At 45.7% G+C, this 144,179-nt stretch overlaps 2 protein-coding genes across 11 annotated transcripts in view; both read left to right on the top strand.

Moving 5' to 3' along the window:
- Positions 1–19,225, top strand: part of ANKRD17 (ankyrin repeat domain 17) — a 181,005-nt gene extending 161,780 nt beyond the window's left edge. For all 9 annotated transcript variants that reach the window (XM_040326262.1, XM_040326280.1, XM_040326244.1 and 6 more), the window contains 3 exons: positions 8,751–8,932; positions 13,649–13,810; positions 18,573–19,225. In XM_040326262.1, coding sequence (XP_040182196.1) covers positions 8,751–8,932; positions 13,649–13,810; positions 18,573–18,632 — 404 coding nt within the window. In that variant the 3' untranslated portion in view covers positions 18,633–19,225. The remainder of the gene's footprint in view (positions 1–8,750; positions 8,933–13,648; positions 13,811–18,572) is intronic.
- Positions 19,226–66,314: 47,089 nt separating this feature from the next.
- LOC120915585 (cytochrome c oxidase assembly protein COX18, mitochondrial) lies at positions 66,315–126,091 on the top strand. Of its 2 annotated transcripts, XM_040326212.1 has the most exons (7): positions 66,315–66,488; positions 77,696–78,185; positions 101,143–101,243; positions 110,844–111,010; positions 119,147–119,268; positions 124,505–124,612; positions 125,905–126,091. In XM_040326212.1, exons 1-7 carry the CDS (start codon positions 66,484–66,486, stop codon positions 126,076–126,078), a joined length of 1,167 nt encoding a protein of 388 aa, XP_040182146.1. In that variant the 5' UTR covers positions 66,315–66,483; the 3' UTR covers positions 126,079–126,091. The 2 variants fall into 2 exon arrangements, with proteins under 2 accessions (XP_040182146.1, XP_040182156.1); XM_040326222.1 differs by lacking the exon at positions 77,696–78,185 and having other exon boundaries at positions 66,328–66,488; positions 101,139–101,243.
- Positions 126,092–144,179: the final 18,088 nt, after the last annotated feature.

Here is a 144,179-nt window from a genome sequence, read left to right as displayed (position 1 = left end):
GCCTGAAAAACGCCTCAGTGTGAAAAAGGTCTAACATAAATAGTTTGGTCCCATAAAATATTGGAGGCTAAAACCCTACCTTTTCCTGTAATACACAAATGTTAGATGGGGTTGGGTGTCTCTTACCCCTGCCAAGTCTCGCCACTAAATTCAGCTCTGTGCCTGGAACCGCTGCTCAGTATTTACACATTTGTCAAGGTTTGTGCCAGGTTGCACATGCCAAACAAATTGCACACACAGCACATCATTTAATTACCTTTTTTCCCCCCAGCCAGATATTGTAGAGGGGTTTAATGGAAACAACTTAATGATGCCAGAGGTCTGCTGCCTAATCCTGCGTTTTATCTCTGTGTTGCAGATTGCTATACACACTAGTAATGGTGGTGATCAGTGATTTTTAGCTGGACTGCGGCGGACAGATCGGACACTTTTGACAGCGATCAGAGCTAAATATAGCCATTGATTACTGTATAAATGTCGCTGGCAGGGAAGGGGTTAGCACTAGGGGGCGATCAGTGTGTTAAGTGTGTCCTAGGGATGTGTTTCTAACTAGGGGGGGGGGTGTGTGCTGATTGGGAGTAGAGAGAGATCGCTGTTTCTGATCACTAGGAGCAGCAGAGCTCTCTACTTCCCTGACAGACTGGTATCTGTCTGTTTACATTGACAGATTCCTGTTGTGCCTCTCTGAGGGAGCGATCGTGGGTCGCCAGCGGACATCGCGGCCGCCAGCCACGCACATCTGCTCTGGCGTAGCTCTGCTGACGCCCGCTATAGCTTCTAAAGCGTCTGCCGTACAGCTGTGATTTGCACAGCAGTGCCAACCTGCCACCGTATAATAGCAGCTGGTCGGCAAGCAGTTAAAATTATTTTTTGTAACTGGTTTCAGTGACTTGCCCATACTTGGCACACCAAATAAAAGGTAAACCAAACTGCATCTGTAAAATTATGGTGCTGAGTAGTCTAAATACACCTGGAATGCTATAGGATTTGTATAAAAGTGTTTCTCAACCTTTTTTCGGTCAAGTCACCTTTTAAAAAGGTGCACAATCTCGAGACACCCCTTTCTAAAATGTAAAACAATAATCTAATGGCTTTACCTAATGCAGCAACATCCACACATGTCGGACACCCAACATTTAGAGGCCATTTATGCTTCCTAAGGAATATACTTTTGTACACTGGTACTGATTAGTATTTCAGTGTTTCTCTTAGTTTCTCTCCCTCAATTAGCTAATGTGATCCCAGTGCTGACAGAGGTGGGCAGGGGTGGAGCAAACGAGGATGCTGTGCCCGATCTCCTCCTTAACCAGTGACATTGGTGGTTAGGATGCCGACAAGAAGGTTGTATTAATGCACAATGAAAACATGTGACTTTTTATAAAAGTTAGCAGGTGGGATCAAACCTGCCTTTTTAGTCCGTTTTTGGCCGATTTTTAGGCATTTTGTCAGTCTACCCGTAAAGAAAAATGAAGACCCCTTGGTTGAAAAAGCCTGTTTGTTTTAACCTCTTGACAACTGGGCACTTGAACCCCTTCCTAACCAGACCAATTTTCAGCTTTCAGTGCTCACAATTTGAATGACAATTACTCAGTCATACAACATTGTACCCATATGACATTTTTGTCCTTTTTTTCACACAAATAGAGCTTTCTTTTTTTCGTTTCTGTTATAAAATTTGTAATTTTTGTTCATACATTTTGGGCAAATTTTATACTGCTACATATCTTTGGTAAAAATAACCCAAATTGGTGTATATTTGGTCTTTGTGAAAGTTATAGCGTCCACGAGCTATGGTGCCAATATCTGAAAATTGATCACACCTGAAGTACTGACGGCCTATCATTTCTTGAGACCCTAACATGCCAGAAAAGTGCAAATACCCCCCAAATTACCCCTTTTTGGAAAGAAGACATTCCAAGGTATTTAGAAAGAGGCATTGTGAGTTTTTTTGAAGTTGTAATTTTTTTCCCACAATTCTTTGCAAAAATCAAGATTTTTTTTTTTCCACGGAATTGTCATATTAGCAGGTTATTTCTCACACACCGCATATGCATACCACAAATTACACCCCAAAACACATTCTGCTATTCCTCCCGAGTATGGCGATACCACATGTGTGAGACTTTTACACAGCGTGGCCACCTACAGAGGCCCAACATGCAGGGGAGCACCTTCAGGGGTTCTGGAGCACCCAGGCCAATTCTGACATTTCTCTCCTACATGTAAAAATCATAATTTATTTGCTAGAAAATTACATAGAACCCCAAAACATATATGCTTTTTAAACAAAGACCCTAGAGAATACAATGGCGGTCATTACAACTTTTTATCTCGCACGGTATTTGCGCAGCAATTTTTAAAACTCGTTTAAAAAAAAAAAAAAAAATTTGTGCTTAAAAAAAAAAAACAGTAAAGTTAGCCCAATGTTTTTGCATAATATGAAAGATGAAGTTACGCCGAGTAAATGGATACCTAACATGCCACCCTTCAAAATTGCAGACGCTCGTGGAATGGTGCCAAACTTCACTACTTAAAAATCCCCATAGGCGACGCTTTAAATATTTTTTACAGGTTACATGTTTTTAGTTAGGAAGTCTAGGGCCAAAATTATTGCTCTCGCTCTAATGTTCGCAGCGATACCTCACATGTGCAGCTTGAACACTGTTTTCATATGTCGGCGGGAATTGCGTATGCGTTCGCTTCTGCATGCGAGCACACAGGGACATGGGCACTTAAAAAAAATAAAAAAAAAATAATGTATTGTTAATTTTACTTTATTTTGGTTTGACACTTTTTTCCACAAAAATAATTTTCTCTTCCGTTCATAGACGGACACAGCCTTCATTGACATTAGGGTTATGCTTCTTCCTACCAGGAGATTTAGGCAGAATTTAACAGCACTTAATGTTTTTTCTGTGTGACAGTTGCTGTGTCACTGTCTTTTAAATCTGTGTTGGGGTGGGTGTCTCAGCGCTGGCGCTATGGAAAGAAAACAGACACAGCGCTGCACGGCTTCTCTACACACCTTGTCCTTCTCGGACCGCGCTGCACCGGGTGGCCATTTTGCCGGAGCCTAGCCTTATATAGCCCGGCGGCCATTTTCTTGTGGTCCTATGCTGTTTTTTCAGCATTCGGCGGCCATCTTGCTTTTTTCGTCTGCCTCGTGTGGCGGCATTTGGCGCTGCAAACACAGAGGATCCACATGGATAGTGAGGATGTCTGCTGCAGTGTCAGCAAGAATTGTTGGAGCGCTTGTTTTTTCTGCGGTGTGTGAGACTCTAAAAATTGAGGATGTGGCGGCGACACCACCGTGTCAGTATCCGCAGGCCGCAACGCCTGAAGTGTTCCTTTGTGTTCCTTATTTGGACAATATGTTATGCAAGGAATGGGATGCACCGCAAAAAGTTTGTCAAAAAACTTTGCAACCCGTTACCCCCTTGAGGGGGATTTAAAAAATAAAAATAAAGTACGTCTCTTCTCCGCCAGTGGACCCCCTATGTCCAGACTGTACAGGACCACCACGTTGCCTGTGGAAGGGGCTCCTGCATTTCAGGATCGAGCTGATAGAGTGGAGGCCGTGGCCCGCTCCCTATTCACGGTGGTGGGTTGGGCGGTGAGGCCGGCTCTGGCCGCGGCCCTGGTCAGGCCCCGACTGAAAGGGCGAAGCTCCTGCTGCAGGAGCTGGAAGAAGGGGACGCTTCCGAGTCCTCTTGGGACCTGGCTGAACGATAGTTCAGGGTCTGAATTTTCTCTGCGAGGCGGCCATGGATACTTTCCCGGAGCTTCCGTCTATGCAGGGTTCTGCGCCGCCTTGTGTGGCTGAAGAGCTGGTCTGCGGACTAGTCCTCTAAGGAGGCCTTGGTGATGGCCTTTAAGGGTGAACGGTCCTTTTTGGGACTTCCCTGGATGGCATCATTGTGGATGCCACGGGTGGTAAGCACATGCTGTTCCCACAGTCTGGGAAGGGCTTGGGACCTTGCCCTGCGCAAGGACCCACCTTGACTACCTCCGAGCGTTTTTTTCGCCCGCCCTGTGCGGTAGGGGTAGGTCTACATGGTGCTTAAACCGCCGCCGCGGGGTAGCAGCGCACCTGATACCGCATGCCTAACAAGTCTGCGGACGTACCTGCTTCCGCCTGTAGGTCTGCTCCTGCCCGTGTCTCGGGTGGGAGACTGGCTTCGCACATTCATGGCTCGGTGGAGGTCTCTCCTCTCCGACCGTTGGGGTTGCGAAGTGGTTTCCTTGGGGTACAAGTTTGAGTTTCTCTCTTGTCTGCCAAACAGGTTTTTTTCCCTCTGGCCTCTTCCGGTTCGCCGGTTGGCTCTGTCAGGGGCTGTCCAGGTTCTTCTGGTCAGGGGAGTGATTGTGTCAGTTCCCTCGTTGGAACGGTCTCAGGGGTTTTACTCCATTCTGTTTGTGTCCCCACGGAGGATGGGGCCCGGTCAATCCTGGGCCTCAAGTCCCTCGTTAGTTTTGTCAAGGTGCAAACTTTCAGGTGGTGTCGATTCGCTTGGTAGTAGCGGCACTCCATCAGGGGGATTTTTTTCTGGCATCCTTGGATGTCATGAACGCGTACCTACATGTTTGCGTATCCTCAAAGCATCAGAGTTTCTGTGCTTTGCGGTCGGGGGGGGCCATTTTAATTGGTGTACTTCCCATTCGGCGGGTTTTCGCCAAGGTGCTCGTCCCGATACTAACCCGGCTGTGACAGTGGGGGTTTGTTATCATGGGATGTCTGGCCGACATTCTCCTTAGAGCTTCTTCGAGCTCTGCATTGGTGGAGCCGTGTCTATCACGTGTTACCTGGGACTAGTACTGGATTCCGCCGGGGCGGGAGTGTTTTTCTTTTAACGGAAAAACTTCAGACTCTGCTGTCTGCTGTGCAGCAGTTGCCAACCCAGAAACGGTCATCTCTGTGATTCTGCAGGAAGGCTAGTTCGAGGCGGTTCGGTATGTCCAATTCCACGCCAGGGTACTAAGGAGGGAATTGCTGTTACGATGGGACTAGCTTCCGTCATCTCTGGAATATCGGATTCATTTGAGTCATCTGATCATGTCTCCCCTGGTGTGATGGCTGGCGTTTCCGGTGCTTCGGGCCGAAAAGTCGTTTTTTCTGCAGGCCACTGGACAGTGGTCACGACGGATGCCAGCCTCTCCGGTTGGGGAGGGGCGCTTGGGGCACCCATTCAGCCCAGGGGTAATGAACTCAGGTGGAGTCCTGCCTACTGATCAACGTTCTGGAGCTCCGAGCAATCCAGCTTTGCCTTGCCAGGTGGTCCCTGGATCTACAGGGCCGACAGGTCAGGATCCTGTCCGGTGACACCATGGCGTAGGTTGATCATCAGGGAGGCACACGGAGTTCTGTTGCAGCGACGGGGGTCGTGCACATCCTTCGGTGGGCCGAAGGGTCCGTTCCGGCTCTATCGGCTGGGTACATTCCGGGAATATGGAATTGGCTAGCCGACTACCTAAGTCGCACTGCATTGGGCCAAGGAGAGTGGTCTCTCCACCCGCAGGTGTTTCGGGGTCTGTGCCGAAAGTGGGGCACTCCGGACGTGGACCTTCTAGCGTCCCGTCTCTATCGGTAGGTGCCACGGTCCGTGGCCAGGTTTAAAGACCCGTGGGCGGACGCGTCAGGCGCGTTGGTGGCTCCTTGGGGGTCACTATCGCCTAATTTACACCTTCCCTCCTCGGAAGCTTCTTCCTCGCCTGCTGCGCTGAGTGGAAGCTGTAGGGATTCTAACAGTTCTGATTGCCCCAGATTGGCCGCGTCGCTTCTGGTACGCGGACCTAATGCGTCTGGTGGCAGACGCCCCCTAGCGTCTTCCCCTGGGAATTGATCTTCTGTTACAGGGTCCGATCTTCCACCCTGTTTCACAGCCACCGGCCTTAGCGGCTGTTGAGAACCAGGGGCTTAAGGACCGAGGCCTATTGGGCTCGGTGGTCTCTACCGTGCTGCGTGCACGGAGGTCTACCTCACGTAGGTTTTTTCCTCATACATGGAAGGCCTACATCTCTGTGTGTGGGGAGATGAACTGGCACTCTCGTACATGCGTTGTGTACAGGATTCTGCTGTCTTTGCAGCAGGGAGTGGTTCAGGCTCTCGCCTTAAGTACGGTTAGGAGACAGATTTCTGCCCTGGCTGTTTTTACTTGCAGCGACCCTTGGCGTTGCACTCCTGGGTGCGTACGTTGGGTCAGGGGGTCTGGCAGGTGGCCCCTCCGGTGCGCCCTCCATTACCCCCATGGGACTTGAATTTAGTCCTTTCAGTGCTTCGGGATGCTCCCTTTGAGGACATTCGGGAGTTGTCACAAAAGGTGATTTTATTTCTGGTAGCAATTACCTCGATCAGACGTGTGTCTGTCTGATCTGGCGGCCTTGTCTTGCAAGGCTCCCTACTAGGTCATCCGTATGGATGAGGTGGTGCTGCGGCCGCAGCCGTTTTTTCCTCCCTAAGGTCGTTTCGGCTTTTCACATTGAGGTGGACATTGTTCTTCCATCCTTATGTCCTCGGCCGAAATGCCAGGAGGAGGCCACTTTGCATCCTCTGGATGTGGTTCGGCCCTACGAGTGTACTTATATGTTAGTTCCGTTCCGGAAGTCGGGCTCACTGTTCGTGTCGGTGGCTGGCCCTACACGAGGGCCTGGCAGTCTCGTCGGCCACCGTTCCTAGGTGGTTCCGACGGATTGTGCTTCAGGCCTATGCCCTGAAGGGGCGTGCGCCCCCCTTTCGGGTTATGGCGCATTCGACCAGGGCGATCGGGGTCTCTTGGGCTTTCCGGCATCTTGCCTCTGTTACAGCGGTGTTGGGATGCATCCTGGTCGTCAATCCACGCTGTTTCAAAGTCTTACGAGGTGGATGTGGGTGCATCTTTTGATGCACCCACGGGCGGCAGTTTATGGTTGGAGTTTCTCCGTTGAGCAACTCCGGTTTTTGTTTGGGTGTAACCTGGTTTGCTGTTACTTTCCCACCCCTCGATTTTTTGACACTGCTTGGGGACGTCCCTAATGTCAATGAAGGCTGTGTCCGTCTATGAACGGAGGAGAAAATAAAATTTTTGTAAAATCCATTTCTCTGAGTTCATAGACGGACACAGCACCCACCCCTCCTTGGTTTGTACTGCTTGTTACGGACTGAGGCTCCTAGAGCAGGGTGTGGGTTATGCCTGGGGGAGCCACGCCCCCTGGGAGGAGCGGCACGAAGGAAAGGTTTTAACACTTTAAGTGCTATTAAATTCTGCCTAAATCTCCTGGTAGGAAGAAGCATAACCCTAATGTCAATGAAGGCTGTGTCCGTCTATGAACTCGGAGAAATGGATTTTACGGTGAGTACAAAAATCCTATTTTTTTTTTTTAATCACTTTTATTCCTATAATAAGGAATGTTAACATCCCTTGTAATAGGAATATAGCATGACAGGTCCTCTTTACAGTGAGATATGGGGTCAATAAGACCCCAAATCTCACCTCTAGGCTGAAAAGCCTGAAATAATAAAAAAATAAAAACTTATCCTGGCTTTGATCGTAGCGCTGAGTCAGTAGAAGCACCGGAGGGTGTCTGGAGGGGGGGACGTATTGCACAGGGTTTGCGCGGGGTATTGCCCAGCTGGATCTGTGACTGCAATTGTCACAAATCTAGCCCACAGCACTGCTGCTGCCTCTGCTCTCTCCCTCTCTTCTCTCACACTGTACCGATCGGTACAGAGGGGTGGACGGAGGAACCAGCGTCATCGCATGATGCCAGTTTGCTTAACAGTGATCGCTCCGTCATTGGACTGAGTAATCACGTGGTAAACGGCCGCTATCAGCGGCAATTTACCGGCGCATCACGGATCGCGGGTCTTCTAGACCCGGCGGTCACGGATGATTCCCAGAATAACTCGACCGTGCTGTAGACGTGTTTTGTATATAGTTAGGTTGTCAAGTGGTTAAGGTGAATGGCTTGGTTTCTGCTAGGTTTTATGTTTAACCACTTCCATACAGGGCACTTATACACCTTCCCGCCCAGACCAATTTTTAGCTTTCAAGCGCTGTTGCACTTTGACAATTGCGCGGTCATGCTACACTGTACCCAAACTAAATTTTTATCCCAGAGGTATTTGATCACCTCTGGGATATGTATTTTCTGCAAAAAAAATTACCGAAAATTTTGAAAAAATAAGTTTTTTTTTTGTTTGTTATAAAACGTAAATAAGTACGTTTTCTCCTTCACTGATGGTACTGCACTGGCGGGCACTGATAAGGCGGCGCTGATGGGCACCGATGAGGTGGCACTGATGTGGTGGCATTGATGGGCACTAATATGCGGCACGGACAGGCGGCACGGATTGGCATAGATGGGCACTATTGTATGTGTTGTACTAATGGATGCCAATCAGTGCCAAACAATGCCTGCCAATCAGTGATGCCCATTGTGGGCACTGATTGGCATCCATTGCGGCACTGATTGGCATCCATTTTTTGTGTCCATCCCTGGTGGTCTATATGGCCATCCCTGGTGGTCCAGTGGGCATCCTCGGGGGGGCGGCAGCGGCTCAGAATCCTGAGGACGTCATATGACGTCCAGTCAGGATTCTACAACCACTTTGCCAACATCAATATGTCATTGGCGGGCGGCAAGTGGTTAAGTTCCGAGGAGAGACTGCTACTATAAAGGTAGTTTTTAGTGTGTGTTGTTTTTTTTGCCTCTTTTTATGCTATGCAGTTTCTTTACTTTTATAACCGTCTTTTTATTTTATTTATTTTTTATAGATAAAGTGTCAGACTGGTGCCACACAGGCATGGGTAATCACATAATGCATAGGCCCATGTCTGATCCTGGAGTGTTTTCGCAGCATCAAGGAATTGAGAGAGATACATCTGGCATGGCACCTGCTTCAGGAGCATTCCATCAACATGTACCTGCCGGCTACATGGATTTTCCAAAAGTTGGGGTAATATTTTCTATCTACATTATGATTTTCTTATGCTTTTGGTATTTTTTTTTTTTGTGTAGTACCAAATTTATCTTTCTCATCCTTTGCGGGCGCACAGGAAATCTATCGCATCTGGATATATAGTTCCACCTACAGGAGGATTGGATACTGGCAAACAAAAAAATCCATAGGCAAGCCCAGGATAACCCCTGCTACTACCAGCTTACCTGTTTTCTGTTAGGTTCCTAAGAGGACATTGCTGCTAGAGCTGGTCTCTGTATCTGTCTCACTCGGCTGTTCCTAGCCTTGTCCAGGCCTAGACTGAATGTTGCATTGATAGCCTGGAAGCGACCCTCGGCCACCGGGGTTCATGTAAGGCAATTTGTAGACAACGTTCTGAGCTACACATCGGGAGCTATCTCATCTACTTGGGTCACTGCTCTGGCTTCCTGACTGTTGCCACCACAGAAGGGGTTAACGCTGAGGGATTGAGCACGGACATCATCCACTCAGTGATGTGTTGCATGTATGCTCTGCGCTCTTTTCTGCCATTCAGTGCCAAAAAAGCATCTCTGCGCTACTGCCTCTCCATGTCTACGGGCCTTCCTTTTATCTAGATTGCAGCTCACCTCATCATAGAATGTTAATAGCTTGGTTTGGCAAGAACAGTTCTTCATGAAGCCATGCCCGTCTGGAAGTCTGCACTGCGCTGTGCTATTTACAGGCAGTGTGCCATTTCCGATCTATGCAGCCGCGGATCGGGAAAATGTCTCACTGCCTGTGATTAGCGCAGTGCCGACTTCCTGGCAGGCTCTGCACCGTGCAGCCGCAAACACGCCTTAGCAGTAATTGGCGTGGATTCATGAAGAATTGGTTTGGCACGATCAATTCACATTCTATGAGGAGGTGAGCTGCCATCTAGATAAAGGACGTGGTGTATCTATATTTTGCAAAGGCATTTGACACAGTTGCCTATAAACTTTTACTGTACAAAGTAAGGTCCATTGGCATGGACCATAGGATGAGTACATGGATTGAAAACTGGCTACATGCGAGTTCAGAGGGTGGTGATAAATGGGGAACGTTCAGAGGTGGGAAGTGGGGTCCCCCAGGGGTCTGTGCTGGGACCAATTTTTTTTAATTTGTTCATTAACGACCTAGAGGGATGGGGTAAATGGCTCAATCTTATTTGTGGACAAAACAAAGCTAAGCAGGGCGATAACCTCTCTGCAGGATGTGGAAACCTTGCAAGAAGATCTGAACAAATTAATGGGGTGGGCAAGCAACTACATGGCAAATGAAGTTTAATGTAGAAACATGTAAAATAATGCATTTGGGTGGCAGAAATATGAATGCAATCTACTCACTAGGGGGAGAACCTCTGGGGAATTCTAGGATGGAAAAGGGCCTAGGGGTCCTAGTAGAGGACAGGCTCAGAAATGGCATGGAATGCCAAGCTCCTGCTAACAAAGATAACAGAATATTGGCATGCATTAAAAAGGGGATTAACTTCAGAGATAAAGCGATACTTCTCCCACTCTACAAGACTTTGGTCCGGCACCAGTCCTCAGGAAGGATGTGCTGGAAATGGAGCGAGTACAAAGAAGCTCATCCTTATTGCTAATGATAACGTTTTCATTGCTAAAATCTTATATAGTCCCTTATCACCTTCAAGAGCTTGCATACTATTGATGTTAGGCTAACTGGTCTGTAATTCCCAGGGATGTATTTTGCCCTTTTTAAAATATTGGTGCTACATTGGCTTTTCTCCAATCGGCTGGTACCATTCCAGTCAGTAGACTGTCAGTAAAAATTAGGAACAATGGTCGGGCAATTATTTGACAGAGTTCCCCAAGTATCGTCGGGTGCAAGCCACCTGGTCCCGATTTATTAATGTTAAGTTTCCCAAGTCTATTTCTAATTGTGTCCTCTGTTAGCCATGAGGGTGCTTCCTGTGATGTGTCATGAGGACAAACGCTGCAGTTTTGGTTACTGAAGCACCCCGTTTCCCTCGTGAAGACTGAGGAGAAGAATAAATGCAATATCTTCGCCATCTCCCCATCCTTTTTGTAACCAAATGTCCTTCCTCATTCTTTATGGGACCAAAATGGTCCCATAAAGGTTTTTTTTTTGTTTATATACTTAAAGAATTTTTTTTTTTTTTTTTTTTTTGCTCTCCTCCGCTATGTGTCTTTAGTGTTCTATTTTAGCCGGCCTAATTTCCCTCTTGCATATCTTGATGTATTCTTTGTAAAGTCTGAATGCGGATGATGGAATCTTGTGAATTCCTGAGTAGTTTTGCCCTTCAGGCGCCTAGGTGCAGTGTGATATTCCAGGGATACAAACTGAACCTTTTGACTACACAGGAAGGTTTGGAGTTTGTTCCAACCAGGACATTGTTCTCTTCCGCAAAGGGAACCTTTGCATATTTTGATGCTTGTAAGTCCTCCAGAGCTAACATTTCTACTCTGGCTTCTATGGTCGACTGGGTCATTTGCCTTCAGGTCATTCTCCATTCAGTACTTTTATCTCTGTCTTGCCCCTGCACCCCTACAGGGTCTACAAGATGTTGGTCCCAGGGTATACTCTGATGAAATCTTATGACATGACCATTGTGGGATACACAGATGACACCCTGTGGAGAAACCAGTAAGATTTTGGCTCTGTTGGACTTGTCTCTAATTTTCTGGAAGTCTCAAGGATTCGATTGGATCCTGAATGTTTGGAAATCGATACTGGAATCCTTTTAATCGCTTTGCCTGTTCTTTAGTTCAGGAGTTGCCTGCTCTCAGTGGTTGCACAAAAGTTAAGGTTCTGTGGTTGGTCCTCTTTGATGCTCTAGCATAGGCAGGGATATTCCACCAAGGTCAGTCATGAATATCCAAACAAAAGAACTTGCTGCTCCAGGTGAGACCAGAAGCCTGATCTCATGGGTGCCCGCCACAGCTCGCCTCCACATACGCCTCCACATACGACTAACAATAGAAGAAATGGCTCGAGATCGATCAAAATTCCTTTATTCAGGACATCCTGAATCCTGCACACAGACAAACTGGTAGATGTGTTTCACCTTTATACTTGTCCTGCAAAGAACCTTATGTCTTTTGTCACTCTGTCTTTTGTCTATTTTTATCTCATTTTGTACTCCCCTTTCCATCTTTATACCTTGGACATCTTCCCTATACTATTGATTTTATTGTGGGGCAAGTTAATGTTGATGTATATGTATATATTTACCAAGGTACAATGGAGTATAGAAAACAGACCTATCCGCTTAAGGACCGCCTCCTGCACATATACGTCGGCAGAATGGCACGACTGGGCACAAGCACGTACAGGTACGTCCTCTTTAAGTGCCCAGCCGTGGGTCGCGCGCCTGCAACCCGGTCCGAAGCTCTGTGACCGCGGGACCTGCGGACCCGATTGCCGCTGGAGTCCCGCGATCGGTCCCCGTAGCTGAAGAATGGGGAGAGCTACTGTCAAGACCACAGTTCAGACTGAGTTTCTCAAGAATTTTTCATCCTTAAAGTGGAGGTTCACCCGGAAATAACGTTTTTTAACCTTAGATTCCTGCTCATTTTGTCTAGGGCAGGGATATGCAATTAGCGGACCTCCAGATGTTGCAAAACTACAAGTCCCATCATGCTTCTACCTCTGGGTGTCATGCTTGTGGCTGCCAGAGTCTTGCTATGCCTCATGGGACTTGTAGTTCTGCAACAGCTGGAGGTCCACCAATTGCATATCCCTGGTCTAGGGGAATCGGCTAGTTTTAAAAACGAAGTTGTACTTACCGTTGTAGAGAGCGATCTTCTCCGCCGCTTCCAGGTATGGGCTGCGGGACTGGGCGTTCCTATTTTGATTGACAGGCTTCCGACTGTCGCATCCATCGCGTCACGATTTTCCAAAAGTAGCCGAACGTCGGTGCGCAGGCGCAGTATAGAGCCGCACCAACATTCGGCTTCTTTCAGCTACTGGTGACGCGATGGATGCGACCGTCGGAAGCGTGTCAGAAGACTGTCAATCAAAATAGGAACGCCCAGTCCCGAAGACCATACCCGGAAGCGGCGGAGAAGATCGCTCTCTACAACGGTAAGTACAGCTTCGATTTTAAAACAACTAGCCGATTCCCCTAGACAAAATGAGCATCAATCTAAGGGTAAACATTTTTTTATGGGTGAACTCCCGCTTTAAGCATCTATTCCCCAATGCAGGGCTGCAAAGTAGTCTCCTGTTTTCACACTTTTCTTTTTTTCACCAGGTGGACGTTTTGGCTAAATCCTCATGCAAGTCTGGAGCATAAGGTTCTTCAGGTGGCTCTTGAGTTGTTTGGGGATCTCCTCCAATTTTCTGTTGCATTGAGCCTATTGACGATTGTTTGCAGTGTTGGCCACCCCTTGCTTGGACACTGTTTTTGCACGTCCTGAAGGGGATAGAATTCCTGTGTCCCTCAATGGACAAGAAAATATATATATATATATAAATTTATATATTTTTTTAACTAACCATTAAAAATCTTTCTTGGGAGTCCATTGAGGAACATGCTCGATATTGCTTTGCTACAAGACTGGGGCAAGCTGTTAGGATGGGTTATTGTTGGCTGGCCTGCAGTGGATTTTGTCAGTGTCCAATCCTTCTCTAGGAAGAAGTATATTCTGAAGGTGATAGATTTCCTGTGTCTCTGAATGCACTCTAAGAAAGGGAATTTATATAATATTGTTTTCCTTTTTGTTACAGGGGATGCCGTTCTCAATGTATGGAAATGCAATGATTCCTCCTGTAGCTCCAATGCCAGATGGTACTGGGGGAACGATATACAATGGACCTCATGCTGCTGATCCATCTTGGAATTCACTTATAAAAATGGTTTCAAACTCAACAGAGAATGGCCCTCAAACAGTAAGTTTTCTATGGTTAAAATGTAGAATAGGGTGTAAGTACTGAAAAAACAAAACTGGGTTGGAGCTTTTCACTGGTCTTAAGGATGCTTACCATGCTTTTTTCAATGCATTCATTTTATGACTTGTGTACAGGAATAAAACCATGGCACCTACTGTTAACTTGCCAGCCAAGAAAGTGTGGTTCAGCTTTCGGATCCAATGTGCACATTTTTTATTTTATTTCTGAGATATTGTCTTTCTATTTTACTGTTCACGGACGGACCGCAATGCTTCCCTATGGGTTAACGTCCGTTAGCGGATGAGCATCCGCTAACGTCCGTTAGCATCCGTCTGCGTTAAGTTCCGTTTTTTTGGACGGAAGAAAACCCTATTTTTCTTCCGTCAAAAAAACGGAACGGACGTTAGCGGATGATCCGTTTACCATCCGATCCGCTAACATCCGTTTTTCATCAAAATATGTAAAAAGCCCCAAAAAAAAAACGGATGGAAAAACGGATCAACTGATGAAAAAAAAACTGATCTAAAAAACTGAGCTGACGTGTGAAAGAGCCCTTAACCAACCCAGCATAATTCCTCCTATCATAAGCATGCCTATTGTCCTATGAAAGTTTTTTCCTCAGCTATGCTGGAAGACTAATCTGATTTTGCCACTGCCAGGTGCTGCAACACCCTCCCAAAGCCCGTCACTCCTTGGCCCTGTACAGGAGGGTCAGATGCGAGTAAGTGACAGACTTTGGAAGGGGTGTTTCAGCCCTTGGCAGTGGCCAAATACCCCTGAGCCCAAGGCAGAGCTGTACAACCCTGGAAAATGGATCTCTCAAGAGAAGGGAGAGACTCCTTGGCTTATGCCATTTGTAAAGCATCACATCTGACCCTCCCCGGTCCCCCCCCCCCTCAGATCGGGGGAGCCGAACTTCCTTCCCTCCTGGACCGGGGTTCTTTAATTGAGCTCCCTGGAGCCGCACTCTGTGCCAAGAGCTAAGCTCTAAGCCTGTTAGCATGGCTCTTTCCACCACCACCAGGCGGGAGTACAGCTGTACTGCGCAGTGTGGACATGCTTTAACCGGTCTGGAGCCTTTTATAACCGCAGCCTATCTTCCTGGACCCCGGGTAATAAATATAGTTCATATATGTGCAAAGTCTTGATTGTTGTAAACGTCAGTCTTTATATAAACCACCGCTGTGCTCTTTCGTTCTCCAACGGAACACCCTTAATTGTGCACACCATCCCCAGCTGTAATGCCTGCTTACCTCAAAATTGAGTTAAATAAACTCAGAAATTATCTTTCTTTCATTCAGCTACGGTTTCTCTCCTCGTCGGGACGTTTTTTTTCCAACTCGGCAACCTCACGGGTGATTTCAAATGGATTCAGATATTGATCTCTCCAGTGTAGAACCCTGCTACTCTCCTTCCTTCACTCTAGGAACTCTGCTCAGCTATTCATCTCTCTACACAGCTCTGTTGTAACATGCAATCATAAACAAGACTAGTGCTCTCTGTATCCAAATTTATAAAAAATATCCCCAATATTGGGAAACTTACAAAATATCCTTTAAAAATTTGCATATACATCAGATTATCTCTTGTGTCAACTCGCTCACCACTGACACACTCTTGCGGTGGCTGCGTGATATCACGGACTTGGCTCCTCCCCTCTATACACTTATTGCCCTCTGATGGGCTTCTTCAGTCATGCAAGACCTGATGGCCTAAACCAGCCAGTTATTTGTGGATGACTGTAAAGTCTTCTCCCCTGTTATAAAAATTCCTTCCGTTTCTCCACTCCAGTACTCTCCATGACACGACCACCTCCTGCAAAGCTTTGTTCCCAGTCCACCTGCAAGGTCTGGGTCTCAAAGTATTTTCCAAATACTCAACAAGCCTTCCTTGGAGTAAAGGCCCATCCCTATTTTACGGAGTAGGGGGTAAAGACACTTCGATGCAGTAGGTTATATACCAGGGCTACATATTGGAGTTTTTCTACATGCACCCTCCCTGGTTTCTTACTTTTTAATCTTCTTTAGATTAGCAGATCTCAGTTGAGCCCTATCTGGTCTTCTGAACCAGGGAATCATTACCCCAGGATATTGCTCCAACCTGTCCTTTGTTCCCAAATCCAAAGAGACATCTGCCCCATCTCCGATCTCAAGGCTCTGTCTTCAATAATGTGATGGAATCCACTAGGTCTATCTTCACTTCCCTTTACCAGAGAGACTTTCTGGTTTATGTGAACATCAAGAAAAGGTCATCATTCAAGCTTATAGTCTGAAGAGTAAGTTTCCTCCATTTCCTGTTGGAGCGCAAACCACTAGATATGTTAGAAGCTTGACGCTGAAAAGCCCAAGAAGCACACGGTTTTCAGATTTGCAAGGTTGCCGTCTGGGCTTTTGTTCACGTGTCTTGAGGTTCTATGAAGTGGATATTCAAGCCTCCTCTGATTTTAGTTTTGTGCATGAAGTACTACAAGCTGCTTTCTAAATTAAGTCTTTATTGACCTGGTTAACCACTTGTCGACCGCCTAAATGGGAAAACACTTTGATGTTTAATACCGGAGTTAGGGCTGCAGCTAGATGCCTTAACCTCTGTATTTCTCCCTTGAACGTTGGACTTTCTGATAGTGTTCCGAACGGCGGATTTGGCTCATTTTTAGAAGCGGCAGGAGGGTTATAGACACCCTGTCTTTCCATAGAGAGTACCTGTATTATTGCAAGAGATGTGTACATTTCTTGCGATGGCAATGAAAGCAAAACAACAATGGACAGTGTAAAAATAAATAATAAAAATGTAAAACACATGCGTAGGTCATACCTTTCCACCACCTGAATCTATTAAAGTCTAACCCTGATCCTCCTAAACTTTGAGGAATATATTGAGAGTGAGGTGAACACAAAAGGAGGATCCTGCAGAGAAATGTTTCACTTTCTGCATTTTGAGATGCAAACTTAGGGGCTTGTGCCATATGCTTTCTCCCCCGAACTTTACTAATCAATGCACAGTGTGTACTAGACTAGACCAGTAGTGGACTCTCCTTAGCCAAACAAGTTCCTATGGGCACTAAACGTCTGACAAACTAAAATGACTGCACACGCACGTTAACTGCTTTGCATCAGGATTGGCCAAGTGGCGCTTTATTTCAGGCACCCAACAAATGACCAACTTAACAAAAACAGAATTTTCTGCATCTGTCACAATTCCTTGGATAGATTGTGACATTATTACAACTATCTTTGTCCAAGGCTCAAAAGAACCCCAGCACTTCTACTTTTTTTTCAATCCGATTCAGAGCCCAATATGCCAGTCCTAGTGGGAACAGAATCGGAAGGGAATTAAGAGATTGTTGAGGCAATGTTGGGAGAAGCTGCACAAGATTTGCTAACATTGATTAGCACCCAGCTGATCCAAAAATATGGCTGGGTGATCAATTTCAATAAATCTGCTTTTCAACATACGCCTGGAGTACTTGGGTCTAATCCTGGATACCTCCCCAAGCAAAATAATTTTTCAAAAAAACTTCCTCTTAGGAGCTCATGCTTGACAACTGAAATCCAAGAGAAATCCCAAAATGAGATTTGCAATGAGCATTTTGGGTTCAATGGTTGCCTCCTTGGAAGCGGTACCTTTTTTGCCTAATTCACTCATGAACACGCCAACTATACATTTGACTCAGCATATTTTTCCCCTTGGACTTTACTCATGCTCCTAACCAGCCAAACAAGAATTTCCTTGTCCTGGTGGAGTGGGGAAAAATCTTTCCTTCCCTGCAATTTCAGTGTTCTTACAACAGACGAAAGTGTCTGTATAGAAGTCTTTCAATCTTTGACAATTCAGGGAACATAGCCAAGATGGGAAACCAAACTCCCCATCAATATCTTTGATCTCAGAGCAGTCATGTCTTTCCAGCACTAGATGCCCAAAGTGGGTGCATGTCGCCACATGTCTTAAATAGTCTAACGCTTAACGCTCTCTGGTAGCCTATAGGCCTTATCCATCTTTTTTTAAAGGATTTTGGCTTTGTACTTCCTTGTTAAAAGCTTTTTTTCCAAGATGTTGCTAATGTGAGGGCCCCTTTGCAGCACCATGTGCTTCCCTGGGACCTTAATTTGGGTCTCTTTGCCTTGCTGAAATTGCCTTTTTAACCTATCGGGGATATTCTCTTATAGATTCTTCCAGCAATGTAGCCTCTTTGGTTGCCATGTCTCTCATAAACCCCTGAACTTGCGGCCCTTTTCTGTAGAGCATTTTCTTATACTTTGCAACAAGGTTGTATTGTGGCCAAGACCACCCCTCTCATTTTGAGTAAAGCTTGTGGACCTGGGGATCCAAGGCTTGTGACAACAGGAGGTACTAGACCATAGTTGTGAAGTTGACCTTTGAATAGAGAAGGAAGACTCCTTTGGCTGAGTAGTGGCAGTTGGTCATAGAAGTGACAGTCTTTCTCCCAGTAACTTCCTTGATGAATTTATCAAGGGATTCCTCAAATAGGCATTTATCGTCAAAGGGCATGCTTATAAGGCGCAGCAAATAACACATGGTCTATGACCAAAAGTCTTGTACTCCAAGACGAGGAATTTAAAGCAAAGTCAAAATTCCTATAGTATCTTCTGCAATAAAAATCTGCCTGCAAGCAATTATTTTCAAGAGGAATTTAGTTTCACTTTACTTTGGTAACTGACCTCTCCGTATGATATTATGAAATTTGTACTACATGTTTGCAACTCTGTTTAAAGCTTTTCATTAAAAATGTCCAATTTCTTTCTAGGTATGGACTGGAACCTGGACTCCCCACATGAACAGTGTACACATGAACCAGATGGGTTGATTTAGATGGTGTCGCCAGCATGGAAAATCCTTCAGCGAGTAGGAAATTCAAACACAGATACCTTCATCCCACAGAGGCAAAAAGAGATTACATACTCCCAGATCATTCTACTGATGTGCTTGACTGAAGTGTGTAGGCTTTTTGCAAAAGAATTTACTAACTGACCTTTTTCTGTGACCGTTGTGACAGCCCAGTTCTCATCACCATGAATCTCACTATAGTTAGCCTTCTCCCACCTTTATTTTATTTTCCTTTTCTTTTACCTTTTGCTTTTCTTTTTTCCCTTTTTCTTTTGTTTATAAACATAACTTTATTTTTTGTTTCCTTGAAGCTGTTTGGCTGGCTGGTTGGTTTTAGTACTGTAAACTGCTTCTGAGCAAACAGACAAATTAGCAAAATTACATAACTGATTCTGAAGTTTTAGAATGGCAAATAAATGTACAATTGTTTACATAACAGAAATGGCTAAGCAGAGAATTCAATATGTCAGTATAGAGGCTCTACATTATGTAGACTTAAATTAATGTGAGATGTACCTTCATATTCAGAAATCTGGATGTTTCCTTCATACATTAAACTATTAATAAGCATAACTTTTATGTATTTAGTGTTTTCTTTATATTTAAAGCGTTTGACTATTTACTTTACTAGCACAAAAAGTGATGTATTTTTCTTGGTACACTGGAATCATATGAAAACATTGTAATTGTGAATCAGAACACTACAACCAGCAAGCACATACTGAGGCTGATTTGCTAAACAAGTTAAGAATTTTCACACAGTGTAAATGTTCACTTCAGTTGTCCAATCCTTGTTTGCTTTGAAAAAGTGTAGATCCCCTTTTTGTCTTCAATATTTGGATAATTGAAGTGCATATTTACACTTTTTTTGTCACCATTCTGCACTCTTTAGCCCAATATAATCTCAGAATTCAGTCGTTTTACAACAAGCACCTAGTAATAATTCTGGTATGAGTGCAAGAGAGCTGCAGTAGTTAATGGGTGCCTCATACAGAGCACCCCATAATATACCTTCACTCTAGGGACTACAACACAAGATACTGTTACTGATGAGATAGTTCCATCAAGCACAAGCTGCTGTATGTGCTTTATGGAAGCTAAACACAGGCAGAAGAACACTGAGTTTCCTGGTGGACGTGGTAGCTGCCAGAATTCTCTTCCTCTAAAGTCGCTGGTTTTGGGTTATAGCTGACAACTAAAATTCCCAAGTCCTTTACAGTGTACCCCCACTTATGTGATATATGCTGATTTTGTCTCACATGTAGAAGCTGTTTTTGCCAGCCAAGTGTTTTGCTCACCAGTACTCCATGGTTGAAGAATTCTACAAAAGTTGGACTCTCTGGCAGCTGATCTGGTTGTTTCCCATTTTAATAAGACTCCCGGTGGAGGAGGTCCCGGTCTTTACCCCTTCACGCCTAAGTGCCGATTTACACAGGAGCGATTTGTCAACCTGACAAGTTGCGTTCCATTCAGTACAATAAAACCGTTCTAATTGGTAGCGACTCTTAAAAAAGGGTTCCTGTACTACTTTGGAATGACTTCGGAGGGGCTTGCATTGACTTCTATTTGCAAGACGTGCTGAGGTCGCGCTGTGGGGGCAGCTTCAGGGTCAGACGGCCTTAAAGGCACCCCTGTGTGAATCTGCACTAAGGGTAAAACAAATGTTAATGCCCAAGCACAACTTTGCAACTCTGACATGTGTTTAGTAAAACCTTACTATGAGACTCTTCCCCTTACCACGTGATCAACTGTCAGCCTGATCACGTGATGTATAAACAAGAAAAAGATTGCGCTCAGATATAAAAAAGAACAAAAGGCAGCAGCACTAGTGGGATAACACACAAATAAGTAAATTGAAAAAATGGAAAGCTGCGCCAATAAAAAAGTACAATGGTTGCAATGACATCCAGAGGCTGGTATGTCAAAAGCAATACACACTCAGCAGACCAAGCCAGAAGTGTCCAGATTGAAATATTAATGTATTAAATCCCAATATAACATCCAAATTAAAAATGCACTATCTAGTAATAAATAGCTAAACCGCAATGGGCTAATCTAAAAATGATGACAGTCTACAAAAATATTGAATGACAAGTTGCATGTAGAATATATCAATAAGAAGTCCGGTTCCAATCATATCACCCGGTGAATTACAAACACAGATGGAGGTGCCCACCACCGTATTAAGATGTCTGCTTGCCAGAAATCAAGTATAAACAGCAGTCGGCTGTGACCCAGCCGCAGCCTTTAATTTGCACGTGTATACCAAGAGACTTTCGGGACCAGGATATAAATCGGTAGAACACATTCCTTTCAGTCACAGACAATCCGTGCGGCCAATAGAAAAGCTCAAAAGAAGGCAGGACATGGACCATAGTGTAATAACGTAGAAGTTTATATAAAAAAAGGTAATGCACTTGCATATATTTGGATTAAAAACAGCATAAAATAGTTGCCAGCCGACACATACAGAAGCCCGTCGTCTGCTACAGCGTGGTGACTTCAGAACATCGCACCCAGTTCTGACGTCACCATGCTGTAGCAAATATATGCAAGTGTATATTATTACTACCTTTTTTTATATATATATATATATATATATATATATATATATATATATAACTTCTACGTTATTACGCTATGGTCTGTGTCCTTCCTTCCTTTTGAGCTTTTCTATTGGCCGCATGGATTGTCTGTGACTGAAAGGAACGTGTTCTACTGATTTATATCCTGGTCCTGATACTCTTCTGGTATACACGTGCAAATTAAAGGCTGGGTCACAGCCGACTGCTGTTTATACTTGATTTCTGGTGAGCAGACATCTTAATATGGTGGTGGGCACCTCTATCCGTGTTTGTGATTCACCGGGTGATATGCATGGAACTGCACTTCTTATTGATATATTCTACATACAACTTGTCATTCAATATCATTTTTGTAGACTGTCATTTTTAGATTAGCCCACTGCGGTTTAGTTATTGATTACTAGATTGTGCATTTTTAATCTGGATGTTATATTGGGATTTAATTCATTAATATTTCAATCTGGACACTTCTGGCTTGGTCTGCTGAGTGTGTATTGCTTTTGACATACCAGCCTCTGGATGTCATTGCAACCATTGTACTTCGTACTTTTGTTTATTGGCGCAGCTTTCCATTTTTTTTCCGATCATGTGATGTAAACAGAAGATCGGTAATCTTTTTTTTTTTTTTTTTTTTTTTTTTTTTGGTCTCATGCTGTCTGCATTAGGGTGGGGGGAGGTGATCACCAGCTTCTGTCAAAGGGACATTGGTCCCTCACACAGAGAACCGCGGCTGCCTCATCTGTGCCCACCAGTGCCACCTACCTTTGCCCAACAGTGCCACCCATCAATGCTAATCAGTGCAGCCTGATCAGCGCACATCAATGAAGGAGAAAAATTACCTGTTTTCTAAACTTTATAACCAACAATGAAACAGTTTATTTTAATTTATTTTTCAAAACTTTCGGTCTTTTTTTCTTAAAAAAAAAAATGAAAAACCCAACAGTGATTAAATGCCACCAGAATGAATCTGTGTGAAATTAAATAATAAAAAATTAATTTGGGTACAGTTTTGCATGACTGTGCAACTGTCATTCAAAGTGTGAGAGCACTGAAAATTGCTCTGAGCAGGAACAGGGTTTAAGCAAGTGGTTAATATGCTTGGTAAATAGGCACGTTACAGTGTGGTTATCATACCCCATGAACACTTCAAAAGGCCAGTTCACACCAGAATGCAGTCCAGGAAAAACACACTGCAGTTGCGATCTGTAGCGGGTGTCGGTGTTGGCGACACCCCAAATGCAGGTTGCAGGCACAGTGCGTTTTTGTCTGCACTGGATAACATGGTACAGAAGTTTCAAAGTAGTGCATGCACTACTCATATGGTGTGGTCCAGTGCATTTCAGCCCATATCAAAATGGATGGGTTCAAATCGCACCACATTGCTATGCTTGTGATGCGCATAGGAGCACTTGGTATGTTCTTTTGCAATTTATGATGTTAACCGGCACAAAGTGTGGGTTGGAGAGAACCCCTCTCCGCCATCTAGTTCTGGTGTTTCTGTATACCAGTTTAGGCAGTGCCATACCCTTGTCCCTGCCTAGCACTTGTATGCAGCAGTGGTTGATCAACCCATTGTCTCCTGTGGTAGTGTTTGGGGTTGGTACAATATAGAAAAAAATTCCAGCATGAAGGCTAACGCCACCTCTACTAAGTGTGCATACCTTTTTTTTCAAATGAGCCTGCAAAGCATTGTAACTGTGATCAGTGGATCGCGGGTGCAATGCACAGGCTCCAGCAGCCTCTTGCTCCAGCTCCTTGTCAAAGCTGAGGTACTTGCTTTGTTACTGAGCTGGAGGATGTGTCAATGGACTACAGTGCATTTAAAAAGTATAAATCCCCTTTGACATTTTCCACATTTTGGCATGTTGCAACCAAAACGTAAATGTATTTTTTGGGAATTTTATGTGATAGAGATAGACCAACACAAAGTGGCACATAATTGTGACGTGGAAGGAAAATTATTTATATATATAATATAATCTGGGGTCCCCCTTTTTAAAGGTTTATTTTTTCCCTCCGATCCCTCTCCTTCCACATTTGTTGCGCAGGATTCGGAGAAAAAGGGTTCCAGTCATTCTGGTGGCCCAGAAGGCCCTGGTTCCCGGAGATTGTGAGACTGACAATAGATGGGCCATGGCCGCTTCCACGTCGCCCCGATCTACTGTCTCAAGGTCCTATATTCCACCCCAATTTACAGTCTCTAAATTTGACAGCATGGCTGTTGAAGTCAGGGTGTTAGACTGTGGCATCTCAGAACCAGTAGTGCCTACCCTAGTGAATGCTAGAAAAGCTGTCACTAAAAAGATTTATCATAAGGTCTGGAAGACTTGTATAGCTTTGTGTGAAGCCAGAAAATGGCATCCTCTGAAATATGTGATTGGGAGAATTCTCTTTTCTACAGTCAGCTGTGGAAATTAAATTGGCTTTAAGTACAATCAGAGGTCTGATTTCGGCCTTGTCAGTATTCTCACAAAGGCCTTTAGCATCCCATTCATTAGTCTGAACCTTTATGCAGGGGGCAACTCTCTTGCTTCCCCTCAAATAGGTCATCTATGTGTCCTTGGAACTGGAACTTGGTGCTGTCTGTGTTACAGAAGCAGAAAATTCCATTAGACTTGTTACGCAAGCTAGCCTTCCTGATGGCTATCACCTTGGCTAGAAGGGTGTCGCAGTTGACGGCCCTTAATGCAGAGCACCATACTTGATCCTTCACCACGACAGGGTCGTGTTATGACCTGTTCCATCCTTTTTGCCAAAAGTGGTGTTGGCCTTTCATTTAAATTAGGACATTAATTTGCCTTTTTTTTTTCTATACCCTCTCTGCCTCGTTTGGCTGAAGAGAGACGACTGCATTCTTGGGACGTTGTCCGGGCAGTCAAGGTTTATTTGTCTAGATATGTGGAGATCCGAGGATCAGACTCCTTTTTTGTTTTACCAAGGGGACCGAAGAAGGGGTAGGCAATTCCCAAGGCTTCCATTTCCAATTGGATCCGACAATTGATAATTCAGGCCAGGGGTGTAGGAACCTCCTGGGCTTTTCACCATCAGGTATCGGTGGCTCAGATTTGTAAGGCTGCTACCTGGTCTTCAGTGCATACGTTCACAAAATGTTATCAAGTGGATGTTCGAGCAGCCGAGGATTTGGCTTTCGGCCGCAGTGTGCTGCGGTATAAGTTCTGATGGCTATTTTTTGGCAAGGTACTGTTGGAGTCATTCCTTGTTGGTACAGGGGATGTGGACATTTTGAGCAATCTATTTTCCTAACATTCTGGAAATTCAGAAAATCTGTCTGTCGCTGCAACTCTGGGCATTCTGCTTGGAGGGCTAGGATTCTGTCAGACATTGCCTTGAGAGTGGTGTAGAGTTTCCATTAACCTGCCTAGCGGTATTCCGGAGTCTGGCTCAGGGGGGAATTTTACATGCCAAAAGCGGTAACCCCGAGCCAGACTCGGGATCGCATTGCAGAATACAGGGGAAGTTACTTGCCCTGTCCCTGGATCCTGCGATGTGTCCCTGCTGTGTGTGCAAGCTGTCATCTCGCTCAATTCACACACTGGTGACTGCCGAGGGCCACCAAACTCAGTTTCTGAGCAGCGTGACGCAAGGACTGGAGTTTGGCGCCAAATTCTAAAAAGTAACAGTATTAGTTACAGTATACTGTAATATTTCAGTTCTGTATCAAATAATTACACATCCCTAGTGGTCTGTCCAGTGTCCTGCATGCAGTTTTATATTATAAAAACTGTTCTTTCTGCCTGGAAACTGGAGATTGTCCATAACAACCAAAAAGTGTCCATTTATGTCAAAAAGTGGTTTTAGACCAGCTAGAAAACAGCGATAATAAATTGGAATCACTTGCAGAATTGAGCGATAGCGATTTGTGGGGAAATTCATCAAACACTGAAAGTAATGACCGCGACAATTCTGCAACTGAGCAAATTTCAGCGTTTTTGATTTGATTATATTTAATAATTTTTATTAATACATTATAATTATTTATTTATGATTTTGTGTTTAAACTTTCATACCCGGGATGTCTACTAGACTCTTGTTTGGACAGATTTAAGTGTGTTATTCCTAAGAATTACAGGCCTACAATATAAAGCGCCAAATTTCCATGCAAAATAATGGTACTGCTTTTAGCACCTAAAACCAGAAAGAATCATACCACCAGGGAGGTTAAGAAGTCTTGTCAGGTCAAGAGATGTAAAAAGAACTCTCTCCCCTGGTAGAATGTCACATTCCAGCCTTATCTGGCATTTGTTGTGGACAATGTGCAAGCAGACTGTCAGCCGACAGCACCTGGATCAGGTGGGAATGTTCCCTAAGGTCCCAGAGGCATTCTAGGATCTGTGTCACAAGTGGAGGATGCCAGATGTGGACCTCCTGGCCCCCAGGTTCAAAAACAAACTGAACAGATTTGTTTGTAGATGCAGGGATTCTCTGGTAGAAACAATGGATGTCCTGGTGGCTCCAAGGGATTAGTACAGCCTAATCTATGCCTTCCCTAAACTACTTCCTTGCAGGCACTGCAGGATTGAGATTGAGAGCACTGCGGTGATCCTCAGCCTCAGACTTGCCCAGGTTGATACGGTACTCTACGATCAGACTTCTGGCAGACATCCCATCAGGCGTCACAATTTTTGGCTTTAACAGTATGGTTTTTGGAAGCCTAGGCTTTGAGGGACAGAAGCATCTCTGAATCGGCGATTGCCACAATGCTAAAGAGTAGACTAGAATATAGGTCGACCGATATATTGGCCGATTTTTGGCACTTTTTAATTAATCGTCATCGGCCGATTGTTTTTAAAAAAAAAAGCCGATTTACTTCAGCGCGACTTGCATTGACTTTTATGATACAGAAGTAATGTGCAAGTTGCCTGAAGTTTCCAGTGGAGCTACTTGTCTCTGGGCAGCCTGCCCAGTTTGAGAAATAATACAATGTTGCTACTTATCAATGAACTGAACTCTGTGTAGAAGTTCTCAGTTTAACCATTTAAAGACTAAATCTTTTCTGACACTTGTTGCTTACAATTAAAAATCCTGTATTTCTCTTACGTTCATGGACGGACACAGCAGCCTTTGACCTTAGGGTTATATCCGCTTCCTTCCAGGAGAGTTGGGCAGAAACAAAGCACTTAAAGTGTTAACAACTTTCCTCAGTGCAGCTCCTCCCAGGGGGCGTGGCTCCCCGGGTATAACCCACACCCTGCTCTAGCAGCCCCAGTTTTTTTTCTGCCTAATGTCAGGAGAGGACAGGCCCTCTAGAGTCCCTGTACTCTGGAGATTTTTTTCGCTTTTTAAATGGTTTGTTCCTGCATTTTTGGATCCTGAGATTCTTCTGTCAACTGCCGGCTGGGTCTTGACTCTTGTAGTCCCCCCCATGTTCGGCTATCGAGCGTGTGCCGGCCCTCAACTCAGCTTTGGGTCGTCCACGACAGTCCCCATTGCTCCAGGGGCGGCCAGGGAACTACATGTTCCAGGGCACACAAATGACCGGTCTCTATGGCTTTGTCACAGTGTGTCTGGCCGACAGCCGTGCCGTTAGTGGACATTGGTTCTGTCTGGGATACCTCCAGCCGGTGGTCGCAGGACAGGTAAGTAGTGGCCCCTTGCTCAGGTAAGGTGGTATGGCTGGTGTTTTCCCCTGGGAGGTCGACTGAGGGTTCTCCCTGCTTTCCTCTCCCTTATTTCCTCTCCCTCCTTCCCCCATTTGGGTAGCGGCTGTGAGGGGGGGGCCTTCTGGGGTCTCTTTATTACCACCGGGGCCTGTGTGTATAGCGGGGGCTGTGTTTTTTACAGTACAGGTGTTTGTGTGCTGCGCTGTATGTACTGTGTGCTGCGCTGGGGGTCTTTTTAAACTGTGCAACGGCCGCCATTTTGCCGTGGTCGTGGTTTATATGGCTCGGCGGCCTTTTTCCTGTAGTCCTATGGTGGTTTTTTCCCCTCATACGGCGGCCATCTTGGATTTCTATTGGCCTCTTGTGGCGGTTTTAGCGCTGCAAAAAGACTGCAAATCTCCCTGAGGTGACAGACGCAGCACAGCCAGCTTTTGTGCACACCTCAGATTTTTCTCGGCTCACGCTGCACCGGGTGGGGTGGTGAGTTCCCTGGGGGGCCTCTACCTCTGTTGTTAGCAGCCAGGAGGTGACCGGTGGGTGGTTCTGCCTTGCAGTTCCGTGGGGCATTATGGAGCCTGAAACTGTTGAGGCAATGTCGGCTGTCCTGGAGGCGTTTCTCGCCAGGTTTGAAGCGGCTAGTGGCCATAAGGGGGGTAAAAAGCGCCCCCTCCCTGAGCCTGCTTCTGGGGATGTCTCTGACACAGAATCAGGCCCTGCTATTGCATCTGGCTCTGGTTCTGTCATGTCAGATGATGCGGGCTTAACCCACGCGGACAGTGAGGATGACTCTGCTTCAGGGTCAGTTGCTGATGAGGAATTTGTTGGAGCTCTTATTTCTGAAACTGGAGGATCTGGCGGAGGCACCAGATGTGTGGGTTCCGCAAACCACCGCGCACCACAAAAGTGTTTACTTGTGTTCCTTATTTGGACAAATTATTGTACAAGGAATGGGATGCGTCGCAAAAAGTTTTTGCTGTTCCAAAATACTTTGCGACCCATTATCTTTTTGAGGAGGACTTTTTAAAAAAGTGGGTCTCTACTCCGTCAGTAGACCCTCCCGTGTCCAGAATGAGCAAAGCAACCACGTTGCCTGTGGAAGGGGCTCCTGCCTTTAAGGACCCCGCAGATAGGAGAGTGGGGACTGTGGCCCGCTCCATGTTCACAGTAGTGGGTTCGGCTGTGAGACCGGTTTTGGCCGGGACTCTGGTGTCGCAGACGCTGACTGAACGGGCAAAGATTTTGCTGCAGGAGCACAGGATGCTTCCAAGACCTGTAAGTCGGTCCTGGATACGCTTCCCTTGCTCTCCAGGGCCTCCGCCTATGCGATGGTACTGCGCCGCCTTGTGTGGCTGAAATGCTGGTCTGCGGACCGGTCCTCAAAGAAGGCCTTAGTGGATTTGCCCTTTAAGGGTGAACGGCTTTTCGGGGCATCCCTGAATGACATCATTAAGGATGCCACGGGTGGTAAGAGCACGTTGCTCCCACAGTCTGTGAAGGGCAAGGAGCCTCGCCGTAAGCAAGGGCCCCCCTTTCCTACTCCCAAGCGTTTTTTTTGTGCGCCCAGTGCGGTGGGAAAAGGTGTGCAAGGTGCCAAGGCCCCCGCTGCGGGGCAGAAGCGCACCTGGTACTGCAAGCCCAACAAGCCTGCGGACAAGCCTGCTTCTGCATGAAGGTCTTCCCCCGCCCGCGTCTCCGGTGGGGGGCCAGCTTTGCGAATTCGCGGCTCGGTGGAGGTCTCTTCTTTCTTGGGTTTGCAAAGTAGTTTCCTCGGGGTACAAGATAGATTTTCTCTCTTGTCCGCCAAACAGATTCTTTCCTTCCAACCTCCAGCTTCCTCTGGTTTGCCGGAAGGACCTGTCAGGGGCTGTCCAGGATCTCCTGGGCAGAGGAGTGATTGTGCCAGTTCCCTCGCAGGAACGGTTTCAGGGGTTTTACTTCAATCTGTTCGTGGTCCCCAAGAAGGAAGGGGTCCGTCCAATCCTGGAACTCAAGGCCCTCAATTGTTTTGTCAAGGTGCAAAAATTCAGGATGGAGTCGATTCGCTCGGTAATAGCGGCACTCCATCAGGGAGACTTTCTGGAGTCCTTGGATATCATGGACGCGTACCTACATGTTCCCATATGCACAAAGCACCAGAGATTTCTGCGCTTTGTGATCGGGGAGGACCACTTTCAATTTGTGGCCCTCCCGTTCGGCCTGGCATCGGCACCGCGGGTTTTCACCAAGGTGCTCGCCCCGATACTAGCCCTGCTGAGGCAGCGAGGGATTGCTATTGTGGGATATCTGGACGACCTTCTCCTGCGAGCTTCCTCAGGCTCAGAATTGGAAGAGGACGTGTCTATCACATGTCAGACTCTCCAAGAGTTCGGCTGGCTTCTGAATATCCAGAAGTCCGTGTTAGTTCCATCCCAGAGACTGGAATACTTGGGACTAGTCCTGGACTCCGCGGAGGCGAGAGTGTTCCTCCCGACGGAGAAACTGAAGACCCTGCAGTGAAGCAGTTGTCGACCCAGAAGTGGTTGTCTCTTCGATTCTGCATGAAGGTTCTGGGTCTGATGGTGGCCTCTTTCAAGGCGGTCCCGTATGCCCAATTCCACACCAGGGAGCTACAGAAGAAAATTCTGTCACGTTGGGACAAGCTTCCGTCTTCTCTGGATTACCAGATTCAGTTGAGCCATCTGGTCAAGTCTTCCCTGGTGTGGTGGCTGACGTCACCGGGAAGCCTTTTCTGCCGTGCCGCTGGACAGTGGTCACGACGGATGCCAGCCTCTCTGGTTGGGGGGGCGTTTGGGGCACCCAGTCAGCCCAGGGGCACTGGACTCAGGAGGAGTCCCGCCTTCCGATCAATATTCTGGAGCTCCGAGCAATCAAGCTGTGCCTTGCCAGGTGGTCCCTGGATCTGCAGGGCCGACCAGTCAGGATCCAGTCTGACAATGCCACGGCCGTGGCCTACGTCAATCATCAGGGAGGCACACAGAGTTCAGCTGCAGCGACGGAGGTCGCGCACATCCTAAGCCGACTTCCTAAGTCGCACAACTCTGGACCAAGGAGAGTGGTTTCTCCACCTGGAGGTGTTTCAGAGTCTGTGCCAAGAATGGGGCACTCCAGACGTGGACCTTCTAGCGTCCCATCTCAACCGGAAGGTGCCACGATTCGTGGCCAGGTCGAGGGACCTGTGGGCAGACGCGTTGGTGGCACCTTGGGGTCACTATCGCCTAATTTACGCCTTCCCTCCTCTTAAGCTTCTTCCTCGCCTGCTGCGCAGGGTGGAAGCCGAAGGGATTCCAAAAATCCTGATCGCCCCAGATTGGCCGCGCCACTCCTGGTACGCGGACCTGGTGCGTCTTGTGGCAGACGTCCCCTGGTGTCTACCCCGGAGTATGATCTCCGGGGTATGACCCTCCCCGGAGTATGGAGGGTCCGATCTTCCATCCTGCTTTACAGTCGCTGGCTTTAACGGAGTGGCTGTTGAAAGCTAGGTGTTGAAGGACCGGGGCCTATCGGGCTCAGTGGTTTCTACCATGCTGCATGCACGGAAGTGTACTTCTAGGATAATTTACCATTGTACGTGGAAGGCCTACATCTCTGTGTGAGGAGATGAAGTGCCGCACACGTGGTGTCCCGGATTCTGCTGTTTTCGAAGCGGGGAGTGGACCAGGCTCTCGCCTTAAGTACGGTCAAGAGTCATATTTCTGCTCTGGCTGTTTACTTTCAGCGACCCTTGGCAGCGCACTCCTTGGTGCGCACGTTTGTGCAGGGGGTCTGGCATGTGGCCCCTCCTGTGCGCCCTCCACTGCCCCCATGGGACTTGATTTTGGTCCTCTCTGTGCTTCAAGACGCTCCATTTGAGGACATTCGGAAGATCCCCTTGTTGACTCTGTCGCAGAAGGTGGTTTTTCTGGTAGCGATTACCTCAATCAGACGGGTGTCTGAACTGGCGGCCTTGTCCTGCAAGGCCCCCTACTTAGTCATCCATAAGGATAAGGTGGTGCTGCGTCCCCAGCCTTCTTTTCTCCCAAAGGTCGTTTCGGCTTTTCACATTAATGAGGACATTGTTCTTCCATCCTTATGTCCTCGGCCAAAGGAGGCCACTTTACATTCCCTGGATGTGGTTCGGGCCCTTCCAGTGTACTTATCGGCTACGGCTCCGTTCCGGAAGTCGGAATCACTGTTTGTGTCGGTGACTGGTCCTAGAAAAGGCCTGGCCGTCTCGTCGGCCACCATTTCTAGGTGGATCTGACAGGTTGTGCTTCAGGCCTATGCCCTGAAGGGGCGGGCGCCTCCCTTTCAGTTTACGGCGCATTCGACCAGGGTGATCGGTGCCATTTGGGCTTTGCGACATCGAGCCTCTGTGTTACAGGTGTGTAAGGCAGCGACCTGGTCGTCAGTCCACACTTTTTCAAAATTTTACAAGGTGGATGTGAGTGCATCTTCTGATGCCTCCTTCGTTTAAGGTTGGAGTTCCTCCGTTGAGTAACTCCGGTTTTGTTTGGGGTGAAGTTTGGTTTGCGGTGTTGTTTTCCCACCCCTTGAAATTTTTTGACACTGCTTGGGGACGTCCCTAAGGTCAAAGGCTGCTGTGTCCGTCCATGAACGGAAGAGAAAATAGGATTTTTGTACTCACCGTAAAATCCATTTCTCTGAGTTCATGGACGGACACAGCACCCAGCCCTCCTTTGTTTGTACTGCTTGTTACGAACTTGGGCTGCTAGAGCAGGGTGTGGGTTATACCCGGGGAGCCACGCCCCCTGGGAGGAGCTGCACTGAGGAAAGTTGTTAACACTTTAAAATCCTTTGTTTCTGCCTAACTCTCCTGGAAGGAAGCTGATATAACCCTAAGGTCAAAGGCTGCTGTGTCCATCCATGAACTCAGAGAAATGGATTTTACGGTGAGTACAAAAATCCTATTTTTCTGCTAGAAAATCACTTAGAACCCCCAAACATTATATATATATATATTTTTTTTTTTTAGCAGAGACCCTAGGGAATAAAATAGCGGTTGTTGCAATATTTTGTCACACGGTATTTGCTCAGGGGTCTTTCAAATGCAATTTTTGGGGAAAAAATACACTTTAATGAATGAAAAAAACGAAATTGTAAAGTTAGCCCGTTTTTTTTTCGTCCAAAAGTTTTGATTACCTGTTTTTGTGCCTGCTTCCCTTACCAAAGATGGCCTGGGGCGCTTATAACCCAGATAGCGGCTGATGACGAGGTTAAATACGCCTGTGTAGCACTGCTGCAGAAGCGATTTGCAGGCGCTTCTGCAGTAGTGCCCATTCATTTTAATGGGCAGGAGTGGTGGAGGAGTACACCGCTCCAAAGATGCTGCTTGCAGGATTTTTTTTTAACGTCCTACCAGCGCACCGCCTCAGTGTGAAAGCCCTCGGGCGTTCACACAGACTGCAGGGGAGCCATTTTGCAGGCACTTTACAGGTGCTATTTTTAGCCCAAAAGCGCCTGAAAAAACACCCAAGTGTGAAAGGGGTCCAACTGTTCGATTTTATGAGATGGAGGGGAAATTTTTTTTTTAATCGGCCTAACATATCGGCCCAAAAAAATCGGCATCATATATCTGCCATCGGCCGCCGCAATTTCTAAATATTGGCATCAGCCAGAGAAAAACCCATATCGGCCGACCTCTAGAAAATAACGCATATGGAAGGTATACATGTTTTAGCACTGGTGATTTGGATTTTAGGTCGAAATCGCTAGCTTTTTTTTTTTTTTTTAAGACCTTTGTACAGAGTATCTTTCATGTGGCTTCCCTTCTGCAATCACCAGTAACTCCATGGGATTAGAATTTTGGGTCTTTTGGCTCTCCAAATCTTCCCTTTGAACATACAGGTGATACTCGAAAAATTTGAATATCGTGCAAAAGTTAAATTTATTTCACTAATGCAACTTAACTACTTGCCGACCAGCCGCCGCAGTTATACGGCGGCAGTTTGGCTCCCCTGCGCGAGATCACGTAGATCTACGGCATCTTGCGAATCAGCCAATAGGGGCGCACGATCACCGCCGGGCAACCGTGATCGCTCGTTACAGAGCGAGAACCAGGAGCTGTGTGTGTAAACACACAGCTCCCAGTCCTGTCGGGGAAAAATGACTGTTCGCTGTTCATACAATGTATGAACGGCGATCAGTCATTTCCCCTAGTCAGTCCCACCCCCCCCCCCTTCAGTTAGAACACACACAGGGAACACAATTAACCCCTTCCTCGCCCCCTAGTGTTAAACCCTTCCCTGCCAGTGGCATTTTTATAGCACTGATCGCTATAAAAATGCCAATGGTCCCAAAAATGTGTCCGCCCGAAGGTCGCAGTACCGATAAAAATTGCTGATCGCCGCCATTACTAGTAAAAAAAACAATATTTGCAAAATAAGGCATAGTTTTATGGCATTTTTATTGATGCTATAACTTTTGCGCAAACCAATCAATAAACGCTTATTGCGTTTTTTTTAACGAAAAATATGTAGAAGAATACGTATCGGCCGAAACTGAGGAAAAAAATAGTTTTATATATTTTTGGGGATATTTATTACAGCAAAAAGTAAAAAATATTCATTTTTTTTTTCAAAATTGTCGCTCTATTTTTGTTTATAGCGCAAAAATTAAAAACCGCAGAGGTGATCAAATACCACCAAAAGAAAGCTCTATTTGTGGTAAAAAAAAGGGACACCAATTTTGTTTGGGAGCCACGTCGCACGACAGCGCAATTGTCAAATAAAGTGACGCAGTGCCGAAACGCTAAAAGTGGCCTGTTCATTGACCAGCAATATGGTCCGGGGCTGAAGTGGTAAAAAGGTGAAACGAATATATGAGAGAGACTCGGTACATGCAAAGCAAGATAGTTCAAGTCATGATTTGTCATAATTGTGATGATTATGGCATACAGCCTTATGAAAACCCCAAATCCCCAATCTCAGAAAACTTTAATATTACATGCAATCAATAAAACAAGGATTGTACAAAGAACAATATTGAACCTCTGAAAAGTATAAGCATGTACTCGGTACTTGGTTTGGGCCCCTTTTGCAGCAATTACTGCCTCAATGTGGCATGGAAGCGATCAACCTGTGGCACTGCTGAGGTGTTATGGAAGACCAGAATGCTTCAATAGCAGCCTTCAGCTCTTCTACATTGTTCGGTCTCATGTCTCTCATCTTTCTCTTGGCAATGCCCCATAGATTCTCTATGGGGTTCAGGTCAGGCGAGTTTGCTGGCCAATTGAGCACATTAATCCCACTGTCATTGAACCAGGTTTTAGTGCTTTTGGCAGTGTGGGCAGGTGCCAAGCCCTGCTGGAAAATTAAGTCAGCATCCCCATAGAGCTTGTCTGCAGAAGGAAGCATGAAGTGCTCCAAAATCTCCTGGTAGATGACTGCGTTGACCCTGAATGACATGGCTCCCCAAATCAACACAAACTGTAAACTTCACACTGGACTTCAAGAATCTTGCAGTGTGTAACGCTCCATACTCTGAGTCCTTGGTTTCCAAATGAGATGCAACATTTTCTCTCATCGGAAAAGAGGACTTTGGACCACTGAGCAACAGACCAGGTCTGTTTTTTTTTTGTTTTTTTTGCCCAGGTAAGACGCTTCTGACGTTTGTTGTTCAGGAGTGGCTTGACAAGAGGAACACGACATTTGAAGCCCATGTCCAAGATCCATCTGTGTGTGGTGGCTTTTGATGCACTAACTCCAGCCTCAGTCCACTCCTTTTGAATGCCCTTTTCCTGACAATCCTCTCCAGGCTGCGGCTATCCCACATAACTTTCTATTAATGTGCTTTGATACAGAACTTTGGGAACATCCAACTTCTTTTGCAATTACCTTTTGAGGCTTTATCTCCTTATGGAGGGTGTCAATGATGGTTTTCTGCACAACTGTCAGGTCAGCAGTCTTTCCCATGATTGTGATTCCTACTGGACCAGACTGAGAGGCCATTTAAAGGCTCAGGAACCCTTTGCAGGTGTTATGGCTTAATTAGCTGATTAGAGTGGGACACTTTGAGCCTAGAATATTGCACCTTTTCACAATATTCAAATTTTCTGAGATTGTGGATTTGGGGTTTTCATGAGCTGTAAAGCCATAATCATAACATATGACAAATCACGGCTTGAACTATCTTGCTTTGCATGTAATGAGTCTATCTCATATATTAGTTTCACTTTTTTAGTTGCATTAGTGAAATAAATTAACTTTTGCACGATATTCAAATTTTTTGAGTATCACCTGTATAAGGGATACATTCCCTGTTCCACACACACTCACAACATTTTGTTGCTTATTGCAATCACCTCTGCAAAGCGTGATGTCTGAGCTGGTGGCTTTGTCCTGTAAATCAGTGGTCCCCGACCTTTTTGGCTTTGGTTACTGGCTGGTGTCTCGGCTGCATCGGGAGCCATTGGCTCCTGGTTGTTGGACCCCTTTCACACTGGGGCGATGCAGGCGTCGGCTGTGCTTTTTAACCCCCCAGAAGGGGTTAAAAGTGCACGCTAAGAGCTTCTTTCAAAGCGCTTTTAAGGCGTTTTGAAAGCGGCGCCCATTCATTTCTAGTCATGGACAAACATCCGACGGGACGGTTCGCGAACGCTAACCGCAAACCTAAGCAAATGTCTGCGAACCGCAAGATCACGGCGGGCTCCATTGACTTTAATGGCAGGCGAATATTAAAAACCTGCAGGTCATATTTGCAACTACAAAATACTAGCTGTGCACAAATAGTCCCACAACATGGACACTGACCTACCAGAAGTATTAAGTGAAAAACCAGATACATAAGTAAGTGCCGGCCATTACAAGCCCCAAAAATTAGCCGACAGGCGTTTACCTGACAGCAAACAACTTTGTATACTGTGGCTGGAGGTACATTAAGCTATTCACCGGATACAGAAGTGTTGGCCATTACAGGCCCCAAAAATTAGCCCACGGCCACAGGCGTTCACCTGACAGCAAACAACCTTGTATTCTGTGGCTGGTGGTACATTAGGCATTGTAACAGCACTGGTGAACGGAGTGAACCACAACTGCGGTTAGCAAGGAATTCAATGCGATTCTCTATGTGACAACTCAGTAATATGCCCCAGGCGTCACTCCTCGCAACAGGAGTTTTGGGGATCTATACATCATCTCTGTGTCACATAAAGAAAGGCTTTGAGCTACTAAGCATGGACGCATTACAACATGCGACCAAGGCTTAGCGTTTAAAATTAGTTTAAGGTCAATAGGGGACCCCAGGCGTCACTCCTAGCAACAGGATTTTGGGGGTTCTCTACATCATATCAACCTTAGCATGTAGAGATGTATTTAGGCCACTAGGGGAGATGCTATGAAATAGCATCAACTCCTAGCATAGAAAAGTTAGAGCGAACATGTTCAACAATTAGGACAAGGCCTATAAGTATTTTATACTTCTGTCAAGCACGTAGTAAATTGTATTTGTAGTAGCAAGTAATAATTGCATACAATAGATAGTGTAGCTCAGGTACTTTGAGAATAGACGTATAATACACAAATTGTACTGGCAACTAATAGAAATGTATGAGAGGCAATATAGCTCAGGTACTTTAAAAGTACATATAGTATTCGTAGTAACAAGTATTAATTGCGTATGAGAGGCAATATAGCTCAGGTACTTTGAGAGTACATATAGTATTAGCCCACGGCCATAGGCGTTCACCTGACAGCAAACAACTTTGTATTCCGTGGCTGGTGGTACAATAGGCATTGACCGGATACAGAAGAAAGTGCTGCCCATTACATGCCCCAAAAATTAGCCCACAGGTGTTCACCGGACAGCAAACAACTTTGTATTCTGTGGCTGGTGGAACATTAGGAATTCACCAGATACAGAAGTAAGTGTCGGCCATTACAGGCCCCAAAAATTAGCCCATGGCCACAGGCGTTCACCGGACAGCAAACAACTTTGTATTCTGTGGCTGGTGGTACATTAGGCAGTCACCGAAAAAAAGAAGTAAGTGTCGACAATTACAGGCCTCAAAAATTAGCCCATGGCTACAGGTGTTCGCCGGACAGCAAACAACCTTGTATTCTGTGGCTGGTGGTACATTAGGCATTCACCGGATACAGAAAAAAGTGTCGGCCAGTACAGGCCCAAAAAATTAGCCCACAGGCGTTCACCTAAATTTGAATGAAACATGGTCTACTGGTCACATGTGTTGAATTCCTCCAAGATCCATGCTTCATTCCTTTTTTTTTTATAAATGTGAGGTAGTCAACACTGTGGTGAGCTAGGCGAGTGCGCTTATCGGTCACGACCCCCCCTGCTGCGCTGAACGTCCTTTCGGACAGGACACTGTATGAGGGGCAAGCCAACAGTTCCATTGCAAATTGTGCAAGCTCTGGCCAAGGTCAAGCCTGAACACCCAGGGGTTCATCACTTCTCAGTGCCTCCACATCGGCCGTTAACCCAATGTAGTCAGACACCTGACGGTCTAGGCGTTCCCTGATGCTGGATCCGGAGGACAGCTGTCGATGGGTCGGCTGAAAGAATGATCTCATATCATTAGTGATCAAGACATCTTCAAACCGCCCTCTTCTTGCAGGCGCTGTTGGATTGGTACCCGCAACTGTTTCTCTGTGAGTGAAAATTCCTCTGCCAGCAGACACAAAAGCAGAATGCAGCATTTCTCGAAACAAGGCCTGGAAGTGCTGCATTCTGATAGACCTCTGTGATGGTGGTAACATTTCCACCATGTTTTGTTTGTACCGGGGGTCTAAGTATGTTTCCACCCAGTACTGGTCCCTTCCCTTTATGCTTTTTATACGGGGGTCCCTCTTAAAACACTGGAGCATGAAGGCCCCCATTTGCACTAAACGGGAAGCGATGTACTGGCCTGGCTCCTGCTCATCATCCAGGATAATGTCGTCCTCGTTCTCCTCCTCCCATCCACGGACAACACCAGGGATCCCAGAAAGGTTTAAAGCATGCTCTTCTTGCTCCTCCTCCTCCGCCCCGACACCATCCTCCTCTGACTCCTCTTCAGACTCCCGTTGACTTGTCTCAGGTGGAGTAGCCCCCCCTTGGAATTCATCCAGCATTGCGACTTCCTCATCTTCCTGCTCCTGTTTCTCGACGGCTTGATCAATGACACAACGCAATGCACGCTCCAGAAAGAAGGCGTAAGGTACGATGTCACTGATGGCGCCCTGGCTGCGACTAACCAGTTTGGTGATCTCATCAAATAGCTGCAGAAGTCTGCATGAGCAGCCACTGGTGCGGTGCAAAAAAACCAAGCTCCCAGAACCTGTCCTGCCACAGAGTTCGTACAGGTAGTCGTTAACTAAACGTTTCTGCTGGAGCAGCCTATCAAGCATATACAATGTTAAGTTCCATCGCGTCGGGCAGTCACAAATAAGACGTCTGACGGGCAGGTTGTGTTGCCGCTGAATGTCAGCAAGGCGAGCCATGGCCGTGTAAGATCTTCTGAAATGGGCCGAGATTTTCCTGGCCTGCCGCAAGACGTCCTGGAGCCCAGGGTATTTGGCAACGAATCGCTGCACGACCAAGTTCAGGACGTGTGCCATGCATGGCACGTGTGTAATTTTGCCCTGTTTCAGCGCGCTCAGCAGATTGGCACTGTTGTCGCACACCAATTTACCAACTGTCAAATTGAGCGGTGTTAGCCACTGATTTGCCTGTGAACGCAAAGCTGAAAGGAGTGCAGGACCAGTGTGGCTCTTGTCTTCCAGACACAACAGACGCAGCACAGTATGGCAACGTCTCACCTGGCATGTCGAAAAGGTTCTGGGAAAATTGGGCAGCGCAGGGGAAGAGACGGTAGCATCAGAAAATGAGGAGTCAGCCGAGGAGGAGAGGGAGGATGGAGGAGGAGAAGAAGAAGAAGAGGAGGCAGGCCTGCATGTAATCCGTGGCGGTAAAACCAAATCTACATGGGTGGCACGGGTTACATGCTTGACAGCCGTCAGAAGGTTCACCCAGTGGGCAGTGAAAGTTATATACCTTCCCTGCCTGTGTTTGCTAGACCACGTGTCTGTGGTCAGATGTATCTTGGCACTGACACTGTGTGCCAGAGATGCATTCACTTGCCGCTGAACATGGCCATATAGCTCTGGGATGCCTTTCTGTGAAAAAAATTTCCTTCCTGGGACCTTCCATTGTGGTGTTCCAATGGCCACAAATTTTCGAAAGGCCTCCAAGTCCACCAGTTTATATGGCAGTAGTTGGGGGCTATCAGTTTCAACAAGCCAGCGGTCAACCGTTGGGCAAGAGGGTTATCCGGCGTCATCGTTTTTTATGTTCGAACATTTGGGCCACGGAAGCCTGCCTTTTTGCAGAAAAACGGGAGGAAGGCATGATGGAAGGTGGAGTGGAGGACAATTGTGAGCATAGAGGGGAAGGAGAAGAGACTGGACGGTGAGAGCCTGGAGTGTGGCTTTGTGGGTTCTGATGGCGTTTCTCCCACTGGGCTCAGTGATAGGAGGCCAGGTGCCTTCTTAAGGCGGTCGTCCCTAGGTGAGTGTTGGGCTTACCGCGACTTATGCGTTGACTGCAAAGGCTGCAGATGGCAACACTATTGTCTGCAGCAGACACATTAAAAAAGCCCACACTGTGGAGCCATGGGCCAGCGTCCTGGGAGCGCCAGATGTGACCGTACATGGTTGATGGCTCGCTCTTGGTACATTCGGAGTCTGGTTTGTTCCTTCTGTGCAATGCAAGTTCGACTTGCTTCTCCTCCCTATATGCTGGTCCATCTCTCCCTCTGAACTCCCCTCCTCTTCCTCTCTTGTGGGCACCCACGTGACGTCTGTAGACACATCATCATTGACGTCACCTTCCCCATCACTAACAATAGAGATCTCGGAGTAGGCAACAACAGCGTGCACCAACCTCCTTGGGCTGATCTGGGTACTGTTGTCAGACTGCTGAGTGCCGGCTGTTGCTACCTCCTCTTCCTGATCCAATGCCAAGAATGGCTGCGCATCTGAAATGTCTTCTGATGGATCGAAAAATAATTCCTGTGACTCAAGCGGAGGGTATATGTTGGTGGTGGTGGTGTTGGTGGCGAGCCACTCAACCAAGTCTGGTGCGTCCTTTGACGTAATCGAACAAACATTGTGCCACTTCCCACTTTGGCTCCGGCCTGGTGCTCCTGCCCTACCCCTACCACCCCTGCGGAAGGGCCTGCCTCTTCCTCTGCCTGTCATTTTTTAAATGACCCTGTGACAACAAAAGTCTCTAGAGAAGCGCAGTATATGTGGAAGAAGGTATATAACAAAATCTGTCATTTTGGGGGGCCACTGGTTTATCGCACCAGTTATGAAACTTTTTTTTTCAGGAATTTATTTTAATGTGTGTAGCAGAGGTAACGCAGCGAAAGAGGCAAAAATTCAGCAGTAACCAATTACACCGCCAGTCACAATGCTGCACTATACAAATGCACTATAATATGTTTTCTATATTCGAAAGTATATTATAAGTGTATATTACACCTACAGTTGCAATAAAAAGTATGTGAACCCTTTCAGAATGATATGGATTTCTGCACAAAGTGGTCATAAAATGTGATCTGATCTTCATCTAAGTCACAACAATAGACAATCACAGTCTGCTTAAACTAATAACACACACATAATTAAATGTTACCATGTTTTTATTGAACACACCGTGTAATCATTCACAGTGCAGGTGGATAAAGTATGTGAATCCTTGGATTTAATAACTGGTTGAACCTCCTTTGGCAGCAATAACTTCAACCAAATGTTTCCTGTAGTTGCAGATCAGACGTGCACAACGGTCCGGAGTAATTCTTGACCATTCCTATTTAAAGAACTGTTTCAGTTCAGCAATATTCTTGGGATGTCTGGTGTGCTGAGGTCATGCCACATCATCTCAATCGGGTTGAGGTCAGGACTCTGACTGGGCCACTCCAGAAGGCATATTTTCTTCTGTTTAAGCCATTCTGTTGTTGATTTACTTCTATGCTTTGGGTTGTTGTCCTGTTGCAACAACCATCTTCTGTTGAGCTTCAGCTGGTGGACAGATGGCCTTAATTTCTCCTGCAAAATGTCTTGATAAACTTGGGAATTCATTTTTCCTTCGATGATAGCAATTTGTCCAGGCCCTGACGCAGCAAAGCAGCCCCAAACCATGATGCCCCCACCAATATACTTCACAGTTGGGATGAGGTTTTAATGTTGGTGTGCTGTGCCTCTTTTTCTCCACACATAGTGTTGTGTGATTCTTCCAAACAACTCAACTTTGGTTTCATCTGTCCACAGAATATTTTGCCAGTACTGCTGTGGAACATCCAGGTGCTCTTGTGCAAAACGGTAAACATGCAGCAATGTTTTTTTTGGACAGGAGTGACATCCTCTGTGGTATCGTCAGAGGCGTTGCTAGGGGGGTGCGGGGGGTGTGGTCCGCACCCGGGTGACACCCGCTAGAGGGCTGACACCATCCCGATTTAAAAAAAAAAAATATTTTTTTTAGCTGACGTGGGGGGGGGGGGGGTCTCCCCCCCGCGACTGCAGCGATGAGCGCCGCGGAATCGGAGCACCGAGCGCCGCGGTACAAGAGGAGGGGGGGTTGCGGGGTGATACCGCAGCACCATCCATCACCTCCTCTCACAGCCACGGGCTGTTAGCGGTGCTCGGCAGTCGGCACACAGGCACAGCCCCCTCCTCTTTGTTTGTGTGTACAGAGGGGGAGGGGCCGAGGGGACCTTCTGTCCATGTGCCCTGGCGCTGCCTGCGATGATCTGAGGTACTGAATGGGGAGGGGGGGGTGTTTGCACCTGGGGGGATTTCACTGAAGGGGGGGTGTTTGCACTGAGGGGGGGGTTGTACTAAGGGGGTGTTTGCACTGAGGGGGTTTTCACTAAAGGGGGTTTGCACTGGGGGGGTGTACTAAGGGGGGGGTTGCACTGGGGGGGTTGCACCGAGGGGGGGTTGCACTGAGGGGGGGTTGCACTAAGGGGGGTGGGGTGTCTGCACTGAGGGGGTGTCTGCACTGAAGGGGGTCTGTGTAACATGCAGGGGTCCAGAGGTGCAGAGTGCTGTGTAATGTAAAGGGGTCCAGAGGTGCAGGGGGCTATGTGATGTAAAGGGGTCCAGAGGTGCAGGGGGCTATGTGATGTAAAGGGGTCCAGTGGTGCAGGGGGCTGTGTAATGTAAAGGGGTCTAGTGGTGCAGGGTGCTGTGTAATGTAAAGGGGTCCAGAGGTGCAGGGTACTGTGTAATGTAAAGGGGTGCAGAGGGCTGTGTAGTGTAAAAGGGTCCAGAGGTGCAGGGGGCTATGTGATGTAAAGGGGTGCAGAGGTGCAGGCGGCTGTGTAATGTAAAAGGGGTGCAGTGATGCAGGGTGCTGTGCAATGTAAAGGGGTCCAGTGATGCAGGGTGCTGTGCAATGTAAAGTGGTCCAGAGGTGCAGGCGGCTGTGTAATGTAAAGGGGTCCAGAGGTGCAGTTGTGGAGAGGGGTACACAGTAGTAACAAAAAGATATTGAAGGATGCAGAGGTATGCAGGGGGCACAGTGGGGTGTTTTTACATTTTAACGGGGGGGGGGTGCCAGATATTGGATCCGCCCCGGGTGCCAAATGCTCTAGGTACGCCCCTGGCCTATAGGCTCCTGAGATGTGAATTCCGGTCCTGGAGAAAGAGAGGTGGGGGGAGGGGACAAAGAAAATGGAGAGAAAGAAGAAGGGATAGAACGAACAAGATGGATAGGGAGAGAGAGAAAAGGGGAAGAAAGGAGAACAGAGAGCAAACAGTAGGGTAAAAAATATTTTAAAAAATTTATTGGGGGGGGGGGGGGTGACACCATATTTTACCGCACCAGGTGACACCAACCCTAGTGACGCCACTGGGTATCGTCCCATGAAATCCATTCTTGTTTAGTGTTTTACATATCGTAAATTCACTAACGGGGATGTTGGCATATGCCAAAGACTTTTGGAAGTCTTTAGCTGACACTCTAGGATTCTTCTTCACCTCATTGAGCAGTCTGTGCTGTGCTCTTGCAGTCATATTTACAGGACGGCCACTCCTAGGGAGAGTCGCAGCAGTGCTGAACTTTCTCCATTTATAGATAATTTGTCTTACTGTGGACTGATAAACAGCAAGGCTTTTGGAGATACTTTTATAACCCTTTCCAGCTTTATAATGCGAAAACCTCTAGGGTTGGGATTATGTAGGCAACGGAAAAATATATTCAAAAAGTATAAAAAAATATATATATTTATATATATATATATATATATTTTTATATACATATAGGTAGAAAAAGTACAAAATTACATTGCAATACAAAACAATATAATGAAAAAACATTGATTACAGACATATGAGTAGCAGATAGACACCATGCCATATTGCAACAAAAGTTCCCCCTAAGGGGTAGACTGTAGAAGGTTGGCTGATCCGACGCGTTTCCGATCAAAAACTTTTAAAGTTTGATCTTCATCAGGGATATTATGTGTCTTTAATATCTGAATGAGGAAAAAATTTATTGAAAAACAGACAATAAAACATGTCCAATAATGTACATATGAATAGGGTAAAACTCCTGCGCTGTCTGTGAATGTGAAAGGGAGGTGAAGGGAGCACTGCTGCAAACACTAGGAAGGTCTACCTTAATAGACAAAACATGACATAATGAACAAGTGAAAAGTGTCCGCGCTGTGAAAAAAATCTATATTAATTTATACTAAAACTATAAGAATGTGAAGGGAAAAGGGCACAAGTGCCTGGAGGCAAGTGAAGTATTACAACATGGTAGCAATATAATGAACAGTCTCTAAATATAAGATGGTGGTACACATATGATCTAAGGCAGGAAAGTCCGAAAACAGAGGATCACACAGTCACTGGTAAGTCTGATTCAACTGATGGATGGAAAAAGAGAAAAAAAATATCTGTAATTTATTTTATCCACTCTGTTCTGCAGCATATTGGGGTATTTTCCACATTTGAGGTACCTCTTCCATAAGGTCTAGTATTTTATGTAGCATTAAAATAATTTTATTGTTTCCATTTCTATTGTCTCTGTGCCCACTGTCCCTCTGTACGCTCTCCTGCTTACTCGTTTTTTTGATATGCAGTATGCGGGTGGCGTCACAATAGAAGTCCCGGCTACTTCTCCACTATCTAGAGCTGCTAAGCATTTACCTAGGAAGTGACCCCAACAAAATGGCGCTGTATTAATACAGCGTCTATACTATGTCAGCTCGCGGTCTCCGAGAAAATGGCCGCCAGGCGTCCAATTATGCAGACTATATATTTCTGAAGGTAGTACCCCTACGTAATCCCCTGATGAAGTCACGTGGTGTGACGATACGCGTCGGGATTGGAGCGTTGGACAAACTCTAGCACCTGACGGACGGCAAACGAGTTCGCCACTCGTGGATACTATGCAATATTTACCTGCTCAAATGTGAGTTTTTTATGCTGTTTTTAATAAAATCTGTTTGGTATACTGGATTATGCGATGTGCCCTCCTTCCCTCCTTTTTTTTGTGACATCGCTACTCGAGTCACTTAGCATTTCCAGCGTGATACACGGGAGACTCGGAGAGAGAGGGAAGCAGGACACTGACGAGCTCGCTGCTCGTGGAGATAAGCCCCATATTTTTTCACTTTATGTAAGTGCATCTAGTGCTGGTTGCGTGCTAGGCTCCCTGGTATACCAGTATTACACCATCTTGCTGTGTGTTCCTTTTTTGCATGAACTGCCCTGTACTGGGACCTTAAGAACAACATCCTTTATAAGACCAGACCTTCATATGCAAGTGTTTTCTGATCAGGCTATATACGTCAGCCGTGAGGTGAGCTGCTGGGACCACTAGAGGTGTGTGTGATACTTCAAGGTGTGCGGCTTGCCTTTCTCACAAGATTCGGTTGCGGGGTCTCCTTCCATTGAATGTACATATGTTCACAAAAGTGCAGTCATTACTCACTTAATAATGCCTATAAGTGTGTCTCCATTCTACACCTGAACAGCCTCCACTCTGCCAAGAAATCCTGAGCCGATCCGTAATCCAAGTCCACAAAAAATCGTCAAACCCGTCTCATCAGAGATTGAGACCAAAGATTGGGTCCAAAATGGCGTTTTAAAACTGAATCTGAGAAGGAAACATAGTGCGGGGTGAGCTGCCTGGATACTCATTAATAATTAAAATGGGTGTGTGTCTAATAATGGACACAAACTGAAAGGTGCCATATGCATAGGACCTTTTTGCTGGGAGCCTGCCCATCGATATACTCAGTAAGTTTTGTAACCATTCATCTCTCCTATTATATATTCAGTGCCTTATCACTATTTAAGGATAGCTGATACATTTCCTGAAATGGTGCTATTTTTCTTTCCAGTCCATCTACTGTGAATTATCCACAGTATATATCTGGGGTACCATCTCTGCTCTCGGTATATGAAAAGCATCTCATCTTGAGAGCCAATCCACTATATACCAAGTAAGTGGGAATTTTCCAGTTTGTGTCCATTATTAGACACACACCCATTTTAATTATTAATGAGTATCCAGGCAGCTCACCCCGCACTATGTTTCCTTCTCAGATTCAGTTTTAAAACGCCATTTTGGACCTCTTACCAATGGTCTCAATCTCTGATGAGACGGGTTTGGCGATTTTTTGTGGACTTGGATTACGGATCGGCTCAGGATTTCTTGGCAGTGTGGAGGCTGTTCAGGTGTAGAATGGAGACACACTTATAGGCATTATTAAGTGAGTAATGACTGCACTTTTGTGAACATATGTACATTATTGGACATGTTTTATTGTCTGTTTTTCAATCAATTTTTTCCTCATTCAGATATTAAAGACACATAATATCCCTGATGAAGATCAAACTTTAAAAGTTTTTGATCGGAAACGCGTCGGATCAGCCAACCTTCTACAGTCTACCCCTTAGGGGGAACTTTTGTTGAAATATGGCATGGTGTCTATCTGCTACTCATATGTCTGTAATCAATGTTTTTTTCATTATATTGTTTTGTATTGCAATGTAATTGTGTACTTTTTCTACCTATATGTATAAAAAAAATATATATATATATATTTTTATACTTTTTGAATATATTTTTTCGTTGCCTACATAATCCCAACCCTAGAAGTTTTCGCATTATACATTTACAAGGGATGATGGCAACCACATGGTCATTTGTATAGGCTGGTTTATTTACCCTTTCCAGCTTTATGCAAGTCAACAATTCTTAATTGTAGGTATTCTGAGAGCACTTTTGTGCGAGATATCATTCACATCAGGCAATGCTTTTTGTGAAAAGCAAACCCAGATCTGATGTGTGTTTTTTATAGGGCATGGCAGCTGTAACCAACACCTCCAATCTCATCTCATTGATTGGACTCCAGTTGGCTGACACCTCACTCCAATTAGCTCTTGGAGATGTCATTAGTCTAGGGGTTCACATACTTTTTCCACCTGCACTGTGAGACCCGGTTCACACTGGGGCAACTCGTCAGGTGACACAGCCGCCTGACAAGTCGCGTCCCATTGTAGTGAATGGAACCGTTCTAATAGGAGCGACGCAAGTCTCTCCGACTTAGAAAAAGGTTCCTGTACGACTTTGGGGGCGATTCGGGGCGACTTGCATTGACTTCAATACTGAAGTCATTTTGCAAGTTGCCTCTCAAGACGCCTTGAGATCGCCTTGCCGAGTCGCCCCCAAAGTCGGGTCGCCTGTGTGTGAACCGGCTCTGAATGTTTACATGGTGTGTTCAATAAAAACATGGTAACATTTAATTCTTTGTGTGTTATTAGTTTAAGCAGACTGTAATTGTCTATTGTGACTTGGATGAAGATCAGATCACATTTTATGATCAATTTGTGCAGAAATCCATATCATTCCAAAAGGGTTCACATACTTTTTATTGCAACTGTATATACTGCAGAGCAAGTAGCACACCTATACCAGTGCTTGAAAGAACTTTTGTGGACCTGTTAGGTAGCGATTTGTGTCGTTAAAGTCTGTCCCTGTTGGAAACACCAACCTCTTCCTACACTGACAAAAAGTATATGAATGTTTTACACACTATCATGTACTGCAGAGCAAGTAGTACACCTATACCAGTGCTTGAAAGGACTTTTGTGGACCTGTTAGGTAGCGATTTGTGTTGCTAAAGTCTGTCCCTGCTGGAAACGCCAACCTCTCCCTACACCAGTGTTTCTCAACTCCAGTCCTCAAGGCGCCCCAACGGGTCATGTTTTCAGGATTTCCATTATTTTGCACAGGTGATTTGATCAGTTTCACTGCCTTAGTAATTACCACAGCCGTTTCATCTGAGGGAAATCCTGAAAACATGACCGGTTGGGGTGCCTTGAGGACTGGAGTTGAGAAACACTGCCCTACACTGACAAAAAGTATATGAATGTTTTACACACTATCATGTACTGCAGAGCAAGTAGCACACCTATACCAGTGCTTGAACGGACTTTTGTGGACCTGTTAGGTAGCGATTTGTGTTGCTAAAGTCTGTCCCTGCTGCAAACGCCAACCTCTCCCTACATTGACAAAAAGTATATGAATGTATTAGACACCTATATACTGCAGAGCAAGTAGCACACCTATACCAGTGCTTGAAAGGACTTTTGTGGACCTGTTAGATAGCGATTTAATTGAATACAGCCTGTCCCTGCTCCAAACAGCACCCTCTCCCTACACTGACAAAAAGCAGAATGTAAGATGGCCGCCAGGTCAGGTCTATTTATAAGGTAGGGGGTATGTCCATGTGCTGAAATGTCTCAATTGGCTGTCCTGCACCACCTGATGGATGTGTCATAGGTCAAAGTTCTTACCCATGTAACATTGCGGACCGCCACGAACATCGCCAGACGAAACGACCGCCGGGCGAACTGGCAGGCCATCTCTATTCATTTCAACGGACAGGGACGGTGGAGGAACGGTGTATACAGCGCTCACGCACCGCCCTAAAGATGCTGCTTGCAGGACCTTTTTTCTGCACCGCGGAGGCATGAGGCAATTTTTAGGTGCTTTACAGGCACTGTTTTTAGCGCAAAAACGCCTGTAAAGCGTCTCAGTGTAAAAGGGGACTAAAGGCAGAATTTTTTTTTATATCTTAATGCATTCCATGGACGTCATATGACATGCTCCTGGAATGCGCCATGCATGTGTCCTTAGCGTGGTCTGTCACCATTGGACACAACCGATGACTGATCAGTTTACTGGCTCATCGCCGGTACCATGTGATCGCTGTAACCAATCACAGCAGATCACATGACAATTGTAAACAATGGATGACTTTCTTTCATGCCATCCATTGTGTACAATTGCATTGCTAGCTGTGATTGGTTACAGTGATTACATGGTACAGACAGGGCCAATCACAGCCCATCTGTACTATGTGATTATCTGTGACCAATGACAGCTAATCACCACAGTACACTCTGATACACGTTTTTCAGGCGGATCTAGCGGGCTACCCATTGACTCCTATGGGCAGATGTGTCCGCTGACACCCGCCTGCCATCCGATCCACTAAAAACAGACGTACGGTATGGCAAAACGTTTAGCCATCCGTCTGGTGGATCGGATGAGATCTGATGAAAACTGACATGCTGTCCGATCTCCCCATAGAAATTAGCGAGGGTATGACAGGTCCCTCTCTGCTCAGTGAGCAGAAACAGACCTGTCATCTGCTGGCTCAATGGAGCGATCTCCCGCTGAGCGGATCTGCCCCATGTGAAAGGGGCCTTAAGGCTGTAATTGGTGCCAAAGGTGCTTTAATAAAGTATTGAGCAAAGGCTGTGAATACTTATGTACATGGGATTTTTTTTTTTTTTATACATTTCCAAAGATTTTAAACAAACTTCTTTCACTTTGTCATTATGGGGTATTGTTTGTAAAATTACGAGGAAAATAATAAATGTAATACATTTTGGAATAAAGCTGTAACATAAGCTGTGGAAAAAGCAAAGTGCTGTAAACTTTCCGGATGCACTGTACTGATGGTCTATCTCATGTCTTGGGGCCCTAACATGCCAGGACAGTACAAATTACCCCTTTATGGAAAGCAGATAGTCCAAGATATTTAGTAAGAGGCATGGCGAGTTTTTTTAAGTTGTAAATGTTTCCCACAAAATGAAGAAATTAAATATATTATTTTTTTTCACAAAAATTTCATATTAATCTCTTCCCACCCGTCCACTGCACATAAACGGCCGTGTGGGCACTTCCTTTTTCTGAGTGGACATTTCTGAACGTTCTTCTGAGTGGACGTTCCTGAACGTTCTTCAGAAGGAGAGGAATCTCAGAGTCTCACGATCCCCATGTGCACCTGTCCTCCTGACACGCCGCATCTCGGATCGGCAGAAGGGCTCTGTGATTTTCCCTCCTGATCACATGATGGCTGTATCCAATCACAGCTGCTATGTGATGTTAACACCCTGGGGGGAGTCACAGGAAGCAGATCACATGGCCACGTGTCCAGGAAGCGGTGCGATCCTGATGGGCCCCTGTAGCCCAGAGACAGGTAAACATTACTCGGCAGGGGGGCTCTGTGACTGGCTCTCCTGATCACATGATGGCTGTGCCCAATCACAGCCATCATGTAATGTAAACCGGGAGCCGTTGCCAGGCGATCGATTCTGCTTCTCCTCACACAGAGTCAGTGAGGAGAAGGAGAGTGGATCTGCGAGCTAGGGATCAGTGTGCACGAGCTGTTTTTTTTTACACTGATTACCCAGCTAGTGTCAGAGAAAAACACCAACACCTATCACACATCTGTCCCAATGAACATCTGTCTGTGATCATCTGTCACATCTGTCCATAATCATCTGGCACATCTGTGCGTGATCATCTGGCGCACATCAATTTGTGATCATGTGGCGCACATCAATTTGTGATCATCTGGCGCACATCTGTCGGTGATCATCTGCGCACATCTGTCTGTGTGTTAGGATAATTCTCCCCCTGTGATCAGTCAAACTTCAAGTGTTCGAGGAGCAAGATAATTTATTTCAAATGTACCGGTACAGATGGATGAGATCTTCATGCTGAGAAAAAAGCAGAAGTCACATACAGACACGAGGTGTGTGTCCTTCTTTATAGAGTCAACAGGGAAAATATCATTGGCTAAAAGATCACTGGTGACGCAAAAAACGTTATTGCCACTAACAGTGCCTCTTTACAACTCTTAGCAAGCTTGATTTAAGGAAGTAAAACAAACAATAGAATTAGACCAGCTAAAGCAACGTTTCTTTTTAGAAACCAGAGTCCATTTTACATTCCTTTAAATAGTCACACAATACACATAAAAAAACTTTTCCAACATTCCCTCCTCTTGTGTGGCTATTTTATTTCAACACATTTCGATGATAGTCCCTGTGTTTTATGCACTTTTGGACTATATGTCATTAAGTTGAACTTCAACGTCCACACAGGTCTCCTCAGAGGTAGGAAGTGCTTGATACATTGTTCTTGAGATTGCAGTTTCAATCACTTTTTGTGAAAGTCCTCGAACACAGGGAATGCAGCAACATCCGCAAGTGACCAGAACGGCCAAAGCCACAGCAGTTGAGATCAAACATGATGCGATGAGTCCAGTCCATTTACCAAACCATCCTTCAAGACAGTTTGTGAATGGATCATTAATACCTGAATTTTCTGCTAATTCATTCGATAGAGCAGTTAGTCCTTCCAGGGCTTTGGTCACAGTCCCTCCAGGAGCTGTATTATTAGGGATAAAGGTACAACACATGCTACCAAACATTTTGCATACCCCTCCTCTTTCAGCCAAGATCATATCTAAAGCCATTCGGTTCTGCCATGCCATTAGAGAGGTGGGGCCCAGCTGTTCTGCTAGACCTTTTACAGCGTCCCTGGTATAGTTTACAAATCGTTGTTGGTTATAGTATATATAGTTAATCCAGTCAACACTTTTATCTATAGTCACCCACCAGAAAAGAGACTCAAACCCAGCCGTTACCTGACTCCTGGCCTTAAACTCATTTGGCACCCCTCGAGGAACTCCAATTTCATCTATGTAGATCTGGGAGTCAAATGACCCTTTGAGAGAGGTGTCCCTTCGATACCGTTGGTGACTCTTAGTCCACGGGTGTTCTGACAGGATTCTTAGGGGCATAACCAGCTGGACCATAGCACAATCCCCTTGGTCATTGGCCGGGATCCTAGCTCGCAGTTTCTTATCCCCACACATCCACCAGACATCAGCTCTCTGAATGTCATGTTCCACCCAGTCACCATGTTCTTTGTTAATCCTCTCCGCACAGCTGTCATCAGGTAGTGACCCAAGATCCACCGCGCTACTGTTCCCTGGGAGTGTAAAATTGCCCGGATACGTAGCAACCGCTGGAGGTATCTGAGGTCTCTGCACTGGGGGAAACAACAAACTCAATGTGTGACAGGTAGAATTTGTTTCTGGTTTATAACTCTTATTATACAACCGCAGCATACATTTTAAAACCTTCTGGATCTGTATTGTAATCTAGAGGAAAAGGGACCGTTGCTAAATGTGGTCTAGCTCCAGCACAAACTAAACAGTTTTCCATTTTTAGAGTTTTAACCGTGTACCTCAACCATTCTAACCACTCTTGGTTCTTGGTAACCCGTCTCCAAAGCTATGGCATCTTCTACTGTTAGGTTAGTAAATCTTACAGTGTTACTCAGAACTTCTATCTTAGTATGGCCTTCTTCTTTCTCTTCTGTGTCTACCTTTTCCTGTTTGGTTTTATTGGGTGGTAATACCTCGAGGAAAAATGTACCTAAAGGATCTGTTCCCGACACCCATGCTCCCATAGAATATAACCGTTGATCTTTTTTTTTTAGGTTCTTTTAATGTTATCAGCAATTGATTGCAATCTCTGCCAACTAAAATGGTACAAGTTACTCCTATGAAGGTTAAGTTCAAGGCCTTCCTCATACTTGCCCATTCTAGAGGTTCCTTCTCTTTCCAGTTTCTGCCTCCCCGTATGGATGTCTCCCCTAGAGTCACCAGTAGACCCAAGATAATTACTGTCCCTTTCATCCTAACCAGCTACAGAGCCCTGGGGGGTAAGGTAATGGAGTTCTTCACCGGTTTGAGATAAGCCCCACCTTGTGCAGAACCTCCCTTTGTAGCCAGACTTTACCAGAGCTCTGCCGCCAACTGACCCTGCTCTGCCTGTAAAACCTTTTTGCAATGGGACTGGTGAGTCCAGGTAGACCTCTCTGCAATCCTTATTCCTTCCACATTTGTCCAATTCAATAAAATCCAATGCATTGAGAACAAAAAGTTTTTGAGTAGTTTGTGAAGCCATAGGCTGTACATACCTTACTTAACATCTCAGTCATCCCCCTGTTTGACACATGAGTTATTCCATGTGTCAACACTGCTGCATACCTAAATAGGGATTTTGGCAATACCGGTTTTCCTTCAGGTGATATGTAAATGTTATCTATCATTGTGCAACCTTTTGTTTTCCAATATTGTTTCTCCCCGTGGGCTGCATTATGCTGCACATCAGTAAGGACTGTATGATCTATCTCTATGATTTCCAGTTCTGTCATTATTTGATGTGTTTCTTGGGCCGCTATTTTAGCCGCTTCATCTGCCCTTTTATTTCCCTCCGAGATGGGGTCTGTATGTTTTGTGTGTGCTTGACATTTGCATATTGCAAGCTCTTTTGGTAACTGTATTGCATCTAGAAGTTCTAGAATGAAGTCCGTGAGTGAAATTGGCTTACCACTAGAGGTCACCATTCCCCTGTTTTTCCATTGTTGTGCAAAAACATGTACAGTTGAAAATGCATATTGACTATCTGTGTATATGGTTACAGATTTTCCTTTTGTAATAATGCATGCTCTTGTCAGTGCTACAAGTTCTGTTACTTGTGCTGAATAATGTTTTGGTAAAGGCCTCGCTTCCAAGATTTCATCCTGTGTCACTACTGCATATCCAGTTGCATTTGTGCCATCTGGATTTTTTCCTACTGGAGCCATCAACAAAAAGCGTCATGTCAGGATTAGATAACGGTACATCTTTCAAATCACTTTGTGGCAGTACCTTTTCAGCGATTGCAGCAGTACAGTTATGTTTATGGCCATCAGTAGGGAGCGGTAGTAGTGTGGATGGGTTTAATGTAGTACACCTCTGTATTGTTAAGTGAGGTTGTGTCAAGAGAATTGTCATACAGGAAAGGTGTCGTGCTGGGCTCAAATGTGATATCTTTTGTTGTAAAAGAATAACAGATACTGCATGAGGTACTTTGAGTGTCAGTGGGTGATATAGTACTATAGATGCTGAGGCCTTAACTGCTTCGGCTGCATCTACCACTGCCTGTACACAGGGTGGAAGTGCTCTAGTTACACGGTCTAGTTTTGTAGAATAGTAAGCAATTGGCCTCTGGCGCTCACCATGTGACTGTGTAAGTACTGATGTCATGTGACCTTCCCTTAAATCTACTGTTTGTTCGAAAGGTTTGTCATAGTTCCTTAAGGCTAGCACTGATGAACTAGAAAGGACTTGTTTTAGGTCAGTAAAGGCTATACCTTTTTCTTTACTCCATTTTATAGCATCCTGTGGCGCCATGGGGTTACAATGTAAGGCATGGGCCAACGGGGCAGTCAATATTAAATACCCGGGGATCCAAACCCTACACAAATCCCTCATGCCCAAAAAATACATCATTTGTTTTGATTGGTCTTTGGTCTCTGCACCTGTAGGAGGATTCGAATTCTCGCTTCATCCAGGTTCCAACCTTCTTTTGAGATATTATAGTATTTGACCTGCTGTTGCCAAAAATAGAGTTTTATTTACCTTATGCCCTTGATCATGGAGAAAATACAACAGAGCCATTGTACCAGTCATACAAACCTCCTCTGAGGGAGACGCCACTAGAATGTGTCTACATAGAGGAGGAGCTGGCTTCCCCCTAGGGGCACAAATTGAGCCAAGTTTGAGGACATTGCCTGTGAAAAGATGGTGGGGGACTCACAATAGATCTGGGGCAACCTGGTGGAGGTATATCGAAGAGGGGTGTTACAGGAGCTATCAGGACATGGAATAATCACCCCTGTTGTAAAAATGTATCTATTACAGAGGCTATACCCTCCTCTGCTTCCTTCTATGGGACTCCTCTGTTTCCGCCTCGGCGGTGTACTCCTCTACATCCTCATCTCCTTCAACACTTTGCACAAAAACCTTTACTTTAAAAAAAATTCCCATTGTTTTCAGATACTTCTTTGAATGTTTAGCATATTGTAAAACATCTAAAACTGATGCAGTTAGGTAAGTAACCATATTTTTAACAATGTAATCTTTATGATCCTGTTTTAATCCATTTACAAAAGCTATTTTTAGCCATTGCTGATATGCACTATTCACATCCTCAGCTTCAGGGATCCCGGAGAACACTTTAAAAACCTCTCGTAGTTTATTTAGGTAGTCACTGACACTCTCCTTATCTTCTTGTACTGTCATATTTATTTTCTACCAATCAGTCCATGGCCTGAAAACAGTCATTGTCAGGGGATGCTGTCCTCCCACCCCGTCCAGCTGTCCTCCCCTGGGGTTCCGGACTTCTATCAATGGGTATTCTTCACCATCATCTATTCTACACCATACCTAATAGGAGGTTTACTTGATCTCTCAAGTAAAGTGCATAGGCTATGGCGTCAGTTAAAATTTCAAGGATTGATCTTTTCAACTCCGAGATTATGCTGCTATCTGGAGAGATTAAGGAAGTAGGGTTAGGGTCTTGTTCAGAGGCAGTTCCTCTGACAGGGGTGGATGTCACAGGGAGGGTGGTACTCTGGGCAGTGGCTTGCACCTGAGGGGGAGGACCATTATAAGGAGGTGGTCTCTGGGTGCTACAAATGAAATCATCCTCTTTGTCCACTGGGGGAAGTTGGGCTTGGCATTTTTCTTTTGTTCTTCTAGCATGTTCAAGCCAGCATGCCACCATTTCTAACTCACACGTTCTCTGATCTTAACAATTTAAGCTTATCCACAAAATTCTGGCGACCTTTTACAGTTAAATTATTCTTAAAACCAAATTTTCTTTCCCAATTAGCACAGTATCTCACACATTTGGGGTCTTTGTTATGCATACATTTCTTATCTCCTTCTAATGGTGCATTAGGAACACAACAGCGACACACACAATACATTCCTTTACAGAAATTATTCCCCATGGTGCTCTGTTCTTTTGCTTCAGTGTTGAGTTTAGAATACAAGACTGGTAATTCTAATCTCAAAACCCCAACAATCTATATAAAACAACAAAGTCTAAATTCCCCAAACAGGAAACCTATGCACACACACATATATATATATATATATATATATACATACATACATACATATACATAATATACCATTACCACCCCCTCTCTCTTTTTTTTTTTAGAAGCACAGTTTGTTTAAAACAAAAACAAACCGACAAAACAAACAAAAAAAGAAGAGAAAAAAAAATGACCTGGTCTGAATTCACGCGTGCACACATACAAAAGAAGTGCACTTAGCTTAGATAGGCGGACAAGTCCTTAACAATACAAATGTCCGAAGGGGGGGGGGGGGGGGGGGTTGTGAGCCTAGTGTGTAACCACAAGATTGCAGACACATGAAACATATAACTGCCTTAACAGGAAAGTTCCCTCTCGTTAGCATTAATTGGGCTTTCCAATAATTTGTAAAACACTGGGGTAGCAATCCTTGTGCCACGATAACAATAAGAATACAGGAAAATCAAAAATATCAAAACACCCCACACTATGGGGAAAATCAAAAAAAATTTAAAACCCGCCTATGCAGCACTGTTCAAAAAAAAAAATTTGTAAAGTTAGCCATTTGAAAAAGAGAGAAGTAGATGGTACTACACCACCTATTATAGAAAAAGAAGTGATCACCAAAATGAAAGTACTTTTAGCGCTTAAATTGTCGGGTACGCAACCTTCGACATTCGGTATACCCTTCAAATCTTTTTTTTATCTGTCCTGGACAGCAGGCGATGTCCATTTTAACGCAGGCAACGCCCCAAATGCCTGTGACATCGGACTATTAAGATCTCATACAATCAATCCCAATGTCTGTTATTACAACTCATCTATAACTCATAACCAGAATCAAGCAGAAAAAACAAAAAAAGAATAGACTTAGAGAGAATTTTTTTTTTTTTAAGTAATTTAAAGTATCTTACCTCCCAAACACACTAGAAGGACTGGATCACGGCAGGTTCGGAACCAGATGATTGAACCCGGGTCCTGGTAGCAATCGGTCCCTATTTGACCACTAATGTTAAGTGGGGGGACTTATTTTCTCAGTGAGTTTTGAAATCTAATGTCCCAGGCCCCAGCGTCAAGCGGAAAGATAGACGATTTACTCCAGTTGACTTTTAGCCCAGAGAACCTGAGAAAATTCATTCAGAATGCGCAGCGCTGCCTCTAGTGATTCCCTGGGGTCCTGCAAAAATAACAACATCTCATCTGCATATAGTGCCAGGCCCTCGTCTATAGTCTCTACCCTAATCGCCTTAACCTCCCCAGCCGCTCTTAACGCAACCGCAATTGGTTCCATCATGAGCGCAAACAAAAATGGCGACAGGGGACACCCTTGTCTAGTGCCCCTGCCAATTTGGAAAAAAGGAGAAATTTGTATTCCTATGCGAACCGCTGTCCTTGGGTTACTGTATAACAACGAGATGGGCCAAAACCCATTTTCTCCAGGACTGCCTGCATATAGTGCCAGTCAAAAGAGTCGAAGGCCTTCTCAATGTCGATGGATACCACTATCCTAGTGGGAGAGGCATAATTGGGGATCTGCAGATGCGTGAAAAATCGCTTGAGGTTGGTATCAGTAGACTTACCCGGCATAAACCCCGTCTGGTCTATATTTACCAGAGAGGAGATAACGCTCGCCAGTCTCTTGGCCAGAACTTTCGTAAGAATTTTTAAATCCATATTTCGCAGGGCTATCGGCCTATATGATGCATATTCTAAAGGATCCTTACCCGGCTTAAGAAGCAGAATCATGTATGCATCTAGCATGGATTGAGGCAGCTGCTGACGTTGTATACTGTAAGCAAGTAAGGTAATAAGTCTGGGAGCTAACTGGTCCACGTATACCTTATAAAGTTCCGCTGGAAACCCATCGGGACCCGGAGCCTTATGTGGGGGAAAGGCAAAAATTGCTGCCATCGTCTCTTTTTTAGTGACCTCAGCCTTCATGCCGAGAGCCTCGGAATGGAGAGACCCCCCAGCAGTTCTTCCAATGCAGACTCGTCATAAGAAGGAATGGGCGTATTCAAGGCCGAAAAAACTCCCGAAACTCCGTAAGTATGTCAGTGGGATCATTAGCCAGTCCCCCATCCCTACGTCTAATAACCGGGATATGTGCAAGTTGATGGGAGTCAGCTACCAACCTCGCAAGAAGCTTCCCATTCTTATCTCCCTCTGCAAATTGTGTCTCAGCCCTGTGTTTCACCTCAGTATGCTCTAGATCATTGAAATGCAGAGTGAGCCTCCTCTGGGCCTCCAGCAAGGCTGTGTAGGAGGAGTCACAGGGGTTACCTGCGTTGCTGTCCGCACACTCCCTCTCCCTGTCTAGTAGCACTTGAACCTCAGCTTGTTGTTCCCCCCTTTCCTTCTTAATAGCAGAAATACATTCCCCCCTCAATACCGCCTTAAAGGCATCCCAGACTACACGGGGGTCAGCGGTATCCGGATTTGTCGTCCAGTAATCCAGAACCGAATCCGCCAGTTGAGCAGTTATTCTATCATTTTGAAGCCATCCAGGCGAAAGTTTCCAACCCCCGTGCTCCCTCCTTGAAGAGAGAGCCAGGGTGACGGACGAATCCAACGCACTTAAAGTAGCGTTAAAGTCCCCCATAAACAGGAGTGGGAGGTGAGCATAGGGGGCCAATCTAACCCATAAATCATATAAGCACTGTACATTAAACGGTGGCGGCAGATAAATGTTCACCAATAGCATTTTACAATAGCAAATATCTAAGACCAAGGCCACATATCGACCCCCCGGATCCGAGATCACCTGGTGGACAGTGCAGGGGACAGATTTACTAATAAGGATCCCTACCCCTCTTGCAAAAGTGGAGTAGGTGGCATGAAATGCCTTTCGAATCAAAGGCCTACGTAAGGCAAGTATCCTGCTTCCATCAAGGTGAGTTTCCTGCAAAAGGACCACATGTGGCCTTACTTGTTTTAGGTACTGGAACTAGGGTGACCATGTGTCCCCAGATTGCCCGGGACAGTCCCACATTTTGCAGGTCTGTCCCGGGCACCTTCATTCCAGGACAATACAGTGTCCCGGAATGAAACTGACTCCCCCCAAGCCAAACTAATGCCCCAAAAAAGGCTGCCATATCACCGCTTTACTCACTTACGGTACTTGTCCTGGCTGGGAATGCCTAAAGGAGCACAGTCCCCGCCCCCTGCTTGTGATTGGAGAAATCATAAATCCCCCCTTTTGTGTCCAATCACTGTGCTGTGATTCGTTACACCACAAGCTGATTTTTGGGAAGGGTGGTGTCCCTGAATGGTAGTTTGGAAATGTGGTCACCCTAACTGGAACACAGAGGCCCTCTTAAACTTGCTATTCAGGCCCCTCACATTCCAGGACACCACTTTAACTGAACTAGCCATAGTCATGAAACACGATCACATCAAACTACAGGCCCACCTTACCCATACACTGAATACAAACATGCAGCCATGGGGCAACAAAAAATTCCCCCCTCAGCGGAAGGGCAAACCCCACATACAGAGAACGAAGAGCTGAGCAAAGAAAATACCTCCTAGCAAAACATAAACAAATCCCCCCTGCTATTATACCAGAACCACCCGTAAAACATTGTCCGGTATGCAGCTTTGAGTCCCAATAAACAAAAAAACATCCCCAAAAAAGAGGGGAAATAAAAATAAAAACTTGAGAAGATCAACCGGTTGTAGAACTGTTCAACAGATCCAAGAGTTGTCCTGCGACATCCACAGGGGAGGGCTGGCAGCCTTAGGCCTGGGGGGCAGGTCCAGTCAAGTGGCCCATAGAGCGTGGAAAAGTGATGGATCGAGGAAAACAGTCTAAGATTTTTCATGATCACAAGAGTCCGCACAGAGGCCCCCCTTACATCAGAGTCCGCACAGAGGCCCCCCTTACATCAGAGTCCGCACAGAGGCCCCCCTTACATCAGAGTCCGCACAGAGGCCCCCCTTACATCAGAGTCCGCACAGAGGCCCCCTTACATCAGAGTCCGCACAGTGGCCCCCTTACATCAGAGTCCGCACAGTGGCCCCCCTTACATCAGAGTCCGTACAGAGGCCCCCCTTACATCAGAGTCCGCACAGTGGCCCCCCTTACATCAGAGTCCGCACAGTGGCCCCCCTTACATCAGAGTCCGCACAGTGGCCCCCCTTACATCAGAGTCCGCACAGTGGCCCCCCTTACATCAGAGTCCGCACAGTGGCCCCTCTTACATCAGAGTCCGCACAGTGGCCCCCCTTACATCAGAGTCTGTACAGAGGCCCCCCTTACATCAGAGTCCGCACAGTGGCCCCCTTACATCAGAATTCACCAGTGGGAGGTGAGCAGCGGCCGTGAACTGTGTTAACAGAGCTCCAGCAGGCATATTCCTGCTCTGCAAAAACAGCATTTGGTAGTGGCGGCCGGTGGCTGTGCATGGTGTCACCAGCCCGGGGGGAGATTTCCAACCTGCCCCCCATGCCAGCCCTCCCCTGGACATCCATAAGCTCCGTGTCGCTACACAGGAAAATAGGAGCTGAAGAAACATGCACACAGCGTGGACCACAAATCCAAAAGAAAATTTTTAGAACTTCCAGTTCAGCATTCACATTACAGGAGAGCCATCTAGTGGCTGGAAAAATACATGACCCATTCAGGCACTTTATAATGGAAAATGGAAAACAGGCAAAGAAAAACAGGAGACATCAGGCGTCTGTCTCCCAAGTGTGTAAGGCGATGACTTGGTCATCCATTCACACTTTCACAAAATTCTACAAGGTTGATATGAGTGCATCTTCGAATGCTTGCTTCGGCCTGCAAGGTTTTGCAGGCAGCCGTTTAGTGTTGCATCTCCTCTGTTGAGGAGCTCTGGTTTACCTCCTGGTTGCTTCTCTGATTACTGCTCTCCTTGCCATGCCTGTCAGGTTAGGTGGACAGCCATGTCTTGGTAGGATTGCAGTTGTGCCATACTCTTTCCATTTTCGGATGATGGATTGAACAGTGCTCCGTGAGATGTTCAACGCTTGGGATATTTTTTATAACCTAACCCTGCTCTAAACTTCTCCACAACTTTATTCCTGAGCTGTCTGGTGTGTTCCTTGGTCTTCATGATTCTGTTTGTTCACTAAAGCCTTGTACACATGATCTGATTGTTGGAAGGAAAAGCTGACAGTACGCTCCTTTTGACAATTGTTGTCCAACTTTCGGCCAAAAAATGTTGAATGACATGCTAGTAAATTTTCGCCAGACAACGGTTTGTTGTCAGATTTTCTGATGGTCAGTACATAAATCCGTCACACAAAAGTCGAAAGTACAAACACGCATGCTCAGAATCAATGCTCACCAAACGCAAAAATTAGCAGAAGGGGCCCAAAGGGTGGTGCTCAAGAGCTGAAATTTCTCGTAGTACATCACTTAGGGGGGCCACGTGTCCTGGATTGCCCGGGACAGTCCCGCATTTTGCGGGTCTGTCCCGGGCACCTTCATTTCAGGACAATACAGTGTCCCGGAATGAAACTGACACAGCCACCCCCCAAGCCAAACTAATGCCCCCAAAAAAGGCCACCACATCACCGCTTTACTCAATGACAGTACTTGTCCTGGTCGGGAATGACTGGAGGAACGCTATCTCCGCCCCCTGTTTGTGATTTGAGAAATCATTAATCCCCCCTCTTGTGTCCAATCACTGAGCTGTGATTCGTTACAGCACAAGCTGATTTTTGGGAAGAAGGGTGTCCCTGAATGGTAGTTTGGAAATGTGGTCACCCTAACGTCACTACGTTCGTGTTTGTTGGCCAACAATTGTGTACCGTTATTATGCAAGACAAGATCCAGGCACACGCCCTGAAGACAAAAATCTGATGCTCAGTTAGCCAACAGTCGGATTGTGTGAACGAGGTTTAAGGTTCTCTAACAAATTTCTGAGGGCTACACAGAACAGCTGTATTTATACTGAGATTAAAGCGGAGTTCCGGACACAATTTCACTTTTTAAATATAAATACCCCAGTAATACACAAGCTTAATGTATTCTAGTAAAGTTAGTCTGTAAACTAAGGTCCGTTTTGTTAGGTTGTTACAGCATTTAGACACTTTATAATAAAGAAATTGACTGGGGCCATCTTAAGTGTGGGCATCATGAAGCCAGACTGTATGACTTCCTGGATTTCAGCCATGCAGATCTCGCACGTGCTCAGTGCTGCACAAGCAGTGTCAGATCAGGTTTCAGCACCTGTGCTGTCCAAGTCACATGATTCTTTGAGACTGGGGAGTGCACAGACTCCTGAAAAGTTACACCCACTACATTCCCAGGAGTCTGTGCGGTGTAGGTTAGGAAGCATTAAGCACCTAGGTGCAGGAAGTTGGAAGATTAACTATTCTGCCTAGCAACAACACTTTGAAGGCATCTAAAAAAAAAATATTTTTCGTAAAGGACTAATGACATTTTTTTAAAACTACTGATGTAATGTTATATTTATGGGTGGAACTCCACTTTAAATTAAACAAGGTGAACTCTATTTACTAATTACCGTATATACTTGAGTATAAGCTGACCCGAGTATAAGTCGAGGTACCTAATTTTACCACAAAATAATGGGAAAACGTATTGACGCGAGTATAAGCCTAGGGTGAGAAATGTAGCAGCCACTGTAAGCGGAAGAGGATCAACAATGCCCATTTGCAGCTTCACTGTGTCCATTGCATGCTCACTGTGCCCAACCTCACTGTGCCTCTTGTCCGAGGATGAAAGGACGTCCGTGATTGGCGGAACACTGAACACAGTGTCTGCTGGGAAACTGAGTCCGAGGATGAGAGAACGTCCGTGATAGGCGGAACTGTGTCTGCTGAGAAACGCTTATCAGGGAAGGGACCAGGAGAAGACCGCGACTTTTAAACAATGGACGCCCGCAGCCTGTCAATAATTTCAGGTACACTGACTCGAGTATAAGCCGAGAGGGGTATTTTCAGCCTTAAAAAAAGGGGCTGAAAAACTCGGCTTATACTCGAGTATATACGGTAGGTGACTTCTGAAGTCAATTGGTTTCATTAGATTTTAGTTAGGACTATCAGAGTAAAGGGGGCTGAATACAAATGCACGCCACACTTTTCAGATACATTAAAACCTTGGATTGCGAGCATAATTTGTTCTGGAAGCATGCTTGTAATCCAAAGCACTTTCAAAGCAAATTTCCCCATAAGACATAATGGAAACTCAAATGATTTGTTTCACAACCATTTATTCTTATATCCTTCAGTTTATAGTCCATATAAAAAGATTATAGCAATGTGATAGGTTGTGTAACCCTTCCCCCCTCTTTGTCTGTCCACGCTCCAATCCCCAGGGCCGTGACTCAGAAAAGGAAAATGGGAGCCGTAAATACATCTGGATGAGAGGTGCTGACTGCCAATGGGTGAGTGAGCTCACCATCCATCCCTGTCTGTGACTGAAGTCTTCTCCCTTTCTCTCCTGCCTCTGAGTGAGTACACTAAAGCAAATCAGTGTTCTCAGAGCACTCCTTACACCAGAGTTCCTCTTTACATCAGAGGCTACAGTGTTCCCCTTTACATCAGAGTCCTCTCCATACATCAGAGTTCTCAGTGTTCCCCCTTAAATCAGGATTCCCAGAGCATCCCTTATGTTAGAATCCCCAGAGTTTGGCTGCCCAATGACCGGGCCATTTTCTCTTTTTGCCCATGGACGGACACAGCTCCTTAAATCTTGACAAGTGGGTTATGTTCCGTCTATTAGGAGAGGACTAGGCAGACATGTTAGACATGGCAGACCGTCATCCAGGCCTACGCCCTTAAGGGGTGGGCGCCTCCCTTCCCTGTCACGGCGCATTCGACCAGGGCAATTGGTGCCTCCTTGGCTTTCCGACATCAAGCGTCTGTTTCACCGGTGTGTAAGGCGGCGACTTAGTCGTCCATTCACACGTTTTCCAAATGTTACAAGGTTGATGTGAATGCATCTTTGGATGCTTGCTTGGCCGCAAGGTTTTGCAGGCGGCCGTTTGAGTTTGCACCTCGTTGAGGAGCTCTGCTTGTTTGTGGTGAAGTTCATTTTTTTAATTGCTGTTCCCACCTCTCGTTTTTTTGACACTGCTTGGGGACGTCCCACTGTGTCCGTCCATGGACGAAAAGAGAAAATAGGATTTTTTGTACTCACCGTAAAATCTTTTTCTCTGTCGTCCATGGACGGACACAGCACCCACCCCTCCTTTTAAGTTAGTACTGCTTTTTGACGAACTGAGCTGCTGGCTGTAGGGTGAGGGGTTATGACCGGAGGGACCGCCCCCTGGGTGGGGCTGTTCAACTCTGTTAAAGTTACATGTATTTAAATATCTAACATGTCTGCCTAGTCCTCTCCTAATAGACAGAACATAACCCACTTGTCAAGATTTAAGGAGCTGTGTCCGTCCATGTATGACAGAAAAAAGGATTTTACGGTGAGTACAAAAAAATCCTATTTTTTGCAAATTTGGCGCGGAGTCGATTTAACTGAAAACTGCGGGGTCGTGCGACATTGCACCCAAACAAAATTTTCCCCCACAAATAGAGCTTTCTTTTGGTGGTATTTGATCACCTCTGCGTTTTTTATTTTTTGTGCTACGAACAAAAAAAGAGCACAAATTTTAAAAATATATATCTTTTTTACTTTTTGCTATTATAAATATTCCCAAAAATATATAAAAAATGAATTTGTTTTCTCAGTTTAGGCCGATATGTATTCTTCTACATATTATTGGTAAAAAATCGCAATAAGCTTATATTGATTGGTTTGCGCAAAAGTTATAGCGTCTACAAAATTTATGGCATTTTTTTTTTACTAGTATTGGCGGCGATCTGCAATTTTTATTGTTACTGCGACATTAGGGCGGACACACTTTTGACACTATTTTGGGACCATTCTAATTTATACAGCGATCAGTGCTATAAAAATGCACTAATTACTGTGTAAATGACACTGGCAGTGAAGGGGTTAACCAATAGGGGGCGATGAAGGGGTTAAGTGTGTCCTAGGGAGTGATTCTAACTGTGTGGGGGCTGAACTACAAGTGACATGACAGTGATCACTGCTCCCAATGACAGGGAGCAGTAGATTACTGTCCTTTCACTAGGCAGAACAGGGAAATGCCTTGTTTACATCTCCCCGTTCTGCCTCTCCGTGAAACGATTGCGGGACACCAGTGGACATCGAGTCATCGAGCATGCTGCAGGAGCACCTGGATGGCGACAAATTCAAAAGGGACTTACAGGTACGTCCCTTTGCGCAGCCGTGCCATTCTGCCGACGTAAATGTACAGGCGGCGGTCTGCAAGTGGTTAATAGCAAAATATATGTATATCTGTGCACCGCTAAAATGTTCGGGTTTGACTTGAAGAAAAGGTAGCAACCCTAACTCTAATGTTAAGGGGCACACCAATGGGCACAAAAAAAATGTGCCCATCAGCATGCCCCTGAACATAAAATAGCGGCATTCTGATAGAAGTGTTTTATATTGCATTAAAAAAAAAAATACATCTTTTTACCTGATATTTATGAGTGAAAGCCACAAAACTAGGTAATGAACTGAAAGTGGGTCTTGGAAGCATGATATAATGTCTGAGATGTGAAGCTTGGAATACATGATATATAATCTGAGAGTGAGGCTTGGATTACATGATGTAATATCTGAGAGTGAGGCTTGGATTACATTATTGTTATTATACAGGATTTATATAGTTTAAGGGAGACAATACAATAAAATACAAGAGGATTAAGAGGGCCCTGCTCGGAAGAGCTTACCATCAAATTGGGTGGGGCAGGTGGTACAAAAGGTTGTAACTGTGGTTACATGATATAATATCTGAGAGCGAGGCTTGGATTACATAATATAATATCTGAGAGCGAGGCTTGGATTACATAATATAATATCTGAGAGCGAGGCTTGGATTACATGATATAATATCTGAGAGCGAGGCTTGGATTACATGATATAATATCTGAGAGCGAGGCTTGGATTACATGATATGATATCTGAGAGCGAGGCTTGGATTACATAATATAATATCTGAGAGCGAGGCTTGGATTACATGATATAATATCTGAGAGCGAGGCTTGGATTACATGATATAATATCTGAGAGCGAGGCTTGGATTACATAATATAATATCTGAGAGCGAGGCTTGGATTACATGATATAATATCTGAGAGCGAGGCTTGGATTACATGATATAATATCTGAGAGTGAGGCTTGGATTACAAGATATAATATCTGAGAGTAAGGCTTGGAACAAATGATAATATACTGTATCTGAGAGTAAGGCTTGGAACAAATGATAATATACTGTATCTGAGAGTGAAACTTGGAATACATGATATAATAGATGAGAGTGAGGCTTGGATTACATGATATAATATCTGAGAGCGAGGCTTGGATTACATGATATAATATCTGAGAGCGAGGCTTGGATTACATGATATAATATCTGAGAGTAAGGCTTGGAACAAATGATAATATACTGTATCTGAGAGTAAGGCTTGGAACAAATGATAATATACTGTATCTGAGAGTAAGGCTTGGAACAAATGATAATATACTGTATCTGAGAGTGAAACTTGGAATACATGATATAATAGATGAGAGTGAGGCTTGGATTACATGATATAATATCTGAGAGCGAGGCTTGGATTACATGATATAATATCTGAGAGCGAGGCTTGGATTACATGATATAATATCTGAGAGTGAGGCTTGGATTACAAGATATAATATCTGAGAGTGAGGCTTGGAACAAATGATAATATACTGTATCTGAGAGTGAAACTTGGAATACAGGAGATAATAGATGAGAGTGAGGCTTGAAATACATGAGATAATAGATGAGAGTGAGGCTTGGATTACATGATATAATATCTGAGAGTGAGGCTTGTAATACATAAGATAATAGATGAGAGCGAGGCTTGCAATACATGGATAATAGATGAGGATGAGGCTTGAAATACATGAGATAATAGATGAGAGTGAGGCTTGGATTACATGATATAATATCTGAGAGTGAGGCTTGTAATACATAAGATAATAGACGAAAGTGAGGCTTGGAATACATGAGATAATAGATGAGACTGAGAGCGAGGCTTGGATTACATGGCTATAATATCTGAGAATGAGGTTTGGAACAAATGACATAGATGAGAGCGAGGCTTGAAATGCATGATGAAACTTTGTGAAAAAAAAGTTTAGAACGCATAATGCAGATATCTCAAAAAGAGGCTTGGAACGCATATGGGAATGAGATTTGGAATGCATGATGCAAAACTCATAGTGAGGCTTGGAACCCGAGCAAGGCAGGAAGAAGGAAGGTGAAAGATAGAAGATCAGAGGAGGAACGGAAAGGTGGAAGAGGTGACATAAACACAGTAGATGAGGTACTATGAAGACTGAGTATTTGTAGCAGGGACACTAAAGTGACATTTGTATTTGAAGTCCTGCTGCACACCAAGTGTGGGTGATCATTTCTATATAGGTTGGGATATGTTATTAATTACAGGCTAAGTGGTTCGATGACAGCTTCCCCCTTGAATGTCCATATTCCACAAGATAATAAAGAGACCCTGTCAGCAACTCTAAAACATTGCAGCTACAAGCCCAGAACAGTCCAGTATTTGAAATGCTTCATTGCAGTGCTTTCCCTTTCCATAGTTTTCTATTGACTTGCAATGCATTTTGGACATTGTTATTATTACGCAGGATTTCTATAGCGCCAACAGTTTGCGCAGCGCTTTACAACATGAGGGCAGACGGTACAGTTACAATTCAATACAGGAGGAATCAGAGGGCCCTGCACGTTACATTGCAATTACATTTTACTACCCCCGAAGAGTCATTACCAAACACAGCTCCCTCCTTCCACATCAGTGCTCTCTCCTCTTCTGGGAGGGTCTGATTTCTGCCTGTGCTGGCCCAGCTCCTTTGCCTCCTTGCATGACATTTTACGCAGCTGCTGGGGAAGGAGTGTAGGGGAATGATTAAAGGTTACAAGCACGTATTCATTTTGCCCTAACATAGCACACCTGCCTCCCCTCCATAGCACACCTGCCTCAAAGCAATGCTTGCAGCCTCTGGCGATTGTTTACATCCAGTGCTGTAAGTCCCACTATCCTGATCACGCCTGTAAATTACAGCCCTATAGACGTTAATGGGGAAGTGTTTGAAGAGAGATGTCCCAGTAGAGCTCTATGGGGCTGTGATTAGGGATAAGCTTCGGCATGTTCGCACAGTCCACCAGGAAGTCTGCACAGCGCTGCGCTAACCATAGACAGGGAGACATTTCCCGAACTCTGCAGCCGAGCATCGGGACAATGTATCCCTGCCTGTTATTAGCACAGCGCAGCGCCGTGCAAACTTGCTGGCAGGCTCTGCACGTGGACTGTGCGAACACGCTGGAGCTCATCCCTAGTTGTGATGCTCAGGCATGGCCAGGAGATTGAGACTTGAGGTGCTGGATGTACGAAACTACAAGGGGGCATGTCTGATATTAGATGATGGTATACATTGGGGGGGGGGAGGGGTTGGATCATTTAGCTCAGGCCCAAAATCAGAAGTGGACTGTCTTAAGCATGGTACATACACATTTTTAAGTTTTTGTTTTCGTTCAACACAGCAGGGCTGAACGGAAATAACTAATAGCTCAGGATGAGCTGCTGTACTAACCGCTGTGCTATCATGATCTGACAGGGGGGTGCCCCCCCATAAGAACACTCTGGTCAGCGATCTCAGCCATTGACTGTGAGCGCTGATTGGGAGCCGGTCAGCAGACCTTTTTCAGTCATGCCCCATCGGACCAGCTGCAGTACACACAGACTGAATGTCGTCCGGCATATTCTGCAAAATAATAAAGAGACCCTGTCATTAACTCTAAAACATTGCAGCTACAAGCCCAGAACAGACCAGTATTTGAAATGCTTCATTGCAGTGCTTTCCCTTTCCATAGTTTTCTATTGATTTGCAATGCACTTATTATTATTATTATACAGGATTTATATAGCGCAGCGCTTTACAACATGAGATACAAAGGTATAATGAGCTAGTATGCATAGCATACTAGCTCATTAGTATCTTCTTCTAGCTCATAGTATCTTCTTCAAGCGTCACCCCCGCTTCCCAGCTGGGTGCCTAGATACTCCTCGAACGTCACCCCACTGGCCGGCTCAGTCCCTGGCTTGACACACAACCCTGCTGCTCTGCAAGTGTCACCTCCGTTTGCTGGGTCCCTGGCTTGACTCCCAATTCTTCACTGTCCCCGCTTGGTGAGAATACTGCTTTGGTACTTGCTTCAACTACTCACAGTGGTTTCTGGTAATAAGCTGGATGGTCCCTTAGTGGCAACAGCTTCCCCTCTACCTCCGACCATGACAGGTTCTCCGGCCGGCAGAACCGTCACTTCTGGTTGGACTGCAAGCTACAGTCCCAAACCTATGCTGCTCTCTTGCTTCTGGATAAGCCCTCAGACAGCCAACAGCCTGATGTCATTGGGATAGGTCTCAGGCTCTGGCCTAGCAGCCCAGGGCAGCACAACACACGTCCATCCAGGTGGCACAGAACCCCGTTCACCTGACTCCACCCAAATAAATAGGCTCTCCCAGCAGGCCAAGGGACCCAAGAAGATCCATGCCCATTTGCTGAGATGCCCCATCTATTCCTAGTCTGTACTTACAATGCCCTTGTCTTATCTAATGCCATCAGATACCCGGCCATCTAGTGACAGAAGAGAGAAGTGTAGCAATTCCAGAATTAGGGTGGAATCAATTGATCCTCTATCGATTGGCCAAGGTGACTATAATTGGCAGGTAAATTTACTAGCAACCCTGCCTAAACATCAGGGTGCTACAAGCACAATGCATGTAGCTACATAAAGTACAACACTTGGCCCATTACAAGATATTGTAGGGTCACTATGGTATTTTTGTAGTTTCTCTGTCACTACATGTTGCTCCGGGCACTCGGCCTGTGTTCTGTCATATTTTCCCACATCGTCTACTGCGCATGCACGTCCACGGGAACGTCAATCTGAATCACGTCAGATTGTCGTCTTACTTCACACTGCGCCTGCATGGCCTTTCTTTAACAGGCTATTCCCTGAATACATTACCGTAAATACCGGTACATTAACTCCACTCGCCGCTGCACTGCTCCTGTCACCTACAAAATTCAAAACAATGCATACAAAGCAATGCACAGTACACCATGTAATGAGCATTAAACAAAACAATCCACATGTTTTATTAGACGCTATACAAAACAATGCACATATTTTATCAGACGCTTATGATATACAAAGTGTGCACCATTCAGTACACCATTTGCGTCAGAATATATTTTTTCTCATTTCTCTTCCGTTCATGGATGCACACAGCAGCATCTGACCTTAGGGTATTATCCTCCTTTCTAGGAGATTGACTAGGCAGAAAAAACAGCATGTTAAGTGTTAAACACTCCACACAGTACAGTACCTTCCAGGGGGCAGTTCCCCCAGGTACATCCCCCCACTCTCTGCTCTGCAGCCCCAGTTTTTTTCTGCCTAGCAAAGGAGATGACATGGCTCCTCTGGGCTCATGTGCTCTGGGGATTTTTTTGCAATTTTCTTGCTTTTCTTTTTGTTTTCCTGAATTTTTGGATCCTTAGATCTACAATCAACTGCCGACTGGGTGACAGGCTGGATCCTCAATCCTTGTAGTCCCCCTCACGTCAGACGCGTTGGTGGCTCCGTGGGGTCACTATCGCCTAATTTGCGCCTTTCCTCCTCTGAAGCTTCTTCCTCGTCTGCTATGCAGAGTGGAAGCCGAGGGGATACCAACAATTCTAATTGCTCCGGATTGGCCTCGCCGTCCCTGGTACGCAGATCTGGTGCGTCTGGTGGCAGATGTTCCGTGGCGCCTGCCACTGAGAGAGGATCTTCTGTCGCAGGGTCCTATCTTTCATCCTGCTTTACAGTCGTTGGCTTTAACGGCGTGGCTATTGAGAGCCAGGTGCTGAGGGACCGGGGTCTGTCCGATTTGGTAATCTCTACCATGCTGCGGGCGCGGAAGTCTACTTCCCGGAATATTTACCATCATAAGTGGAAGGCTTACATCTCTATGTGTGAGGAGATGAATTGGCACCCCCGTGCATACGTGATGTCCCGGATTCTGCTGTTTTTACAGCGTAGAGTGGATCAGGCTCTCGCCTTAAGTACGATTAAGGGTCAGATTTCGGCCTTGGCTGTTTTCTTCCAGCGACCCTTGGTGGCGCACTCTCTGGTGCGTACGTTTGTGCAGGGGGTTCGGCATGTGGCCCCTCCTGTGCGTCCTCCACTGCCTCCGTGGGACTTGAATTTAGTCCTCTCGGTGCTTCAAAAGCCTCCGTTTAAGGGCATTAGGGAAATCCCTTTATTGACTCTTTCCCAGAAGGTGGTTTTTCTGGTGGCAATTACATCGGTCAGACGGGTGTCTGAATTGGCGGCCTTGTCTTGCAAGGCTCCTTACTTGGTCTTCCACAGGGATAAGGTGGTGCTGCGGCCGTAGCCGTCGTTCCTTCTTAAGGTTGTTTCGGCCTTTCACATTAATGAGGACATTGTTCTCCCATCCTTGTGTCCTCGGCCAACGAACCCAATGCATTGCATTCCTTGGACGTGGTTCGAGCCCTACGGGTGTACCTGTCTGCTACGGCTCAGTTTCGGAGGTCGGATTCACTGTTCGTGTCGGTGACTGGTCATAATAAGGGTCTGGCGGTCTCGTCGGCCACCATTTTTAGGTGGATCAGGCAGGTTGTGCTTCAGGCCTATGCCCTAAAGGGGCGGGCGCCCCCCTTCCCGGTTGCGGCGCATTTGACCAGGGCAATTGGCGCCTCTTGGGCTTTCCGCCATCAAGCGTCTGTTTTACAGGTGTGTAAGGCAGCCACCTGGTCGTCAGTCTACACCTTCTCAAAGTTTTACAAGGTGAATGTGAGTGCATCTTCCGATGCCTCCTTCGGCCGCAAGGTTTTGCAGGTGGCTGTTTAAGGTTGAAGTTCCTCCGTTGAGGAGCTCTGTTTTGTTTGGGGTGCAGTTGGTTTGCTGTGTTTTTCCCACCACTCGATTTTTTGACACTGCTTGGGGATGTCCCTAAGGTCAGATGCTGCTGTGTCCGTCCATGAACGGAAAAGAAAATAGGATTTTTGTAATCACCGTAAAATCCATTTTTCTGAGTTCATGGACGGACACAGCACCCACCCCTCCTTTGTTTGTACTGCTTGTTACGAACTGGGGCTGCAGAGCAGAGAGTGGGGGATGTACCGGGGAACCGCCCCCTGGGAGGTACTGTACTGTGTGGAGTGTTTAACACTTAAAGCGGAGGTTCACCCTCAAAACTAACTTTTTATCTATGCTATCTGCAGCCTTAATAAAGGCTTGTAGCGTTGTAATTTTTTTTAAATCTGGACACTTACCTGTCTTCAGCCTCACTTCCGGGTCTTCTTCCTTGCGGGGAGTGGGCGTGTCGCTCCTTTTCCCCGACGGGGAGCTCTGCGCAATGTCTCCTGGGAGTGAGTGTTGATCCTCCCAGGAGACGATTGACGTGCGGGTAAAGCGCATCATCGCCTTCCGAAAATATCCGACGGGGACTCGGCTCTTTACGGCGATATACGGCGCCTGCGACTTCCGTGTAGAGCTGACTGCGCAGGCGCCATAAAGTGCCGAGTCCCCCTCGGATATTTTCGGAAGGCGATGACGCGCTTTACCCGCACGTCAATCATCTATGCCTCGTATTAGGAACGCCTACTCCCCGGGGGAGCGAGAATACTGTTGATGTCGGCAGTATGCTGGATGTAAAGGTATGTAGATGTTTTAGGGTGAACCCCCCGCTTTAACATGCTGTTTTTTTCTGCCTGGTCAATCTTCTAGAAAGGAGGGTAATACCCTAAGGTCAGATGCTGCTGGTGAGTACAAAAATCCTAGTGTTTCAGCCTATAGATGTGGCATCATGATTTGCTGTCACTATAACTCCTTTTTCTCAAATCGCCTTTCAGGACAACCTTGGAGAGAGCGCAGCTCCGCCTCTTCAATAGGAAACACACCCAGGCTTTAAATCCCTCCTCTTCCACCATGGCTTCAGTTATTGTGTTTCCTCGGCCATGGTGGAAGCAACAGGCTGGAACCAGGGAGCTGCGCTTCTCTCCAAGGTTGCAGGAGGACAAGCTTTTTCCCCTCAGTTTGGCAGTTTTGTTTACCGTTTGTTGCACGGACCATCCCAGCACCCCCCCTTTTTACCTTACATTGGGGGTGTTCCGGAGTCCCCAGTCTCGCCTGCTCACAGGAGCAAAAGGACCCACAGGAGGGACAGTGTCTATGTGCCCAGATTCCGCAAGTCTTGGCTCCGGTGGTCAGGCAGGTGCCGCTGTTATCAGCGGCCCGTCCCGCATGTCGGTTCCGGGTCCCGGCCAGCGGGTGACGTCACGTCGGCGATGCGGTTTCCTGTGGGGGCGTGGTGCTCGTGGTTCCGAATGTCTGGAACGCAGGGACTAGGGGGCGGGTCCTTAGACCGGTGCTTCCGTTTCCGGCCTCTGTTGATGACGCGGAGGCTGGGAAAATTTAAAAACCTGATCGTTTTTCTGCTGTTTCTCTACCAGGATGGAGGAGAGATCACCAGCAATGGCGGATGCAGGCGCCGTAAGCATCGGTCAGGCCCAGGTAAGAGGGGTACAGCGGTACCTTTTATTCTGATCCTCATGGGCTTTGCTTTGGGTATCTGTTTGTCTTCCTCCCTATGGGAGCCTGTGTCTGCTTAGTCAGAAATGTTTTGGCTGACTTTGCAGTTTGGTCTTGGGTGGGTGCTGCTATACCGAGGGACACTTTTTCTTTTCTTTTTTTTTTTTATGGTGGTGGTGTTTGGCACTGAGGTGTTTGTCACTAGGTAGAACTCTAGTTGAGTTATTGATTGTCTTGTTTCAGGAAAAAAGGAAAGCAAAGCTAAACAGTTAAACAGTTAAAAAAGGAAAGCAAAGCTAAACAGTTAAATCCACCAAGCCAGAGGAAGTGTCTCTCCTGCAAGAATCCTCTGAGGGATTCGTGGCAGAAAGCAATGTGTAGATCATGCATTAAAAACATGGTTGAAGAGGAATCATCTCAGCAATTTAAAGACCTGTTTTCCTCAGTCCATGAGCTTACAAACTCACTCAGCTCAGTGAAATCCCTTTTGGTAAAAAATCCAGCCCAGGTTGATCCCCAGCAACCACCATCGAGCCCAAGAGCTTCCACCTCTAAACTAGGGTTGTCCCGATACCACTTTTTTGAGACCGAGTACAAGTACCGATACTTTTTCAAGTACTCGCCGATACCGATTCTTTAGGAGGAGGAGAAAGTGCAATACTTCTGAACTTGGCCGCAAAACCTCCTTGGAAGCTACTATACAGAAAGGACCTATTGACACAGGGCTCTGTGTGCCATCCGGAAGCAAGCAGGTTACACCTAAGTGCTTGACTTCTGAGGAAGATCTCCTAAAGGCTAAAGGACTTTCGATAAAGTGGTAAAGACCCTACTCTCGAGTAGAAAGGAGGTAACTAGGGCCATCTACCTTAAAGTGTGGAAGAGGTTCAACTCTTGGTGTTCTTCCAAAAACCTTGAAGTCAAGAGTACTATTTCAGTTTTGGAATTTTTCCATGAGGGAATGGAGAAAGGACTGGCAGCCAGCACTCTGAAAACACAGGTAGCTGCTCTTTCAGTTTATGTTGAAAAACCTCTGTCCAGAGAAGCTTTAGGGACAGATTCTGAATGGACTTATGACGGCGCAGCGCCATATACGCCGTCGTAATTCCTAATCCGACCCGTCGTATCTATGCGCCTGATTCTTAGAATCAGTTACGCATAGATATCCATTAGATCCGACAGGCGTAAGTCTCTTACGCTGTCGGATCTTAACTGCATTTTTTGTTGACCGCTAGGTGGCTCTTCCGTCGAATTCCGCGTTGAGTATGCAAATTAGCTAGATACGCGAATTCCCGAACGTAGGCGCGGCCGACGCAGTAAAGTTACAACATTTACGTTAGGCTTTTCCCGGCGTATAGTTGCACCTGCTATATGAGGCATAAGTGCGGCGTACCAATGTTGAGTATGGCCGTCGTTCCTGCGTCAAAATTTGAAAAAGTTACGTCGTTTGCGTAAGTCGTCCGTGAATGGGGCTGGACGTCATTTACGTTCACGTCGAAACCAATGACATCCTTGCGGCATACTTTGGAGCAATGCACACTGGGAAATTCCACGGACGGCGCATGCGCCGTTCCGCAAAAACTTCAATCACGTCGGGTCACAGTTTTACATAAAACACGCCCCCCTGATCCAAATTTGAATTAGGCGGGCTTACGCCGGCCGATTTACGCTACCATGCCGCAACTTACGGAGCAAGTACTTTGAGAATACAGCACTTGGCCGTCTAAGTTGCGGAGGCGTAACGTAAATCGGATACGTTACGCCCGGGCAAAGATACGCCGCTGACTGAGAATCTGGCCCTAGATTTCTAGATTTTTTTTTAGGGCTCTTGTTCGAAGCAGACCTAATAGCTCTCAAAGTTTTTCCCAGCTGGGACTTATCTATTGTTTTACAGGGTCTCACGGGAGTTCCGTTTGAACCCTTACAAAATACGTCTTTAAAAAATTCAGTTCTCAAGACAATTTTTTTAGTTGCCATTACGTCAGCAAGACGAGTCGGTGAACTCCAAGCTATAGCAATTTCAGAACATTTTCTTAGAGTCCTTTCAGACCGGGTGATCCTCCAAACGGATCCAGCCTTCTTACCGAAAGTGGCCTCAACTTTCCAACGCTCGCAAGAAATAATTTTACCCACCTTTTCCTCAGTTCCTACTAATGCAGGAGAAGAAGCTTTCCATACACTGGATGTGAGAAGATGTTTGTTACAGTTCCTTTCCGTCACCAAGGAGTTCAGAAAGTCAAACGCTCTCTTTGTGGTGTTCTCAGGTCCCCACAAAGGGGAAAAAGCTTCAAAAAGCACGCTCGGCAGATGGCTTAGACAAGCAATTTCAGAAGCCTATCAAGCCAAAGGAGAAATTCCTCCCTCAGGTATCGCTGCTCACTCAACAAGGTCAACGGCAGTTTCCTGGGCCTAAAGGGCCGGTGCTACACCTGATCAAATTTGCAAGGCTGCCACTTGGTCCAGTTACTCAACATTCATTCTGCACTATAGGTTGGACTTGCTGTCTGATGCAGATCAAGCCTTCGGCAGGAAGGTACTGCAGGCAGTAGTCCCACCCTAGGGTAAGTTACTTGGTTATCCTCTCCAAGGTTGTCCTGAAAGGCGATTTGAGAAAAACTTAGTTAGACTTACCGGTGACGGTATTTCTAAGAGCCTTTTAGGACAACCGCTATTTCCCTCCCTAATATATCTTAGAAGTAATTGTGATGTATCTATCATGGTGTTGTGGTTCTTCTGTGCTTTGTTTTCCAGTGTCGGAGGCCACAATAACTGAAGCCATGGTGGAAGAGGAGGGATTTAAAGCCTGGGCTGCGCTCTCTTCAAGGTTGTCCTGAAAGGCACTTAGAAATACCGTCACCGGTAAGTCTAACTACGTTTTTTTTATGACTGTGTATGTTACATTACTATATTTAAAAAATCGTGTCTTTTATACAGGGCAGCCCTCATAACTCAACATTATGTGGTAGCAGTTCAATTAAATTGTTATTTGTGTTACTTCTACAGACACAGTCTCCTGAGTAGGTACCTTTTTATAACTTATCTCACATTGGTATCATAATACACCCATGGTGCTGGAGTGGAGTCAGACTTCAAACATCAGCCAAGACACACACACACACACACACACACACGCACGCGTATCTGGCACCAAGCAGTCAGTATCAGAGGGAAGCCCCACAACTCCTAACACAGGGAGAATCATGGCCAAAGCTGCACCCTATAACGTCCCCACATGGCTCCCAGATCAGTCAATTGCAGTACAAAGAGATAACAAATACAATTAGGCACTCCCGACACCTCGTCCACCTAGGCCAGTTCCAATTGCTCCTCCTGCACCCATGCCGCCCAGATCAACGCCAAGTTTGCTCAAGAGAGGATACATTCAGTACCCAGGTGCGGACTGACCATTGGGGCTCTCGGGCACTGCCCGAGGGCCCCATGCCACTAGGGGGCCCCATTAGGGTTGCCAGGCTCAATAAAACCAGGGACAATATGTAAAAATCTGTGTTTATTTTACATCTGTCCCTGATATGTTTGAAACCGACATGCTTTTGATGTGAAAATCCCGAGATTTTAGCTGTCCTGCCTCTGCACTGCCTCCTGGTGTGGTGGCCATCTGTAAGCCCCGGGGCCCCATAATCTTCTATTGCCTGGGGGCCCCATGAGTTGTCAGTCCGCCCCTGTCAGTACCTCTAATCTTTCCTCATAGCCGAGTTCCTCCATGCCTCTTATCAGTTTGGTTGCCCTTCTCTGCACTTTCTCCAGTTCCCCGATATCCTTTTTGAGAACCGGTGCCCAAAACTGAACTGCATATTCCAAATGAGGTCTTACTAATGATTTGTACAGGGGCAAAAAAGGAGTATAGTCCTTTGGGTTGCCATGCTGCACAGTCTGTACAAGGCTCCTCATAGAATACTACAGTTACAGTGATCTAATACACCAGAGCCCTATCTCACACCTCCAAGACCAATGCCAGGCCCAGTGACCCTTTGGTATACTGTTTGGACAGAAACATTACTAGGTGTAATCCTGAACTCTCCTTTCAGGGCCACATCCAATCACTGTCCAAGGCTTGCTGTCTTAACGTTCACAAGATCTCTAAAATAGCCCCCCTCCTAGCCAATGACACTACAAAACTTCTAATTCACTCCCTGGTTATCTCTTGCCTCGATTACTGCAACTCCTTCCTCATTGGCTTACCTTTACATAAGCTATCCCCTCTTCAGTCTATCATGCTTGCTGCTGCCAAGCCCTTACCAGCTGATCAGCATCTGCAACCCTCTCTGCCAATCCCTTCACTGGCTTCCACTCACCTGACAAATTTAAATTAGATATACTAACAACAACTTACAAAGCCATGCACAACTCTCACTAATCTGGTCTCAAAATATCAACCAAATCGTTCAATCCATTTCTCCCAAGACCTCCTGCTCTCTGGCTTACCTGCCATCTCCTCCCATACTCACCTCCAGGACTTCTCCCAAGCCTCTTCTATCCTATGGAGCACCCTTCTCCAATCTATCTGACTGTCTCCTACTCTATCCACTTTTCAGAAATCCCTGAAAATATCCTGCCTCCACCTAACTAGTGTACTTTTATTTTCTCCATCCGCTCATCCCCCACAGTTATTACTTTTTGTATCACTTTCTTTTAGATTGTAAGCTCTAATGAGCAGGGCCCTCTGATTCCTCCTGTATTGAATTGTATTGTAACTGTACTGCCTGCCCTCATGTTGTAAAGTGCTGTGCAACTGTCGGCGCTAAATGAATCCTGTGTGACGTCACTCTAATCAGAACACGAAATTTAGTAATTAAAATGTAAAATTAAAATCTCTTTACCTGTGTAGGCTTTTTTTTTTGCTTTGGATACCCTGTTTAAAAAGAATGATGAATTTTCATTCTTATGTTTTCTTTTCAGATTGGTGATCATGTTTTGTCATTCTTTGAAGAACACGGCTGGCTGGACCAGAAGCAGCAAATTCAATTCCCATGTATTACTGCTGCCTAAAAGATGTCTGTATGCAAGGCACATTGGGACAGTTGATTACAAAAGTCGTAAAAAGGGACTAGTACAGTCTGCTCAGATTTCTCCCGATTTTCATAGCTCTCTTGGAATCTGTGGTAAAAGCCGTCTGCTTGCATCATGTATGCCCTTTCTTCCCTTTAATAGGAACATTATCTCTGTAGCCTCATTTGCAGCAGCTTCAACCGGCACGGTGACTAGTGACCATGGTGTGTATGCCAAACTTGCAGAGTCACCTCCTGTTCATTTGGCTGAAAGATTGCTTATATCACTACAAGAAGTTACAGGATTACCATGGTGGGCCAACATTTTGTGTGCAACTGTTTTGCTTAGAACAGCAGTAACACTCCCTCTGTCGATATATCAGATGTTTATTATAGCTAAGGTACGTAGTCTTCTTTTCACGTGATGTATTTTGTTTTATAGCTGGACCTTTGGCTCAGATTCTGTACTTCTTTTTTTTTTTTTTTTAACCACTTGACCACTGGGCACTTAAACCCCCTTCCTAACCAGGCCAATTGTCAGCTTTCGGTGCTCTCACATTTTGAATGACAATTACTCAGTTCACTGTACCCATATGAAATTTCTGTCCTTTTTTTCACACAAATAGAGCTTTCTTTTGGTGGTATTTAATCACTGTTGGGTTTTTTATTTATTGCGCTATAAAAGAAAAAAGACTGAAAATCCGGTAAAAAAATTAAATTTTCTCCGCTTCTGTTATAAAATTTAGCAAATTAGTAATTTTTCTTCATAAATTTTGGCCAAAATTTATACTGCTACATATATTTGGTGAAAAAAAGTACAAATTGGTGTATATTATTTGGTCTTTGTGAAAGTTATAGAGTCCACAAGCTATGGTGCCAATCTCTGAAAATTGATCACACCTGAAGTACTGACAGCCTATCTCATTTCTTGAGACCCTAACATGCCAGAAAAGTACAAATAACCCCCAAATGACGCCTTTTTGGAAAGAAGACAATCCAAGGTATTTTGAAAGAGGCATGGTGAGTTTTTTTGAAGTTTTTCCCACAATTCTTTGCAAAATCAAGATTTATTTTTTTTTTTATTTTTTTTCCCCACTAAATTGTCATATTAGCAGGTTATTTCTCACACACAGCAATTGCATACCACAAATTACACCCCAAAACACATTATGCTATTCCTCCCGAGTATGGCGATACCACATGTGTGAGATTACACAGTGTGGCCACATACAGAGGCCCAACATGCAGGGAGCACCTTCAGGCGTTGTGGAGCACCCAGGTCAATTCTAACATTTCTCTCCTAAATGTAAAAATCATAATTTATTTGCTGGTTAATTACATCGAACCCCAAAACATTATATATGCTTTTTTAGCAAAGACCCTAGAGAATACAATGGCAGTTGTTGCAACTTTTTATCTCGCACAGTATTTGCACAGCAATTTTTTGGGGGGGAAAAACTGTTTTGTGCTTTTAAAAAAAAAAAAAAAACAGTAAGGTTAGCCTAATGTTTTTGCATAATGTGAAAGATGAAGTTAGGCCGAGTAAATAGATACCCAACATGTCACCCTTCAAAATATTTGTTTTTATCACTTTTATTCCTATTACAAGGAATGTAAACATCCCTTGTAATAGGAATATGGCATGACAGGTCTTCTTTACAGTGAGATATGGGGTCAGTAAGACCCCACATCTCACCTCTAGGCTGGCTGGGAAGCCTGAAATAAACGATCCTGTCTTCAATCGTAGCGGTGAGTCGGTACAAGCACCGGAGGGCAGGGGAAGGGGGGGGGCGTCGCCTCTTGCCTCCCGTAAGAACGATCAAGCGGCAGAACAGCCTCTATGATCATTCTTATGGTGTAGGGAATCGCCGGCTGAAAAAGCTGATAACTGAATGATGCCTGTAGCTGCAGGCATCATTCAGATATCCCCACACAAATTCAAAGACGTCATATGACGGCCAGTGGGCGGAAAGTGGTTAAAACGCTTTTTTTTAAACACAAAGTTATAGCTTTGGGTATGGTCGAGTATGGCAGGGTATTTCAGAGTATGGGCAGGTTATTGCAGGGTATGAGTAGGTATTGCAGAGTATGGGCAGGGTATGGGCTCTCTCCCCTCTCCTCTCACAATGTACCGATCGGTACACAGAGGGGAGAGAGGAAACTGGCGTCACCACATGACGCCAGTTTGCTTACAAGTGATCGCTATGTCTATGAGGCATGGAGGAGCTCAGCTATGAGAAAAGATTAGAGGAACTGAATTTATTTACTCTTGAGAAGAGGAGAATAAGGGGGGATATGATCAATATGTACAAATATATAAGGGGTCCATATATCGAACTTGGTGTTGAGTTATTCACTTTACAGTCAACACTGAGGACAAGGGAGCACTCTTTACGTCTAGAGCAGGGGTCTCCAAACGGTGGCCCGAGGGCCGGATGTGGCCCTTTGCTAGCCTTCATCTGGCCCTTGGGGCAGTATTGCTTCCAATGATATGAGGCATTATTCCTCCCAATGGCACCAACAATGGGGCACTATCTCTTAGACTAATAGCAATGATGGAGCCCTATTCCTCCTCCTACTGCGCACCAACACTGGGGCCATGTTTATTCTCACTGATGCTCGGCCCTGGGGCATTTTCTACCCGGCCCCCCTGAAGTCTGAAAGACCGTAAGATTTCACCTCCAAATACGGAAAGGTTTCTTCACAGCAAGAGCTGTGAAAATGTGGAATAGACTCCCTGCAGAGGTGGTTCTGGCCAGCTCAGTAAAGTGCTTTAAGAAAGGCCTGAATACTTTCCTAAATGTACATAATATAAATGGGTACTAACATTTATAGGTAAAGTTGATCCGGGGAAAATCCGATTGCCTCTCGGGGGATCAGGAAGGAATTTTTTCCCCTGCTGAAGCAAATTGGATCATGCTCTGCTGGGGTTTTTCGTCTTCCTCTGGATCGACTGTGGGTATAGAATTGGGTATATGTGATTGTACGATACTATTATTATTCTATTTCTTATGGTTGAACTTGATGGACTTGTGTCTTTTTTTCAACCTGACTAACTGTGACTATGTCATTTGACGGAGCAATCACGTGGTAAACGGCCACGACGGATACGCTCACGGATATTTCCGGGAGCGCGCTTCCAGAATAACTCGACTGCGCTGTAGCCGTCTTTCGGCTATGGCCTGGTCGGCAAGTGGTTAAGGTACGCTCCAGAATTGAAAAATTAAAGCCGAACTCTGGGCAAAAAAAGTTTCTCTTATCGTCCATGGACAGACACAGCTCCTTAAATCTTGACAAGTGGGTTATGTTCCCTGTTTACAGGAGAGGACTAGGCAGAAACATGTTAAATACATGTTATATTAACAGAGTTAAACAGCCCCGCCCAGGGGGCGGTCCCTCCAGACATAACCCTCCTCACTGCAGCATGCAGCCTCAGTTTTGTTCTGCCTAGCAAAGGAGAAAGGCTCCCTTTGGGTCCAGTGCCCTGAGGAAATGTTTTTATTTTCTTTTTTTCTTTTGACTTCTGTCAACTGCCGGCTGAGAGACAGGCTGGATATTATAGATCCTTGTAGTCTTCTCAGTCCGGCCAGCGAGCGTGAGCACACCTTGGCAGAGAGGCTGGGTCTTCCACGACATGCCTCATGACTCCTGGGGTGGCCAGTGAGCTTTGCTCCGAGGTCCGCAAGTGACTGGGCTGTGGTGTTGCCGACAGCTACCTCCATTGCGGTTGTACGCCTGTCTGGAATGCGTCAGCGAAGTCGTCGCGTGGACGGGTAAGTACAGTCCCTCCCTCTTAGGTGGGGTGGTATGGCTGAGCATTCCTGGGGTTTTGATATCCTTCCTTCCCTGCTCCATTTTTTTCCCTCTGCTGTTTCATTGCTGTCGGGGTGGGGGGTGCATCTTGCTGAGGGACTGTGCGCTGTGTTTTTTTATGCTGGGGGTCCTTTCTTCTGGAGGTTTTGTGGTGTTGTGCAGCATTTTTAGGCGTTCACCGTTTAAATTGCGGCGTTTTGCCGCCATTTGGGCGGCTCTGGCGCCATTTTTTGGGCGATTTTCAATTCCTATTGAAAAACCCATCGGCGGCCATTTTGTTGTAGCCGTGCTGTGAGGCTCCATATGCTGCGCTCGGCGGCCATCTTGCCTGAGTCCTCGGCCTCTAGAGCTGGTTCCTACGGTGCACGGCGCTGTTAGTCTCACACAGCACCACAGCAGATACCTCACAGCTACCTCATGGTTTTTCTCCTCACACATAGCGGTGTACTGGAAACAGGCAGCGGCGCTAAGCAGGCTCTTCAGGTGTGGTGAGTCCCCTGGGTAACCCCCCCTGTCAGTGCAGCAGGAGTGGTGTTTTTTTTTGTTCAGGTCTGAACTGGGCCCTGGGAGTTTTTTCTTCATAATGGTGGTCAGTATCTGGCTATGGAGTCAGGATCTGGATCCTTCCCCAACATGCTAGTGATGGCAGCAGGTGTTAGCACCTGGGACTCCCACAGAGGCTTTATTGCTGGTCCTGGACACTTTTGTGTCAGGGTGGGCGGACTGCGGACGGGTGGTAAAAGAGTGCCTCCTTTCCCCGTTATCCCCTGGGGAATGCTCTGTTATGGAGCCATGGACCAGGTACCTGGGTAGTAAAAAAATAAAAGAAGCAGGATAAGGCATTTATGGGTGCGCTTCTCACTGCTGCAAGGGACTCTCTTAAGCTGGATAGAGCAGAGGGCTCGGTCTTTTTTGGATCACAAATCAGACCGCTCTGTGTAGGTTTTTTCCTTCTGTGCCCTTTTTTGATAATTTCTAAGAGGCTGGAATGTGAACAGCCGCTAAGGGCTTTTGTATCCCCTCACCGCCGGGTGGAGAGCCTTTTCAAAAGGTGGGCTTCTTCTCCGGTGGTTGACCCTCCGGGTGTCATGTATAGGTGACCTCTCTCTCTATTGCGGGAACCCCCGCTTGTATGGATCTGACTGATAGAAGATCCGAAGTACTGACCCGTTCCATGTTTACCATGCTGGGGTCTGACTTGCGGCCTATTGTGGCCAGTTTTGTATGTTTATACGCCCATTCCAGCGCTCCTTATTATACCATTCATAGGTAGGGGCAGTGACTATTGTTTGTTGAATTTTTGTCATTGTGGTCAGGCAACGCACTAGCACCTTTGCTTCCATGTGCTTAGTGTGCAGTGTGTTCCTGCCCCTTTATTGAGGGCTGGGCTCCTCCAGTCACCTGCCCCTTATCTATCCATCAGCAGTCATGTGCTCCCACTGAGGAGACATAAAATGCAATGTTGCAGTTAGGACTGCAGTTTACACAGAGCGCCTTGACGGGGCCTGCAGCTTACACATGCATTTGCAGATGTGTGCAACTAAGCCTCTGTTTTTAACGCACCAGTTAGACAGGGGAATTTGGTTGGTTGCTGATTGGTCGGTAAGTTTGAGCCTGGATATTCTATGTTTTTGTATGTTTATACAATCATTCCAGCGCTCCTTATTATACCATTCATAGGTAGGGGCAGTGACTATTGTTTGTTGAATTTTTGTCATTGTGGTCAGGCAACGCACTAGCACCTTTGCTTCCATGTGCTTAGTGTGCAGTGTGTTCCTGCCCCTTTATTGAGGGCTGGGCTCCTCCAGTCACCTGCCCCTTATCTATCCATCAGCAGTCATGTGCTCCCACTGAGGAGACATAAAATGCAATGTTGCAGTTAGGACTGCAGTTTACACAGAGCGCCTTGACGGGGCCTGCAGCTTACACATGCATTTGCAGATGTGTGCAACTAAGCCTCTGTTTTTAACGCACCAGTTAGACAGGGGAATTTGGTTGGTTGCTGATTGGTCGGTAAGTTTGAGCCTGGATATTCTATGTTTTTGTATGTTTATACGCCCATTCCAGCGCTCCTTATTATACCATTCATAGGTAGGGGCAGTGACTATTGTTTGTTGAATTTTTGTCATTGTGGTCAGGCAACGCACTAGCACCTTTGCTTCCATGTGCTTAGTGTGCAGTGTGTTCCTGCCCCTTTATTGAGGGCTGGGCTCCTCCAGTCACCTGCCCCTTATCTATCCATCAGCAGTCATGTGCTCCCACTGAGGAGACATAAAATGCAATGTTGCAGTTAGGACTGCAGTTTACACAGAGCGCCTTGACGGGGCCTGCAGCTTACACATGCATTTGCAGATGTGTGCAACTAAGCCTCTGTTTTTAACGCACCAGTTAGACAGGGGAATTTGGTTGGTTGCTGATTGGTCGGTAAGTTTGAGCCTGGATATTCTATGTTTTTGTATGTTTATACGCCCATTCCAGCGCTCCTTATTATACCATTCATAGGTAGGGGCAGTGACTATTGTTTGTTGAATTTTTGTCATTGTGGTCAGGCAACGCACTAGCACCTTTGCTTCCATGTGCTTAGTGTGCAGTGTGTTCCTGCCCCTTTATTGAGGGCTGGGCTCCTCCAATCACCTGCCCCTTATCTATCCATCAGCAGTCATGTGCTCCCACTGAGGAGACATAAAATGCAATGTTGCAGTTAGGACTGCAGTTTACACAGAGCGCCTTGACGGGGCCTGCAGCTTACACATGCATTTGCAGATGTGTGCAACTAAGCCTCTGTTTTTAACGCACCAGTTAGACAGGGGAATTTGGTTGGTTGCTGATTGGTCGGTAAGTTTGAGCCTGGATATTCTATGTTTTTGTATGTTTATACGCCCATTCCAGCGCTCCTTATTATACCATTCATAGGTAGGGGCAGTGACTATTGTTTGTTGAATTTTTGTCATTGTGGTCAGGCAACGCACTAGCACCTTTGCTTCCATGTGCTTAGTGTGCAGTGTGTTCCTGCCCCTTTATTGAGGGCTGGGCTCCTCCAGTCACCTGCCCCTTATCTATCCATCAGCAGTCATGTGCTCCCACTGAGGAGACATAAAATGCAATGTTGCAGTTAGGACTGCAGTTTACACAGAGCGCCTTGACGGGGCCTGCAGCTTACACATGCATTTGCAGATGTGTGCAACTAAGCCTCTGTTTTTAACGCACCAGTTAGACAGGGGAATTTGGTTGGTTGCTGATTGGTCGGTAAGTTTGAGCCTGGATATTCTATGTTTTTGTATGTTTATACGCCCATTCCAGCGCTCCTTATTATACCATTCATAGGTAGGGGCAGTGACTATTGTTTGTTGAATTATTGTGGCCAGTACTCTGGGGCCTCAGTCACTCACGGAGTAAGCATTTTGCACCAGGCAGTGGAGGAGCACTGACTCTCTCCCGAAGTTATTAGGCTAGCGGACCAGCTGGTCCAGGGCATCATATAGGTCTGTGATGCTTCATTGAATGCTGCGCCCTTGTTATCCAGGGCTTCTGTTTCAGAATGGTTTTATGCACACAGTGGTGTAGTGGTTAACTCCATTACTTGGCAGCAAGAGAGTCATTGGTTCAAATCCGGTCACTGACGCCAATTCTGCCTGGAGCTTGCATTGTTGCTCCCTGTGTCTGCGTGGTTTACTCCGGGTACTCCGGTTTCCTCCAAGGCATGTGTGTATACACCTACATAATATACATACACACTATGGGGCTGATTTTCTATTATCAGTGTGCTGCGCTGGTTCATGGCTTAATTAGTGCGCCGGGTAAAGCCTTAATTAGGCGCATGAACCAGTGTAGCAGCCGGTGCATTGCAAGTAATATGTAAAGCCGCCGCCGAACTCCCTATAGAAGTCTATATGAGAAATCAAAAGTGTTCATTTTAAAGGCTAATATGCAAGTTTTGTCCTAAAAAGTGTTTGGGGACCTGAGTCCTGCCCCAGGGGACATGTATCAATGCTTATTTTTTTTAAACGGCCGTTTAATGCTTAAAGTGAAACAATAAAAGTGAAATATTCCTTTAAATTTCGTACCTGGGGGGGGGGTGTAAAGTCATCATGTGAAATAGCGCATGTTTCCCGCACTTAGAACTGTCCCTGCACAAAATGACATTCAGAAGGAAAAAAATACATTTAAAATTCACTCGCGGCAATAATGAATTGTCGGCTCCCGGCAATTCTAAAAGGATTCATTCATAAAAAAAAAAAAAAATGCGTGGGGGTTCCCCCAATTTCAATTACCAGGCCCTTCAGGTCTGGTATGGATATTAAGGGGAACCCCGCCGTAAAAAAAAAAAAAATGACGTGAGGTCCCCCCAAATATCCATACCAGGCCCTTCAGGTCTGGTGTGGATTTTAAGGGGAACTCCACCCCAAATTTAAAAAAAAATGGCGTGGAGTCCCCCCAAAAATCCACACCAGACCCCTTATGCGAGCACGGATAGGGGGGGACAGAGTGCGGCACCCCCTCTCTCCTGAACCGTACCAGGCCACTTAACATGGGGAGGATGTCCCCATGTTGATGGGGACAAGGGCCTCATCCCCACAACCCTTGCCCGGTGGTTGTGGGGGTCTGCGGGCGGGGGGCTTATCAGAATCTGTAAGACCCCTTTAACAAAGGGGACCCCCAGATCCCGGCCCCCCCCGTGTGAAATGGTAATGGGGTACATTGTACCTCTACCATTTCACCAAAAAAAGTGACAAAAGTGTTAAAAATGACAGTAGCCGGTTTTTGACAAATCTTTTATTAATATCTGCTTTCCGCGCTTCTTCTTCTTTTCTTCTCCTTCTTCTTTCATTCGGGTTTCTTCCTCCATCTTCCTCTGCTTCTTTCTTGGGACTTCTCGCCCGCATCTTGCCCGTCGTCTTCTCCCATCTTCTTCTCCTTCCGTCGGCCTTCTCGTCCACATCTTCTTTTTCTTCCCTGGACGCTGCGCTTGAAATTGAATTCGCCACCGTGTGCTGCTCCTGGGACCCCGTCCCCCTCTGACGCCACAAGTAAATTCATTAGAAAGTCATGTGCGTCAGAGGGGGGTGGGGTCACAGAGCGTCACACGGCGGGGAATTCAATTTCAAGTGCGCCGTCCGGAGAAGAAGCCGCCACACTATGCGGACGAGCTTCCAATTGAATTCCCCGCCGTGTGACGCTCATGTGACCCCGCCCCCTTTGACGCACAACCACACGCGGACTTTCATATGAGTTTACCTGTGGCTTCAGAGGGGGCGGGGTCACAGGAGCGGCACACGGCGGGGACTTCAATTTCAGAACAAACAAGAAGATGCCAGATGAGAAGGCCGACGGAAGGAGAAGAAGATGGAAAAAGACGCTGGTCAAGATGCAAACGAGAAGTCCCAAGAAAGAAGCAGAGGAAGATGGAGGAAGAAACCCGAATGAAAGAAGAAAGAAGAAAAGAAGAAGCGCAGAAAGAAGATATTAATAAAATAATTGTCAAAAACCGGCTACTGTAATTTTTTACATTTTTGTCACTTTTTTTTTGTGAAATGGTAGGGGTACAATGAACCCCATTACCATTTCACACAGGGGGGGGGCCGGGATCTGGGGGTCCCCTTTGTTAAAGGGGTCTTCCAGATTCTGATAAGCCCCCCGCCCGCAGACTCCCACAACCACCGGGCAAGGGTTGTGGGGATGAGGCCCTTGTCCCCATCAACATGGGGACATCCTCCCCTTGTTGAGGGCATGTGGCCTGGTACGGTTCAGGAGAGGAGGGGGGGGCGCACTCTGTCCCCCCTCTTCTCTGCGGCCGGCCTGGTTAACGTGCTCGGATAAGGGTCTGGTGTGGATTTTTGGGGGGACTCCACGCCATTTTTCTTTATTTGGGGTGGAGTTCCCCTTAAAATCCACACCAGACCTGAAGGGCCTGGTATGGATACTTGGGGGGACCCCTACGTAGTTTTTTTTTTATGGACGGCGGGGTTACCCTTAATATCCATACCAGACCTGAAGGGCCTGGTAATTGAATTTGGGGGGACCCCCACATTTGTTTTTAGTTTTAATGAGCAATGACTGTATTCTTTATAGCCATAAAGTACTTTTAAATAACTTCTTTTTTCACTTCAGAAAGTACATGCGCTTCACAGGCATGTTATACCCCCCCTGTATGAAATTTAAAGGAATATTTCACTTTTATTGTTTCAGTTTAACCACTTCCATACCGCGCCTATTCTGGCACTTCTCTCCTTCATGTAAAAATTATGTTTTGTTCCTGGGAAATTACTCAGGACCCCCAAACATTATATATATTTTTTTAGCAGACACCCTAGGGAATAAAGTGTCGGTCATTTTTATTTTGTTTCCAACGGTATTTGCGCAATAATTTTTCTAACGCCTTTTTTTTTTTGGCCCAAAAAAAAAAAAAAGGTTTCATGAATTAAAAAATAACAAAGCAGTAAAGTTATCCCAATTTTTAGGGATAATGTGAAAGATGATGTTACACCGAGTAAATAGATACCTAACTTGTCACGCTTTAATATTGCGCACACTCATGGAATGGCGCCAAACTTCGGGACTTAAAAATCTCCATAGGCGATGCTTGATTTTATTTTAGAGGTTACCAGTTCAGAGTTACAGAGGAGGTCTAGGGCTAGAATTATTGCTCTCGCTCTAACGCACGCGTCAATACCTTACATGTGTGGTTTGAACGGTGTTTACATATGTGTGCGGGACTTACATGCATGTTCGCTTCTGAGTGCGAGCTACTAGGGACAGGGGTGTTTTAATTTTTTTTTTTTTTTTACGTAATATTTATATTTTTGCACTTTTTTGTCCCTTTTTTATTTTTTATTTGGGATCACTTTTATTCCTATTACAAGGAATGTAAACATCCCTTGTAATAGGACTAGTGTGTGACAGATCCTCTTTATGGAGAGAGGCGGGGTCAATAAGACCCCACATCTATCCTCCAGGCTGTAAAGCATGAGATCGGAAAAAAACACTGATCTCATCCTTTCAGCCGCGATCATGTTCGTTCAGCACAGTGGTGTAGTGGATACTACTCCCAGCAGCAAAAAGGGTCGCTGGTTCGAATCCCGCCCGTGACAACATCTGCCTGGAGTTTGCATGTTCTCCCTGTGCCTGCGTGGGTTTCCTCCCACAATATAAAAACATGCTGTAAATCGGATCCTGTCTAAATAAGCCCTAATATGCAGTAGGGGTTCTAACACTCACTTGGCTTCCCTCAAACACCCACAATTAGAATAGGATTGCCTTGCGCTAGATTTAAGCACAGTGCTGTAAATCAGCACTTCAAGCCTGTCCGCCAACACACCCCCCCACCCCCCAATAGGCCATGTTTGCAGGTTTTCCTTCATCTTGCACATGTGACCCCAACCTTTGTGACATCACATTCACATCATGCCCCGGGAATGTGATGTCACAAAGGTTAGGGTCGCAGGGTGGCATCAGCCGGTGACCACGCCCTATGCCTATATAAGTCGATGCGCACCACTCAGATGGCATTTCAGCGGCAGACCTCGTCGTGTCAACATCGCTGGAAGAGAAGAAGGAAGAAGACAGCGGAGAGAAGCCCTGGGCTCCCCGGAGGAGACAGGCAGAAGAGGGAACAGAGAAGAAAGCGGAAAGAAAGCCCTGGGCTCCCCGGAGGAGCCAGGCAGAAGAGGGAACAGAGAAGAAAGCCCTGGGCTCCCCGGAGGAGCCAGGCAGAAGAGGGAACAGAGAAGAAAGCCCTGGGATCCGCGGAGGAGACAGGCAGAAGAGGGAACAGAGAAGAAAGCCTTGGGCAACGCTGAGGAGACAGGCAGAAGAGGGAACAGAGAAGAAAGCCCTGGGATCCGCAGAGGAGACAGGCAGAAGAGGGAACAGAGAAGAAAGCCTTGGGCAACGCTGAGGAGACAGGCAGAAGAGGGAACAGAGAAGAAAGCCCTGGGATCCGCGGAGGAGACAGGCAGAAGAGGGAACAGAGAAGAAAGCCTTGGGCAACGCTGAGGAGACAGGCAGAAGAGGGAACAGAGAAGAAAGCCCTGGGATCCGCGGAGGAGACAGGCAGAAGAGGGAACAGAGAAGAAAGCCTTGGGCAACGCTGAGGAGACAGGCAGAAGAGGGAACAGAGAAGAAAGCCCTGGGATCCGCAGAGGAGACAGGCAGAAGAGGGAACAGAGAAGAAAGCCTTGGGCAACGCTGAGGAGACAGGCAGAAGAGGGAACGACAAGACAGCAGAGAAAAGACCGGGGGGTTGGCGCACCCCCCGCAGAAAACGAGGAAGAAGACCAGGGCACCGGAGAAGGCCGGGGGATGGTGCCCTCCCCCGGCAGAAGTCGGCGAAGCCCGGATGCCCCCCCCAATGTAAAAGAACTTAAAAGGGTTGGAGGGCCCCGGTGGAAGGCACCGGAGAAGCCCGGCGGATGACGCACTCCCCCGGCAGAAAACGGAGAAAGCCCGCGGCCCCCCCTAATGTAAAAGAGCTTAAAGGGGTTGGGGGGCCCCGGGGGAAGGTGTCCTCCCCCTGCAGAAATTGGTGAAGGCCAGGGCCCCGGCGGAAGAGAGAAGACACCCCCCCCTTGTGAAAGAGCTTAAAGAAGAAAGGGGGGGCCCCGGAGCTGACTAATAAATTATTTTAAAAATCTGTGTGGTGTGTTCTTTTTACTTTACATTTTCCCCCAGGTGAATGGGTAGGGGTACGATGTACCCCTTACTCATTCACATAGGGTGGGGGGGCCGGCATCTGGGGGCCCCCTTATTAAAGGGGGCTCCCAGATTCTGATAAGCCCCCGCCTGCATACCCCGACAACCAACGGCTAGGGTTGCCGGGAAGAGGCTCTTGTCCCTATCGACATGGGGACAAGAGTGCTTTGGGGTGGGGGTGGGCAGTGCCCCCCTCCCCCAAAGCACACACTCCCCCATGTTGAGGGCATGCGGTCTGGTACGGCTCAGGAGGGGGCGCTCGCTCGTCCCCACCCCCATTCCTGTCCGGCCAGACTGCGTGCTTGGGATAAGGGCTGGGTCTGGGGGGAACCCCACGCTGGTTTTCGGCGTGGGTTTAACCCCTTACGTTCCAGACCAAGCCTAAGAGCCTGGTATGCACCTGAAGGGGAACTCGCGTCAGTTTTTGCTTTGAGATTTGGCGCGGAGTTCCCCTTCATGGTCGGCGCAAACTGAAAACAGTTCGACTTTTCACGTGCACCGATTCTAGCTGTGCAATCACAGCTACGCTGCTTGGGATTTACCAAGATTTTCCCAGCGTAGTGAGTCGGCGTGCGTGAAAGGACGTATTTGCCCCGCACGCATGCACAGTATGCAAATAAACCGCCCGGAGGTTTATTCCTACTTGCGATGTACGGAGCTCCATTTCACAAAAAAACACTTTCACTTTCAATTCGGCCCGGGAAACTTAAAACAAACACATGTCACTACACCTCCCCACTTCACCTCACATCTCCCCCTAATAAACTCCCGCCCAAACATCGTCTATTTACATTTCTAAATGCCGTACGCCAGGTCTATACAGGCGCACCATGCGCCCCTCTCCTGGACGTACTAGGCATTATAGTAAATAAGGAAATACACTGCACTGGCAGCGTATTTCTTTAGTAAATGACAAAAAGGCTTTTACTCCTGGCTTTGCTCCATGAGTCATGGAGCAAAGGCTTGGTAAATCAGCCCCACGTGTGATTATTGTTTAGGGGCAACCCTCCCAGGCCGTCAAAAGCCCAGCTGGGGGACTAATCCGTCCCTGGGTGCGTAAGCCAATCACGTCGGCACCCAAATCCTGCCAATGTATGTAGCCTTCCCTCCCTGTCTCTAGGTGGGAGGGCGGCTTGCAGGTTCACAATTGGGTGAAACCTCCCTGTCCTCCGACCAGTGGGTCTGCGAGGTGTTCAAAGGCCCAGCGGGGGGACTAATCCATTCCTGGGTGCGTAAGCCGATCACGCCGGCACCCAAATCCTGCCAATGTATGTAGCCTTCACTCCCTCTCTAGGTGGGAGGGGCGGCTTGCAGGTTCACAATTCGGTGAAACCTCCCTGCTCTCCGACCAGTGGGTCTGCGAGGTGGTCTCTTCGGAGTACTAGATAGGGTTTCCTCCTATCCACAGAACAAAGTTCTTTCCTCATGTCTTCCTCTCCTGGCCCGTTGTTCTGCCTTGGGCAGTGTTTGACTTGCTAAGCTGCGGGATAATTTTTCTTTTTACTCAATTTTTTATTTATGACAGAGAAACCGGTCCGGCCGGACCCTTACATTACAGTCAACACGTCAACATTAGCATGGGGCAAGAAACATTTACAACACATATATGTTTAAGTACATAATGAGCATCCCAGCCGACCCCCCGCCAAGCCCGCCCCCCCCCAGTAGGGGGCCGCGCGGACCCGGACGGGGGAGCCGCCCGAAGCTCTCCGACTCCCCAGCCCCCAGCCCTCAGCCCAATGGGGCCTTTACTAACAATTTGTTTCCAAGGTTGCATTGACTCCGTTTATAACCGAGCTAGTGTAGCCGGATCCAAACGGCCCAGTCACTCCACCCAATTTTCCTTTTTCCAGATAGTAAGATCTAGCAGGTAGTAGCAGAAAGGGCGAAGAGCAAGGGGAGGTAAGAGAAAGAAGTTGAGTACAGACAAAAGAAGCGTACACTAGAGTGTGCAGCTAGTTGGGGTAAACTAAAGTAGCCTAAAAAACGGCTAAGACGCTCTCCGGGAGAACCCGGAAATTGAGCGCAATCCTAGGTGGGGTAGGTACTGGAAAGAGTCAGGAGGTGAGCTCCCGGCTCTCCCCACCCAATCCCGGCATGCAATAGTAAAAAAGGAAAACACACCTCTGCAAGGTGGATATACCAACAGCAACGTTACTGGCTAACCGGTCAGGCTATAGGCAGTCTAATCATATGCAAAATAATAACTTAACTAGGCACAGAGAATAAACAACTATGCAGTTTAACAACAGGTACACACATTGTGGTTGTTAGGCTCGGGCCACATGACGAGCTTCCTGAATGTCCCCGACAAGGGGGACAACAAATGCCCCATCCCTTCACCCCCTGCCCCTCTCCCACAATGCCGACACATCCTTCCCTCTAGGGCAATGCTTCAAGACAAGGGGGGGCATGGTAGTTCTCTCTTTCCCCCCTATGGCAACTGTAACTCCCATACCAAACACCTTTGCACTTAGCGCCCAAACCGTGGATCATGTGTCCCCATCTCGCCTCCGACTTCCCCCAACCCCCCTCCCCCCGGGAAACCAGTCGATCAAACTGCCCATGTTCTCGGAGACACGTCCCGCCGGGACAGTCAACAGCACCACAATGTCCCTCGTGTGCCCTCCTCCCAGCTGCACACATAGTCCCGAACATTTCAGCATTAGGCCGGGGCAGGGGTCAAGCATCTCCCCCCGGGGGGGTAGCAAAAATAAAAAGGGAAGGGGGGGGTGGAATAGTCGGTCCCACTGATAAGAGCTGCAGGACCGTTGGGGGTTCCCTCCAGCGGGGCTAGGTCGGGGCCAACCTCAAAAGGATACTCGAGTGGGGCACACTCTCAGGGGTGTAAGGCCACGGTTTCAGGGCAGCGTTTATGAAGATGGGCCGTTTAGGGTGGGTTAGAACAAGGGGCGCGGATCTGGCGATCCAACAAGGGGGGATAGTCATGGGGATCCAGGATGAGGAAAGTGCGGCCCAGGGCCTACTCACGTGGGGCTGTGTCTTGGACCTAGTTGCGCCTCCGTCCGTTTCTCCTCTGTCTGGGTTGCAAGGGACCACGGTAAGCCGCTATCCCCGAGCGACCGGTCTGACGAGGCAGGAGTTGTAGCCAGTCGGGCACTGGTATGGGATCCGTCGCCATGAAGAGTGCTGGAAGGTCTGCCGTCTGCCGTCGTCTGGAGCGTGAAGGCCTCTGCATCCCTCCGGAAGGTGACAGCTAGGGGGTAACCCCAACGGTAGGTATGCTCAGTCTGTCTGGCGAGATCCAGCAGGGGCCTCAGCAGCGCCCTGCGGCGAAGTGTAGCTCTGGACAGGTCTTGCATGATCCTGATGCGGGCTCCGTCTACTTCCACGTCCTCCTGATCCCAGGCACGGCGAAGAATGGCTTCTCGTTGGACATACAGGTGGAGCCGGCATATAATGTCGCAGGGCCTGTCCGGGTCCGTCGGCTTGGGGCCTAGCGCCCTATCTAGTTCAATCACGGTCCCCGGTTCTCCAAGGACTCCCCGGAATATCTCCGTTACTCGAGCCCCGATATCCTCCACATCCGCCGTTTCTGGGACACCCCAGAGCCGTAAGTTGTTGCGGCGGCTCCGGTCCTCCACGTCCTCCAAGTGTAGCTGGAGGGAGACCGCCGCCTCATGATGGTGGTCTCGGGCCTGCTCGAGTGCGGCCACTCTAGCTTCCAGGGAGGTCACCGATTCTTCCCCTGATGCCACTCTCTCCGTGAGATTGGAAACCTCTCCCCGTACCTCCTGTATGTCGCGTCTGTGTGTCTCTTCCAGACGCAGGATCAGGGCCTCAATGTCGGACCTGGTCGGGAGGGCCTGCAGCAGCGCCCTGATATCCTGGTCCATCCCTCCTGCTTCCAGTATTTGCAGGGTCGGCATTTCGTCCGGGGGGTTTCCCGGTGATTGGGTCCCGGTGTGCGTGTCGCTGGCGGTCTCCTCACTACCGTCCGGTGATCGGGTCTCTCCCTCAGCTCCACGTGGAGTGCCTCGTGGTGTGGTTAGAGCAGCCTCGGATGGGTTCTCCTGCAAAGACCTGAAATACTTCTGTATTTCGCCCGAAATCTTGCCAGTCGGTGTCTCCTTTGCCGCCGCTCTGGTTTTGTACCGTTTGGCCGAGTACATGCCGGTGTGTGGGTAATTTTAGCCGGTAATTGGGGTATCAGGCCGGGAGCTCAGTGTACAAGCGTCTTCACTCAGCCATATCCAGGCCACACCCGCTGCGGGGTAATTTTACCTTTCCTGCAGGACGAGAGGTTTGGGGTTTTCTATGGGCCTCAGGCCCTAAATACCTTTAGTGAACGTCGGGTAGTTCCGCATGGTATCCATTCGTTCGGTGGTAGCTGCGCTCCATCCGGGGGAAGTCCTGGCGTCCTCGGACATCAGGGATGCCTACATGCATGTCCTGTTTTGCGCATGTCACAGAGTTTTGTTTTTTTGTGCTTCGTGATGAGAGAGGGTCTCTGTCAGCCTGTGGCTTTCCCTTTTGCTCTGGCGTAAGCACCATGGGTTTTCAGCTGGGAGCTCGCACTTATCCTAACTTTGTTGGGACAGCGAGGCTTTGCCTCATTGGCTACTTGGACGACTTTCTTCTGAGAGCAGCTTCTGTCTCAGACCTAGTGGATGTATTATTCCCATTCAGACCCTCCGAAGATTTGGGTGGGTGTAAACGTTTAGGCCAGAAGGTGTAGCTCATGTGTGCAAAACAGGGTTCAAATCCTGGGCATGCTAGTTTCCCACTCAGTGTTGGACTATCTAGCACTCCTCAGTAGCGAAGGTCCTTCTTCCCCTGGAGAAATTGCAGACTCTTCAGTCTGCGATGAAGGTATTGGCATCAAGCAATCGGTCTTCTCTCCGGGCGCCTGCTGGTCCGGGGCCTGCGAGGCGGTACTGTATGCCCAGTTCCACACTCGGGTTTTCCAGGGGAAATACTGTTCTGGTGGTAAAAATATCTTGTCTCTGAAATCATCAGATTCCGGTGCGCCACCTAGTCAGAGTCTCTCTGAGTTGGTAACGGAGATCCCTGACTCTTCGGTCAGGGAAGTTGTTTCTTCCTTCCAGTGGTCGGTGTTTACGACGGATGCCAGCCTCACGGGTTGTGAACCTGGGGGGTCCAGTCGGGCCCTGAGTCGCTGGACTTGCGTGGACCTACGGCCACACCTCGCTGAATGTGCCCGCTCTCGTCTGGTCTCGGTAGCTACCCAGGGTCGGGCCTGGCTAGTGCCTGGGTGGGAGACCGCCTGGGAATACCAGGTGCTGTCTACTGTTCATTGTCCTACTTTTTTAGGCGATCAGGCTATGCTTCTCCTCGTGGTCGAGGAGGTTGCAAGGTCGTCCGATCTGGTTTCAGTCGGACAACGCAACGGCCTTGGCAAGGGTGTCGAAGTTAGTGGCCAGGTCTAGTGATCTGATACAGACGCGTCAGTCGCGCTGGTGGCCTCGTGGGGTCTGTATCGGCGACTTTTTGCAGTTCCTTCATTGTAGTTGCTTCCTCGGCTGCTCCACAGAGTGGAGGCTGAGGAGATCCCGATGATTCTAATCGCTCCAGATTGACCTTGGCATCCTTGGTACGCTAATATCGGGCACCTGGTAGCGGAGGTACCCTGGCGGTTGCCAGAGCGGGAGATCCCTCTGTCTCGAGGTCCCATACTTCCTCCTGTTGTACAGTCACTGACTTGCTCAACATGGCTATTGGAAGTCAGACTTTAAGAGACCGGGGTCTGTCCGACTCGGTCATCTCAACAATGCTGAGGGCACGGTAGTCTTCTTCCGGAGGATTTACTGTCACACCTGGCAGGCCTACATCTCTTGGTGTGAAGGGATGGAGTGACGTCCATGAACGTACTCGGGGTCCAGGGTCCTGCTGTTTTTACAGCTTGGAGTGGATCTAAAAATTGCTTAAAGCACCGTTTGGGGGCAGATTTCGGCCTTGGCTGTGTTCTTTCAGTGGCCTTTTTGCGCCCTGTTCCCTGGTTTTTGTGTGCTGGGGGTTTGTCATATACTTTCCCCTCTTGGCCCATCTCTTCCCCCATGAGTTTTGACTTCTTCAGGAACCTTCCTTTTGGAAACATCAGAGAGATTTTCTCTTGACACTATCTCAGAAGGTGGCCCCTTTAGTGGCCTTTACCTCTGTTAGAGGGGTTTCTGAGTTGGCGGTCTTGTCTTGCAAGCCGCCATGCTTGATCCTCCATAAGGATTAGGTGGTGGTGCGCCCGCGACCTTCCCTTCTTCCGAAGGTGGTTTCGGCCTTTTGCCGGAATAAGGACATTGTCTTCCATCCTTCTGTCCTCGGCCGGTGCATCCTACGGAGGTTGCCTTTCATACTTTAGGCGTGGTACACGATTTGCGGGTGTACCAGCCTGCTACGGCTCAGTTTCGAAAGTTCTGACTGTCTTTTGTGTCGCTGTCTGGTCCACAAAAAAGCCTGGCGGTCTCATCGACCACCATTTCTCGGTGGATCAGGCAGGCTGTCATACAGGCCTATGCTCTTAAGGGGCGGGCCCCCCTTTCCGGTCACGGCACTTCCGACCAGGGCAATTGGTGCTTCCTGGGTTTTTTTCCGACATCATGCGTCGGTCTGACAGGTGTGCGAGGTGGCGACTTGCTCGCCCGTACGCGCTTTTTCCAGAATTTACATGGTTGCTGTGAGTGCATCTTCTGATGCTTCTTTTGGCCGCTAGTTTTTGCAGGCGGCTGTTTAAAGTTGCACCTCCTCCGTTGAGGAGCTCTGCTTGTTTTGGGGTGAAGTTAAAATTGGTTTTACTGATATATTTCCCACCCCTCATTTTTGACACTGCTTGGGGACGTCCCACTTGTCAAGGTTTAAGGAGCTGTGTCCGTCCATGGACGATAAGAGAAATAGGATTTTTTGTACCGTAAAATCCTTTTCTCTGAGTCCATGGACGGACACAGCACCCACCCCTCCTTTTTAGGTTTGTACTGCTTGTTACAAACTGAGGCTGCATGCTGCAGTGAGGAGGGTTATGTCTGAAGGGACCGCCCCCTGGGCGGGGCTGTTGAACTCTGTTAATGTAACATGTATTTAATTATCTAACATGTTTCTGCCTAGTCCTCTCCTGTAAACAGGGAACATAACCCACTTGTCAAGATTTAAAGCGGAGTTCCGGCCACAATTTCACTTTTTAAATATAAATACCCCTGTAATACACAAGCTTAATGTATTCTAGTAAAGTTAGTCTGTAAACTAAGGTCCGTTTTGTTAGGTTGTTACAGCATTTAGACACTTTATAAAATAGAAATTGACTGGGGCCAACTTAAGTGTGGGCATCATGAAGCCAGACTGTATGACTTCCTGGATTTCAGCCTTGCAGATCTAGCACATGCTCAGTGCTGCACAAGCAGTGTCAGATCAGGTTTCAGCACCTGTGCTGTCCAAGTCACATGATTCTTTGAGACTGGGGAGTGCACAGACTCCTGGAAAGTTACACCCACTACATTCCCAGGAGTCTGTGCGGTGTAGGTTAGGAAGCATTAAGCACCTAGGTGCAGGAAGTGGGAAGATTAACTATTCTACCTAGCAACAACACTTTGAAGGCATCTAAGAAAAAAAAAAAAAAAAAGGACTAATGACATTTTTTTTAAAACTACTGAGGTAATGTTATATTTATGGGTGGAACTCCACTTTAAGGAGCTGTGTCCGTCCATGGACTCAGAGAAAGGATTTTACGGTGAGTACAAAAAATCCTATTTTTCCGATGGGAAAACTGCTATGAGAAGTTTTCGTCGGGAATCCAGCCGTGTGTATGCTCCATCGCAGTTTTTCCGACGGGAAAACTGCCAGACAAAAAAGAGATCAGGATCTCTTTTTTTTTTTTTTTTTTTCTTGTCAGGCCAAAAATCCGAGCGGGAAAACCATTCGTCTGTATGGTTTTCCAACAGACAGAAAACCGCGCATGCTCAGAATCCAGTATGAGACTGGAGCGCTCTTTCTGGTAAAACTAGCGTTCATAATAGAGATAGCACATTCGTCACGCTGTAACGGACTGAAAAGCTTGAATCCTCTCTCACCAAACTTTTACTAACATGAGTATCAGCAAAAGCAGCCCAAAGGGTGGCGCCGTTGGAAAGGAACTTCCCCTTTATAGTGCCGTCGTACGCGTTGGACGTCACCGCGCTTTGGACGGGCAGACTTTTGTTTGAGCGTGTGTATGCAAGGCAGCCTAAGAGGAATTCTGTCGGGAAAACCATCTGGAAAAAATGGTCGTGTGTACTAGGCATTAGTCTGTAGGGTTCAATATTGTGTTGGCCCACCCTTTGCAGCTATAACAGCTTCAGCTCTTCTGGGAAGGGGAAGGTTGTCCACAAGGTTTAGGAGTGTGTCTATGGAAAAGTTTGACCATTCTTCCAGAAGTGCATTTGTGAGGTCAGGCACTGATGTGGATGAGAAGGCCTCGCTCACAGTTCCCGCTCTTATTCATCCCAAAGTTCTATCGGGTTGAGGTCAGGACTCTGTGCAGGCCAGTCAAGTTCCTCCACCCAAAACTCTCTCATCCACACTATAGGCCACCCCTCCAAATCATTTTCAGTGGTTGGTCTTGGCCCTTTAGTTGTGCTTCTAGAAGAATGGTCAAACATTCCCATAGACACACTCCTAAACCTTGTGGACTCTTCCCAGAAGAGTTGAAGCCGTTATAGCTGCAAAGGGTGGGCCACCTCAATATTGAACCCTACGGACTAAGACTGGGATGCCATTAAAGGGGTTGTAAAGTGTTTTTTTGTGTGTGTTTTTTTCTAAATAGGTTCCTTTAAGCTAGTGCATTGTTGGTTCATTTACCTTTTCCTTCGATTTCCCTTCTAAATGTTTTTTTTCTTTGTCTGATTCTCTCACTTCCTGTTTCTCCTCAGTAAACTTGCCACCCTCACCTGAGACGTTCTGGCTGGGGGGTTAGTCAGCCAGAACAGCTTACTGAGGAGGAACAGTGAGGAATTCAGACAAAGAAAACAAAGAAAAAAAACATTTAGATGGGAAATTGAAGGAAAAGGTAAGTGAACCAACACTGCACTAGTTAAAGGAACCTATTTAGAAAATAAAAAAACAAACCTTTACAACCCCTTTAAAGTTCATGTGCGTGTAAACGCAGGTGTCCCAATAATTTCGACAATATAGTGTATATTAAAAAATGCCACCTGCCATGGGAGTTCTTAACCTTTGCAGCTGAGAACCAGGAATGTGCAACTGCGTGTGTTCCTAGTTCTCAGGCCTGATGTCAAGCTGAATAATTTGTCATAAAGTTATTGGCAAATTAACTGACACATACGGACACTGCTAAACTTGGTCTGTGCATCTATGAATATTCACACTGCTGTTAACCTAGTCTCCTGTGTGCTGCAGATAGACACGCGGGACAGGTAACACCAATTTTGAGTACAGTCATTGTGAACTGGTGCAAACTTAAAGAGTAGTTCCAGCCTGGGGGAAAAAAATAATACTGTAGCTGCTGACTTTTAATATAAGGACACTCACCTGTCCCGGGATCCCACAGTGTTGCCCCCCCCCCCCGAGTCGATTCACCTATTGGCTTCGGGTGGCAGGCACTGGCATCTTTATTAACCCCTTAACACCCGCCGCACGACTATTTACATCCGCACAATGGCACGGACAGGCAGAAGGACATATATATACGTCCTTGCCTTTCCGCGGGTCGGGGGTCCGATCAGGACCCCCCCCGCGGCGGGCGGATTCCCTCAGGGAGCGATCTGGGACGACGGCGCGGCTATTCGTTTATAGCCGCTCCGTCGCGATCGCTCCCCAGCACTGAAGAATGGGGAGAGCCGTATGTAAACACGGCTTCCCCGTGCTTCACTGTGGCGGCGCATCGATCGTGTCATCCCCTTTATAGGGGAGACACAATCGATGACGTCAGACCTACAGCCACACCCCCCTACTGTTGTAAACACACACTAGGTGAAGCCTAAATCGTTCAGCGCCCCCTGTGGTTAACTCCCAAACTGCAACTGTCATTTTCACAATAAAGAATGCAATTTAAATGCATTTTTTGCTGTGAAAATGACAATGGTCCTAAAAATGTGTCAAAATTGTCCGAAGTGTCCGCCATAATGTCGCAGTCACGAAAAAAATTGCTGATCGCCACCATTAGTAGTAAAAAAAAAAAAAATTATAAAAATGCAATAAAAATATCCCCTATTTTGTAAACGCTATAAATTTTTGCGCAAACCAATCGATAAACGCTTATTGCGATTTTTTTTTTTTTTACCAAAAATAGGTAGAAGAATACGTATAGGCATAAACTGAGGAAATTTTTTTTTTTTATATATATGTTTTTGGGGGATATTTATTACAGCAAAAAGTAAAAAATATTGAATTTTTTTCAAAATTGTCGCTCTATTTTTGTTTATAGCGCAAAAAATAAAAACCGCAGAGGTGATCAAATACCACCAAAAGAAAGCTCTATTTGTGGGGAAAAAAGGATGTCAATTTTGTTTGGGAGCCACGTCGCACGACCAAGCAATTGTCTGTTAAAGCGACGCAGTGCCGAATTGTAAAAACGCCTTTGGGCATTTAGCAGCATATTGGTCCGGGGCTTAAGTGGTTAAGGGAAACAGGAAGTAAAGCCTTGTTTCTTACTGCGCAAGTCGGGCTGCGCGCTCTGAATGGTCCCGCTTTCTTCTGTATTGTCCGCTTGAATTGTAAAAAAAAATTGTATCTTAGGTGGTAGGTGGAGCCTTGGATACCATCTTGTCATTGCACTCCTGTGTTTTTTTCTGAGTAGTGTCCAGGCAGATTGTAATATTTGCATTTGAAGCAGCGTTCAACAGTATATAATGCCCAACAAAGATTTGTTGTAATATATGTTTTTTCATCAGCTAGGTGGAAAATTTGCAATCAGAGATTGAAAGTTTAGCAAAAGAACTTCGATATGAGGTATCTGTCTATGGAAAGCAGCAAGGATGGAGTGATAAAGTTGCAAAGTAAGTTTCAGAGTACACTACTTCTAGCTAAATTTGAAAGGCGTTTATTTTGGGTGATTTCCAGCACTGACAAAACTACACCAGTCATTAAAGGGTTAAAAATAATTGGACGAAACAAACTGAGTGGGTATTAAGCCACACCAGTAAAACAGGACTTTGTTGGAGCGTGATGTCAATGATAGGTGAGCTAATAAATTCACATAGAATATCTTATAGAAAAAATAACAATTTTATTTTAAATACATAAAAACAATAAATAAAATCCATTGTTTGCCCTGATACAGTATAGATGTTATGATTGGTTAGATGGGATTGGTGCTGGTCGCCAACATGTTTCGCATAAATTTGCGTCGTCGGGGCGCCGCATCCATCTATTTCATATCTTCATCTAATAATATGCAAGAAACAAGACAAATTAATTACATATATTGTTACAGGGCATAAAAACTTCATAACTGATAATATTGTGTTGCATAGTATATAATATATATAAGCTCACCAAAAACTGTAAACTGTCAGGCCTGGTCAATCAATGCACGAGGCAGAATGGTGACCCCGGGGTGAGAACTAGCCCAAGAAGAGAACGCACCCCCAACGGGAGTCAGAACCGTCAGGTTTATAGCGGATTTTGCTATATTAAATATATTAGAGATTCTTGCATATTATTAGATGAAGATATGAAATAGATGGATGCGGCGCCCCGACGACGCAAATTTATGCGAAACATGTTGGCGACCAGCACCAATCCCATCTAACCAATCATAACATCTATACCAGTGTTTCTCAACTCCAGTCCTCGAGGCGCCCCAACAGGTCATGTTTTCAGGCTTTCCATCATTTTGCACAGGTGATTTGATCAGTTTCACTGCCTTAGTAATTCACACAGCCATTTCATCTGAGGGAAATCCTGAAAACATGACCTGTTGGGGCGCCTTGAGGACTGGAGTTGAGAAACACTGATCTATACTGTATCAGGGCAAACAATGGATTTTATTTATTGTTTTTATGTATTTAAAATAAAATTTTAATTTTTTCTATAAGATTTTCTATGTGAATTTATTAGCTCACCTATCATTGACATCACAGAGAAAGAAAACCGCCGCTATGAGTAAGCATCGGTTATCGATGTGAAACGAGTCAGCTCTGTTACCCCACTGTTTGGAATTTTTTTTTTGCTGTTGTAGTTTTCGTTTTACTGGAATAAAAGGCACCATTTTTTACACTTTATTGGAGTGCGGCTGTCCATCATCTCCTCCCTCTTATTTATCATTGACATCACACTCCAACAAAGTCCTGTTTTACTGGTGTGGCTTAATACCCACTCAGTTTGTTTCATCCAATTACTTCTAGCTAAATGGTGACTGTAACAGAGCGAAGGAGGAAATATGGAGGCGGTAACTACTCATAGGGTGCTGTACAAGAGCATGAGCCTCTGAAACAAGTCGCATGCTTTCAGGCACTTGTATACAACATTCAAAGCAATAAAGTTAAACCAGCAGTATTCGAACGCTGCTCCGTCCGTTCCAATTAAAGTTGCACTTGAACATTTTGGTCTAGTATACCAAAGCCAGATCGTATTTCATCTTACCTGCTTACTTGCTTGACTTGTACTTCACGTAAATGGGAAATCCATTTCTAGGACCACATGGACACCACCCACCATCCTCGGACAAACCATCGCGCCAAGCAATAAAGTCAAAAGTCTCGGAGTCATAGAGTCTTAGGCCCCATACACACGAGAGGATCGATCCGCTGAAATTTATCCGCGGACCTGTTTCAGCGCATAGATCCCCTGGTGTGTACGATCCAGCGGATATTTTTCCGCGGATTTTTTCCCCCGGGGATGGATTTCCAGCGGATCAAGATTTCTTAGCCATGACTAAGCACTAAATGTAAGTGCGAAACGCGTCGGCCATACTGTTTTTTGTTGGTTGCAGTGACTGTGTGTACGGTTGAAAAATAAAGACAACTTATTTTTAAGTGATTTGGAGTGCGGCTATCCAGTTTTCATCCTTCCACTTGCTATCATCAGCATTGCCAGCACCTTGGTGGTTCAACAGCCCTTGATTGCCTATGGGGCTCACCTGGAGCGGTGAGAAATTTGTCGGATTGATCCGCTGGTCTGTACAGACTCAGCGGATCAATCCGTCTGATTCCATCCCTCGCATGCGTCGTAATGATTCGACGCATGCGTGGAATTCCTTATATGACAGCGTCGCGCACGTCGCCGCGTCACGTCACCGCTGAGGGAATTCCGCGGGGATTTTGATCTCATGGTTAGTACAACCATGAGATCAAAATCCGCCAGAGGATTTATCCAGGGGACCGTTTCCGCGGATCGATCCTCTCGTGTGTACTAGGCCTAAGACATGACGATGAATGCACAAATAGGATCAGTCGTCAGCGGTTCTCATAATCTGCTCCGCATGCTACATAGACTCATCCCCTTCATCCTGGAAGAGGACACAGCAGTAGTGGTTGGAACTATCATCAACTCACGACTCGACTACACAAACTCCCTCTACTTATGACTACCGAAATACCAGATTTCATGTCTACAAGTCATCCAGAACACGGCAGCCAGACGTAACAGGTAAAAAGCCGTGGAAATCCGTCTCCCCGGTCTAGAGGTCCCTCCACTGGCTGCCCGTACAGGACCGGGTGACATTCAAGACACTCTGCCTCACCCACAAATGTATACAGGGGAACGCTCCCCAATACTTAAGTGAGAAAATAAAACCCTACGTCACCAAGCGCGTGCTTCGGTCAACCAACCAAAACCTTCTCCAAATTCCTAAATCCCGCTACAAATCGAAGGGAGAACGTAGATTTTTGGTCCAAGGACCACGGCTCTGGGATGCTCTACCCACTACCATCCCCTTGGATGAAAACCATCGGGCCTTTAGGAAAAAACTAAAGACCCACCTCTTCTGAAAGACCGGTACGACTCTGGATGCCAAGCGCCTTGAGGCGATTAAGTTCGCATTTGTTGCGCTATACAAGTTACTCACTCACTGTACACTAATCAGTCATAACATTGTGACCACCCACCTAATATTGAGTAGATGCTGACACCAAAATAGTCCTGACCCATCAATGCATCGACTCCACTAGACCTTCGAAGGTATGCTGTGGTATCTGACACCAAGCCATTAGTTGCAGATTCGTTAAGTCCTATAAGTTGCAAGATGGGCCTCCATGGACTGAGCTTGTTTTTCCAGCACATTCCACAGATGTCTGAAGAATTTGGAGGCCAATTCAACACTTTGAACTCATGTTCCTCAAACCATTCTTGAACTGTTTTTGGAGTGTGGCAGGGTGCACTATCTTATTGAAAGAGACAACTGCCATTAGAGAATACCATTTCCATAAAGGGGCATACTTGGTCAGCAGCAATATAGGCAGGTGGTACATGAATGGCAGGACCCAAGGTTTCCCAGCATAACTTTGCCCTAAAGCATCACACTGCCTCTGCTCTATCTTCCCACAGTGCATCCTGGTGACATCGCTTCCCCAGGTAAGTAAGACACAGGCACCTTGCCATCCCATAATGTTAAAGAAATGATTCATCAGACCAGGCTACCTTCTTCTATTGCTCCATGGTCCAGTTCTGATGCTCATGTGCCCATTGTAGGTGCTTTTGGCTGTATAGATGGGTCAGCATGGGCATCCTGACTGATCTGCAGCTACACAGCCCCATACACAACAAACTGTAATGGCCATTTATTTTCTGCTTTCAACACATCAATTTCAGGAGCAATATGTTTTTTTTTTTTTTTAATAAAAATCTTTTATTTTTTTTGTTCAATAAGTTTTTATTAAGTATACAGAATATACAAGTACAAAAGGGGGTGAAACAGAAGACCATTCCAAAACAAAAAACCAAAAACAAAGTCAAGGACATTAAATCCAAATAAAACAAGGTACAAAAAGAAAGGGGCAGGGGGAGCAATCTGGCCGAGACCAAATGCCACTTGGCCAAAACCGAAAAAAGCCCCTGCTCGGTATTATTACTAAAATGTCCCTGAGCCAAAATGCTTACAATAAAGTGTGGAACATTGGATGGTGAGAAAATATAAGGAAGGTTGGAGAAAGAGATAGGGAAAGAACAAGAGGAAGAGGAGAGGAAAGAAAAGGGTAAGGAGGGGAGGGGAGAAGGGTAAGGAGGGTAAGTCGCCACAGGTGGGTACCATTCATACGTAATTAAAATAGACATGTTAACTAAGAGAATAGTGTCTCATCGCTCAATGTACAATATTAGCATACGCAGTGGTAAACTTGAAGGCAAACCAGTCGGCCCATATTTTAATCGCCAAATCAGATTTATTCCTACTAAAGAGTGTGAGATCCTCCATATGATATGTGTGATCAACTTCCTCTAACCATTGATGCAGGGTTGGAACTGTAGCCAACTTCCAATACCTGGGAATTAAAGACTTCGCCGCATTTAAAAAATGCGGTGTTAAGGATTTCTTATATGGGCCCACTGGTCTGTCTGTGCAAAACAACCCCAGGATCACTGGGGGTCTCAAATCCCTGGATTTCCTTCATACAGTCAAGAACAGCTTTCCAAAATGGGGAAGTCAGAGGGAAAATCCCATGAAGTGCCACAGGGGTGAGGTGCCACCTGGTGAGAACTTTGTAGTTTACTTCCGCGGTCCTGGAGGAGATTGAGGAGGTATGGGCCAAACTAAGGATCTTGGACTTTTGGGCTTCTGTAAATGTTATATTGAGGTCACGTTCCCAGTTACGAAGAAATATGGGTTGGCCTTTGGTTGTTAAGGACATCAGTGCCTTGTAGAAATATGAGAGGGGTCTCTCTGGGGGTTGGTCATCTATAAAGGCTAGTTCAATTAGGGACAGGTCCGTGAGAGATCGAAGCGGTCGTGGAAGGGAGCGTATAAAGGCTGAGAGTTGGTGGAATTTCCAGTGATCCATGAAGCAAATGGGGGAGGGACCCATAAGGTCGGACAAGGAGGCCACCCCAGTGGGAGTAATCGCGTGACGTAACATAGTTGCATTACCGAGAGACCAAGGCTTTCCAGAGATGAACATATTCCCGGGGGGGAAGTAATTGTAAATGTCCAGCAAGAGGCATCAATGGGCAGTTATGCAGCCACCCAAAAGATTTCCCAGATCGTTAAGGTGGAATGCGTGAGGGGGGAGGTGGATATGGCCAGGGATCTGCATCGTTTGGGGATCCATAGCTGTGTAAACAGATCCGTGGAGCACATGGACTCCTCCAGGGACACCCATAATTTAGAACGCTTATGATACCTCCAATCCAATATCCTAGTGAGTACTGCAGCTTTAAAATAACCCTTAGCATCCGGTAAAGCGAGGCCTCCATCGAATTTAGACCTGATAAGTGTGGATCTAGCTAATCTGGGTCGCCTCCCACGCCAAATGTATTTACCGAAAAGGGACCGGAGGAGAGTGAAAAAACCTACTGGGATCTTGAAGGGGATCATTTGAAACAGAAAAAGTAGCCTGGGCAGTATGTTCATCTTTACAATGCTGATCCTCCCCAACCAGGAATGGACAAGCTGGGACCACCTCTGCAAATCTGCTTTAATAGTGTTTAATAAGGGGATATAATTAGTTCGGAACAAGGAGGAGGGATTGAGGGTCAGAAAGATGCCAAGATATTTAAGGGACTGGGGCTGCCAATTAAAAGGAAAGGATTCTTTCAGACGGGTGGCTAGTTTATTTGGAACAGTGAGGTTTAAGATTTCGGATTTAGACATATTGATTTTAAAATTAGAAATGGCACTAAATTTTGAGAAGGCAGACATCAAATTAGGGAGGGATAAAAGGGGGCGTTGTATATAGAAGAGAATATCGTCCGCATATGCGGCATATTTATGTTCAACAGAGCCAATCGTGATCCCCCGAATGTTTTGGTCTGATCTGATAGTCGATAGGAAGGGTTTGAGGGAGAGGGCGAATAGGATAGGAGAGAGGGGGGGCATCCCTGCCGAGTGCCATTATATAATGTAAATGATTCACTCAGGGTTCCGTTTATGCGAAGTTGGAGGAGCAATATGTTCACTTGCTGCCTAATATATTCCACCCACTTTCCGATCCTATTGTAACAAGATATTCAATGTTCTCTACTTTATCTGTCAGTGGTCATAATGAGTGAGTAACTTTTATAGTGCTACAAATGTGAACTAAATCGCCTCAAGGTGCTCTGCATCCAGTGTCGTCCTGATCCTTCAGAAGAGGTGGGTCTTAATTTTTTTTCCTGAAGGCCCGATGGTTTTCTTCCATACGGATGTCCGTGGGTAGAGCTTTCCATAGCCGTGGTCCTTGGACTGCAAATCTTCGTTCTCCTTTAGACCCACAACAATGGCTAATGCCTAATAATGGCCTGGCCACTGGCATCCAGCTTATTTGGAGGCATGTTTTTAAGCACAGCAAGTCTTGAATCCCAGATTAATATGATGTAATTTGGAGAGAGGAATCAACCACTTTATAAAAGATAGAAACACATTGCTCTGGCACCCTAGAGCAGGGAGAGGCAACGGTGTTGAAAACTAGAATAAAATGTGTGCAGTCTGCTGCTGTATTTCCATCATAATATATGCTTAATGTTTATAGTAATACAGTGAATGGGGGATAAGTTACTATTGGCTATCGGCCACAGACTGATACCTGTTGATGAAAGTCCCAGAGTGTGGATGGAAACATTAGCGCTTAGTATTGGCTTGAAAATACACACTTTGGTACATGGATTAGGCTGATGCACATTAAGGGGTATTTGCCAAGTGTTGGTGTAGTAAAGGGGTAAATCATATAATTAAGTTGAGAAACCCTAATCTGTAGTCAGGACAAGCACTTTTACTACTGCTCTATGCAAAATGTTCGGGGAAATCTCAAGGAAACCAAAGTTTTTTTTTTTTTTTTTTTACATTGCTTATGGACCGCTCCATGTATTTTTACTGCAGCAGGGAGGCCCTTCAGCATGAAATCGCGTACCTGTACGTGATTTTATTTGCCGGGTCTGGGACATGCATGTGCCCCGCTGGCGACCTGCTTCCACTGTGATTGGACACAGCAGGAGCCAATCAGTAGGTCCGGGGACCCGATGTCTGACAGGAGCCGCTGATGGTCCCAGAGGCAGACAGAATGGTGGTCTGCCTATGTAAACAGAGGGGAAGATGGGGATCTTGTGTTTCTGCTAAGCAGGAACACAGATCTCTGTCTTCCCCTGGTCAAATCAAACCCCCCCCCCCAACAGTTAGCAAGCACCCCCAGGGAACACATTTAACCCTTTGATTGCCCCTGATGTTAACCTCTTCACTGCCAGTGTCATTAGTACAGCGACCGTGCATTTTTATCTAGCACTAATCGCTGTATTGGTGTCACTGGTCCCCAAAAAGTGTCACTTAGTGTCAGATTTGTCCGCCGCAATGTCGCAGTCCCGCTTAAAGTTGCTGATCGCCCCTATTACTAGTAAAAAAAGAAACTCCATAAATCTATCCCATAGTATGTAGACGCTATACATTTTGCACAAACCAATCAATATATAAATACGCTTATTGGGATTTTTTTTACCAAAAACATGTAGCAGAATACATATTGGCCTAAATTCATGAACATTTTTTTTTGTGTGTGTGTTATAGCAGAAAGTCAAAAAATATATATATATATATATTTTTTTCAAAATTGTCTGCCTTTTTTTTGTTTTTTTTATAGCGCAGAGGTGATCAAATACCACCAAAAAGAAAGCTCTATTTGTGGGGAAAAAATGGCACACATTTTTTTAGCCTGAAACTAGATGTTTATTTCCTGGTAAGAATGTCTTTTATTTGTAGAAAGCAGCTGTTAATTTTGCCACTGACAGCACAGACCATCATCTATTTGAGGATGAAGCCAGTGCCAAGCGATCTTCCTATCTCCTGACTGCGTCATATCCCATGTGCACAGAAAACACAGCTGTAACTATCAGGGGAGATGGGAACGGTCATCTGAAGACTCCAACCTCCAATCGTGACAGTCATCAGATAACCATGCATACCTTTTATGTGTTCAGTTCTGCTGAGTGACAGTCCAGAAACTAGTCTTTGGCCTGGTAATTAGCGATGACCTACATAATCAGAGGCTTTTAACCACTTCCCGACGGCCGTACGACTATATACGGCCGCCGGGTGGCTCTACTTCTCTGGGAGGCCGTGTTTTTACGGCCGCCCCTTTTCGCGTTCCCCGCGCGCGCTCCCGAGCGCGCAGCGGGGAACTGCTGTGCTGGCCGTGTCCCTTGGACACAGCAAGTCACAGATCGCCGTGAACGGCCAATCGGAGCGGCCGTTTCCTAGGCGATCTGTGCGGCCAATGAGAGATGATCTCATATGTTTACATATGAGATCATCTCTCATTCCCGGCTCTCGCAGACAGCGGTGCTGTCAGGGGAGAGAGGAGACGGATCTGTGTCTCTTGTACATAGGGACACAGATCGGTCACCCCCCCCAGTCACCCCCCCTCCCCCACAGTTAGAACACTAATTAGGATACACATTTAACCCCTTCCTCACCCCCTAGTGTTAACCCCTTCCCTGCCAGTCACATTTATACAGTAATTAGTGCATATTTATAGCACTGATTGCAGTATAAATGTGAATGGCGCCAAAAATGTGTCAAAAGTGTCCGATGTGTCCGCCATAACGTCGCAGTCCCAATAAAAATCGCAGATCGCCGCCATTTCTAGTAAAAAAAATGTTTTATACAGTAATTAGTGCATATTTATAGCACTGATTGCAGTATAAATGTGAATGGCGCCAAAAATGTGTCAAAAGTGTCCGATGTGTCCGCCATAACGTTGCAGTCCCAATAAAAATCGCAGATCGCCGCCATTTCTAGTAAAAAAAAAATGTATACAGTAATTAGTGCATATTTATAGCACTGATTGCAGTATAAATGTGAATGGCGCCAAAAACGTGTCAAAAGTGTCCGATGTGTCCGCCATAACGTCGCAGTCCCAATAAAAATCGCAGATCGCCGCCATTTCTAGTAAAAAAAAAATAATAATAATAATAATTCTGTCCCTTATTTTGTAGGCGCTATAACTTTTGCGCAAACCAGTCGCTTATTGCGATTTTTTTTTTTTTTTTTTTACTAAAAATATGTAGAATACGTATCGGCCTAGACTGAGGATAAAAAAAAACGTAAAAAAAAAAAAATTGAGCTATTTATTATAGCAACAAGTAAAAATATTTTTTTTTTTTTCAAAATTGTCGCTCTATTTTTGTTTATAGCGCAAAAAATAAAAACCGCAGAGGTGATCAAATACCACCAAAAGAAAGCTCTATTTGTGGGGAAAAAAGGACGTTAATTTTGTTTTCGAGCCACGTCGCACGACCGCGCAATTGTCAGTTAAAGCGACGCAGTGCCGAATCGCAAAAAGTCCTCTGGTCAGGAAGGGGTTTAAGTGCCCAGTAAGGAAGTGGTTAACATAGGCATGTAGCCAGCAGACACATTTTCTATAAAATGACTGTCCTGCGTTCACCACGAGTGCTGTGCTGCAGAACCTTTGCAACTAACTATAAAGATGTGCTGTATGCTATTACAGTATTATGTATATTTTCCTTTTCTTTCAAAACAGATTTCATTTTCGTAAAAACATGAAAAGAATAGTAACTGAACTGTATGTTCGGGATAACTGTCACCCTGTTAAAGCCAGCCTGATTATGTGGATCCAAATCCCAATGTGGATATTTGTGTCTTTGGCTCTGAGAAATTTCAGTTTTTCTGCGAATGGATCCACCACAGGTAATTGTTATTTATTTGTTTTTGCAATGTTCATATCATTTTAGTGGTCATAAAGTGTTACTAAACCCACAACAGTAAAATCAGTCTGTATATGCAAGTAAAGCATGCTTGTTCTACTCGCTGTGGAACCCAAGGGGTTAATTATTTTCGTTGTTTAAAAAGGCAGTTTGATCCTGTCTCCTCTGATTCTCCCCTTCTTCCAGAGTCCCCAAACCAGCTCCAGATAGAACTGAGCCTTGGGGGACACACTACACATGCTCAGTTTGGTGTGTATTGTTTTTTTTTTTCTTGGATAAGTGCATGTACTCGGCACAGGGCCAATCATTACTGTCCAGACAGAGGGTCGGGTTCTGCATCCTCATGGGACAATCGTGGGAGAATGAAAACTCCTCCTGCATGCTTTAACCACTTAAGACCCGGACCTTTAGGCAGCTAAAGGACCTGGCCAGTTTTTGCGATTCGGCACTGCGTAGCTTTAACTGACAAGTGCGCGGTCGTGCGACGTGGCTCCCAAACAAAATTGGCATCCTTTTTTCCCCACAAATAGAGCTTTCTTTTGGCGGTATTTGATCACCTCTGCGGTTTTTATTTTTTGCGCTATAAACAAAAATAGAGCGACAATTTTGCTATAATAAATATCCCCCAAAAATATATAAAAAAAAAATTTCCTCAGTTTAGGCCGATACGTATTCTTCTATCTATTTTTGGTAAAAAAAAATCGCAATAAGTGTTTATCGATTGGTTTGCGCAAAATTTATAGCGTTTACAAAATAGGGGATAGATTTATTGAATTTTTATTAATTTTTTATTTTTTTACTACTAATGGCGGCGATCAGCGATTTTTTTCGTGACTGCGACATTATGGCGGACACTTCGGACAATTTTGACACATTTTTGGGACCATTGTCATTTTCACAGCAAAAAATGCATTGTTTACTGTGAAAATGACAATTGCAGTTTGGGAGTTAACCACAAGGGGGCGCTGAAGGGGTTAAGTGTGACCTCATTTGTGTTTCTAACTGTAGGGGGGTGTGGCTGTAGGTGTGACGTCATTGATTGTGTTTCCCTATAAAAGGGAACACACGATCAATGACTGCGCCACAGTGAAGAACGGGGAAGCTGTGTTTACACACAGCTCTCCCCGTTCTTTAGCTCCGGGGACCGATCGCGGGACTCCAGCGGCGATCGGGTCCGCGGGTCCCGCGTGCACGGAGCTTCGGACCGGTTCGCAGGCGCGCGCCCGCAACCCACCGCTGGGCACTTAAAGAGGACGTACTTGTACGTGCTTGTGCCCAGCCGTGCCATTCTGCCGACGTATATGTGCAGGAGGCGGTCCTTATGTGGTTAACCAGACACTGATAAAAGTCACAAGACTGTTCTAACTGCTGATGAGAAAAGGCATATTTACTAAAACTTCTGCATTTCCATGTTCTGTGTACTGTGGGAGACCAGATACAGTGCATCCAGAAAGTATTCACATGTTACAACCTTATTCCAAAATGGATTAAATTCATTATTTTTCTCAAAAACAATACCCCATAATGACAACATCTAAGAAGTTTGTTTGAAATCTTTGCAAATTTATAAAAATAAATAAAACGGTGTTCAGGTGCATCCTGTTTCCACTGATCATCCTTGAGATGATTCTACAACTTGATTGGAGTCCACCTGTGGTAAATTCAGTTGATTGGACATGATTTGGAAAGGCACACACCTGTCTATATAAGGTCCCCACAGTTATCAGTGCATGTCAGAGCACAAACCAAGTCATGAAGTCCAAGGAATTGTCTGTAGACCTCCGAGACAGGATTGTATCGGCACAGATCTGGGGAAGGGTACAGAAAAATTTCTGTAGCATTGAATGTCCCAATTTGCACAGTGGGCCTCCATCATCCATAAATGGAAGAAATTTGGAACCACCTTCTTAAAGCAGGACACCCGGCCAAACTGAGCGATCAGGGGAAAAGGGCCTAATCAGGGAGGTGACCACTCTGACAGAGCTCCAGCATTTCTCTGTGGAGAGAGGAGAATCTTCCAGAAGAACCACCATCTCTGCAGCACCAATCGGGCCTGTATGATAGAATGGCCAGACGGAAGCCGCTCCCCTGTAAAAGGCACATGACAACCCGCCTGGAGTTTGCCAAAAGGCACCTGAAGGACTCTCAGACCATGAGAAACAAAATTCTCTGGTCTGATAAAACAAAGATTTAACTTTTGGCCTGAATAGCAAGCATCATGTCTGGAGGAAACCAGGCACCCCTGATCTCCTGGCTAATACCATCTCTACAGTAAAGCATGGTGGTGACAGCATCATGCTGTGGGGATGTTTTTCAGTGACAGGAACTGGGAGACTAGTCAGGATCGAGGGAAAGATGAATGCAGCAATGTACAGAGACATCTTTTGATAAATAAACCTGCTCCAGAGTGCTCGTGGGCGAAGGTTCATCTTCCAACAGGACAACGACCCTAAGCACACAGCCAAGATATCAAAAGAATGGCTACAAGACAAGTCTGTAAATGTCCTTGAGTGGCCCAGCCAGAGCCCAGACTTGAACCCGATTGAACATCTTTGGAGAGATCTGAAAATGGCTGTGCACCGACGCTCCCCATCCAACCTGATGGAGCTTGAGAGTTCCTGCAAATAAGAATAAGATAAAGTGCCCAAAAATAGGTGTGCCAAGCTTGTAGCATCATACTCAAAAAGACTTGAGGCTTTAATTGGTGCCAAAAGTGCTTCAACAAAGTATTGAACGAAGGCTGTGGATACTTATGTACTGTACATGGAATTTTTTTGTTTTTTATTTATAATTAATTTTCCAAAGATTTCAAACAATCTTCTTTCATGTTGTCATTATGGGGTATAGTTTGTAGAATTTTGGGGAAAATTTATGAATTTAATCCATTTTAGAATAAGGCTGTGACATAACAAAATGTGGAAAAAGTGAAGCGCTGTGAATACTTTCTGAATGCACTGTATAGTGAATGCAGGGTCCTGGGTTTAGTAACACTTTATTGTAGACATGCAACAAGAGGAAACAAAGAGTGACTGTGTTAGTGTAAAGCAATAGAGCTTTTTCAGTTTATATCAGATTAAACACTGAATTTGAATTTTCACAGTGAAATTTAGCAGGGCCGTTTCACTGGTTGAGCATGGAAGCGTTATCTGCACTTCCAAGTGCAGCCGCGATCCGAGGGGGACATGCAAGGATAATTAAAATACAGCATTTTAGCTTTTACATGATTGGGTAATAAAATCCGCAGAGCTTCCCCTCATTTCAGATCTTCAGCGACTGAACTTCCAAGTGCAATTTCAGTGCACTTGTAGTGCAAAGTGGATTTGCCTTTCGTAAATAACCCCCAATGTATTGCTGGATTTTAAACAGTAGACACTTATGTTATACAGTGGGCCAGATTCTCGTAGATCGCCGTCCGTGGACATATCCCAGTGTGCATTGCTCCAAATACGCCGCAAGGACGTATTGGTTTTGATGCGAACGTAAATTACGTCCAGCCCCATTCACGGACGACTTGCGCAAACGACGTAAAATATTCAAAATTCGATGGGGGAACTACGTCCATACTTAACATTGGTACGCCGCATGTACGCCACCATATAGCAGGGGTAACTTTACGCCGGGAAAAGCCTTACGTAAACGGCGTATCTGTACTGCGTCGGCCGGGCGTACGTTTGTGAATTCGCGTATCTAGCTGATTTACATATTTCTAGGCGTAAATTAGCATACACGACCCTAGCGGCCAGCGTAAATATGCAGTTACGATCCGATGGCGTAAGAGACTTACGCCAGTCGGATCTAATAGAAATCTATGCGTAACTGATTCTAAGAATCAGGCGCATAGATACGACCGGCCGAACTCGGAGATACGACGGCGTATCTGGAGATACGCCGTCGTATCTCCTTTGTGAATCTGGGCCATAGTGTGGAGAGGCGACCCCATTTCATAGTGTGGATTAGCACTTTCACCCTGGTTCTTGTAAACAGAGGCATGCTGATGGCACACATGTGAGCTGGGTTCTAGAGCTCCCACTTGGAGACAGCTCCCCCCAAGGAGTCAGGAGGACTCCGCCCCACAGACACAAGTCTGTGTGAGTGTTGGGAAGACACCCATGTTCTTTAGCGAGACTGCAGGTGGCAGTTTGAATCCTGGGTAAGCTAGGAGAGAACTTGAACCAAGCATACAGGTCTGAGGAACAGACCTACAGCCTAGGCATGAGGCCTGAAGCAGTTGTGTTATCAGTAGGCCAAATAACCATCATGCATTAATGGTGGAACCCCCTTGTTTGGTTTGAACTTTTTGCTTCCTTTAAATAAAAGTAGGCTGCCATGCACTTGAAAATGCAGTCTGGACTGACACGTGTTTCTTCAAATTACATACAATAGCTATACCTGCAAAAGGAGCCAACCTGAAGTCATCTAGCAGGCCTTCATTTTTTGTTTAAAGTTTCACTTATTACTTTAAATCTAAACTTCTAGTTGAAACCATGTTGAAACCTTAGCATTCCTTGTGCTGCTATTGGCTGCCTCCAACCAAGGATATAGAGGCATGCTTAACGTATGAATGGTACTGCAGGGAGAACTCCACTGTGGACTGCCAGTTTCCCTATAATAATTAAAGAAATAGTGAACAGCAGCTATAACAAATCACTCTGGTAGCTCTTCTTATTGATGACGTTTGCAAACTTTGAAATTTAGATGTTAAACCACTTCCATTCAGAATCAGAAAGCACTGAACCTGCTATTTAACAAATGGCGGCCCTTTCCAAAATCTGCTACTGGAGGCATAACTCCCCTCACTTTATTTCCGATGTGCATCTTCTGATGGGACACTTCTGTGCCCACACATCATTCTGCTGACTTTTAATTACAAATGTGTATAATAAATGGTTCCTGACAATCTTATCTATATTGTTACCATTCCTGTATAGCCTGTACATTTTAGTGGCATAGTGTAATTTAGGTTCACTGATCACCTTCTAGATCTGCATACTTAAGCTAACCATAGGCAGTTCAGCAAGGACTGGCCAAGATTCAGAACCATTGATCAACTTGGGTACAACCAGCCTGTCGGATTTTACATGCGATTATTATAGCCGCTAGCAGTAATCACTGTGTTCTGATGCCAGGGATGGCTCCCCTCCCCCCTGCCGGGAGAAAACAATGGCTTCATGGGGGATATTCCCCCCCCCATTAATCTCCCTCATGGGAGATATTACCGGTGGTTGCAGGTAAGAAAATCGCTCTATCTATGGGCAGTTTTAGAAATGACCAGCTAACACAATAGAGGGACAGCTTGTTTTACTCTTCTAGGGATAGGTTTTTGATATATACATGTATAAAGCGAACATACTCTCTTTTTGGCTTATCTGCTTCCAGACCCAACAGATGGGATAGGACAGCTTAGTAAGCCCTGGTCCTATGTGCCGTCTGTGCTGCCTGTTTATTATTACAGCACAGTAGTTGTGTTTTACTTCCTTTATCAGTAGATGGCTCAGTAGAAGTTGATATGGCTCAACTGTGCAGATTACTCAAGAAAATTTAAAAGAGAAGTACGTTTTTTTTTTTTGCAGAATCATGCTTACCTTGGTAGATGCAGCATCTGTCCCCTGCCGGCTCTAAGACTAGGAACAGAACGATCAAACACCGCCAATCTCTCAGTTCTCCCAGAGCAGAGAGCTGGTGGCTGCCAGTCGCCGCTGTTAGCTCTGCTTCTCCCCTCACGCTCACTGGAGCACTGGGCTGTGGAGGGGCGGGAGGGGCCAACTCAGGCTCTCAGTGGCTCACTGAGAGGCTGAGACAGGTGCCACTCCAGGCATGTGGGTGGGTCCAGACTTCATTGTCGCAATCTTGCCTGAGCCTGGACTGGCTCTGTGAAGTCAGCTGACGGTGGGCTTCAGCCTGCTGTCTGTTAAAAACGGGTCACAGGAGTGCAGAACACGTTACAAAGGTTAGCATTAAAAATGGCTGTTCCTATGCACTAAGCACCACACTGAGCAGGTCTAATGCATGCACGTTTTATGCAGGTGGTCCCAGTGCCAAAGGAGGAATATTTGAGGTCTTTTTTTAATTTTTTCTTGTGTTTAGGAGGTTTGGGAGCAGATGTGAGACAAGGAGGCTGTTTTGGCTCACGTGATTTCTCCTCTCCTGACCTCAACTGGACGCTATCTTTCCACATTGCACTCACTGGTGTTTGTGGGAACATTGACAAAAAAGACCTGGCAGCACCTAGGACCATGCCTCATGTACATAAGTTGGTGGCCTAATTTCCCTTGCTTCTGTTAAATTTTTTATTAAATTTTTCTTTCACATGCAAGCCATGGTGACATTGTCCAACCGCTGGAACTGGACATTCACCAGAACTAATGCAAATATCGTACATATTACATGAATTTTCTATTTTATTTTTTAACCACTTAAGGACCGCCTAACGCCGATATACGTCGGCAGAATGGCACGGCTGGGCACAATCACGTACCCGTACGTGATTGTTAAATGCCCAGCCGTGGGTCACGGAAGCTCCGCGGGTCCCGCGGACCCGATCGCCGCCGGAGTCCCGTGATCGGTTCCCGGAGCTGAAGAACGGGGAGAGGTGTGTGTAAACACACCTTCCCCGTTCTTCACAGTGGCGCTGTCATTGATCGTCTGTTCCCTGATATAGGTAAAGACGATCAATGACATCACACGTCCAGCCCCGCCCCCCTACCGTTATAAACACATATAAGGTCACACTTAACCCCTAACTCCCAAACTGCAATTGTAATTTTCACAGTAAACAATGCATTTTTATAGCATTTTTTGCTGTGAAAATGACAATGGTCCCAAAAATGTGTAAAAATTGTCCGATGTGTCCGCTATAATGTCGCAGTCACGAAAAAAATCGCTGATCGCCGCCATTAGTAGTAAAAAATATTTTTTTTATAAAAATGCAATAAAAATATCCCCTATTTTGTAAACGCTATAAAACCAATCGATAAACGCTTATTGCGGTTTTTTTTACCAAAAATAGGTAGAATACGTATCGACCTAAACTGAGGAAAAAAAATGTTTTTTTTTATATATTTTTGGGGGATATTTATTATAGCAAAAAGTAACAAATATTAAATTTTTTTCAAAATTATCCCTCTATTTTTGTTAATAGCGCAAAAAATAAAAACCGCAGAGGTGATCAAATACCACTAGAAGAAAGCTCTATTTGTGGGAAAAAAAGGACGGCAATTTTGTTTGGGAGCCACGTCGCATGACCTCGCAATTGTCAGTTAAAGCGACGCAGTGCCGAATCGCAAAAATGGGCCTGGTCCTTTACCTGCATTTTGGTCCAGGTCTTAAGTGATTAAACCAGAGTTTAGTGTAAAGCCCTGTACACACGGCCCAGAATCTCGTCAGGAAAAAAACGTTTTTTCATGACGAGATTCTTGGCAAGATTCTCCTGCCGGCCGAGTGTACACTTTGAATGGCACGAACGCGGTGATATCATCAACTACGATGAGCATGCGCTCGTCACATTCGATGCCATCGCCGCCATCTTGCTACACCCTACCTATGCCTTGGAAGCTACCGCGCATGCGTCAAAGTCATTTCGAGCATGCGTGGGTTTCCACAGCGACAGGTAAGTATACAGACACTCGGGTTTCTCGTCAGGAAAACACTGCCGAGAATCCCGACAAGAAAAATAGAGAGCAGGTTCTCTATTTTTCTCGTCGAGATTCTGGACAGATTTCCCGACAAGAAACCTCAAAGCCTCGTACACACGCACAGTTTTCTCGGCGGAAAGCTCTGCCAGCAGTTTTCTTGCTGGTTCTTGCGAGCGTGTGTACGAGGCTTTACTTTCAGTCTCTTCTTGTGGTCTCTTCCAGGAGTTGCTCAAAGTAAGCTGGCAGAGGTCAAATGAGCTGGTTTTCAGCCTGGGTCCCTCAGAGGATGCCTCCTTTTTTATACTTGCTCTTGTTTTTTAAGTTATTACCTGTATATAAAATCAAAATTTATGACTCCTTTATTACGTCATTAACAGGGAATATAAGATATAATTTTCATCACTGTTTTCTTTGTCACAAAATGGCACTCACGGGGGACACTGCATCAAACAGTTGTTTATTGATATGAACAAAATGTCTGTTTTCAGGGCTAGTGCTTCACGAGCAACTACAGGAAGGGGGAGCACTCTGGTTTCCTGATCTCACCGTTCCAGATTCTACTTGGATCCTCCCAATATCCTTGGGTCTCATCAACCTGCTTCTTGTAGAGGTACAGATATTATGGATACATGTCAGAGATTCACTCCAATGTTTTAGTGTATCTAAAGATATGATATATAGCTACCGTATTTATCAGCGCATAACACGCACCCTAACTTTAAGAGGGAAGTTTCAGGAAAAAAACATTCCAGAGCCCCCTGCGTATAACACGCAGACACAGTTTACCCTCTATTTTTAGGGTAAAAAAGTGAGTGTTATACGCCAATAAATACAGTATTTACCTTCCACCGTAGATAAATCCACAGTACTGTATATTCGATATAATGGGGCTTTTGGGATACCAAAAAATCATGGCATTCTAAATATATTCTTTTATTTGTACCTATTAAAACATTTATAAACCAATTATATTAACAAATTGATATTTTGCATATCCACTGGGGGAGGGGTCACTGATGATCAGAGGGTTGGACAGGGGGAACATTGGTTCTCAGTGGGTGAAGAGGAGGAATTGGTGCTCAATGAGGGGAAAACAGGCTTTGACTTTCAGTGAGGGAGGGGGTATTGGTTCATAGTGAAAGGATATGTGGGCGTTGCTTCTCAGTAGGGGGCACAGGGGCTGCAGCTACTTTTTGTCATTCCTGACCTCACCACCTGGAACTGCAAGTTGTAATCTAGTGGTAAGTGAGGCCAGCAGATATTTTTTTGTTCTCCCTGCTTATAACTAAGCCTGCCACTTCTGTTTTTTTACCTTTTAGGCCTTAGTGACAGTGTGCAAGGTCACTGGATCACCCTAAACTGCTGTCTTCCTTGCCCGCTGTCGGCTCACTTCAGCTTTTCTTGCAGCCAGTACCACTGCAGGACAGATACAGCTCCATCCAGTACCAATGGTAGAGTTGGTAATTAAAGAAACGGGCATCAGAATTTTAGCAAGGGGAATTGGGACAAATCCAAGGGGGCCTGGGATTCAAGAATGCAATTTTTTTTCCCTGGGGCATTTCAGCTCTATAACATTTTCAGTTTGTCTAACTGGCATCCCAAAGTGTGAAAAATATAGAACAAGTCTTTTGTGGAATTTAAGAGGTACAGCCCAACATACAGAATGAGTCAACTTGGGCTATCAAATGAACAGAGCATACAGCATGATGCAGTGTGAAATATAAAATGTACAAGAGTTATTTTAGAAAGAGCCAGTGCGGAGTAAGGAACATACAGCATGTCGTCATGCGGAATGAGGCAGTGTGGAATAGGGAATGTTTAGCACGTTGTACAGATTAATGCCGCGTACACATGATCGGACATTCCAAAATCAAAACCGTGGATTTTTTTTCCGACGGATTGTTCGCTCAAACTTGTCTTGCATACACACAGTCACACAAATGTTGGAAATTCCGAACGTGAAGAACGCGGTCATGTACAACACTAAGACAAGCCGAGAAAAATTAAGTTCAATGATTCAGAGCATGCGTCAAATTGATTCCGATCATGCGTAGGATTTTGTGCGTCAAAATTGGCTACAGACGATTGGAATTTCCGACAAGAACTTTTGTTGTCGGAAAAATTGAAAACCAGCTCTCAAACATTTGTTGTCGTAAATTCCGACAGCAAATGTCCGATGGAGCATACACCCGGTCGGATTTTTCGACAACAAGCTCACATCGAATATTTGTTGTTGGAAATTCCGACCGTGTGTACGCGGCATTAGGTGTGTGGCATAGGGAACATACAGTGCAGAACACACTTATTGTTCTGTATATAGGGAGGATCATCATTGTAACCCTAGGACTGTAAGTGTTCAGGACTGCAGAACATCTTACTCTCTTCTTTCTTTCATATTATAAGGGTTGTTCTGTAAGCCACAGAGAGGGCTAGAAACAGTGATAACTGATAAGCAGGTAGCAGATACAGAGAGCACAGGAATGATCAGCTTACAAGATGTCTGGCAGGATCAACCATTTTTTTACAGGTATAACAAAGATCTTTCAAATGTGTTTTTTTTTTAACAGAAAAAGGTTTTTTATTTACAAATCAGCATTACAAAATACTCCGCAATCGACATACAAGCTTTCAGTAGGTACTAGGGTTGTCCCGATACCACTTTTTTAGGACTGAGTACAAGTACCGATACTTTTTTTCAAGTACTCGCCGATACCGAATACCGATACTTTTTTTTAAATGTGTCCCCAAATGCAGCCATGTCCCCCCACAAATGCAGCCATGTCCCCCACATATGCAGCCATGTCCCCCATATATCCAGCCATGTCCCCCATATATCCAGCCATGTCCCCCATATATCCAACCATGTCTCCCCCATATATCCAACCATGTCTCCCCCCATATCCAGCCATGTCCCCCATATATCCAGCCATGTCCCCCATATATCCAGCCATGTCCCCCCATATATCCAGCCATGTCCCCCCATATATCCAGCCATGTCCCCCCATATATCCAGCCATGTCCCCCATATATCAATTCTCTCAGTTTGGCATTTCATAGTATTACAGCTGTCCTGTGTGCCCACCATGCACTGTATATCCCATCATGATATCATCTGCCTGGGTTATAGGAACAGTTCCTATCTTGTTATATAATGGAGTAAATCTGCTATGTGCTTTGTAGCATAGAATTAATAAGAACTGAGCCTTGGTTATAGAACTGGGAATGCTCATTGCATTTATTTAGCAAATCCACTTTGTCATACTGTTGTCTGAACATTATTAATATATGTAGGGAAGACAGCTGTCTTGTGTGATCAGGTTAAAACACTTTGTAAGTGGCATGGCCGTTCAGCATTTCTATCCATCTGAACATTTCTTTGGCCCAAAAATAAGGCTGAGTGACTTGTGAGCTTCTTAATTATGTCAATTTGCTTAACAGCTAATTAGCTCAGCAGACATAAGCAGGATACTTGGATTGCAAAAGTGACAGCTTCTCTCCTTATTCCAACCATTGAAAATAGTCATACAGTATTTTTTTTCAGGCAGAAGGAAAATGATTTACAAAGAAAATGATTGAACCTCTAACCTTTGTGTTCTAGGCTCCCATTCATTATCTAGGCAATGTAGGTAGTGACTCATACAGTTGGTGATGAGAAGCATTCTGTTGGTAAACAATGAGAATTGGTGGAAGGAGAACAGGGATAATGCCTAGGAGTGGGCACATCACAGCTTTCATTTGAATAGCTGGAGTGTTCCCCGCCGCACCGCGTATAGACACTCCCCCTTGCTCGGGATTGGACAGATCACCCGTCCAATCCCGAGCAAGGGGGAGTGTCTATACGCGGCAGGGAACACTACAGCTATTCAAATGAAAGCTGTAATGTTCCCCGCACGCTGTCTAACCATGCGGCGGCAGCTTTCGTTGCGTTATGCGGCGGGGGGGGGCCCAAGTATCGGATGAGGCATCGGGGGCATTTGCGGGAGTACAAGTACTCCCGCAAATACTCGGTATCGGTCCCGATACCGATACAGGTATCGGTATCGGGACAACCCTAGTAGGTACAATGTCAGACTGAGATACGCATTTCCAGATTATAACATTTTACAATTCTCAACCGGTGAATTCCAAGTATATTCCTGTCTAAAGCACGCCCCCGAGTACAGCAGGGCATACAATCGTTATCCCCATAAGAAATCATCTTGTACACATCAAGTGGTGCCACGAGACTCAATCCACTGTTGGCAGGGTCTGGTGGCGCCCAGCACGGAGGGGGGGGGGCTTTCAACTGACCCCCAGGCCCGAGCGGGGGGGGGGTCCTTAAAATGTATGTTTGACAATCCAAAAAGGACATACAAGTTTATTGTTAGTTTACATACACATTAATTCATTTTGGCCTCTAATAGTACCATATATTGAATGGTGTTCTTAAATTTGGTTCTAAATAGTTTCAATTTTCCTCACATTACTTTGAACTGTATATAGAAATGGATTTATTCAAATGGCGAATTTTAAAGGTTTCTTTATTCTCTGTCCATATAGCCAAGTTTAGGTTGGAGGCAGCTAGAAATCTTTTCTTAACCACTTCAATACACTGCATTTTCACCCCCTTCCTGCCCAGACCAATTTTCAGCTTTCATCGCTGTTACACTTTGAATGACAATTGCGCGGTCATGCAACACTGTACCCAGTTGAAATTTTGAGTCCCCCCCCCCCACAAATAGAGCTTTCTTTTAGTGGTATGTGATCACCTCTGCGGTTTATATTTTTTGCTCTATAAACAAAAAAAAAGAGCGTACATTTTGAAAAAAACAATATTTTTTACTTTTTGCTACAAATAAATATCCCCCCAAAAATATATAAAAAAAAACATTTTTTCCACAGTCGGCCGATATGTATTCTTCTACAAAACTTTGGTAAAAATATTGCAATAAGCGTATATCGATTGTTTGCGCAAAAGTTATAGCGTCTACAAAAAAGGGGATAGATTTATAGCATTTGTATTATTGTTTTTCTTTTACTAGTATTGGCAGCGATCTGCAATTTTTTTTTTTTTTTTTTTTTTTATCTTGGCAGCGATATTGCGGCGGACACTTTTGACACTATTTTGGGACCATTCACATTTATACAGCGATCCGTGCTATAAAAATGCACTGATTACTGTATATATGTGACTGGCAGGAAGGGGTTAACACTAGGGGGCGAAGAAGGGGTTAACTGTGTATCCTAGGAAGTGATTCTAACTGTAGGGGGAGGGGACTCACAAGGGGAGGAGACCGATCGGTGTTCCTCTTTACTGGGAACACACATCGATCTCTCCTCTGACAGGACGTGGATCTGTGTGTTTACACACACAGATCCACTGTCCTGCCATGTTCACAGGCAATCGCGGGTGCCCAGCGGACATCGCGGCTGCCGGGCACGCCACCTAGAAGCTTGGGGAAAAAAAGACGTAATATGACACCGGCCCGGAGGAACAAAAGGGTTCCTGCCGCCGTCATATTACCATGGTGCGGTAGGGAAGTGGTTAATATTGTCAGATACTGTTAACATGGAAGGTCAGATGGCCCAGTCAAGCAATTTATTTCAGTGGTGCACAGATAAGGGTTGCAGGCAGGCATATCCTGTGCTAACTATCTCGGGTGGGGCTAAATAGCAGTCCCCAGAAAGATTGCTGGTAATCACTGAGGGGTGTGTCTGTGGCTAGAGTTCTGCAAAATCCTTACTTGACTCAAATGTAATCCCGAAACTGCTTAAATTATACCATTTCTTGGTTTCCTCTGTGATCAGAATTAAAAATCAGTTAAAAATCAGATATTAGCTTAATATGCCTTTTCATCTTCTTGCAGATATTTTCCCTTCGTAAGACTGAGCTGTCTAGATTTCAGAGATACATATCCAACTTTATTCGGGCCGTGTCTGTTGTTATGATCCCCATTGCAGCCAGCGTTCCTTCGGTAAGTCGTTTACTCTGTGCCATGTTCGTAATGGTTCACCTGATAAAGAGGCACAGATGGCAGTGATAAAGGGCAATGTTCTTTCCCGGCTGCCCATGCAATGAACCTATACATTACACTAAAGCATAGTACACACGGGCCAAATGTCGGGAGACATCAGCTGGTTTAAAAAATGTTTTACATTCGGCCCATGTGTATGTAGTCCTCCTGTCAGAACACAACAGCTCAGCAGGGGAGATCGATGCACTAACGCCCCTTCGCATAGTTAGTACAGCGGCTGCGACCGGAGCTGACAGTTTATTTTTTTTCATTCAACCCACAATTCAGTGTGTACCAGGCTTTAGGCCCCTTTCACACGAGTGGTCTGATCGGGTCCTGCTGTCAGTTTTTCAGGCAGACCCGATCAGACCCTACATTTTCCTCTATGAAGCAGCGGATGTAAACGGACTTGTGTCCATTTACACCCACCTACCTCCAATCTGATCTGGCAAAAACAAATGGAAGGGTATCCGTTCCTCTCCATCTGGCCGGATTGGACTGGAGGGCAGTCGGGTGTAAATAGACAGCCGGTCTGTTTACATCCGACAGTCCATAGAGCAGAGCGGCTGTGTCTGCTCTTCATAAGCAGAGCAGCCACAGATCTGTCATCCACCCGCTCTGCTCAACTCAGCAGGGGATCTGGCCCATGTGAATGGGGCCTTAGAGCCTTCTGTGTTAGCAAGATCCTGTTTGACGCTAGAGTTGTTTACCTAAAGCAACCAGGCAGCATCAGACCACTCTGCAAGTTTGAATGTGATTGGTGGCTGTAGGAAAATAACCCTCTTAGGAAGAAAATATTGATCCATCAGGCTTATGGTAACAACATAACATGCACATCCAAAAAAAACCGCACCAATCCATACTACCTGCAGCTTGTGAGACCTTAGCTAGCCAATCCACAAGGTATACAGGAATGTAATGGGTAATCACTGAAACCATAGTAAGCATAATAAAGAACAACAATGCATGAAAGAATGTTTTTGATGCATTAGTCTGTTCTAACAAACTATAGAGAGGTACAGTATTTCATTTACTAGCAACTTTGATATCTTAATTGGAGAAAACAGAAAAAAATCTATTCTGTTCCGCAATAGCTAACTAATTCAAGCCCAGAACCTTATCTCAGGTAGCAATCGGCTGATCCTCTTAATTATTGGTATATTACAAACATTTATGTGATACATTTGCAGTTTGAACTGACAGGGAGTGCTGAATGTTCCTAAATGCAGACATGTTTTTCTTTTTTTCTGCAGTGTATGGCCCTGTACTGGGTCTCCTCCAGCTTAGTAGGCCTATCTCACAACTTATTGCTAAAATCCCCAGCCGTACAACGCATCTTCAGAGTTCCACGGACCAAGGCCTACTCGGACACCCCATACAAAGACCTACTGTCAGCATTCACAACAAAGTACTTTAATAAAAAATAGTTCTTGTGATGTACATTGCCCTTTGTTTTTTGTCTGCCACAATACAGTTTTATATTGTAGAAATAAATTTTGTTTCTATTCAATTTTGTCATAGGACACCCGTGTGCAATGTGTATACAGGTGAAACTCGATAAATTAGAATATCGTGCAAAAGTTCATTTATTTCACTAATGCAACTTACAAGGTGAAACTAATATATGAGAGATACTCTTTACATGCAAAGCAAGATAGTTCAAGCCATGATTTGTCATAATTGTGATGATTATGGCTTACAGCTTATGAAAACCCCAAATCCACAATGTCAGAAAATTAGAATATTGTGAAGGCTCAAAGTGTCCCACTCTAGTCAGCTAATTAAGCCATAACACCTGCAGCAGGGATGACTGCAACCTGGAGAGGATTGTCAGGAAAAGGCCATTCAAAAGTGTTGGGGACTTTCACAAGGAGTGTACTGATGCTGGAGTCAGTGCATCAAGAGCCACCACACACAGACGGATCCTGGACATGGGCTTCAAATGTCATATTCCTTTTGTCAAGCCACTCCTAAACAACAAACAACGTCATAAGCGTCTTACCTGATCCAAAGTCCTCTTTTCTAAAGAGTGCACATTCTGCATCTCATTTGTAAACCAAGGACCCAGAGTATGGTGGAAGAATGGAGAGGCACACACTGCAAGATGCTTGAAGTCTAGTGTGAAGTTTCCACAGTCTGTGTTGATTTGGGGAGCCATGTCATCTGCTGGTGTTGGTCCACTGTGCTTCATTAAGTCTGGGGTCACTGCAGGCGTCTACCAGGAGATTTTGGAGCGCTTCATGCTTCCTTATGCAGACAAGCTCTATGGGGATGCTGACTTCATTTTCCAGCAGGACTTGGCTCCTGCCCACACTGCCAAAAGCACCAGAACCTGATTCAATGACCGTGGGATTACTGTGCTTGATTAGCCAGCAAACTCGCCTGACCTGAACCCTATAGAGAATCTATGGGGCATTGCCACGAGAAAGATGAGACCGAACAATGCAGAAGAGCTGAAGGCTGCTATTGAAGCATCCTGGTCTTCCATAACACCTCAGCAGTGCCACAGTCTGATAGATTTCATGCCATGCATAAAATATGTCCCTCCTAGGACATTAAACAAGTTATCCACATTCATTGACATACAAAAATTCATCCGAAAACTTGGTATTCAAAGACACTTTTTAGCTCTGCCCCCGTATATATCTGTAACAGCTCCCAAATCTCCAGATGTCCATGTGCATACTGGTTTGGCTAACCCTTCTCTGTTTAACCCCACTGGACTATGGCACCGGCTATTAATGTTTTCTGTAATTTGGTCTTACAGGATTTAGAGAAACTGCCTAGTAGAAAGATATACACAAACCCCAAAATCAAGGTCAGTTTGAAACAACTTTGTGAGCAGAAAGATCTAATCATTAGTCCGGCCAACAAGGGTGGAGCCATTGACGTGCTGGACAAAATTGATTACATTAAAGAAATGGACAGAATTTTGGGTGATTCAGAAACCTACACTCCTATTCATACAGATCCCACATTTCAATATAAGAGGGCTCTTGTCGAGTTAGTGGATGAAGGTTTTGCCTTGGGGATTCTAGATAAGAAAGAAAGGAGTTATCTTGCGCCTGTTGCACCTAAGATTCCAGCCATTTACTATCTCCCCAAGGTGCACAAAGACCTAGTCGATCCCCCTGGCCATCCTATAGTCAGCGGGATCGACTCGGTCACAGCCAGGATAGGGAAATATGTAGATTTTCATCTACAGCCTCTGGTCCGACTCGTGCCCTCATATTTAAAGAACGCGGGCGATACCATTAGATTACTTCAGTCAGTCAACTATCAGAAAGGTATGATTCTGGCAACGGCAGATGTTGCTGCACTCTACACGTGCATTCCGCACAAGTTGGGTTTTGATGCAGTTGAGCATTATTTACCTCAGAATACCACCTTTCCCATCATACAGCGCAACTTCTATATGCAGCTCTCTAGGTTTGCGGCTAAACATAATTATTTTTGGTTTTATTTGCAGACCAAGGGGGTAGCCATGGTGGCTACATTTGCCCCCAGTTTGGCCAACCTTTTTCATGGCCATACGGGAGGAGGACGTCGTCTATGCCCCTAAGAGACCTGAATTGGTCCTTTTGGGCTAGGTATATAGATGACGACCTCCTCCTATGAAAGGGCGATCTGGAGTCACTCAACGACTTCATGACCACTCTTAACATCAATGACAGAGGCATAAGCTTTAGCCATGAGGCTAACTCTACATCTGTAAATTTTTGGAACCTTGAGGTCAAGGTGGTCGACCATCAGTTGGCGTTTACTACCTACTTCAAACTGACAGATCGTAATGCATACATCCCGCTAGATAGTTGTCACCACCCTCAGTGGCTCAAGTTCGTACCTCATAGTCAGTTTCTTCGATTACGGAGAAACTGTACTAGAGTGGGGGACTTCACCACTCAGTCTGCCATTTTGAAGAACAGATTTGTCAAAAAGGGTTATGTGTCTAGTGACTTGGATGTTGAAATCGATCGGATCTCACGTATCGATCGGGGTTCACTATTACAGGTACACCCTAAAAAGACCAAAGATGACCAATTTAGATGGTCTTTTTTCACCACATACTCAGTACAGTCAAGACAAATCAAGGACATTCTCAAAAAACATTGGGGTGTCCTTCAGAGTGACAGGTTTTTAGGACCAGTCTTGCCGGAACGAGCGGGTGTCATCTTTAGGGGTGCGAGATCCATTCAGGGCCAGATTGCACCCAACATCATAGACCCCCCAAAAGGGTTTCTTTCTTTCATGATTGTAAGGGATACTTTCCTTGTCGAAAGTGCAATGTGTGTTTGCAACACCAGTGGCAGACGTAAAAGTGAGACGTTTCAGTCTATGGCCACATACCAGATGAAACGTTTCACTACGTGTGCGACACAATATATTGTCTACCTCATGACTTGCCCATGCAAGAAACCATACGTAGGGCATACAATCAGGACTTTCTCTGTCCGAGTAAACATATAGCCAATATTAAGAAAGGAAAAACCAACCAGCCGTCGTATCTCCTCTGAGAATCTGGCCCATGGACTTTATAGGCACACATTTGCACCTAGTGAGCTATTTTTATCTCCTTTTAACATTTAGCGCTACGCTTATATCCACAGTTGTTTTATTGATTGCATGTAATATTCTAATTTTCTGAGATTGTGGATTTGGGTTTTTATGAGCTGTAAGCCATAATCATCACAATTATGACAAATCACAGCTTGAACTATCTTGCTTTGCATGTAATGAGTCTATCTCATATATAAGTTTCACCTTTTAAGTTGCATTAGTGAAATAAATGAACTTTTGCACAATATTCAAATTTTTCGAGTTTCACCTGTATATTAAGTCTCTACTATTCATAGCACCTGACATTCATGCACTTCCCCAAGCATGGAATGGGGATTATTTTGCACAGTAATTATCATCTATTTATTACGGTCACACTCAGTGGCGGTGCGTCCATAGTGGGCGCAGGAGCTCCGCCCCTCTCTCCTCTGCACCCATCAATCAACAATACATAGATTCATGCATTGCATGATGCTATGTTTCTTTCTCGTACATCACGGGACACAGAGCGGCATATTCATTACTATGTGGTTATATGGAGTACCTTCAGGTGATGGACACTGGCAATCTCAAACAGGAAGTCCCCTCCCTATATAACCCCCTCCCATAGGAGGAGTACCTCAGTTTTTTCGCCAGTGTCTTAGGTGTTGGTCATGGATTAAGCTTTGCCTCTGTATCCTTGGGATTAAGGCGGGCTAACCGGATCTGTCCAAAGTGCCTCAGCGCCAAAGTGGACAGTACCCGGGCCCCAAACCGTGGGGTTTTGCCTATAATGCCCTCTCTAGAGGGATGGACCCTGGGCCCAGGACTTAGAGCTTTTCCTAAGCCAAAAGTATCCTGTTTGCCAGGGTGCTATATAGGTCCAGGTCAGTCGGTTCCTTCCTAGGACCCCAGTACCTGATGGTCTACTACTTTACCCACGGAGATGGGAGAAGATTGGACTGTTATTGCTTGGCAAACGTCCTGCGGCATGGAGCAGGTAAGTGGAGAGTCTGTGGGACTTGGTCCGACAGTGGGCTCTCCAGGGGAGATCTGCGGGGGGTTTGCCTGAGTATGCTCTGCATTGGCACCATGGTCACTATGTCTGTTATGTCTGGATGATCTAACTTTTCCCCCCATGACTGGATCTCCCTGTCTAGGCATCTCTTTACTGGCTACCTGCTGCCCTGCTGGTTGGGAAGGTCTTCTTTGGAGATCTATCTCAGGGCTATAAATGTGTCCTTAAGAGGCCTGTGTTTAAGTCCTACCTGGCCGGGGTTTTTGAAATTGCCGCTCTGCAGCCCGTAGGGGCGATCCTCTCCCTGCTTCCTGAAGCCTGGCAGCGCGTCTCCATGTGTTCACCTCCCCTGACATACGGGCGCGCGCGCGGGCGCGTGCACACTTAATAGAGCAGTTTCGCGCCGTTCGGGGGGGGGGGGGGGGCGGGGAGCGTGCAGGCCGGCGTCGAAAGAGGCGGGCTTTCGCCTCTGTTATTGGAAGCAGGTCCTCGTTCATGGCTCAGTCTGAAACTGAGCTGAGAGCGAGAGGACACAGAGCGGCACACTAGTGACCTCCGGTGGCAGGAAAGGGGTAGTACATGCTAGGCTTAGCCTATGCATATCTATTAAGCCAAAAATCCTCTTTGCAGCAGGTTGGAGGCTGGTAAAGTATTGGTGGGGCTGTATGTTTTTAAAAAAAAAAAAAAGCCTTTAATAAGGTAAAGGAAATATATATATGTAATAATGTATTGAAAAAAAAAAAAAAAAAAGTGGTTCTTTTTTGGAACATACGGAGCCCCACCAGGTTTGGGACATTAGTAATACTACTGTTCCCTTAACCACGTAGTTTTTTCCTAGCTACAAACAGTCAGTTGTTGTATGCTGGGGTACCTCGGTCTTGTACCATGGCTCCCAAAGGCTCGGGATCTAGAGGGGCAAAAAATGCCAAAAAACAAAAGGGTTCCCCCTCAGATTCTGAGGATATGAGTCAGGCTATGCCAGTACTCTCCCCACCTGTTGACCCAGGGATGGCCGCCTTGGTTGAGCCAATAGGGGGGTCTGGTGCGGAGGCTGGCCCAGATCCTCCCAACCCGGTGTTTATCACTGAGGAAATGCTAGCTATCTCCTTAGGAGGGCTAGAGAAAAGATTGGCAGCTATGATCACTAATTCGTTGCCAGACAAAAAGCGGACTAGGTCCCCTTCACCAAAGTGTGTATACTCAAGGGGACTTAGAATCTCAGGAGGACCTGTTGGACCAGAACCTAGAAGGTTCAGAGCTTGAGGATTCTACTGTGGAGGAACCATTCTCTGCCTCCCAAGCAGAAAGTCTGTGGATCCAGTCCTTGACAGACATGGTCCGATCGGCATTTAAGTTGCCCTTACCGGAGCCTCGGGCTCCGATAGTTTCCTCCTTGGGCTCTTTAAAAGCCCCCTTGAATAACGCAGTTTTTCCGGTCCATCCTCTGTTGGAGGAATTGATTTACCAAGATTGGGTACGACCGGACAGAATCTTTTTGCCGCCTAAAAGATTTTCTGTTATTTACCACATGGAAGAGAAATTTTCCAAAAAATGGGCGCCCCCAGCTGTGGACGCAGCCATCTCGTGCGTAAATAAAACATTAACTTGTCCGGTAGAAAACATACAAATGTTTAAGGATCCGGTTGATAAACGTTTGGAGACACTTTTAAAGGCCTCCTTTGCTACGGCAGGAGCAGTGGTACAGCCGGCAGTAGCTGCTATCGGAGTTTGTCAGGCTTTGAAGGTCCAGACTAAACAGATGCTGAAAGACATCCCTGCCCAACAGGCAGAGGAGCTATCTGATATTCCCAGAGCTTTATGCTTTGCGGTGGATGCTATAAAGGACTCCATCCAGCAGGCATCTCGTTTATCACTATTAGTAGTGCATATGAGACGGCTCTTATGGTTAAAGAACTGGGCGGCCGAGCCCCCATGTAAGAAACTTCTGGCAGGGTTTCCCTTCCATGGGGGAAGACTCTTCGGAGAAGATCTAGATAAATACATTCAGACTATATCGAGTGGTAAAAGTACCCTCCTACCAGTCAAAAAGAAGTTCCGGGGTCCTGCCTTTAAGAGGCCGATTTCCCCTGTCCCGGGGCCCTCAAATTCCAGGCAGTATCGACGGCCTCCTGCGCGATCCAACTTTAACAGTAAGTCACAGGGACAGGCCCCTGGGGGCAAGAGGCCATGGTATCGCAAACCAACAAAGCCAGCCCCTAAGTCTGCCTTATGAAGGGGCGCCCCCACTCACTCGAGTGGGGGGAAGGCTTCGTCTCTTTTTGGAGGTTTGGGAAGCCAACATCCCCGACAGATGGGTCCGGTCATCTGTGGCCAGAGGCTACAAGTTAGAGTTTCTAAAGTTTCCGCCGCCTCATTTTCAGGAGTCAAGGGTACCGAACGATCCAGCAAAAAAGGCCTCGTTCCTAACGGCATTGGATCGTCTGCTCTGCCAGGGCGTGATTGTAGAGGTACCAGTCCAAGAGCAAGGACTAGGCTTCTACTCCAATCTATTTGTCGTACCAAAGCCCAACGGCGATGTCAGACCAATTTTGGACCTAAAGGGTTTAAACATTTACCTAAAGGTTCAGTCATTCCGGATGGAATCGGTTCGGTCAGCAGCCGCCGCGCTCCAGAAGGACGACTTTCTGGCTTCCATAGACATAAAGGACGCTTACCTTCATATACCGATCTTTCAGCCACATCAAAGATTTTTACGCTTCTCGGTGGCTCAGCGTCACTTCCAGTTTGTGGCACTTCCTTTCGGGCTGGCTACGGCCCCCCGGGTGTTTACGAAGGTTCTAGCTCCAATTTTAGCCAATCTAAGAATCCAAGGGGTCACGGTCCTAGCATACTTGGACGATCTCTTGATCATAGATCACTCACCGGCTTGTCTGGAGCAAGCGGTTGCCCTCACGGGTCAATACCTCGAGAGTTTCGGCTGGGTCTTAAACCGAGAAAAATCAGCATTCCAACCAACAAAACAGTTGGAATATCTCGGCATGAGGTTAGATACAGCTCAGCAAAGAGTATTTTTACCCCTGGTAAAGGTCAAAGCTATCAAGGAGTTGATTCAGCTGGTTCTAAGCAAAAAAGAACCAACTATTCGCCTATGTATGCGTTTACTAGGCAAGCTGGTGGCTACGTTCGAGGCGGTACCTTACGCACAGAGCCATACTCGCATCCTACAGGCAGCCATTCTGGCGGCTTGGAGCGGGAAAGCACAGGCCTTGGAGTTTCCTTTAGCTCTATCATCAAGAGCCCGGCAAAGTCTGTGCTGGTGGTTAAACCCTCAGAATCTGCTGAAAGGGAAATCCTTCAGCCCCATAGCCTGGAAGATAGTGACCACAGATGCCAGCCTAAAAGGCTGGGGAGCGGTCTTGGATGGTTATACTCGCCAAGGTACTTGGGCAGCGGCGGAGAAGCAGCTGCCCATCAATATTCTGGAGCTCAGAGCTGCTCGGCTAGCCCTCCTGGCATGGACATCCAAATTGAAGGGATTCCCAGTGAGAATACAATCAGACAATGCCACGGCTGTGGCATATATAAACCACCAAGGGGGAACCAAGAGTCAGGCCGCTCAGAAGGAAGTGAGCTTGATTTTTCTGTGGGCAGAGGCTCATGTGCCCTGCATATCGGCAATATTCATTCCCGGAGTGGACAACCTGCAGGCAGACTTCTTAAGTCGCCAAACTATGTCACCAGGGGAATGGTCTCTACATCCCCAGGTTTTTCAGACAATCTGCCAAAGGTGGGGTGTGCCAGACGTGGATGTCATGGCATCGAGATTCAACAAGAAGCTAGACAGGTTCATGTCCCGCACAAGGGACCCGATGGCCTGCGGAACCGATGCGTTAGTTTGCCCTTGGCATCAGTTCAAACTCCTTTATGCTTTTCCCCCTCTCCAGTTACTACCCCGCCTGCTGCGCAGGATCAGGATGGAGCACAAGCCAGTAATCCTGGTTGCTCCAGCGTGGCCCCGGAGGGCATGGTACTCACTAGTCTTGAGGATGGCAGTGGAAGACCCTTGGACTCTTCCTCTACGACCAGACCTACTCTCTCAAGGCCCGATCCTCCACCCTGCATTACGGCGTCTAAATTTGACGGCCTGGCGGCTGAATCCCTGATTCTCAGGGGTAGAGGTCTGTCTAAGCAGGTTATCTCCACCCTGATCAGGGCTAGAAAGCCAGTTTCCAGAATAATTTATTACAGGGTTTGGAGGGCCTATGTAGGCTGGTGTGAGTCCAAGAAATGGCTTTCTCGCAAGTATACCATTGATAGAGTGTTAAGTTTTCTCCAGCTGGGAGTGGATAAAGGCCTGGCATTAAGCACAATTAAGGGACAGATTTCAGCTCTGTCAGTATGGTTTCAGAGGCCGTTGGCCACCCACTCGCTGGTTAAGACCTTCATTCAGGGGGTCTTACGTATTAATCCTCCGATCAAGTCGCCAATTTGTCCGTGGGACTTAAATCTTGTTCTATCAGCTTTGCAGAAGCAACCCTTTGAGCCTTTGGCTGAGATTCCTTTGGTTTTACTAACAAGGAAATTGGTATTTCTGGTTGCCATAGTTTCAGCCAGGAGAGTGTCAGAATTGGCTGCCTTATCTTGTAAGGAACCATATCTTATTCTGCATAAGGATAGGGTGGTTCTCTGTCCTCATCCTTCTTTTCTGCCGAAGGTTATATCCGGTTTTCACCTAAACCAGGATTTGATCCTACCTTCCTTCTTTCCGAAACCTACGTCTAGAAAAGAAGGGTTGCTGCATACCCTAGATATTGTCAGGGCCATGAAGGCCTATCTTAAAGCTACAGAGAAGATTCGGAAAACAGAGGTGTTGTTCATTTTGCCGGACGGGCCCAAGAAGGGGCAGGCGGCTGCAAGATCCACCATCTCGAGGTGGATTAGACAGTTAATTACTCAGGCATACGGCTTGAAGAGGTTGCCTCCTCCTTTATCAATAAAGGCTCATTCTACCAGGGCCATGGGCGCCTCCTGGGCAGCACACCATCAGATCTCTATGGCTCAAATATGCAAGGCGGCAACCTGGTCTTCAGTCCACACGTTTACAAAGTTCTACCAGTTGGACGTAAGAAGGAATACTGATACAGCCTTTGGGCAGGCAGTGCTGCAGGCTGCGATTTAAGACCCTCGGAATCGGGGGCACCCTTGATTTAAATTTACATTTAAATTTATTCTTTTTTTTGACTAAGTTGGATTTATTATTATTATTTTAGAGTGTACCTCTAATTAAATCCTGTTGTCTTGGGAAGATGTCTCCCTCCCCTCATTAAAGCATTGCTTTGGGACATCCCACATAGTAATGAATATGCCGCTCTGTGTCCCGTGATGTACGAGAAAGAAAAGGGGATTTTTAATACAGCTTACCTGTAAAATCCTTTTCTTGGAAGTACATCACGGGACACAGAGCTCCCACCCCTCTTATAGGGACCATTTTGGGAGGCATACTGCTTGCTACAAAACTGAGGTACTCCTCCTATGGGAGGGGGTTATATAGGGAGGGGACTTCCTGTTTGAGATTGCCAGTGTCCATCACCTGAAGGTACTCCATATAACCACATAGTAATGAATATGCCGCTCTGTGTCCCGTGATGTACTTCCAAGAAAAGGATTTTACAGGTAAGCTGTATTAAAAATCCCCTTATAGTTGCCACTGCCGCCCACTATTGAGATGTCTGGCCCCTTGTTGAGCGCCGACCATCTGAATAACAGCGGTGGGCGTGTTTTGGAAGTGCCTGATTAGACCTAGATGCTCTGATGGGCTTCCCGATTAGAGCCTGCGGGTTCTAATCGGCTTCCAAATGGTTAATCAGGGCGCACAGGCTGTGCGTTCCTTGATTAAACAGTGCTGTGTTAAGGAATCGCTTCCCTAACACTGCCCCGCCTTTCAGCCAATCAGGTGCACCAGGTCTGGTTACCGGTCACCTGATTGGCTGAAGCAACATTGAGGTCGGAGAAGACAACGAGGGAGCATGGAGAGGACGGCGCTGACCCAAGGAAGGTAAGGGCTGGGGAGAAACTGGCTGCATTTGGGGGCACAAGCTGGCTGCCTTTGGGGGCACAAACTGGCTGCAATTGGGGGCACAAACTGGCTGCAATTGGGGGCACAAACTGGCTGCAATTGAGGGCACACACTGGCTGCAATTGGAGGCACACACTGGCTGCAATTGGGGGCACAAACTGGCGGCAATTGAGGGGACAAAATGGCGGCAATTGGGGGGACAAACTGGCTGCAATTGGGAGCACAAACTGGCTGCATTTGATGGGACAAACTGGCTGCATTTGAGGGGACAAACTGGTGACATTTGATGGGCACATTGGCTGCGTTTAATGGGCACAGTGGCGACAATTGATGTTTTTTTTTTTTCAGTTTGTTCGCCCCCCCCAAAAATAGATATTGCTCTACTCTAAACATTGCGGGTCATTACCATCTGCTTGTAAAAGTTTTACAATTGTTTGTGAAGAAAAATCGCTCATTTAAAGGGAAACGCTGGTGATTTTTGGACAACATTAAAATACTGATATTTAAATTAATTTTTATAAAATTTGAATTTTTACAAGTAAAATTTTAAAAGCCTGCTAATAGGACAGTGAGCTTCCCCTGCTTCCTTTCCTGTCAGTATGGACACTGCAGCAGATTGTTTCAGATTGGCTTCCAGTGCGTCTGCCCCTCTCCCAGTCTGGGTACTGATGAGAGTTATATTAAGTCAAATTTCTACATTAAAAAATACATTTAAGTTCAATTAATATGTGTGTTACAACATTTAATGAAAAGTAATATGAAGAGAAACAAAGCAGATTGTCCAATTATGCACACAAAATGTTGTATATATAAAAACACATAACTTTTATTGTACAGCAATTAAAAACTCTTAAATAATTGGATCCACATTTGAAACCATACAGGGAAATGAAGAATTACTGTCCAGTGCAATGGTTTAATTACGTACAGCGACGTGTCAGTACTTTGATGCTACATACTGGGGTTATAGCAGCAGCTACCTGCCATAACCCTGGTATTTTCAGGAAAGTTTGTATTTTCAACGGCGGAGACGATTGCGTCCTTTCCTGTGGATGCCTGGCTGCGACTGAGGGGAAGATGGCCCCCAGCGCAGCTTCATAGCATGGGAGGGCGGAAGCGACTTTGCATTGCATTTTAGTGTAAATACGAGATCTGAGGTATTTTTGACCCCAGATCTCATATTTAAGAGGTCCTGTCATGCTTCTTTTTTTTCAAGGGATGTTTACATTCCTTGTAATAGGAATAAAAGTGACCCAATTTTTTTTTTAAAGGGACAGTGTCAAAATAAAAAAAATTAGAAGTAAAATTAATATGAAAAAAATTCTAATTTTGAAGCGCCCCTTCCCGATAAGCTTGTGCGCAGAAGCAAACTCATAGCGCCCGCATATGACATCGTCTATGGAGATTTTTCAGGGTAAAAGTTTGTCGCCATTCCACGAGCGGGCACAATTTTGAAGCGTGACATGTTGGGTATCAATTTACTTGGCGAAACATTATCTTTCACAATATGAAAAAAAATAGGGCTAACTTTACTGTTGTCTTCATTTTTTTTATAAAAAAAAGTGTATTTTTTCCAAAAAAAGTGTCATTGTAAGACTGCTGCGCAAATACGGTGTGACAGAAAGTATTGCAACGACTGCCATTATATTCTCTAGGCTGTAAAAAAAAAAATATATATAATGTTTACGTCTTAGTAACTCTATATGAATCACAAAACAATAATGATGAAGCATAAAAAGCTTCAAATGTTTAAATATACCCAAACCACATGTTATATTGGTTCGAAGTAAGGTCCTCACTGTTGCTGAGTAGTAGTTGTAGTAGTAGTAAGCGCTTAAATGTAGGGCAGATATAGATTAATATTTCCAAAATACTATGCATTAGTTAAATGCTCTGCGGTCTCCAAAAGTAGAGCTGATGATTGTGTTTTTTAAGAGTTTTTAATTACTGTAAAATAAAAGTTTATGTATTTTTATATATAAGGTTATTTGTATTATAATGAAGCACACTTGGAGCCCTGTGTTATAAATATGTTTATTTCATACATATTTGACTTAATTCTTAGACCAGTGGGTTATGTCCCACCTCCAGGTGATTTGGCACTAGCATAATAAAGCTGAAAACCCAGCCCTGCATAACCCCTCCTAGGTATGCCTTTAGATTTTGCTAGTTTTTACGGATCCTTCCTTGTCTGCTACACAGAATCTGTGATCCTCTGCACCAAACTGGCTCAGGAGAATGTGGTATTCAGACATACTCCGATTCCTAGCAGACACTTTGTGGGCTCTCCTTGATAGTCTTGACTTCCTGTCTCAGGGAATGGTCGAAAACCCATATTTGTTGAATACGAAGTCCTGAGGGACAGGGTAATTTCAGCTCTGATCTCTATATGCTGCTGAAATCTAGGAAACTGACTTCTTAAAAATTCTCCCATGGTGGGAGTTAGTCCTCCATGGGACACATTTTGTCCTTTATTAAATCTAGTCAAAACCCTCATTTGGTCTTAAAAACCATCAAGGGACAAATCTTGGTCATGGCAGTTCTTTTTCTGCAAGCTATGTCCCCTCTTCTTTTTTGTTAAAGGAGTTGTAAATGTTTTTTCACCTTAATGCAATCTATGCATTAAGGTGAAAAAACATCTGATGCTGCCGCCCCCCCCCCCCGAGCCCCCGTTATACTTACCTGACCCCTCGAAAGTCCCGCGCGGTCCCGATATCCTCTTCGCCACTCAACCTGGCTGCTGATTGGCTAGAGCGGATGGATTGAGAGCAGCGCAGCCATTGGCTGGCGCTGCTGTCAATCACATCCAGTGACGTGGCGCGCCGAGGGGCGGGGCCGAGTGATACAGTAAGCGGCTATGGCCGCTCGCTGTATCACGGGAGCGCGCCCACAATTAGTGACCACCATGTGAGCTCTCGCATGACTGTGGTGACTAATTGCGGGGAGGACCAGAGACAGCCGCCGAGGGACCCCAGAAGACATGGATCGGGGGCACTCTGTGCAAAACGAACTGCACAGTGGAGGCAAGTATAACATGTTTGTTATTTAAAAAAAAAAAAAAAATGTTGTCCTAAAGCTTACAGGTTTCTTTATTCCATAAAAGGTTTACCCTTTTTCCTCCTACCCCAGGACATTATTAATTCCTCTTTATGTCCTACTCTGAAACATCAGTTGGACATTTCTCTCTGTTGTTTGGGTTATGCTATACACTGTGAGCATTTAACTCTTGGCTCCTTAGGAATTTAGTTTTTCTCTTTGCCCTTCCAGTGGTTTCCCACATAAGTTTTACCAGGTAGACATTCTGACCTCATCAGATTTCAGCTGCAGCCAGATGGTCCAATAGACAGTATTTTCATTGTTGAGTCTCTCCTGTGTTACCTTGTTGGAGATTTCGATCATCTTAGATATTTATTGGTGGGTTTCCCACCCCTTGTGGTATTGCTTTTGGATGTCCCATTGGTGTAAGAATTAAACACTCCTGCGTCCTGTGATGTAGGATAAAGACATAAGGACACAGGACCTGCCCCTCTTTGTCTATGATCACTGCTGTACTTCTTACTACAAAACCAAAGGTCTGCTAAGAGTGCATTATGCAGGGCTGGATTTTTAGTTTCACTTTAGCTACTAAATCTTGTAGTATAGTAGGTAGGAAACCTGAGGCCATGAACTCCAGTTATTATGCCTCAAACACACGACCAGGCTTTCCGACAGGAAAAGATCTGTCGGAAATCCCAGGGGGGGGGGGGGGGAACCGAGAACCTGCTCGGTAACTTTCCCCCATACACATAAGAGGTTTTCCCGTCTGGAAAACTCAGATTAGAGCTTTGGTCAGGAACTCCGACTGTGTGTGTGCTCCATCGCAGTTTTTCCTATAGGAAAACTGCCAGGAAAAAGTCAGCCGGGAATCCCGGCGGGAAAAAAGAGAGAAGATTCTCTTTTTTTGTCTGGCGATTTTTGGGCAGTTTTACCATCGGAGGAGCATATACACGGCCGGGATTACTGGCCAAAAGCTCTCCTCGCAGTTTTCCCGTTGGGAAACCCAGCCGTGTGTACGAGGCTTTAGGTTTGCTATAAACAGGAAATAAAGACTGGAAGATCTAATTGCCACCATTCATTCTATAAAACAATAGTGGCATAAACACAATCATTTTGACTGTGTGTGCATGCTTATGCATTGAACATACAAACCTGAGTTTGGGCCCCTCTGCACATGTGTACGCTCTTATATATTTGAGGGCGCACAAGAGAGAGGTGCAACGGACCCCCTAGGCTCTGAAGAAAGGGGTGCGCACCAGAAACGCTTCAGCCGTCGGGGTATTGTCCGATCTTCTTTGTCATCGGGTCATGCTGGCAGGTGCCAAGAGATCAGCCTGACTAATAGAAAAGCGTTAACTTAAGCTCATTTTTGTGAGTAGGACCATTGCTTTTTCTTCTATTTTAATAAAACCTTTTTATGTGGTAATGCACTAGGTCGGTGCTCCCTCCTTTTTTCTTTCTTTCTCTAGCCGTATGAACACCCATTGTTCTGAGGAGGGCTGCAAGACTCTAGACCTTGCCTTAAGACTGGACTACACTACCCGTGTCTAGCCGTGTCTAGCGAAACTCCAGAGCGCAGGAGAGTTTTGTTTTATTTTAAATCAAAAAAACATAGTGACAATCGAATAAAATTTATTACAGCCAATACATTTTGAAGGATCAGTTATTTTTTTTTTTTTTTTTTTTTGGAGCTGCATCTTTTATGTCAGTTGTTATTTCCTTAATGCCACTTTGGGATTGAAACATTAAAATAAATTTGTGAACAAACTTAAAACTAGAAAGGGAGGAGATACGTTGTCATAACAATAATACTCCAGATCTTCGGAAACCAAGAAACTTAAAATTTTCTCTTGAGAGAGGATTTTCTAATAAAAGAGACTGCAATGCCACATGTATTGTGTCTTTAAAATCAACTCTAGCAGTTATTTTGGTTTTAATCTATTACGGAAAATGCCTATATCCTACTTACGTTATCCCTGCAAAAATACTGTATATGTAGATAATGGCAACTTGTACTGTTTTCAAAATTATCATTGCCTAAATAATTCCACATTTCGACACCATGGACAGACTTCAGTCAATTTCCTAATTACTTCCTTCTAGAATACTTATAAAAAGGTCTAAGAAAAATGTAATACCTTCAGCTAAGTCTCTGTAACTTACAGCACAGCTAATTAAGAGCCTCAGACCCTCCACTGTATTGTGGTGAGCGAGCCTCTCTCAGCAGAACATAGGAGATACAGTTCAGTCTCTTTGTTGTTCTTCCAGCAACAGAGTCAAGTTTCAGCAAAATGAAAATCCCTATTTTCTAACCGGAGACTTTCATCTACCTTAAACCCTAATCATCGCTCCTTTGTAATGAGCGTTACATTTCCACATTGTTACTTCATGTCTTTGATGTGACTTTGAGCATTCAAATTGCTGATCCTTAAAAGACTTGGTCCTTCAGATACAGAGCATCGTATGAAGCTTTGACAAGTGTTCAGAGGTAATCCAGTACTAATGTATTAAATACATTACACTTACAACATCAGTTCTAATTTCAGCTATTAAATTACTTTGCATAAAATATAAAACCTTAAAGGATAAGTTGCACTTATCCCTTTTTTCCCTTTTACCCTGACCTAGCCTAAGCCCCCCCCACACCCCCATGAATGCATACTTACCCCAATCCAACAGTTGCTGTTGCACTGTTTCACTTTCAATGGTGCAAGTCTTCACTGTCCTGCCCGCATTAGGGCCCCATATGTGGTTGCAATACACAGGCACGGTCAGTGAAAACTAGAGGCACAGTGGCTAATCGAGGTAAGCATGCATCTGTGCAGGGGGAGAGTGGTTAAAGGGGTTGTAAACCCTAATTTTTTTTAATTGCAGTTAATTTTGCACAGAGTGGCCTCTATCTACCTCTTCTGGGGTCCCCTGGAAGTGCTGGTAGCTCCTCCCCACATTGGGTGTCCACGTTGGAGAAGCGCTCTCCTTGGTGGACACCCTTGCGGGCGCGCTTCTAAGTCCTGCTTTTGCATGTATTCATACAGAAAGCAGGACTTGGCCCTGCACCCAACACCTGCTCCATTGGATTTGATTGACAGCAGTGAGAGCCAATGGTTGCACTGCTATCAATCCAATCAGGACATGAGACACCATCTAGAGTTGGTGTGCTCATTCCCGGCTGGAGAAAGACCGCGTTCTGGTAAGTAAAACGGGGTGCCGGGGGGCTGCAGCACTATAGAAGATGTTTCGCTTTAATGCATAGAATGCATTTAAGTGAAAAACCACGAGGGTTTAAATCCCCCTTAAGGTTAGGACAGGGAAAGGAAGCAAAAAAGATAAATGCACTTTGCTTTTAAACAGAGAGGAGTGTTTAGATGTGCTAGAAGATTTGGATGCACTAACAAATTTAAGCCAGACTCCAACTAAATACTTTCTTATGCCCCGTACACACGATCGGTTTACCAGTCGGAAAAAAGTTGGATGGTTTTTCCGACGGAATTCCGCTGAAGCCTGCCTTGCATATACACGGTCACACAAAAGTTCGGTGACATAAAAGACTACGACGAGCCGAGAAAATGAAGTTCTATGCTTCTGAGCATGCGTCGATTTGTTCCTGAGCATCCATCGGAATTTGTACACACGATAGGAAATTCCGATTGGATTTTTTTCCTGACGGGAAAATAAAGAACCTGCTCTCTATCCTTTTCCAGCAGTTTTTCCTTTGGAAAAAGTCTGATGGAGCATACACGTGGTCGGGATTCCCAACCAAAAGCTCTCATCTGACTTTTTCCAATGGGAAAACTGATCGTGTGTACGGGGCATAATCATTTACAGCAACAGGTTTTTTTCCTTTTGAAATGAAGGCTTTACATGGGTATATAAAAGATAATCATAGTAAGCACCCCTCTTAGTTGTAAATGGTTTGTCTCAATCCTCTGACTGCTGAATCGGCAGAACAGCTTGTTCTTTTGAAAAACAACAGACTTGCTGGCCAGGTCAGTAGGTGAAATTAAAAGAAAGAAAGCCTAAAAAAAGAAAACAAATGCACCATCTCGTATAATCTGTGAGAACTGAGCCATCAGCGATGTTCAATCGCTCCATTCTCAGTGCATGGGTTTCCCGGGGGACAGATGCAGCATACTAGGTAAGTATGAATGGGCAAAAAAATATATATACTTCTCTTTTAAATACAAAGATGATCACTATATACAGTTTTACAAACAGTATTGTTGATATGCAGGCACAACAAATGGTGGGAGAAAATCTCTCCAAAGTAAGGGAAATCCTCTCTTAAAAAATATTCATGTTGAAGATTTCACTTTTGGATCTTTCCTTTTTTTTTTATCGGGGAGTTTTTACTAAAGATTATGTAAAACATACAATAAAATAAAACATTTTTTTTTCCTAACTTTCAATCCTGGTGACCAATTTTCTTAGCAAGAGTAGGGAAAGCAATAATAACCAGACAGAAAATCTAAACCTTCCCATCTCTAATAAAAATTATTTATTATATTTTGTACATCTAGTGATATTTATAGTTGCAAGTGATAAACGTGTTGGGTATATTTGCACGCAGTGACAAGAGCGGCTATATTTTATATGCAGTTCTGGAAACATAAAATATGATTCACTTATATACCAATAGATGGCAGTATAGAACAAGTGTTACATTTAAAAGAGAAGTGGGTCATTCATGCAATTTTCTGTCTGTTATTTTAATAGAAAAGGGATGGAAATACCTTTAACATTTGTTTCTTACTAACCTGTCCAGTGCTATTAAACTTTACAACACTGGAATACTTTCCAAATATATTTTCATCCAATGCTTTGTTTAAAAAAGGAACTAAGCTGAAATGGTTATTTCTGTACTTGATATTATCTTGTAGTGTATATTATCACCTTTTAATAAT

This window comes from Rana temporaria, chromosome 1, assembly GCF_905171775.1.
Source record: "Rana temporaria chromosome 1, aRanTem1.1, whole genome shotgun sequence".
In the NCBI taxonomy this organism is placed as follows: Eukaryota; Metazoa; Chordata; class Amphibia; order Anura; family Ranidae; genus Rana; species Rana temporaria.
The sequence above is the reverse complement of the archived record's forward strand: the minus strand, read 5'-3'. Positions and strand labels throughout refer to the sequence as shown.

What these genes read in the sequence shown, in the direction of transcription:
- LOC120915585 (XM_040326212.1), top strand. An exon ending in AGATGTTTATTATAGCTAAG is followed by an intron (nt 78,186 to 101,142) that starts GTACGTAGTCTT and finishes TTCATCAGCTAG; the next exon opens with GTGGAAAATTTGCAATCAGA. An exon ending in TTGCAGCCAGCGTTCCTTCG is followed by an intron (nt 124,613 to 125,904) that starts GTAAGTCGTTTA and finishes TTTTTTCTGCAG; the next exon opens with TGTATGGCCCTGTACTGGGT.